Here is a 144,179-nt window from a genome sequence, read left to right as displayed (position 1 = left end):
TCCATGCCTTCCTAATTTCTGCAGCCAACAGTCAAATTCAGGCACTCATTTCCTCTCCTCTGAGTTATTGGTACAGCTTTCTAACTATTCCCTACCACCAGTTTCTTTGTCCCCAGTCCCATCTCCACTACCACCCACCATAGAGCTGGAAGACTAACATCCCTAAAGTCAAGTCATCTTATGACTCTCTTGCTTGAAACCTGTCAATGGCTCCCTATAATGGAAAACAAAAGTCCAAACTCCTTGATCTGGCATTCACGGCCTGCTAGGAATTGGTCCTCACTTATTTATACAGCCTCATCTTCAACTATTCTTGATGTATCATATGCCCCAAACTTGACTTCTAGCATATTTCCAAATGTACCCCATATTCTCACCTTCGCGATTAATCTAATACTCAGCTTAAAGATTCCCCTGCCACATAACATATTAGAAATTCTCTCTCCTTCCTCCTTCTTAGCACTTAATTATAATTTTGGAGAGAAATATTTGATTCTTACATTCTTCCTACTCAGACTGTAAGTTTCTTGCCAGCATGAATAATCTGCTTAATCTCTGATTCAAGCAAAAGTCATGGTGACCATGCTGCGACTGGAGCAGTTGTGCAATGGAAAAATAATGCGAGTCAGATATGTAATTTTAAGTTTTCTAATAGCCTCATTTTAAAAATAAAAGATTCATGGAAAATTAAATGTAGTCCTTATTTTGACTTATATTAAACTATCATCTCGACATGTAATAATATTAAAATATTATTGAGATATTTTATATTCTTTTATATATTCTATTTTTCTTTTTATATAGAATATTTTATATTCTATTTTATATTCTTTGAAACCAGGTGTATTTTTCAAGTGGACAGCACATATTAACTTGGACTAGCCAAATTTCAAGTGCTCGATAACCCCATGTGGCTGGTGGCTACCACATTAGACAGTGAAGATCGGGAGTCTTTCTGCCAGGGCTCAAATCCTAGCTCTGTAACTTACAGCTGTGTGATCTGGACTAATTGCTTAACCCCTCTGTGCCTTATCGTGAATATCTTTAAAATGGCAACAATAATAGTACTTACCTCATAGGGTTACAGTGAAGATTAAATGAGAAAATGTGGCCATGTGCAGTGGCTCACACCTGTAATCTCAACATTTTGGGAGGCCTGGACAAGAAGATCGCTTGAGCCCAGGAGTTTGAGACCAGCCTGGGCAACATAGGGACACTCTGTCTCTACAAAAATTTTAAAAATTAGCTGGGTGTGGTGGCACACGCCTGTAGTCCCAGCTATTCAGGTGGCTGAGGTGGGAGGATCACTTGAGCCTGGAGTTCAAGGCTGCAGTGAGCAGTGATGCACTCCATCACGACAGAGGGATGACACTTGCCAAAAAAAAAAAAAAAAAAAAAAAAAAAAGAAAAGAAAAAGATGGTGGAGAGAGGGAAGAGAGAGAAAATGGGAGCTGAGAGCTTTGCATGTGGTTAGCATACAAGAAATTGTAGCCACTATTTTTAATATCATTATTTTTGAAGGTACCAAAAGGTCTAGAGACATCTATGGTTGGCAACTACTGCATGTTTATTGAATTGAAATGAATTCTGCTGAGTTCCCCAAATCACGGAGGGATTAAAGTGATATTTATGAAAAATTAGGCCAAAAGTGTGAGGCTTATTAAAGTACAAAATCACAATAAAATATATGTGTCTTTTCAATGTACTGAATTTCCTTTGCAGCCTCTCAGGTTCTCTCCATGTCTCTGTGGTCCCAGGGGAAAGGATTTGCTACCACTCAGATCACTGGTTCTCAACCTTGACTGCATATTGGAATCATCTGGGAAGTCTTTAAAGCTACTGCTGCCCAGATCTACTCCCTCACCATTCTGATTTAATTGGTCTTGATGAGACTGGGACATTGTTAGCTTTTTGTTTTGTTTTGTTTTTTGAGACAGAGTCTCACTCACTCTGTCGCCCAGGCTAGGGTGCAGTGGCACAATCTTGGCTCACTGCCTCCACCTCCCGGGTTTAAGCTATTCTCCTGCTTCAGCCTCCTGAGTAGCCGAGACTACAGGCATGCACCACCACACCCAGCTAATTTTTGTATTTTTTGGTAGAGACGGGATTTCATCACGTTGGCCAGGGTAGTCTCGAACTCATGACCTCCAGTGATCCACCCACCTAGGCCTCCCAAAGTGCTGGGATTACAGGTGTGAGCCACCACGCCCAGCCGGACATTGTTAGTTTTAAAAGCTCCCCAGAGGCCGGGCGCGGTGGCTCAAGCCTGTAATCCCAGCACTTTGGGAGGCCGAGACGGGTGGATCACGAGGTCAGGAGATCGAGACCATCCTGGCTAACACAGTGAAACCCCGTCTCTACTAAAAAATACAAAAAAACTAGCCGGGCGAGGTGGCGGGCGCCTGTAGTCCCAGCTACTCGGGAGGCTGAGGCAGGAGAATGGCCTGAACCCGGGAGGCGGAGCTTGCAGTGAGCTGAGATCCGGCCACTGCACTCCAGCAAGGGGGACAGAGTGAGACTCCGTCTCAAAAAAAAAAAAAAAAAAAAAAAAAAAAAAAGCTCCCCAGACAATTTCTCTCTCTCTCTCTCTCTCTCTCTCTCTCTCTGTCTCTCTCTCTCTTTCTCCTCCCCCTACTGGTATTTTTAATTGATGTATAATACTTGTACATGTTTATAGGGTGCAGTATGATATTTTCATACATGTATATAATGTATAATGATCAAGTCAGGCTAATTAGCATATCCATCACCTCAAACATTTATTATTTCTTTGTGTTGGGAGCATTCAAAGTCCACTCTGCAGCTATTTGAAAATATATGAAAATATATAAAATAAAATATAAGTTGTTTTAAATTATAGTTGAACTACAGTGCTATAGGACACTAGAATGTATTCCTCTTATCTAGCTGTAATTCTGTATCTGTTAACCAACCTCTTATCCCCCTTTCCCCGCTACCTTTCCCAGCATTCAGTGACAACTACTCTACTCTCTGCTTCTATGATATCAACTTCTTAAACTTCCACATATGAGTGATGACATGTGGTATTTATTTTTCAGTGCCTAGCTTATTTCACTTAACATAATGGCCTCCAGTTCCATCTATGTTGCTGCAAATGACATGATTTTATTCTATTTTATGAATGAGTAGTATTCTATTGTGTATTTATACCATATTTTCTTCCCTTAGTCAAGATTACATTTCTTGGCTATTGTGAATAATGCTGCAATAAACATGGGGGTGCAGATATCTCTTTGACATACTGATTTCCTCTCCTTTGGACACATACCCAGTAGTGGGATTGCTGGATCATACGATATTTCTATTTTTAGTTTTCTGAGGAATATTCATACTGTTTTCTACAATGGTTGCACTAATTTCCATTCCCACCAACAGTGTATAAGAATTTCCCTTTCTCAGGCTGGGCATGGTGGCTCATGCCTGTAATACTGGTACTTTGGGAGGCCAAGATTGGGGGATCACTTGAGGCCAGGAATTTGAGACCAGCCTGGCCAACATGGCAAAACCTCATTTCTACTGAAAATACAAAAATTTGCCAGGTGTGGTGGTACGCACCTGTAGTCCTAGCTACTCGGGAGGCTGAGGCAGGAGAATCGCTTGAACCAGGAGGTGGAGATTGCAGTGAGCCAATATCTCGCCATTGCACTCCGGCCTGGGCAACACAGTGAGACTCCGTCTCAAAAAAAAAAAAAGAAAGAAAGAAAGGAAAAAAAAGGAATCTCCCTTTCTCTGTGTACATGCCAGCATTTGTTATTTTTGTCTATTTTTGTGTTTTTAAAAATAACTTTATTGTAGATTCGGGGGTACATGTGCAGGTTCGGTACCTGGGTATATTACATGATGCTGAGATTTGGGGTGTGAATAATCCCGAAACCCAGGTAGTGAACATAGTACCCACAGTTAGTTTTTCAACCCTGTATCCCTCTCTCCTCCTTCTACTAGTCCCCAGTGTCTATTGTTGCCATCTTTTTGTCCATGATTACCCAATGTTTAGCTCCCATTTATACGTGAGGACACTTGGTATTTGGTTTTCTCTTCTTGCATTAATTCACTTAGGTCATTCTAACTGGAATGAGGTATCTAATTATGGTTTTGATTTACATTTCCCTGATGAATACGGATGTCGAGCATTTTTTTCATTTATCTATTGGCCATTTGTATGTCTTCAGAGATGTCTGTTCAGCTCACTTGCCCATTTTAATTGAATTATTTTTTTGCTATTGAGTTCATTGTATATTCTGATTATCAATCCCCTGTTGGCTGCATAGTTTGCAAATATTTCCTCCTATTATGCAGGTTGTCACTGTCACTTCACTCTGTTGATTGTTTCCTTTGCTGTGCAGAGCTTTTTAGTTTGGTATAGCTCTATTTGTCTGTCTGCTTTTGTTGCCTGTGCTTTTTTTTTTTTTTTTTTTTTTTTTTTAAATGGAGTTTTGCTCTTGTTGCCCAGGCTGGAGTGCAATGGTGCGATCTCAGCTCACTGCAACCTCCGCCTCCCAGGTTCAAGCGATTCTCCTGCCTCAGCCTCCCGAGTAAAAGAGATTACAGGCACATGCCACCACGCCCAGCTAATTTTTGTATTTTTGGTAGAGACAGGGTTTCACCATGTTGGCCAGCTGGTCTCAAACTCCTGATCTCAAGTGATCTGCCCGCCTCAGCCTCCCAAAATGTTGGGATTACAGGTGTGAGCCACCGCACCCAGCCTAGGACCATCTTGTTTCTGGGAAGTGGGTGCCCCTGTAAAGTGCTCTATGGATATGACTGTGCTTCCATGAATCCAGCTGGACCTTGGCAAGGCCACAAGGTTTACTTAGCCAATCCAATGGAAGTGGCTGGTGGCTGGCCAGATCTATCTGGTGGCCTTAGAGGTTTTCCCTTCTCTCTGTGGATATTAAGCAAACTTAGTGTGATCAATGACAGTGTTTGGATGAGAAATATATATTTTTAAAATCATGAATGGTTTTTCCTACAGGAAGAATAATTACATTGTAACCTGAAAAGCAAGGTAATAGGCAGCCATCCTTATGTGTTCAACAAGAATCTACAAAGTGCCTGTTTTGTATGCAGTGCTGTGTTCTGTGCTGTCTCTTTGCCCTAGCAGGTCCCTTTGCCAGGAATGGATGGCTGCCTCCTAATCTTGTCTTTCAAATCAAAGCTTAAATTTTCCCTCCTCAGTATTCCCGAATCTTAAGTGACCCACTCTCCATCACATTATCTGATTTTATCTTCTGCATAGTGCTTTTGAGTATCTGAAATTATCGTATTTGTTTTCTTTTTGTCTCACTCTTTTCCTCCCTCCCTCGCCCTCTCTTCTGCACTCCCTAGAATGGAAGCTCCAGGAAAGAAAACTGGTCTTATCTGCCTTGCTCATTTCTATATCCCAACGAGTAGCCACTCAATAAATATTCATTGAATAAATGAATGAGACACTTGGAAGACAGGAATCTCCAGTCAGGTCTTAAAACGACATAGCCATGGGTCAGAAGAGAAATCAGCTTTCCAGATAAGGAGAATAGGGTAGAAGACTTAATGACCTCCGTTTTCTGAGGGCCTGAGGGGAGCAGCCAGTGCATAGCCCAGGGGTTAGGTTAGGGAGCAATAAGTGCTGTCATCAGAGGCACAGTTCCTATGGAGGGGACTGTAAAGCATGGAAAACCACAGATGCTAAGATGAGGATGTACATGATCCAAAAAGTAGTTAAAAAAAATCAAGGGGGCCTGGTGTGGTGGCTCATGCCTGTAATCCCAGTACTTTGGGAGGCCAAAGTGGGTGAGTCACTTGAGGTCAGGAGTTCAAGACCAGCCTGGCCAACATGATGAAACCCCATCTCCACTAAAAATAAAATAAAATAAAAAGGTGGGTGTGGTGGCGGGTGCCTGTGGTCCCAGCTACTAGGGAGACTGAGGCAGGAGAATCGCTTGAACCTGGGAGGCGGAGGTTGCAGTGAGCCGAGATTGTGCCACTGCACTCCAGCCTGGGAGACAGAGACAGACTTCGGAAAACAAAACAAAACAAACAAACAAACAAAAAAACAGAGAGAGAAACAATGGTTTATTGAGTAGGAAAATAATGAGAAAAACTGTATTTAGAGTTTATCCTAAAAGAGTAACAAGAGTAAAATCCATTCATGTTCCTGAAGCACACTTGTTCCTCAAGTAAAACCTTGGAGAACACAACATAAAACAGTTAAGTGCCTTACCCCTTTCATTCTTCTCTTTCCCCTTCTGTAAAGCAGGAACAGAAACACCATTAACAATAATTATATGCTAACAGTTCTATTGTGAGGCACTAATTCATACAACATCATTATGAGGTAGGTGGTATTATTAGCTCTATTTTGCAGATCAAGCAACAGAGCCTCAGGGAGGAGGTTACATAAATCAAACCCAAATCTAGTCCAGAGTTTTATTAACCACCATCTATAACATGGAAGTTTCAAAGATAAAATCCCACTTGTAAATTTATTGGGAGAAGATGTCACCTTAAAAGAGACGAAGTACATAATGTTAGAATAGGAGATTTCTGGACACTAAAACCTGAGATGAAAACACTGTAGTTGTGCTCTGCTCTGACAGAAGGCAACCTAAGTGTATATGCAGCCCTGTGATGTGGTGTTAAGAGTGAAGGCTTTGAAAATGAGATCAACCTGAATTTGAGTCATGGCTCAACTAGTTTCTCGGAGTGTGATCTCGAACCTCTCTGAGCCTCAGCTGCCTCATCTATAAAATGAAGATGATACTAATACTGAGGTCATTAAGATATAGTGAAGATTAAATAAGCTAACATATGTAATCTGCCACTGTAGAGAACAGAATCAACAGCTTTACAATCAGACAAATCTAGATAAAATCCTAGCTCAACAGTTCAGTAGCCGTGTGACCTTGGGCAGGATGCTTTACCTTTCTGAGTACTGATTTCCTTATATGTAAAATGATAAAAATAACACAACTCATTCTTCCAACAAACATATATATAAAATATATGTAAAAATACATAATACACATGTAAAATATATATATATATAAAATATATATATATATAATTTAGAGACAGGATCTCTGTCACTCAGGCTGGGATGCAGCCTGATCATAGGTTACTGCAGCCTCGAACTCTTGGACTCAAGTGATCCTGCCACCTCAGTCACCCGAAGTGCTGGGATTATAGGCATAAGCCACTGCACCTGGCCCAACAAATATTTTTTCTGAGATCCTAGGCAAAAATACCTTCTAAATGCCTCTGTTGCTTTTCTAGGTTTTTGTTCACAACATTTGGTTTTCTCTTGTACATGGTTAATTTTGAGTGAGTGATGAACACTATATATGAACAATGCAAAAGATCATTTGAGGCCTAGAATGAAAGTGCCCTGCTCAGAGAGCATTTTTGCAAGTGACTAGAGTCCCTAGCAATCTGAAATTATCTTGATCCATTTCAATGACTGAGATTATCAGAAACTGGTCTTTAAATCCTGCAAGGGTCAATCTATTTCTGGTTTCCCATTATTCCTAGAGTTACAGCGTTTTGAAGTCCCAACCAAGAGTTGACTCGGGGGTGGAGTTGCCAGGCCCTACTGTCCTTGCTGAGCTCTGGACTGCAGATTTTGTACTCCCTTTCCCTTTGAAGCTATCATAGTACTGCTTGAATTCTCAGTCATTTAGATGTTTCTTCTGGAATCAAGAGAGGCCTTAGAGGAAAAGTTGTCCAAATGCCAGACTCACTTCTATGAGTTTCTGCCTTTTCTTAGACTTTTGAATCTCGATCCCCACGATTCTTCATTGCTTTGATACACTTACACACACACACACACACACACACACACACAATTTTCATAATTGTCTTCAATGAGAGGGTTGCCTAAATCCCTAGTCCACCAATACCAGAGTGGAAATGTTGCTAGAAACGTTTTTAAAATATTACCTCCTGTAATACTCACAAATGTGCTCAGCATCACACAGGAGAAAAGTGGAAGAGACAGCTATGGTAGCCCATTCTTTCTGATTCCAAAGTCTAAGTAAAAAAACAAACAAGGGCGATGTAGCAGCCTGCATGGTGTGCGGCTATAACTGGCGAATTAGTTTTTATTAGTTTCATTCCATCTCTAACATTTAATGCTAATTTAAGTATTAGAGGAAAAGGAAAAAAACTCTATAAGTGAGTTACGTGTTTGAGAAAGAAACACCTCAGAGAAGGGTGACTAACATATATAAATCTCAGCAAAAATAAGTTGTGGTAACTGACTTCTATACAGTGAAGAATGCCTCTATTCCCCCCTTGCCATCCTCATTGCCATTGCCTTAGTTGAGACCCTAATCATCTCTCTTCTGGATCTGTCTCTGTAAGTTCTCTTCTGCAAAAGAAAGTAACAATGCTCAATCTTCTTCAAATGATAATGGGGTCACCACTCTACTTAAAAGCCTTCAAAAAGACTCTAGGATTCCCCTTGACTTCACAGCCTCCTCCAGCTACCACCTTATTTCTTTGCTCCTTGTCACAGTAAAGTTTCTCAACAGAGTTGTCTCTGAACTGGCTATCTTCACTTCCTTGCTTCTCATTCTCTCTTAAACCCACCACATTCTGGCCTCTGTCCCTCAGCATTCCACAAAAACTTCTTTTTTTTTTTTTTTTAAAGTTTGAGGTCACCACAATCTTCATATTGTCAAACGCAGTGGACCCTTTTCATTCTCATCTTACTCTCAGTAGCATTCCACACTCCCTCTCTCTAGAAACACTAGCCTGGACTTTTTCTGACTTCTCCTCCTCTCTCCAACATCTGAAATTTGGTGTCTCAAGTCTTGGTTGTGAGAAACACTTCTCCATCTGCGTTCTCTCCTTATATGATCCCATCCTGTCCTACCTTGAAATACTACCTATATGCCGTTTCCCAAATTTACATCTTCAACCAGATCATTTCTCAGCTTCAGTCTCCTATGTCTGATGATCTGTTTGATATTTCCACTGGCATACCTCAAATTCAACATGTCAAAAATGAATCTTTGATTCCCACAATGCCCAATTTCTCTTACAGTTTTCCTCATCTCAGAAGATGTCATCTTTCCATTTCTACCATCATCCTAGTCCAAACTATCATCATTTCTTGCTTAGACTATACCAATGGCTTCCTAACGGTTCTCCCTGCTTTTATCTTTGCCTTCCTATAATACTTTCTCCATAGAGCAGTCATAATAAACCTGAAAGCCTCAATCAGAACATAGAACTACCCTTCTTAAATACTTCCTTCTATACACACAAAGGGCTTACATGTAGTAGAAGGAATAAAAATTATAAGATAGCCCTAGCATTGTTAAGGATTTGTGCATACGTCTTACTCTTCCTAACAAATGTATAGCTTCATAGATTCCACAGTGCCTTACACATTAGGAATCTGCAAACTTTTTCTGTAAAGGGTGGTATTTTAGGCTTTGAAGGCCATATTGTCTCTGTCACAACTACTTAACTTTGTTATTGTAGCACAAAAACAGCCATGGACAATAAATGAAGAGGCATGGATGTGTTCCTACAAAACTTTATTTACAATAACATGCAGCAGGCTGGATTTGGCTCACAGGTCATAATTTGTCAAGCCCTGTTCTAAGTGTCCCGAGTCTTGTGTGATTATATCAAAGAAAAATGGCTACTATGGCAGACATGAAGGTGCACCATTCAGATCTCCCTTCAAGGGAGAAACTAGTCAAGGAGTGCAATTATCTGACAGCCTCCAGTTGCAGGTTGCTTTAGGATCTGTCCAGTTTTTGAGCCAAGGCCATGTGCTTCCCAGGTAGTTCTCAGCCTATGACTGAGCATAGTGGTGGTACAATGGCTCACCATTCATGGCCAGCACAGGACAGTCTTTACACATGGGTGAGATTTGCACCAGAGCTCCCTACTTGGCTGGCTGAGGTTTTTTTCAGAGCTGTGCTGCAATGCGAGGCTATTCCTCCCCAATCCTCCTTTCTTCCCACTTTCCTTTGTCAGGGGTCAAACCTGCATCACAGTCTAAAGGCAAGTAATGTGTTGGTGGGCTGGACTTCAGTGGTAACAACAGTAGTGGTAAGAAATGGTCAGATTCTGGACAAACTCTATAGGTAGAGCCAACAGGATTTGCTGACAGAATGGGTTTTGGGTGTGAGTTAGAGAAAGGAGTTAGGGGCCGGGTGTGGCGGCGTGCACCTGTAGTCCCAGCTGAGGCAGGAGGATGACTTGAGCCTCAGAGGCAGAGGTTGCAGTGAGCTGAGATCGCACCACTGCACCCTAGCCTGGGCAACAGAACAAGACTCTCTCTCTCTCTCTCAAAAAAAAAGGGAGTTGCCGAAGATGATTCTGTTTAGTGTTTTCTGGTCCACTCATTTCTGCTCCTATTTTTCTTATTACCTGTCTTATATTTTCTTTAGTTTTATTCTGTTGTTCTGTCTCTGAATTCTTCATTTATACAGTTAATGAATCAATTTGGAAGCCTTTTCTCGTTTTATAAGCACTTAAGACTACACATTTCCCATGAGATAATTTGGCTGCATACCACTTTGTTGCATAGTACTTTCATTTTTATTCAGCTGTATTTTAAAATGTGTTACTTCTTCATTGACCCATGAGTTATTTAGAAGTACATTTTCAAACTTTCAAAGATGTTTTTCTCTAATTATTATTTTCTATTGGTTCCAGTTTATATGCACTGTGGTCAGAAAATGTGCTCTGATGAGATATATATATATATATTTTTAATGTTCAGACATGTTTTAAGGCCTGGTCTGTAGTCAAATTTTGTAAAAATGCTGTGTGGGCTTGTTGAGACTTCTGTAATGATTGGGATTATGTCCTACATATTCCATTAAATTAGGCTTGGTAATTGTGTTGTTTAAATCTATACCCTTGTCAAACTTTTATCTGTTCAATCTAAAAATAGAGAAAAGTGCTTAAAACTCCCACCATAATGTAGATTTGTCAATTTCTCCTGGTAGTTCTGTAAATTTTGCTCTCTATATTTTTGAAACTACGTTGTTAGGCAAATTCAAGTTTAGAACTGCTATATTCTTCTAGTGACTTGAACCTTTTATCATTACATAGTGACAACCTTCTTTATTTTTAGTAATGTTTTTTGCCTTCAGGTCTATTTTGCTTGTTGTGAATGCAGTTTCACCACCTTTCTTTTGGTTATTATTTGCCTGATATACCTTTCCCTGTTCTTTGACCTTCACCTTTTATGGGTCCTCATGTTTTAGATGTGTCTATTACAAAGAGATTACAAAGAGCATTTGCTTTTCTTCTCCCTTAACTTAATCATATAATATTTTAACATTAGTTGTTTCACATTTATTGTGATTTTAAAAAATGTATTTGATTTCCTTTCAGCCATTTTGTACATTCTATTCATCCCACTTTGTGGGTTTTTTTCTTTTCTTGCCTTTTTTAGATTTTAAAGATTGTTTTTTCTTGCTCCATTTTTTCCCTTTACAGATTTGGAAGTTAATTACTCTTTTATTTTCAGTAAACAATCCTTGGAATTCAAATTTAAAATAAAAATTTTAAATATTCATTGAAATAAAATTAAAATTTAATGTAATTTAGGATCTTGTATAAGCCCTTAGAATATTTTGACTGCAATCATGCCTTCTGGCTTAAATGCTCATTTTGAAGCATTTTATTGAAATATACATACAGAATATTGCACATTAGTGTACAGCTGACTTTCTGTAAGCAGACTACATTATTTAACTAACCAACAGCCATCTCAAGAAGTTGAAAATTACCAGTTCCCCAGAAGGGCCCCTCAAATACCCTTGTAGTCATTACAGGCATCCCAGACCCATAAAGGTAACCACTGTCCTAGTCCTAGCAACATAGTTTTAATTTTCTTTTAATACCATGTACTATGTACTCCTTTGTATTTGGTTTATTTTGCTCAACATCATGTTGGTGAGACAGATTTATATTGTTGGGTATAGTTGTAGATAATTCATGATCAAGATTGTATAGTATTCCATTGTGTGAATATACCCTGATTAGTCTATCCATGCACCTGTTGGTCATTTGATTAGTTTCCAGTTTGGGGATATCACAGTGTTGCTATAAATATTCTAGCATATGTCTTTTGGCAAACATACACCTTTCTGAGGTAGGAGACTGTCAGCCCTTATTTTCTGGTCCTGACAGGATGAAAAGAAAAAAACCATTAGAAACCAGCAGATGGTAACTAAAGTGATCCTGAGCTGCCCTCATTGCTCATTAGCACCATGACAGTTTACAAACACCATGGCAACAACCCAGAAGTTACCGTCTCTTTTTAGAAAGTTCTTTATAAGCCACCCCTCAATTTGCATTAACCCACCCCTTAATTTGCATGTAATTGAAAGTGGGAATAAGTGAGTATAAATACAGTCGCCAAGAGCCCATACATTGCTGACTGTGGGTGCACTGTCTACGATTTAGCCCTGCTCTGTGAGGAGCTGTGCTGTTTAACACAAGACTGTTGTCTAATAAACTGGGTTATCTTAAGGTATTAATTTGCTGAGCTATGGGAAATTTTGCTTTTAATGGTATAACCAGTGTCTTTTGGAGCTTCTTGGATTCATGCCTCAGAGGTTCAACTGTTGTCTCACTATTTTCTGCTCTCTCCTTTTAAAAATGCTGGGGATGATGGCTCTCTTTTTTAGCTTTTTTGTCAACTTCTGTGACTTTTTCTCCTCTTATTCTGACTTTTGTTGTGGCCTGATACTAAAATGTTTTGTCTTAAAGGTCTGTAAGAGCAGTGGTTTCCCTCAGTATTGCTTGATTCTATGCTTTTAATTTTTCCTAATATATAATTTTATTTTTGACTTTTAAGTATTGACTCTCATATTAAAAGACCTTAAAAGGGGTTAAGGTTTAATAAGTGCCTGCCCGCCTTCATTCCCGTTCAGCCCACAACATACATTTATTTATTTATGAGACAGAGTCTCACTCTGTCGCCCAGGCTGGAGTACAGTGGCACCATCTTGGCTCACTGCGACCTCCGCCTCCTGGGTTCAAGCGATTTTCCTGCCTCAGCCTCCCAAGTAGCTGGGATTACAGGTGCACACCACCATGCCTGGCTAATTTTTGTATTTTTAATAGAAGTGGGGTTTTGCCATGTTGGCCAGGCTGGTCTCGAACTCCTGACCTCAGGTGATCTGCCCTCCTCAGCCTCCCAAAGTGCTGGTATTACAGACATGAGCCCGCACACCCAGCCCTTAGGACGTTTTTAAATGGCCATACTCCCAGTGGAAATAAATCTTTATTTATTTTTATTTTTATTTTTTGAGATGGAGTCTCGCTCTGTTGCCCGGGCTGGAGAGCAGTGGTGTGATCTCAGCTCACTGCAACCTCTGCCTCCCAGGTTCAAGCAATTCTCCTGCCTCAGGCTCCCAAGTAGCTGAGACTACAGGCGCCCGCCACCATACCCGGCAAATTTTTTTGTATTTTCAGTAGAGATGGGGTTTTGCCATGTTGGCCAGGCTGTTCTTGAACTCCTGACCTCAAGTGATCCTCCCGCCTCATCCTCCTAAAGTGCTGGGATTACAGGCATGAGCCACCGCGCCCAGCCGGAAATAAATCTTTTAATAACTATCTTATTTAGACATATTCATACTACACTGATGACAAGGCAGTTTTCTAAATGTGCACGAGATAAATGGAATTAACACTGCTAAGCAAATGTGACATTTTTGTTGTACTGTGATCATAGATGAATCAACTAAGTAAAACAATTAATCACAAATCAGTGTTACCAGGCTCACTGAGAGACTATTTCTCCCTTGCAAGGCAGTTAGAAGCTCTAAATTTATAAGCTAATGAGTTTATTCTAGCTATAAGCAGACATAAGTATCTGAGTATGCAGAAAATGTGTGGGCAATTAAGCTCAAATGATGATCCCCTCATATATATTTTGGCACATTTTTATCATATGGGTGTTGTGCGGATATATAAAATGACATACATTAAAGATAAAATTTGGATAATATAATACTAAGATAACTAGTCTAGAATTTCAATACATGTCAATAAGATACTTAAGAATCACAAATTATCTTCATTTCATCAGTCTTTAAATAGCTTTGCTTTGTTTTGCAATGACTAGAACTTGTAACCTTAATAAGTATCATTATCATGACCAAAATCATTTGGAAAGGAAGAGGGATTTACAAAGCTTTCAGCAAGTATTCCCTTAAAAACAGGAGAAAATGAAGAGTGATGGTGTTAGGGTTTTTAAAGTAACCTATTTGAATTGAAATCTCCACCAAGCTCAGATTGACAAAGTTATTAATAATATCAAATTAACAAAGTTCTTTACACAGGCACAAGGAACCACAAGGATGTAAAAATGAAAACGTGGACTAGTGGGAAAGACAGACAACTAAACCTTCTTAACTGTAAGGCAGAATGACATACAAGCTGAATAAAGGTACATAAATATTTGAACAGTGCCTAGAAGCAGCAGCCTACATGTGGCCTGTGCCGGTCTATAATGAAGTTTTCACTGGTCTGTAGCAAAATGATCAATATAACAACGTAGAAAAGTTTCCATACAGCTTCTTTAGATTATGTCCTTCCTACTTTCTTGGCATTAAAATTAGCTTTCTTTTAATGAAATGTATATTGGTTCCCTCTTCTAGGAAACTGAAAACCTATGCAAAATAATGTAAGCTCTGTAGGCCGGGTGCGGTGGCTCACGTCTAATCCCAGCACTTTGGGGCCAAGGTGGGCGGATCACCTGAGGTCAGGAGTTTGAGACCAGCCTGGCCAACATGGCGAAACCCAGTCTCTACTAAAAATACAAAAATTAGCCAGGCTTGGTGGCAGGTGCCTATAATCCCAGCTACTTGGGAGGCTGAGGCAGGAGAATCACTTGAACCTGGGAGGTGGAGGTTGCAGTGAGCCGAGATCACGCCATTGCACTCCAGCCTGGGTGACAAGAGCAAAACTCTGTCTCCAAAAAGAAAAAAAAAAAGAGAAAAGAAAAGAATGTAAGCTGTGTGAAGGCAGAGACTGTATCTGTTTTTTGTTTACCACTTATCTCATGGTGCTTAACATAGTGCCTAGTAGACATTCAACAAATGTTGCTGAATAAATGAACAAGGAAGCAGCATATGAGTTTTCCTTTGCATGATGAAAAGGTTGCAAGAGGAAGTCATTTCATTGTATATTTTTAGTAAATGATGTACTAGTTACCTAGCACTGCATAACACATTACCCCAAAATTTAGCAGTTTAAAACAACACACATTATCTTGCAGTTTCTGTGGGTCAGGAATCACATACTACTTAGATTGGGTGTTTAGCTCAGATCTCACAAGGCTGCAGTCTTCTCAAGAATCCACTGGGAAGGATCCACGTTCTAGCTCACTCACGTGACTGTTGGCAGGATTCAATTCCTCACAAGCTGTTGGCCAGAGGCTTCCTCCATGATTCTTTGCTATGTGGCCCTCTCCACAGAGCATCTCATGGCATTGCAGCTTGCTTTATCACAGCCAGTGACTAAGAGGACAGAAGAGAATGCCAGCAAATGATTGCATAAGCAAGGCAACAGTTTTCTACACTACCTCACTTGTGCTGTATTTTATTGATCAGAAGCAAGTCACACAGCCCACACCCAAGGGAAGGGAATTATAAAGGGCACGAATTGCCACAATCATTAGAAGCCACATGAGAAGCTGCAGACCACAAACACTGAGTAGACTGGTTGGTTTGATTGTAGAGTAAATGAACAAATACACAAAGTAGATTGACGCCAGGCAAACAGTGGAGGCTCTTGAAATGTCCTAAGTTGTCTGAACTTTCTTCTGACCCTTGCTGCCACTCAAAGTGTGGGTCATGGATCACCAGCATTCATATCACCTGGATACTTGCTGGAAACACAGAATCTTGGGGTCCTACCACAGACTTACTGAATCAGAATCTGCATTTTAACAAGTACCTATGTGTATTAAGGTTTAAGGAGTATTGCTGTAGATCCTGAGAAGGAGAAAACAGCTTTGGTGATAAGATTGAACGTGAAGGTAAAGGAGGGGGAGGAATGAATCAAAGATGACTAAATTTTTTGAGGATACAAGATAAGAATTTGGTCTGATCAGGGCATTAGGAGGTCTACTGAAGAATATGACTCACCCTCAATTAGTGGCTTCCACACTTATTCTGCATTAAAATCACCTAAAGGCTTTTTAAAATGGTGCTCAGGGTCAAGCATGGTGGCTCATATCTGGAATCCCAGAATTTTGGGAAGCCGAGGCCAGAGGATCATTTGAGCCCAGGCGTTTGAGGCTAGGCTGGCCAATACAGTGAGGCACTGTCTCTAAAAAAAATAGAAAAATTAGCCAGGTATGGTGGCTTGCGCCTATAGTCCCAGCTACTCAGGGAGGCTGAAGTGGGAGTATTGCTTGGGCCCAGCAGATTGAGGCTGCAGTGAGCCATGATCATAGCACTGCACTCCTGTCTGGGTGACAGACTGTGACCCTATCTCAAAATAGAAGAATCAAATGGTGCTTAGCTCCTTAGAGAAATGGCTAATTCTAGGGCTGGGGCATCATGTAGCGCCAGAAAGTAAAGAACTGCTCAAAATACAAAAGGATGAGGGCAGGTCAAAGGGACACTGGAGCCAAGCTTTAAGAATTTCTAACATCCAAAGCTGGAAAAATTTGAGTAACAAAATGACAGTACTTGGTTACAACCCAAAGTATAAAATAAACATCCATTAACCTGTCCTGACATGAATGATTGAATAAATAAATAAGGGTCGGGCACGGTGGCTCACGCCTGCAATCCCAGCACTTTGGGAGGCTGAAGAGGGTGGATTACCTGAGGTCGGGAGTTAGAGACCAGCCTGGCCAACATGGTGAAACCCTATCTCTACTAAAAATACAAAAATTAGCCTGTTATGGTGGTGCATGCCTGTAATCCCAGCTACCTGGGAGGCTGAGGCAGGAGAATAGCTTGAACCCAGGAGGCAGAGGTTGCAGTGAGGCAAGATCATGCCACTGCACTTTATCTCGGGTAGGCAACAGAGCAAGACTCCGTCTCAAAAATAAAATGAAAATAAAAATAAATAAATAAGTAAGCAGAAGAAACAAATCTTTCATATGGAAGAATTCCAAATAATATATGTAGATATTCCATTCTTCAGGAAGTGGAGCCTCCCCTCCACTTTGAGTGTGGGCTGGACTGAATGACTTCCTTCTGGAGAACAGAATACAGAAAGCGAAAAATAGTAACATTACAATGAAGAAGTCTGGCAAACACTATCTTAGCCAGGTGATCAAAGTTAGCATGACTAGTGTTAAGCCATGTTGATAGTATATATCTTTGAGGTGAAGAGAATGGCACTTCATTTTTATGGTAATCTTCCTTAAGTCCCCAAATCCCAGTCTAACCATGAAAAGAACATCAGACAAACCCAAATTGAGGGGTGATATTCCACAAAATATCTGACCAATTCTCCTATAGGTCAAGATCACGAAAAGCAAGGAAAGGGCTGGGCATGGTGGCTCACACCTGTAATCCTAGCACTTTGGGAGGCTGAGGCGGGCAGATCACTTGAGGTCAGGAGTTTAAAACCAGCTTGGCCAACATGGTGAAACCCTGTCTCTACTGAAAATACAAAAAAGTTAGCTGGGCATGGTCGTGGGCACCTGTAATCCCAGCTACTTGGGAGGCTGAGGCAAGAGAATCACTTGAACCCGGGAGGCGGAGGTTGAAGTGAGCCGAGATCCTGCCATTGCACTCCAGCCTGGGCAACAGAGCAAGACTCCATCATCAGACCAGAGGAGGATAAGGAGACATGACAATTAAATGCAAAGGGGATCCTGAATTGGATTCTGGGATATAAAGAGGAGATTAATGCAAAAACTAGTGAAATCTTAAAAAAGTCTCTAGTTAACAGTAATGTACTAACATTAATTTCAAAGTTTTAGCAAATGTACTATAAGTACATTAATATATTAACATCTGGGTGAGAGGTATGCAGTTCATCTCAGTATTATCTGTAACAACTTTTCTTTAAATCTAAAATTACTCCAAAATAGAATGTTTATTATAAAACAATAAATACCCAGGCCTCACCTTTGAGATTCTAATTGAATTTGTCTGGGTGAGGGACAGGGAACATCAGGCACCAGTATTTCCAGTATTTTCTTTTTTTTCTTTTCCTTTTTTTTTTTTTGAGTCTTGCTCTTGCAGCCCAGGCTGGAGTGCAATGGCATGATCTTGGCCCACTGCAACCTCTGCCCCCCGGGTTCAAGTGATTCTGCTGCCTCAGCCTCACACGTAGCTGGGATTACAGGTGCCCGCCACCACGCCCAGCTAATTTTTTGTATTTTTAGTAGAGACAGGATTTCACCATGTTGGCCAGGCTGGTCTCGAACTCCTGACCTCAGGTGATCTGCCTGCCCCGGCCTCCCAAAGTGCTGGGATTACAGGAATGAGCCACTGTGCCTGGCCTGGCACCAGTATTTTCTAAAAGTTCCCGGATGATTCTGATGTTCATCCAAAGATACACTACTCTATACCAGTGTTTCTCAAACCTGAATATCCATCAGAATACTCTGGCAGGCTTGTTGAAACATGGATTGCTGGCCAGGTGCGGTGGCTCATGCCTGTAGTCCCAGCACTTTGGGAGGATGAGGCAGGCAGATCGCTTGAGCTCAGGAGTTCCAGACAAGCCTGGGCAGCATGGGGAAACCGTCTCTATGAAAACACAAAAATTAGCTGGGCATGGTGGCACACGCCTGTAGTCCTAGTTAGTTGGGAGGCTGAGGGGGGAGGACTGTTTGAGCCCAGGAGGTCGAGGCTGCAGTAAGCGGTGGTCGCCCCACTGCACTCCAGCCTGGGTGACAAAGTGAGACCCTGTCTCAAAAAACAAACAAAAAAACACAGATTGCTGAGCCCCTCCCCAAGAATGTCTTACTCAGTAGGTCTAGGTTGGGGCCTGAGTGTTTGTACCTCCTACAAATTGCCAGGTGATGCTGATTTTGATGGTCCACACACTGGAACCACTGTTCTATACCAAAATCTTAAGGTGGTTTCTCCCAATTTCTTGGTGTGAGTTGTACAAGTGTGCAAACCACTGTGAAAAGTAACAGCATGACATATGCAGTGTGATACACCTCCAGAGACTTGGATTCTAGCCCTTAATCTGTCATCAACCAGCCATGTGACCTGGATGAAGCACTTTACCTCTCTGGGCCTCACGTTTCTCATCTGCAAAATAAAGAGACTGATTTAATGACCATTAAATCAAAAAGCCTATATCTCATTCAAGTTTTCAGATTATCAACTAGCTCTGTTATCTCAGATTTGATAAGTGATTATGTGAAATCTAACCCGATATTTCTAAAACATTAGTGAAAGATTTCTCGAGTACATTTTGATTATAAAGCAATAAAAACTCTTTTAAATCAATAAGCCAGAGCTAATACATCCAAATTAATATCACGCCATTCTGTTACCCTGATACACCTAGTCCAATAATGCTGTCTTGCCCAAGATATTTCTGGATCTCTAGTATGTATCAACACCAGTTTTAAGGCCACACACACATAAAAACCAGTGTAATTACTTTAAAAATTATACCTCATTGACCAAATCCAGAAATTTCCAGCTTTCTCACTCCCATCAACCACCAGACAGCTTTCAAATGACCCTTGGTTATTTTCAAACACCAAAACTGCCCTAAACACACAGTGTTAGTCATTAGGGGGAAGGAAATTCACTTGAGAACTTGATAGAAGATACAAAACCCTCTGTAGAAAAACATATCAGCAAACAAATTGCCAATAATTTTGATCGCTAGACTCCAGGTTAGTAACTTCTGCCCTAGAAAGACAAAAGATTTACTACTACCAAGAAAATCCACACATGCAGAGGAGACTCAAAAGAAAGCTTCTGGAGCCAACTACTCTGAAGGGAAAAAACATATAATAGTAAAAGCACTGGATTGGGGGTAAGTCACATCAAGATTTAGATTTAGATTTGGCTCTGTCACTAACCAGTTTTGGGCAAAGAAGTAACTTTCCTCCTAGTGTAAGTTTTCTCATTTGCAGGGAGGGAGAAAAAGGGACTGAGCTGCATCAATAGTTCCTTGTGTTCACTGGATGAGCAGCATCACATAGGACCTGTTTTAAAAATGCAAATTCCCAAGCCCCACCCCAGACCTATTCAATCAGAATCTCTGGGGGTGGAGCTCGACCATCAGTGTTTTAACAAGCCCTCCTGGGGATTCTAATCCACTGCTCAAGTTCGAAAACCAAGACAGATGATCTCCAAAGTCCTTTCAAGTTCTCAAATTCTATAATTTATTTGAAAAGTATACTCTGGTAAGTCAAAATGCAAAAAAAAAAAAAAAAACCCAATAGTCTCTGTTATATGTTAAAAAATATTTAATTTCTAATAAATAAAAGGTTAGAAATGTCTATTTTTTCTTATATTCCCCATGGGATCCTTACTTTTTTTTTTATAAATAAATACTAAGTATTTGAATCTGTGACATGTGGGCCAATTTCAGCTAAAAAAAGAAAATTCTTAAGCGCAGAGGTGAAGTGGGACAGAAAATACCTGGCTCAGCTTATTTTGAACAGTTACTTTCCTGCCTGCTACTCAAATTATCCTGTGGCTTTAATAACAAAGTAGAGAGGAAAACAACTGGAATTTGTTTTTATCTAAGAATAATAGATACCTCTCTTTCAATTAAAATGTGCTCAAGACACTATCAGGACCTATCAAGTAATAGTAAAAATAACTATTCTACCTTGGTGCTAGCAAAATGCAGAATGATTTTGAAATTAACACAAATGGTTATAATTTTGATGATTCTGAAATGAACACAAATGGTTATGATTTTGATTTCAAATGAGTAGACCAGATATTTGATATTACAGAACTAATTTTATTTATAAATAAACAAGGTATATTAAATAAATAATAAATAAGGAGGTACGATGATGGTATCATAATTATATATAAAATGGGAAGGCCGGGTGTGGTGGCTCATGCTCATAATCCTGGCACTTTGGGAGGCCAAGGTAAGAAGATAACTTGAGCCCAGGAGTGCAAGATCAGCCTGGGCAACACAGGGACTCCATCTCTAAAAAAAATTAAAACAATTAGCCAGGCATGGTTGTGCACACCAGTGGTCCCAGAGGTCCCAGTACCTTGGGTGACTGAGGAAGAAGGATTGCTTGGGCCTGGGTCGAGGCTGCAGTGAACTGTGATTGCACCACTCTACTCTAGCCTGGGTGACAGAGTGAGGCCCTGTCTCCAAAAAAATAAAAGTATCCTTACCTTTTAAAAATCATATACTGACATATTAAAAAATGAAATATGCCACCTGGGGTTTGCTTTAGTATCACTGCGAGTTGAGGTAAGGTGAGTGGGTAGGTGGGAGTAAAAGACACAAGATTGTCTGTGAGAAGAGTTGAAGTAGATACGGGTATGTGTGGATTCATCTTACTGTTCTCTCTACTTGAAATTCTTTGTGCGTTTGTTTTTGGAGACAGAGTCTCGCCCTGTCACCTAGGTTGGAGTGCAGTGGCATGACCTTGGCTCACTGCAACCTCCGCCTCCCAGGTTGAAGCAATTCTCCTGCCTCAGCCTCCCGAGCAGCTGGGATTACAGTGCACGCCACCAGGTCCGGCTTTTTTTTTTTTTTTTTTTTTTTTGTATTTTCAGTAGCAGAGACAGGGTTTCTCTGTGTTGGCAGACTGGTCTCGAACTCCTGACCTTAAGTGATCTGCTCACCTTGGCCTCCCAAATTGCTGGGATTACAGGCGTGAGTCATCGCGCCCAGCCGAAATTCTTTATAACACAAAGTTGAAAATATATAAATCCAATCTAAATACATACTTTTAAGATAAAAAAGCATATAACAGGATCCTGGTAACCAAAGGAATAAACTAGAATGTTAAAATGTTTGCTCATTACAAAGAGAAGCAACATTGTACCTAAATCTAGTATCTTATCAACTTATTACTAAGAAACAAGGATACCATAATACAAACATCCCACTTACCATGAAATCCAAACTGATGGTGAGAGGGCAGAGGATTGTCTAACCCAAGTAACAGTGACTATGAAGTCTCTCACATCACACGAATTTAATAAAAAACACTTTGGGCCGGGCGCGGTGGCTCACTCCTGTAATCCCACCACTTTGGGAGGCCGAGGTGGGTGGATCACCTGAGGTCAGGAGCTCAAGAACAGCCTGGCCAACATGGTGAAACCCTGTCTCTACTAAAAATACAAAAATTAGCCAGGTGTGGTGGTGGATGCTTGTAGTTTCAGCTACTCGGGAGGCTGAGGCAGGAGAATCGCTTGAACCCAGGAGATGGAAGTTGTAGTGAGCGGAGATTGCACCACTGCACCCCAGCCTGGGCAACAGAATGAGACTCCATCACACTCCCCTGCACCCTCCCCTCCCCAACAAAAAAAGAAAAAACACTCTGAGGGGATGATTCCAAAATTCACATTTCTACTTATTTGTAAGCATAGTTTTAAACAACTGGAGTCTTCTAAAATGTATTCAGTTCTGTGTCCCAGCACTGTCATTTACAATTGCTTTTTTGTGCATCAAAGGACTAACTCACAGAGAAAGCTGCATGGCAGTACTCTGCAACAATAAAACCTGTGAAACTGGCCCAAACTTCTCACATTATTCAAACATTAAATCTTACTCATAGTCAAATGAAATGGTCACTGATAAATTTCTCCATTAAACTACCAAGTTCTCAAATTTGGTAGTAGCTTTAATGAAGCAGAAAGTGAAATACAGGCTGGGTACACTGGCTCACACCTATAATCCCAGAACTTTGAGAGGCCAAAGCAGGAGGATTGCTTGAGCCCAGGAGTTCGAGACCAGCCTAGGCAAAAAACACTTTTTGTAGAGACCTCATCTCTACAAAAAATTTAAAAATTAGCTGAGTGGGCCGGGCGCGGTGGCTCAAGCCTGTAATCCCAGCACTTTGGGAGGCCGAGATGGGCGGATCACGAGGTCAGGAGATCGAGACCATCCTGGCTAACACGGTGAAACCCCGTCTCTACTAAGAAATACAAAAAAAAATAGCCGGGCGAGGTGGCAGCGCCTGTAGTCCCAGCTACTCGGGAGGCTGAGGCCGGAGAATGGCGTGAACCCGGGAGGCGGAGCTTGCAGTGAGCTGAGATCCGGCCACTGCACTCCAGCCTGGGCTACAGAGCGAGACTCCGTCTCAAAAAAAAAAAAAAAAAAAAAAAAAAATTAGCTGAGTGTGGTGACATGTACCCATGGTCCTAGCTACTTGGGAGGCTGAGGTGGGAGGATTGCTTGAGCCTGGGAGGTTAAAGCTGTTGTGGGTTATGATCGCACCACCGCACACAAGCCTGAGTGACAGAGCAAGGCCCTGTCTCAAAAAAAAGAAAAACAGTTTAGTCTCCCTCTCACACCAATCACCTGCAACAGTTAACTATAGGCAGCAGTTTTTTTAGCCACTAATTACTGTTCACTGATAAAATGATAATGGTCACTACATAAACCAGCAAATCTCTACAGCAGCACTGTCCAACAGAACTTTCTGTGATGATGGAAATGTTCTACATCTCATGCTTTTCAATAGAGTAAATAGCATGTAGCCACATGGTAGCTACTTGATACTTGAAGTATTGCTAAGGAGACTAAAGAACTACATTTTAAATTTTACTTAACTTTAATTCATTTAAATAGCCATATGTGGCTAGTGACTACCATATGGGCATTACATAATGTACTATCCATTATGGTAGTCACTAGCCACATATGGAGCTCTAGAGTACCTAAGAGAAGAAACACATACACGCACATTTCACTTAATATCTAACTCACATTTATTAAAAATTGAAGATTACAGAAAAGCATAAGATTGGTGTCATTAAACAAGCTTAATTAACTTACCTTTGACTAATAAATGAAAGTATTTAATAACACTAAAGGAATTTTGAGAATAAGTTCTATTCCAACCTTAGAAATTAAAAACAAAAACAAAGCAGCTATTCTCCAAAGGAGAAAGCAACCACAGATCTCCCTCTAGTGGCAAAAGATAAAGTTGCTGCTGAAAAGCTGAACTGCTCCTCCATACATAGAACTGCTCAGACATTTCTTTTATAAAATTTTAACTTAAGATTCTAAATCAACATATAAGGAAAATAGATCTATTTTTTGTCGACAAAAATTAGACCTACTGCCCAGTAATAGCATGGATTAAAAAAATTAGACAATTTTCATTTACTATGAATGCTAATCTCTCTAGAAATCTGATCTCTCCAGAAAAAAAATGTTTTGCCAATGACATTTGGGTATCTGGGACTTTCACCAAATAAAAGTTTATAAAGCCATAACCAAACTATGAGCAACAGAAAAGAGAGCAGTTCTCCTCTGTTGGTAAATATTCTGGGATAGAGCATGAAAGGAGCTGACTCAGAAGTATAAAGTAGTAAGCAGCAGTGAGTGGGGTTTGTAACAACTCAGGGTACATCAAAAGAAACAATACATTATAAGAGTTCTTAACCAAAACAACACTTTTCATTCTGGTATTCAGTTTCAAAAGACAGCTCTGCCACATTGCCAGTTTTAATTACAACCATAAACACTCATTTAGATTTCACTATTGAACTACTTTCAAGTACAAGAAGGAACTCAAAATAGAAACGACTTATGATACAACTATTGTTAGTCCCTCACAGCTTCAGGGAAAACAGGCTTTATATACACTGTAGTAAGTACAGAATGTACAGAAGACAGTTATATATACAAAAGTGCATTAATATAGTAATACATTTAGCAGTAATACAGGAAAAAAAAAATCCTGGTTAACAATCTGATACATTACAGTATTTAAGACTACTTGAAGATTCTCCAAACCAGTCAACTTTCTACTTGCTTTGGTTATGATATTGCTGCTACATAACTAATCTTTGAAACTAAAAAGCAAAAACAAAAACAAAAACCCACAATTTGAAATTTTTATCCATCTGTGAATTGTTTTGCATATACTTGTTTATCATTAATAGACTTTGACAATAGTCCTTAAATTCCCAACACAAAGATTCAGAATAGATAATACTTATTAAGTGAGAGTACTCAAATAGGAAATTAAATGGATCCACTACAGGGACATTATCTGCTCCATTGCTAAAAGACTCAGCTAGATAACCTAACCACAAATCTCAATTTCAGTCTCAGTTTAAATCCAATAGGTCAGCTACTGTTAAAAGAGCCAGCAGCTTCACAAAACAAGTCATGGCTTCAGGCCACTGTTCCTTATTCAGTTGTTCAATTCAGAATAGTAAGAGTTAACTTGTTATTTATACATATAGTCTACAACTACCTTTACCTAGTCAAAATGTATATGCATAATTAGAGCAAGTCTCCCCTTTTTCACCCCCATCCCTCACCACAAAAATGAACAGATTTCCACACAGGTTTTGTTGGACACAAAGACGCAACAAAGAAATCTGACAATTAAAAAAAAGTATTAAATATAGAATTTACTGAAGACCAAACAAGTTTTTCTGAGTTCGGTATGAGGGTCAAATTAAAATTTAATTTGCCATTATATGCTCTAGGTTAAAACACTAATTACCTTAATTTTAAAAATAACTGGAGGGAGAGCCAGAAAGAAAGAATTCTAATGTTAAAAAAAAATAAGAAAATAAAATTTCAGCGAGTCAACTCAGATCTTCAGCAGTACCATGCAACTTCCTCACTCTTCATGGCCAGTTAGAAGAATTTTCAGAGTTCCTTCTAAGCCTTTTGGAATAAGTAAATTATTTTCCAAAGAAATAAGACCTAAGCATTATAAGTAGTTATGTTCCAGATACTATGCTAACAAAGATGCCTAGCTTAAAATATCTCAGATAGTTTTTATTCACTTAGCATAATTTTATTTTTAAGACAAAGTTTATCTTACTTTATCAGACTTAAAACGAATCCAAAGTTACCACAGTACATGTGTATACAAATACTTATTTCCTAACTAATAGTCCTTTCAGAATTAAATTTACTTCTAGTTCAGACATGTTGAATGAGTCAGTGCCCTCAACATCAACACTATTATTTGAATGCAACTGGGGATTTTCCTATTAATTGTCCCAAACTATAAACGGACTGTGAGTACCCTCCACCAATTCCAAACAAATGTTTTTCTTGGAGATAGAAGTGCTAAAAGTTCATTTGTTAAAGGAAAGAAGAGGAGTATGTTCCAGCTATTACACAAATGAATTCAAAGAATTCATAAAGAATCAACTTGCTACATAATCTCTGTCCTTGAAGTGCTTTTGCTTGTACCTTGAAAATTATCTTTCCAGATATTAAAAGTGCTCTGGTTTGAAGAAGTATCCTGGCATATGATCTTTTTCAGAGGAAAAAACATACATTAAGCCATACTTTAGATAACTTTCAAGGCTCTTCAATGATCTAGCTAGGCTGAAAATAAAGTTACGCAAATAAAATTTAAGATTTGAAGGTTTTTGTTTTTATACTCTATTAGCATTGATTGGTTCAATTTAATGACTTTGCTTACTGATACCCAATTCCATGGGCATTATGCAAAACAAATTACAACATTTGGATTGTTTTTGAGTTTTGAAAAGCCTGATATTGACAAAAAGTACAGAGTTCACCACCTTTAAGGCACATGAGGCTATACAGAGTAAGCCACAAACAAAGTCTCTGCTGGAGAACCCAGAAACAAACAAGACTTCTATACTGGTTGTGTACTAACATTTCTAGCTAAAATATGAAGACATTTGCTATATTTTATAATTTTTAAAGCTCATCAGAATCTGGATACCTCTATATAGTAGTTTCCTATAATTCTTCCTTTTTGAGAGGATTTAGCACTTTTAAAAGTTAAATAAAATGAGAAGTTCACCCAATCTATAATGTCATTATTTTATAAGTCAGTTTCTGAGATTAATTCAGCAATATCTAATTCACTCAAGGGACAGAGGAACTGGACAAAACTGCCATAGCCTAACAAAAATGAGGTAAGTCTCATGAAAAAAAAGTGTTATTTTATTCTAAGTTCTTGTTGGGAGAGAATGAACTAGCCCTTTATACCTCACTACACATTATAATGCATCACCTTCCTTTAATTCAGTTGCAAAACTATAGAAAAATATTATATATGTCATTTTGTTAAATGCAAGTCTCATCCTTTAAAAAGCTGTGGTAGGAACTGAGATACTACTATAAGATCTCTAATAAAATGTTTCTGGATAAATCTGTGGGAAATTTATTACGCCCTCAGTTAACAAGGCTTATTTTCAAAGAGGAGACTTAAAATTTGCTCCAGTGTCAGTTCTCTACAGATGAGAACCAATACTACAGCAAGTCAGTCTTGCCTTTTTATTAATTAATTGGTTAGTTTGGATTTGAATTTAAAAATAAATACTACTGAGTTGGATTGTTTTAAATTGAACTCAGAGATATACCATATTGAATAAATTATTACTTATTCCAAGAAAGAAATAGTTCAAACTTTGAATTATCTACACAAGACATTACAATGGAAAAAACACACAGCACATGAACAGAGACCTAAGAACTTTTTATGTCTTTTTCTGCTAGTTTCTTTTTTGGGGGGACAGAGGACTATTAAATCTCCCTCTTCAATCACGAGCAAGCCCAAGTTATTTAATGATTTTCTTTTAATCAAATGAAGTATTTTCAATCTCCTTCAACCCAACTTTATTACTATCTCTAACTTATAGTACTATAATGACAGTTCATCTGGATTTACACAAAATTTCATGATGCACTTCTATAAACATTCAAACCTTTACAAACTTTAAAAATCAATTTTGTGGCACTTTGGTAAACTTATTTAACAGTGACTCAAGTTAAATTGAAAGTAGTAAGACTATGATTATTGGGAAAGTAGGGAAATTGGTCTTAAATTACATCATGACCTTGTTTAGGGTTTTCTTTTACTGATCCCTGTTAAGTAAATAGTTTCCAAGTATTTGACAGATACATGGTGCTCTATGGTCTCCAAAAGTGGCCTGTTTTCCTCGCAGAATAGGTAAAGATGGCAGGCAATCATTCTGTGGCATTTTACTTTTGCTAAGAGCAGGTAGAGAATTTAGATACAGTTACTATGCTCTCCATTTGCTCTTCCTATACTTGGAAGGGAAAACAGTGAGGTTAAGTTGTTCCACCTCCCCAGAATATTCTGGTGTCTATCCCCAAGCTCTCTTTGGGTCCTCTAAGCTGGTTAGGAGAACCAAAGAGGGGGAGGGGGAAAGAAAGAAAGACCACTCCAATTGAAAACCATAGACACTTACGTTTTATTTTAGTAAAAATTTCAAATTACGACTTTAGTAGTCTTTAAAAGGTTACAACCATACCATGGACTTTGGCAAAGCTGCAACGTATTAATTTTTATCCCCAGTTTCCATTCTTTAACCTTCAAGGAATGAAAATGAAATCAAAATTTTAAAACACATGATTATAAGCCTTTGTATCAACTGAGAATTAAGAATTTAAGTCATGAATCTTTTTCTTAATAAGCTACTTGACATAACAAAACGCAAAAAAAAAAAAAAAAAAAAAAAACAGAAATCTTACTAACCTCTGTACTCTAGAGTTTGAAAAATATTGATTACAGCTCTTCCTACAGAATCACGGTCACCTTCAAAATGCTATCCACAATAGAAAGAAAATTATGAAAGTCAGAAAGCAGCTTGATTGTCAGTAGTATCAGTTTCCATCTTCTTTAACCCATGTGAATGTTCAAGACATGTGGTAGAAGAAAAGGAATCACGCTATTTCTAATGTTCATGATAACAAACTCTCTAGGAAAACATTTAAAGAAACTCCATGATTTCACAGTTAAAATTAGAGCTCTATTAATAACCAACAAGCTAAGGTGTTTTCTATATCTCATTGCTCTGTATATTTCTAGCAATTTATAGAGAAGTTTAGCAGATCTATAAGGGTTTTCATCAGTTAATTTTCAACATTAACAAGGTCACATGCCAGAAGCTGTTATACCAAATATTTAAAAATTAGAGCTGTGCTGAAAAAAAAAATGACCTACAATAAGAACTTGAGAGAGATACAGACTGACTTCCTGCCTGAGACAATTTTACAGCCTAAAATTTCTGAAAGCAACAGAAAAGCAGAATTGCTTATTTTGCCTAATTACTTTCACCATTTAAATATTAATCAACATAGCATCAAGTCTAAAATTCAGCTACTAGTAACATTATTTCATCAGTAGTCATCACTTAACAAAAAAGGATTCTAAACTTATATAAAGTTAAAAACAAAAATAAATCTAACAGGAAAAAGATGAGGGCCTATTCTTATACCTTTGAGTCAACAATGAATGAAAACAGAACTAAAACTAATGAAGGCACTATCGTAAACAGCAATCCACACCTTGCCCACCCCCACACCTCAGAAAAAATTTATACCAGGAATCAAGAATTATGCTATGGCCCTTTAGGAAAAGTAAACTAAGAAATTGTAACATTAAGAAGGGAACGAAATTATGATCTCTACACATGTATGTATACTGACATAATAAACTACTGTCAGCAGTACCTTGAAATCTTCTAAACGTATAAGTGCTAGTCTTTGAAGAAGCCCACTTCGCCACCATAAACTTCAAACAGTCAAAACGTTTACCCAAAGTAGTGGTTCTTAAACTAGACTGTACATCAGAATAACCCCGCACTTGTTAAGAAACAATGCTAGGCGCCTCCCTGTTGGTTTCTGATTCACTACGTCTGGGGGTGGGGCCCACAAGTATGCATTCCTAACAACTTCTCAGGTGATGCTGAAGCTGCAGGTCTTAGCACCACCTGTCAAGAACCACTGGCTTAAATTATTAATGGTACATCAGCACAGCCCTAACCAAAATTTTGGTCAAAATGCATGTAAACCAATAAGGATGGAGTATTTTAATGCTCACAAAGAATGCTAATAAATTCACCCTTATTACATCAAAACATCAACATCTGCTTCATGGTCTTCCTCAGTCACTTTCAAGGACAGCACCTCTTCGTTAAGGAAGAGCCCACTGAGCCTCTCCTTCCGGGCCTGCCTCTGCTCCTTCAGCTGCCTCTTGCGGAAGGCCTTCTGCTGTAACTTCCGCTGCTTGGATCGCTTCTGTCAAAATAAAAATTTCTAAATCAGTTTGGTTTAGTTTTTGGCATATCCACCCCAAAATGTTTTGTGGATCAAATTCTCTATGTTCTAACTTTAAGAGATGTTCAAATCCTTCTGTAGTATGATCCTCATTCCAGTAAGTGAGCCACTGGCTTAGGCATAAAAATGATTAAGATTCCAATTTTGTGGTATTTGACCAGTGACTCTTCTGATTAGGAAGGGTTGAGACAATCATTTTGGCTAGTGATGCATAATGAGTCACTTCAAAGACTTCTTTTTAAAATTCCATTAAGGTACATTGGTATAAATGCATACTGAACACACAATTAATACTAGGGGACAATACTGAATACAAATGTAGAGAACATTGCCCAGGTCTCTAATACTTATGATTCTCAGGTGCCTTTCATCCAAAAACACTAGCAATCTTATAATGGCAGGTAAAAAAAATCATGCCTTTTTCGTAGTAGGCGAATACCATCTTAAAAACCCATCAGAAACTCAGTGGGTACTCCCATCCTTGTCACTGGTGAACTGATACTAAAAAGGAATGACCACATATCTAGGGAAATTCCTTAGCAACTAACAAAGCGGGCTATGTTTCTGCTACTTCCCTAAGAACCAGGGAAAGAATCACTGTGTATCTTCAAGTCCCCACTTGGTCACCAAAGAGAGAGATTCTCTTATCATCTTTAAACTGGCTCCAGATTCTTGTCACTGCAAGGAATCAAACTCCCCTGCTAAGCCACAGGACCATTCTAAATATACTTATACCTTCTTTTTTTTTTTTAAGTGCCCAACAATATTATACAGAACTTTCTCAACTGTGAAAAGAGTAGACAGAAATTAGAGAAAGTATTAGATTTTTAAATTAGCTAAGAAGAAACATTTAAGATTAAAACATTAAGAAAACATTTAACACACACAAAAGACATACACAACATTCTTAGGAGCTAATAGACAGCAACATCAGCAACATAGTGAGATTCGCTCAGTAGTGAGTTGCAGTCAATATTGCAATCTTGAGAATAACTCATTATTTCCACCAATTTATCTTACTTAAAACATACACAAAAATCAGGTAAGATTGAATGCAATATGGTTGTGGGTCAAAACAGCATTTCAAAGCACTCAGCCAAGAGTGCTTTGTTCAACAGCAGAGCATCCTGCTTGTTCAATTAAGACCAAAACCCACAGGCATCTAGACAGCAGGATCATTTTAACTCTTCAAGAAATTTATATGAAGGAGTACTAATGTTAATATTGAAAGGTAAAGTTTTGTATTGATTAGACGTTTTACTTTTGAATCCCGAATCCGCTCTGCTGCACTTGCAGACAGGTTGCTGTCACTGTGTGCTCGACTCATGTTGGCACTGGAGTTTGAAGCAGAGTTTCCAACACTGGACCCACTGCTGCTTGCAGAACTGACCATGCTGGCACTGCTGCTGCTGGCGCTGGCACTGGCACCGCTCACTCCACTGGTGCTTGCACAACTAAAGTTGCTTCTCTTCCAGGCCTCTCTTGCAGGCCGTTGGCGAGGGCTATGCTCCTTGATATAGTTCCTGACCTTGGGAAGCACAACCACAAACTGGTTAGTGTTGCACCTTGATGTTCTACCTTCAAAATGCTGGGGGGAAAATAATATTGTACTTAATCTGAAAGACTGTCAAAAGTGCTGCAGATGCATATATAAGGTAGAATAGAAAGGCTAAATTTAGAAATAAGTACTAGAAAAATGAACAATGTTCAAAATTCTGGAAAACATGTTATAGATCTGGATTTTAAAAGCACATAAAATATAATCAGTAAATGGAAGGCTACTCGCCTTCAGAAATTTAGGACTGTAAAAAAATAGCACTCAAAATACAAACTAACAATAAAATAAAATAGATGAGATTAGGCAGTTGTTAAAGGTCTCCATTTATGATAATTTAAGTAAGCTGCTGATTTTATATAAGATTAGGGTGTTTCCTAAATCTTAGCTAGGGGCCAACGATACCTGTCTTCATATGCAAGACATCAATTTATCATACTAATGAAAAATTTGCTGGAATGTAGAAAATTATAGTATGTCTGCTGGGAGAAATACTGAAATGAGAGAAATTTTTCATAAATAATGATAAATGCAAAACAAAGAAACAAATCCAAAGTAGAACGTAAGAACATTAAGTATTCATTCAACTACATACCAGAGAAAAAGAACAGCAAAAATTGTATTTAGAAGATACCAGAGGCCAGGCGCAGTGGCTCACGCCTGTAATCCCAGCACTTTGGGAGGCTGAGGCAGGTGGATCACGAGGTCAGGAGTTCAAGATCAGCCTGGTCAAGATGGTGAAACCCCATCTCTACTAAAAATACAAAAATTAGCCGGGTGCGGTGGCAGGTGCCTGTAATCCCAGCTACTCGGGAGGCTGAGGCAGGAGAATCGCTTGAACCTGGGCAGTGGAGGTTGCAGTGAGCCGAGATATCGCCACTGCACTCCAGAGTGAGACTCCGTCTCAAAAAAATAAATAAATAAATAAATAATGGGGGGAAGAAGAAGAAGATACCAGAGATGCAGATTTCAGAACAGCAGAGGGAAAATTCACTAGGTTTCACCCTAGCCTGGCTCAATTATTACAGCATAAAACTACTCAAATCCCTCAGCTCAGATATTTACCAAAGAATAGCTCTCATTAATTAGTATTTTGTCGATTAGTCTCCTGTAAACTGAGTTAGAATAAATCTATACCTTAACCTAACCACCTCATAAGTGGTAACATTACATTTCAAATCCTATACAACTGAAAAGCAGGTTCTAGATTCACACTGATCCCAGAAAGGTACTGGCAGGTGAGATGTACATAAAACCTCTTAAATCAATGTGCCATCATTTTTTCTAATATTACCTTTCACAGCAGTGATTTTGGCCTTAATTATCTATGTATTTACATATGATTATTTTAGTCTACATTTTATAAGATGGTGGTATTTTTAATAGGTAAATAATCTGTATTTTCTTTACATACCTGCTTCAGTTTTTCATCTGTGAGACAGTTAAGTTCAATAATAAACTCACTGTCTGTAGGGGAGATTTGAGCAGAAGGATCAATGATCTTAATAATATCAAGTTGCTCCCGAAGACCCATCTCAGTACTCACTTTCCGACTCAGATACTCAATATATTCCACCTATGTGATGAAAAAATTACAAATAAGATCATTGCTAAAACTTCTGATCCTTCATTATGTCAATTATAATGTGTTTACATATCAGAAGCAATTAAGGTTTTATTTGTTCCCTGAAAAACAGTTAAAGCTCAAATTCAGATTTACTAAGCAATCCACATTTCCCCAGTAGCTTTAAACAGGCAATAAACTGAGCTTTACCTAGTCTCCACATAAAAGCTTTCAATTAAGAATGTTAAGATCTTTACCTGCTCATCATTTGTCATTGCACTCCAAGGAAGTTCATCTAAATTCCGGTGCTTGTTTTTCTTTTTAGGAAGCAGGCAAGGTGAACTTGGAATACTGGGTATGACATCAGAAAGTACATCACTCCCACTGGCAATGTCACTGCCTGGTAACTTTATAAAAATAAGGAGGGTGTGGGGAGGGAAAGCAAAATTGTTTCAGACTACATTTTAAATACTACAGTATATTTTCCACATCGATTAAAAGTTACTTTATGAGATTGACATGCTGCGGGCTATGCTAAGAGGGCTTCCTTAAAAGTTCATTTAATGTAAGACTAATGGCAGCCGGGCGTGGTGGCTCATGCCTGTAATCCCAGCACTTTGGGAGGCCGAGGCAGGGGGATCACCTGAGGTCAGGAGTTCGACACCAGCCTGTCCAACATGGTGAAACCCGGTCTCTACTAAAAATACAAAGATTAGTCGGGTATGGTGGCATGTGCCTGTAGTCCCAGCTACTCGGGACACTGAGGCAGGAGAATCCCTTGAACCCGGGAGGTGGAAGTTGCAGTGAGCCAAGATCGTGCCACTGCACTACTCCAGCCTGGGAGACAGTCAGATCCGTCTCAAAAAAAAAAAAAAAAAGACTAATGGCAAATACAGAATCACAGGACATTAATTCTGATCCATGCCTATTTTATACAAAGCAGCAACATAAATATATAAATATATATTCTTTGCATATAGTTATTCAATGAAAGATGTTTTTGAAAAGCTTAGACTTGTAATCAAGACTTATTAAAATGGTAACCAAAGAGTCAATCATCATTAAAGTTTTTAATGTATAAAGAGAATATGACTAGGGCCTCCACACTGTAATGAATAAGAAGCACTGGTATCCATCTGGGGAGACCTGAATGATGTGCCACTAACTGGCTTTTTGCCAGAGACTGTGCTAAACATACTGTCAATATAAAGACAAATACATCTTGGTCCTTGTCCTCAAGTCTGTATCAGTGACCTCAAGACAATTAAAATAAATTAAGGCTGGGCAAAGTAGCTCATGCCTGTAACCTCAGCACTTTGTGAGGCAGAGGCAGGAGGCCTGCTAGAGCCCAGGAGGACTGCTTGAGCCCAGGAGTTCAAGACCAGCCTAGGCAATGTGGCGAGACCCCATCTCTCTAAAAAATAATAATAATAATAATAATCATGCCTGTAATTCCAGCACTTTGCAAGGCTGAGGCGGGAGGACTGCTTGGGCCCAGGAGTTCAAGAGCAGCCTGTCCAACATAGCGAGGCCTCATCTCTATTTAAAAAAAAAAAAAAAAAAAAAGGAAAGGAAAAAAAATTAGCTGGGTGTGGTGGCACATGCCTGTAGTCTGAGGTGGAAGGATCGCTTGAACCTGGAAGGTTGAGGCTGCAATGAGACATGTTTGTGCCACTGCATACCAGCCTGGACGACAGAGTGAGACTCGGTCTCAAAAAATAAATAATAAAATAATTTTAAATATGCTGTTAATATAAAGCAAAACACTTTTAAGAACCAGAAGTATTATAAGAGAAAAATTAGAAAACATCATAGAAGACAAAGTGTAGACAAAGGAGAAATAAAAGCAAGCCTAACATACAGAAAATAAAATCAATTTAAGACAAACAGCAAAAATATGTGCTATAATTATATATTTATGTATATTTTTGCACATGTGCATATACTCATGTAACCACCACCATGACCAAGGTAATAAATATATCCATTACCTCCAAAAGTTAGAATGGATTTAATTTTAAATAAATGTATTTAAGTCATTCATCAAAAAAGTAAAGTCTTTTCTTCTACAAGGAGCACATGACAATTTTCAAACATACTGGCTTCATTTTTACAAGGTATAAAACAGCACCTTTTTGCTGTGTTTTGGTTCTATAGAGCTTACAACTGTATCTGAACTCTGGATGATGTCTAGGCTTATGCGGTTACCAAAAAAGTGAAGAGCTACTTTAGTCATGAAGACTATTGCGATCACACGTATTTGAACTCCTACTTTGTACACAGCAGTATAATAGGTACAGGGGATTCAAAGGAGTGTTAAGTCCCTACACAAAAATTTTACTTGGGAAAGTAATACAATAACACAGACATACAATTATACAACACAGCACATGATGAATGCTAGGTTTCAGACCACACGTCATCAATGGAAATATCTAGCAGTGGGTTGAAGCTGCAGGATTAAAGTTTGGGAGAGTTGCAATGGACTGCAGGCAGGCACTGGGGAATCAATCGCAAAGAAATAAATGAAACCACAAAGATAGGAGTCAATCACTATGCAAAAGATGACTATGATGTTTAAAATGAAATTGTCTAAGAGAGAGGCCATTCTTTCTACATCCCCATAAGTAGCTACTACTCTTAAAAACTACATTTTCACTAAGACAGTTATTGACAAGTCCAAGTACATAAGTGACTACCAACAATCTGTATAACTTATTTTAAAATCTCATTAACGGCTGGGCGCAGTGGCTTACGCCTGTAATCCCAGCACTTTGAGAGGCGGAGGTGGGTGGAACACCTGAGGTCAGGAGTTCGAGACCAGCCTGGTCAACATGGCAAAACTCCATCTCTATTAAAAATACAAAAATTAGCTGGGTGTGGTGGTGCGCACCTGTTATCCCAGCTACTCAGAAGGCTGAAGTAGGAGTATCATTTGAATCTGGGAGGCAGAGGTTGCAGTGAGCCAAGATCGTGCCACTGCACTCCAGTGTGGGAGACAGAGCGATCATCTCAAAACAACAACAACAAAAAAAACCATAAAATCTCATTAACTAACACTGCTTGAACTGTTCACCCTTCACCCTAATTGTTATCTAGGTGGTGTTATGAAAGGATGATTGCTGAATGCACATATGAATGCCATCTCTTTTTCAGCCTGTAATTGCAAAAAAGAAAATGCTTTGCTATTTTCCCTTTGACTTCAAATCTCCCTGTGGCCCCTAAAAAAAAAAAAAAAAAAATTAGACACTTCTTATCAGACAAAAGGCCTCCCCTCCCCTACATCAAGCTCCTTTGATAAATGAGGTAAATGAAAGAACTCTTGAAATACCTGTATTTTCAAAATATAAGAAAAAAATTCACCTAAATCTTGGAGAATATCTGCTAGGCACTTAAATTTGTACCTTTACTTCTGTCTATGCATTTGTTGGGGAGGGAGGGGTGTAAAAAAGCTAAGTAGTGGTACCTTGTCCATTTTTTCAGGGATAAGTAAAAAGATCCCAGAGTTCAAATCCCAGCTCCACTGCTCACTAGCAGTGTGACCTTGTATAGGTTAGTTTATTTCTTTGAGCCTCAGAGTTAGCAGTAAAATGTGGTCAATATCATCAATCTCAAAGGATTGTTGAGTGGTTTAAATGTGGTAACATGCCTGGCACACAGGCAACACTCAATAAAGAGATGTACTTTTCTTTTTCCATCCCTTGCCATGGTTTTGGACCCTTAAAAAAGTAGCACAATCTCTCAGAGAATGTCACATGTTGCTAAAGTGCTTGGGTTAATCTCACATGGTAGTGTTTCAGAATGATAGGGGAAAAAGGAAAAGACATTCAGGTAAAGAGAATAATTTAGTAAAGTCATAGATGGAAAAAAACATAGTATGAGGTGACATATATCCTAGATATCATGTAATCATATGTCAGTATGATTAACACAGAAAATCAGTGCTAGGGATTTAAAAGTTCAACAGAAGAACCAGAAACTGTCATATGATATGTAGAAGTAGGCCGATAACATTTTCTAAAAAGTAACTTGATGAAACTGGTCTTTAGGGAAGATCAGCTAGAAAGCACTATGGGGACAAAATAGAGTGAGGAAAGACTAGAATTAGATAGGAAGCTCTTGTAATCTAGGCGTGGATGAAAATAAGCAAAAATGGAAAGAAAAATGGGAATAGATAGGACAAATGTAACATGAAAATTTACAAAGCTGGGCGCAGTGGCTCACACCTGTAATCCCAGCACTCTGGGAGGCCAAGGTGGACAGATCACGAGGTCAGGAGTTCGAGACCAGTCTGGCCAATATGGTGAAACTCCGTCTCAATCAAAAATACAAAAATTAGCCAGGTGTGGTGGCATGCGCCTATAGTCCAAGCTACTCAGGAGGCTGAGGCAGGAGCTTCGCTTGAACCCAGGAGGCAGAGGTTGCAGTGAGCCAAGATCGCACCACTGCACTCCAGTGAGGGCAACAGAGTAAGATTACATCTCAAAAAAAAAAAAAAAAAAAAAAAAAAAAGAAAAAAAACAATTTACAAAGCTGTTTGATAACTGAATGGATAAGGTAATAAAGTGTCTCATGTGGAGACCAGAAAAAAATTGGTGACATTTCAGGTCACACAACCCACCCAGAGTGATACACTTAAAGACCGCAATTTTCATAGCAAGGTAACTGAAAGGATGTTACAGATCTTCTAGTCCAACATCCTCATTTTACATAAAAGAAAAAAATGATGTCTGGGGAGGGTCATACAACTAGTGGCAGAATCCAAAGTAGGACACCAATCTAATGCTTTCAACTATGCTAAACAGTTTTGCCTGTCTGGCAAGTTTGTAATAAGAGACGAATACAATTTGGGATATAAAGGGTTTGTAGTGATAATGGGAGAAGCAAGCACAAGTGTCCTTTGGACAGACAATAATAATTTTTTACTAAGTTGTAAGACATGTCACTAAGCAGAGTCTATTTTTTTCCATGGAAACATTGTAATTGGAAGTTGCAACACTGCATCAAGGACTCAGCATCAAATAATGGGTTAGTATTAAATATTAAGGTCATCTAAGTGGAAATGTCAAGTAGACAATTGGAGATACGAGATTAGACTAGCGGTTGTATCGGAGAATTGTATGGGCTCCTGTATATTTATTAGACCAGCAATTTTCCATTTTATAACTGATACTGTATTTCAGAATAAATGCTTACTAGCTCCCAGCCCATATTTTTCATGGGCAATATTTGGCATATTTATATTATGATCAGTAATTGTGAAACACAGGGAGACTTAAATCTCTGCCATATTTTCTGCAGAATGCAGCAGAATTTTATGAGTAAGCTCATTTCTGTAACAGCTGATGTGTAATTTCAGAGTGCACCTCTAAGTTTCAAGTGTGACAGCTGATTACTCACTGTTTAAATTTTCTAAGCTTTCCTGCTCAATAATAGAAATAATTTCTCAGACTCTAAGACTAGTCAAATATATCCTTAATAACAAAAGGACTGAAAGCAAAGAAAATTATCAGCAAAGCAAAATGCAAAGATGCTAATTCATTCTAAGGTTAAAATCTCATCTTACTAAGTAGTGAGCATTTTTCTTCCCAGAGAATCCGTAAATCATTTATATTTACTTTAGTAGTAACCGAAACATCTGTTAAAAAGAAAGATTTAAACAGATGTAGTTTTTAATCATAACAGAAGTAATACAAATTTTTTAACTATAGTAAATGAATTTAATCCATATTAATCCTAACATGTAATTTGTAATTATCTTCTTGGATAATTTACTGCTCATCATTATGAAATCCCACAAATACAAGACAGCACTTTAAATCTTTCAGCATATTTAAATAGCAGATATCCATGGTAACAGAGTATCCATACTCCAATTTCACAAGTGGGAAAACACATTACTAAGGCAGGTATGATTTTTGTTCTGACATCATAGTCACTCATGTACATTAACGGTGAATGGCTGGGGATGGTTTTCCACTCTAACTACTCGCAACATAAGTGAAGGAGCCAGCAATTAAAATTTAAAAATGTCTGCCACCTTGTAACATTATGGATGATAACTCTAAATAAATCACATAAAATAAGCAGAAAAAATATTTCTTAGAATTATCAGGACTCTAACTGACTTATGCTTTACTAAGAATTGTTGCAGTCTGATTTTAAATACAAAGTCTGCACTAAAAAAAAAAAAAAAGGGGGGGAGAGAGAGAGAGAGAGAGAGAGAGAGAGAGAGACACTGGCTGAGCACGGTGGCTCGCCATTTTGGGAGGCCAAAGTGGAAGGATCGCTTGAGCCCAGGAATTCAAGACCAGCCTAGGCACCAAAGTGAGACCCTGTCTCTACAAAAAAACAAAAAAAAATTTAGCTGGTTGTTGTGGTGCCCACCTGTGGTCCCAGCTACTGAGGAGGCTGAGGCAGGAGGACTGCTTGAGCCCAGGAGGTCAATTCTGCAGTGACCCATTTTTGCATCACTGCACTCCAGCCTGGGTGACAGAGCGAGGCCTTGTCTCCAAAAAAAAAAAAAAAAAAACACTGAAAAATTCATTATGAATATCATGAAAAAGTTTATGTCTTAAATGAGAAAATCTTATTAAAAAATTTTAACCAGAAGAGGAAAAACTTCCTATCTCCTTATGAGGACAGTATTACCTGGACACCAAAGCTAGACAAAGACACAACTGAGAAAGAAAACTGCAGACCAATATCCCTTATGAATATAGATGCAAAATTCCTTAACAAAATACTAAAAAACCACATTGAGAAGCAGACTGAACTTCTCCCCTAAGATTAGGAAAAAGACAAGGATGCTCACTTTCACCATTTCTATTAAACACTGTACAGGAGATCTAGTTAGGGCAACTAAGCAAGAATTAAAAGGCATCCAGATGAGGAAAAAAGAAGGAAAACTATCTCTATTCATAGATGACATGATCTTAAATATAGAAAATGATAAATAATCCACACAGGGGAAAAAATTATTAAAGCTAACAGATGACTTCAGCAAAGTTGGCACGATACAAAATCAATATACAAACACCAACTGTATTTCTATATATACACTAGCAATGAACAATCTGAAAATAAAATTAAGAAAACAATGCCATTTATAACAGCATCAAAAAGAATATAATATTTAGGAATTAATTCAACCAAGAGAGTGTAAGACTTGGACATTGAAAACTACAAAACATCATTGAAATAAAGAAGCCCTAAATAAATAAGATATTCCATCCCATATTAATTGGAATATTTAATATTGTTAAGATGGCAATACTCCCCAAAGCAATCTACAGATTCAATGTGATCTCTATCAAAATTCCAACTACACTTTTTTGAAAAATGGGCAACCTGATCCTAAAACTCATACGGAATTGCAAGGACCCCAAATAGCTCTGTTGCCCAGGCTAGAGTGCAATGGCACAATCTCAGCTCACTGCAACCTCCACCTTCAGGGCTCAAGCGATCCTCCAACCTCAGCCTCCTGAGTAGCTGAGACCACATGTGCACACCACCATGCCTGGTAAATTTTTGCATTTTTTTTTTAAAGACACGGGGTTTTGCCATGTTGCCCAGGCTCGTTTTGAACTCCTGGGCTCAAGCTATCTACCTACCTCAGTTTATCAAAGTGCTAGGATTACAGATGTGAGCCTAAACAATCTTTATAATGAACAACAAAGTGGGAGAACACATCTCAATTTCAAAACTTACTGAAAAGCTATAATAACTAAAACAGTGTGGTACTAGCTTAAGGATAGACACATACATCAATGGAATAGAATTCAGAGTCCAAAAATAAAACCCACACATCTATGATTAATTCATTTTCAAAAGGGTGCCAAGATGATTCAATGAGGAAAGAATAATTTTTGCAACAAATGGTGCTGGGACAACTGGATACCCCCATACAAAATAAAAAATTTGGGAGCCAGGTGCAATGGTGCATGCCTATAGTCCCAGATACTCAGGAGGATGAGGTGAGAGGATTGCTTGAGCCCAAAAATTCGAGACCAGCATGGACAACATAGTGAGACTCCGTTCTTAAAAAAAGAAAGAATGAGCCTGTAATCCCAGCACTTTGGGAGGCCAAGGCAGCGGATTGCCTGAGGTTAGGAGTTCAAGACGAGCCCGGCCAACATGGTGAAACCCTGTCTCTACTAACAATACAAAAATTAGCCGGGCTTGGTGGTGGGCGCCTGTAATCACAGCTACTCGGGAGGCTGAGGCAGGAGAATGGCTTGAGCCCAGGAGGCAGAGGGTGCAGTGAGCTGAGATTGCGTCACTGCACTCCAGCCTGGGCAACTGAGCTGAGCAGGACTCTATCTCAAAAAACAAGACACACACACACACACACACACAAAAGAAAGAATGAATCTGGACTCCTATCTTACACATCATATACAAAAAATAACTCAAAATGGATCAAGACCTACATGTAAGAACTAAAACTCTAAAAGTCTGGGAAGGAAACAGGTGAAAATCTTCCTCATCTTGGATTACACAACGGTTTTTAAAATATGATATTATAAGTACAGCAAAAAAAAGATAAATTAGACTTCATTAAAATTAAAAACTTTGGTGTCAAAGGACACTATCAAGTGAATAAATACTAACAAGCAAAAAGACAACCCGCAGAATAAAAACATCTTCGCAAATCATATATCTGATAAGGGTCTAATAGCCAGCATATAGAAAGAACTCTTACAATGCAAACATAAAAAGTAAAATAACATAATTTTAAAAGGGGCAAGGTATCTGAATAGATATTTCTCCAAAGAGGACACACAAATGGTCAAAAAGCACATGAAAAGATGCTCAAAACCACAATGAAACACCAATTTATACCCAGTAGGATGGCTATAAACAAAAAGACAAGGCCAAGTGTGGACAAGGACGTGGTGAAATGGGAACTTTCATACGTTGCTGGTGGAAAAGTAAAATGGTGTAGTCACTCTGGAAAACATGTTAGCAGTTCCTCAAAAAGTTAAATATCAAGTGATCATATGATCCAGCAATTCCACTCCTAGGGGTATATCCAAGAGAATTAAAAATATAAATCCACATAGAAACTTGTACCTGAATGTCCACAGCAGTATTATTTATAACAGCCAAAAAGTAGAAACAACCCAAAGTTCATCAGCTAATGAATGGATGAACAAAATGTGGTAGTGTACATCTACAAAATGGAATATTAGTCATAGAAAGGAATGAAGTGCTGTTATATGGTACAACATGGATGAACCTTGAAAACATTATGCCAAATGAAAGATTAGCCAGACACAAAAGGCCACATATTCATCCATTTATATGAAATATCTACAAAAGCAAATCTATAGAGAAATTAGATTAGTAGTCGCCAGGTGATAAGGGGGAGGGGAGAACTGGGACTATGTGCTAATGGGTATAAGATTTCTTTTGGGGGTGACAGAAATGCCCTGGAATTACATAGTGGTGATGGCTGCACAACACTGTGAGTATATTAATAACTACTGAACTATACATTTCAAAATGATGAAAATGGTGAATTTAACCTCAAATTTTTAAAAAGTTAAAAAAATTTTTAACCAAAATAATATGAAAAACAAAAACGGAAGGGTTGTGAATTACTTTTTTTCTTAAAAAAAAATCTCATCTTTTCAGTGTAGCATCATTTATAACAACAAAAAACTGAAACAAACTGAAATAGCCATAATTAGGAAATGGATTAAGTAAATTATGATCCAGTTATGGAAAAGAATGAGATGTGTTAGCTGAAAAAAAAGCACAGGGCCGAACAGTGGATGAAGTATAATCCCATGTGTTTTTAACAGTATGCAAACATACTTGAATCTGCATAAGCTCCTAACAGTGGTAACCATAGTAGAGTGGGACTTGGAGACTTTTTAAATTTGGTGCCATTCTGTATTATTTGAAAGCTGTTTGAAATTATAATATTCAATTCCTCTTTTGGAATAAAACTTCAAGTATTCAGATAGCTTTCAAACGTAGCAGGCATTCGAGTTTATCTAGCAAATAAAATCTTTGCTGTAGGCAGGGAAAACATCTTTAAATGTATCGTTTTTACAATCAGAATATGGATGTTGTAATAACACAATCTAAATTTTCTGACAAACTGCACTCATTATAAGGCAGCATTTTCAAACAATTTACCACAAAGCCGTTTTACATGGTATATACGCCACAAGAAAAAAGTGTCAGGCGAAAAACATGTCTACATACAAACAGAATACAAAATGAGAAATTATATATTTCTGATGACAGAACCAAAAATCATGTATTTATGGTAATAACAGTTTATGATATTAGATACATAATGTGACTGATATGTGTCCTATAAGGACACAAAACCTATTTATTATAGGGTAGGAAGCATAAATTTGCTTGGATTCATGCATAGAAAGGTACTGATGATATATAATAATGGTAATATTACACAAGTATTAAATAACATAAAAATCTACAAAAGGAGATCTATAGCATCTAAAAGGTACATTAGCAAAAATAAAGATATCCCATCAAATTCTTAACTTTAAAACACGTTGTAAGAGAATCTCCAGGACTGGATAAACAGTAGAGAAATTTACTTTGAAGTAGAGATGAAAATATCAAAAGAGAAGTTTATAGTTCTACTTCTATAGTAATGAGGACAAGAAAAGGACAAAAAAACTTACCTGCCATTCAAACTCGCTATCTGACCAATCCCAGTAAGTGCTAATAGAAGAAGAGACATCGCTGCAGACACTCCCCTCAGGAAATAAATCAAAAGAAGTGAAGTCCTGATCATCTAACAGGGAATAGCAATCATCTTGATCTCCAACAGACACAGATGAAAACAGCTCCTCACTGCCTTCTGAGCTGGCAACACTTGTTCCACAAGAAGTTAGGTTCCACCTTCAAAAACACAACATAAAAGAAATCACAAGAACTACAGAATCCACACAATGTTAAGATATAATTAACAGGACATATTTATAACATGTATAAGGAATGTGAGGGTTTTTTTTTTTTTTGTATTTTTAAAAGAACCCTTACCTTTTAAGGAAATATACTAAAATATTTATGAATGATATATGTCTAGGAATTGCCTCAAAATAAGGCAGGGGTTGGGGAGTGGATAGAGGTACAGATGAAGCATGATGCCATATATGAATAAATGTTGAAGCTGGGTGACAGGAACATGGGGTACATTACACTTTTCTCTCTACTTTTGTAGCTGCCTGAAAATTTTTGTAGTACACTATTTTAAAAGAAAGTAGTATTTAAATTAGGACTAAAGAAAAATCTTCATCCACAAACAAAACATACAGCATAGTGGTTATGAGTAAGCTCTAGAATCAGACAGTTCAAATTCTTGCTCTGTCACTTCCTAGCTAATTGATTTTAAGCAAATAACACTCTCTCCAAGTCTGTGTCCCAATGGAGGTACTGTGATGATCACATGAGAATGAATACAGAGCACTTGCAGCACACATAAAAAGTGCCCAATATATGACAGCTTTTATTATTGTTAAAGGAAGAGTGGGGCCATTGCAGGGCAGAGAAAAGCACCAACAAGCATCTACACAGGTAGATGTTCAAGAAGTGTTTGTTATATTTAAGTAACTTTTCCATATTAATGCTGTACAGGCTCATTGCAAAGATGTTGGAAAGAAAGGAATGAATAATAAAATGATCAATAATTCCATTATCCAGCAGTAACTAATCTATAATATTTTGGTAGTTTATTTTTATGTGCATACATATTTTTTACAGAATCAGCAACCATTCTGTGTATATATATTTTAGTATATTGCTTTTTTCATTTAACATTAATATGCTAAACATTTTCCTAAGTATATTACTTAAAAACATTTTAATGCCTATATAATATTCCATTGTATTAAATGTATCATAATTTATTTAACTTTATTCCCCCAATAATAGATACATAAGTTGTTTCTAATTTTTTAATATTAGAAATAATACTGAGATGAGCCTTGTTTATAATTATTTATCAAAATATATTATCTCAGGACACAGCTGCTTGAAAGCTAAGTACGGAGTCAAAGAATATGAACACTTCTAAGGGTCAATTTAGTCAACACCTTTCTGAAAGGCTGCATCAATTTATACTCCCCAAGGCAGTATATAAAAGTGCTCATTTCACCACAATCTTAACAGCACTAAAATTGCTAAAATTTTTTTTTACCTATCTTATAGGACAGAAACTTTTTGTTTTTATGAGACAGGGACTCACTTTTGTCATTGAGGCTGGAGTGCAGTGACACAAACACAGCTCACTGCAGCCTCAAACTCCCAGGCTCAAGTGATTCTCCCATCTCAGCCTCCAGCGATTCTCCCATCTCAGCCTCCCAAGTAGCTGGGACCACAGGTGCAACACGCCTGTGTAATTTTTGTATTTTTTGTAGAGATGGGGTTTTGCCATGTTGCCCAGGCTTGTCTCAAACTCCTGAGCTCAAGCCATCCATCCACCCCAGCCTCCCAAAGTGCTGGAATTACAGGCATGAGCCACTGCACTGGCACAGAAACATTTTTATATCAAGTTTTATTTATTTAATTACTAGCAAGATCAAATTTTTAAATATTTATTAGCTATTCTGCTATGGTGTTTTCCTATGTGTTAATATTTTCATTACTAATTTTGTAAGAGTTATTTATGCATTAAGGATATTAACATTTTGTCTACAGTATTTATTGTAGGGTTTTTGGTTGGATTTTTTTTTTTGGTCTTGAAATCTATCAATCTGTTTTCTTTTGCAAATTTCCACTAGTTTTATACTATTAATAAGACAATTTTCATTGCTTTGCCAGTAGCATAGGGAATTAATCCTTAAGATAATGATTTAGTATTTCCAGTACTAACAAGCTCCTGAAGTAACGACTGCCTTATGAAAAGTCTGTTATTTACCTATTATTAGGTCGTGTCTCATCCTTCATTAAATCTACTGTTTCTCAAATTACGCACTTCATTTTTTTAACTTCCTCCATTTTGTATGGCTAATCTTTTAGAAGTTCTTGATTTACATAAAAAATTTGGACAATCTGAAAAACTTTATGGTACCTTTTCTTTTGAATTGAAGGTAGAGCATTTTAAAACACTGAAACACACATACACACAAACTATTATAATTCAGTAAATAGAAAATAGATGTCAATAAATTTTTATAGATAGTAAAAAAAATAAAATTCATCTAAGAATCCTAGAATATCTTGTAATATTACTTTCATCACATGCTTGCTAGGTGAACAGTATCCTCATTTTAGAAAAATTTTTAATTAACCAAATTATCCCAGGTCTTGCAATAAAAGTTATGAAGAGGAATCACACCCTGCTTTGAGACCAGTCTGGGTAACAAAGCGAGACACTGTCTCTACAAAAAATTTAAAAATGAGCTGAGCAAGGTGGCACATGTCTGTATTCCCAGCTACTCTCAGGAGGCTGAAGCAGGAGGTTCACCGGAGCCCAGGAGTCTGTGGTTACAGCAAGCTGATCCTGCCACTGTACTCCAATCTGAGCGACAGAGCAAGGCCTTGTCTCAAAACAAAACAAAAATACATTCTGGACACAGTAAGCCCTATCTACATTATGTCCTGAGCAAACTATTTTTCTCTTGCGTCTTCGAATTACATGTGATTTTTTTCCCTTTATTCATTCACTCATTCAACAAACATTTAGTCAGTATCTTCTATGTACCAAATAATATGTTCAGTGCTAGGAAAAACTGTTAGATAATTGTTTTTAATTAGAATTTCTTTTTAGCTTCTAAAAATTCTGTAGAAATGTGTTTCTCTCCATGAGTAATAATGACATTCCTTAAAAAAAAAAAAAAAAGATGCCTATTTAGTAATCTAACCATTAGATCACTGCCAAAGGAGTCAGGAATTTGCTTCATTTTGTGCTCTTACCTTTGGGCAAAGTCAGTGTGTTTCTCAGTTTTTCAGATTTGTAACCATCACAAGGTTCTGAATGTTCTCAGAAGTCTTTGTCTTTTGTTTTTAATTATCAGTGGCAAGTAAACTGAACTCATAATTGAACAAACCATTCATAAAGTAGAATAATAATATTTTTTACTAGTAAAGATTGTAACATTTTTTATATCCTCTTCTTTTTTTTTTTGAGTCAGGGTCTTGCTCTGTCAACCAGGCTGGAGTGCAGTGGTGCAATCATGGCTCACTGCTGGCTTGACCTCCTGGGCTTGATTCATCCTCTCACCTCGGCCTTCCCAGCAGCTGGGACTATAGGCACATACCACCACGCCTGGCTAATTTTTGCTTTTTTTTTTTTTTTTTTTTTTTGTAGAAAAAGGGTTTCATCATGTTGTCCGAGCTGGTTTCAAATGCCTGGGCTCAAGCAATCCTCCCACCTTGGCCTCCCAAAGCACTGGGATTATAGGTGTGAACCAATGCACCTGGCAAAATTTTTGTATCTTCTAATCTGCAAATTTTTAAGATCATAATTTTAAGGCAATATAGATAAAAACAAAGTAGGAAGTACTTTCATCCATTGCTAGTGACAGTGTAAGTTGACATAATCTTTCTTAAAAGCAATTTGGCAGTACTATGTACATCTAGAGGTTTAAAAAGGTTCATTCATTTGGAATTAGTAATTCCCCTTCTAGGAATTGTGTTCCCTTCCCCAAATAGAAATTTGGAAAAAAGATGTGTATACAAATATGTTCAAACAATACTATTTGTAATAGTCCAAAAGGGAAAACAAATGCCCCTAAAATATAGGGATTAAATGATATATCTGAATGGTATTTTTATAATCACTAAAAATCATATTTTCAGACTATTCAAAAGGAAAACACCCAACAATGTAAGTGCAAATATGCAGGTCACAAACTGTATATACAGCCTGATCCTGATTTTTAAAAATTACATATGTACATAGAAACATTAAAAGAAACATCATTAAAATGTTGATAGTTGTTACCTTTGGGGAAAAGGATCATGAGTGGTCTACAGTTTTTTATATGCCCTCAGTTTTCTATAATAAGTTTTTAAATAAAAATTTAAGTATGATTCTTTTAGACTGTTCTGTCAGTTTCAAACTTGTAATGAATGTCCATTGTGTGCTCAGCACTAAACTATTCAAATTTACAAGCCCTTACATTTTATTCCACTAAGAGAAAGCTACCTAACACTTCGATTCTAGCTATAACCATAATATTACTCTCAAAGGAGACTTTCTTCAAAATCGTGAAAGATGTTGAAAAGAATTCCAGTGAAACACAGTGTTTAACTCAATAACTAGGCTTGCTGCCCAAATTTTAATTTACAAAAAAATAAAGCCAAGAATATTTCTCTGCAAGGTGTTTCAGCAAGAATATACAGACTAAGGACTTTCAATAGTATTTTGGTAAATAGCCATTTAAATGTTAAAATTAAGAATTAAAATTAAGAAAAGCATGTGCACCATGTATACATTCCTCTGCAGTCCCCTTTTCTCTCAGGTGGACCTGATTGCCACTTCTGAAGATAAGAATCCAGCCAATGAGCACATAAAGTCCTGTCAAGCTGATGAAGGTCATTTGAAGTCTATGCCATACATTCATTCTTAGGGGACAGTGCCCTATCAGTACTTGTATTCACCACTGACTCTCTGTCAGAATCCCCATATAGCCAACCTGACCTTTGCTGCTATTCTGGAGTCCAACAGACCACCAAGGTTCCAAGTTAGAGAATATACAACCCCTTCTTCTACCCACTTAAGTTCCCTACTTTCCTCCTCGCTATCTCAATCATGTTGGGTTCATTACCCATCTTTCCCACCCTCTTTATTGCCTTGGAAGTAAAAAACACTCTGTGTCATTTCTAAGGCTAATGATCCCATTTGCACTTCTGAGTTCATCATCTCTATCTCTCATCCCATCTTCTTTTATATTTTCAATTTCTCCCTTTCCTGTGGCCTGCTTCTAAGGAGGTAACATCTCTATTCTTGGAAAAGAAAAACTAAATGAGGTTAAAAAAAAAAAGAAAGAAAGAAACCTTTACTTCCCTTTCAAATTCTCACAACATCTCCCCTTCTCCTTTCCTTCCCTGCTAAATTTATTGAAAAGCTTCCACTTTCTCAACCTTTGTAACCTGTAGTTCCACTTCTATCACGTCACGGATTTCTACTGATTACTCCCAAATCTGTATTTCTAGCCTGGATATTTCTCCAAATCCTAACCCCCATTTTCGACTTGTCTCAGCAAGTCCCCAAACCAAATTTCTCCAACATGGTTCTCCCACCTGCAACCCACAGCTCTTCTGCACCTCTAATTCTGTATCTAGATAGGAAAACTATGGGTGTTACCAAAGGCACACAATAGTCTTTAGGTTTTTCTGGTTAATGGTGATTGAAAATGGAGCTCTAAAATCACATAACTGAGTAACTGATTTATGCGACAGTTTGGAAGTGCTAAGAGAAAGCCCCCATTTACATCAGAAAATCACTGCCCCCCAAACGAAAGAAAATGTCTTAAACACTACATATGTTCCACACTGACATTTCACATTTTTAAAAAATTCATTCACTTTTTTGGCTTACTGAAATTTATTCTATTTTCCTAAAATTCTAGACCAATCCATGTAAGTCTTAAGGTATGAATGATTAGGAAACTGGCTGTGTCCACGTAATGTATTTTCTACTGAACCTAGACCAGTGACATACCAACCTACACCACAAATGACTTTAATCTGAATATTTGGCCAGGCGCGGTGGCTCACACCTGTAATCCCAGCACTTTGGGAGGCTGACGTGGGTGGACCACCTGAGGTCTGGAGTTCAAGATCAGCCTGGCCAACATGGTGAAACCCTGTCCCTACTGAAAATATAAAAATTAGCCAGGCATAGTGGTATGGGCCTACAGTCCCAGCTACTCGGGAGGCTGAGGCAGGAGAATCGCTTGAACCCAAGAGGCAGAGGTTGCCCTAAGCCAAGATTGTGCAACTGCACTCCAGCCTGGGTGACAGAGTGAGACTCTGTCTTAAAAAAAAAATTCTGAATATTGCATCCATTCAACCTCAGTGCTGTGACTGTCTTTGTTAATGAAAATTGCAAATATAGCCCAGAATCCAGTAAATGAGTAGGCACAAACTGTCATAATCATAAAGTCCTTATCAAGGGCATTATTTTTTAAATCTCCACATTTTTCTTATCAGGTACCAAGAAGGAAGCAAAATAAAGGTTAAGTCAAATATCTACCAATTAACAAGCTTCCTACTTCCAATGAAATTTGTTTTACAATGACTAAACCCAAGGCAGAATTTCAGCCTACAACTATTTGAAATCTGATTTTTGGGTTGTTGCCTGAATTGGCAAATGACGTGATGTGAAGGGAAAAAGTGACACATACCACTCCAAAATAAAAGAACTCCCTAAACTTTGCCCAATATATGATTTAGCTGTGTGCTTCTTCCTGAAAAGAAATGGCTGGAAGCCTATGGTCCTCTCAAGCACCATCTTGAGGAGGGGTAAGAAGGCAGAACATTCCAGAAGGATAATAGATTTAAAAGGCAAGGTAGCCTAGGGCAGAAACATCATGTGCTGTGAATATTGCTAATTTTGCTTCCCCTACTCTCTGCTGAAAAGGATACAGAGCATTAGAACCCCTGCCACCATGCCAAGCCTTGTGAAAAGTAGGGTAGGAGAGGGACGTTGAAAAAAAAAAAAAAAAAAAAAGCAGGCAGTAACTAGGAAAAATGTTTGACTTGGAAAAACTGGGGCTTCCAAAGAACCTCCTTCTCCCCTCCTCACTGCCCCATTGAAAAAAAGTCCTGACCTCACCAAAGTCTTTTAGGGGAAGAAAACACAGGGAAAAAATGGGGAGGAGGAGGAGGAACAGAACAAGTTGTAAGAAACATATTATTCTCATAGCTTCACTCCCCATCACCTCCACCCAGTTTTGGCAGTACTTACCCACAGCCTCTGCCCTCACTCCCTTGCCCTCATCATCCAGCAGGATCATTCTGAAATCATTTAACTTTCCTGGGTATGTGACTTGCTCCAAGGCTGCAAAACTTAAATGCCAAATATGTACAAAGGTATTCTTTTATATTATTTTCCAACATAAATAACCCTAAGCACACTTGATTTCATGAATACGTTACATTCACATTACAGTGACATCAGGGGTTAAATAGGGTTCTGTGAGTTGGTCTAGGAAACCGTAAGTTCTATTTGTAACACGGGATCGATTAGTTCTGTTCCAGGTTTAATCATTGGCTTCAAAGGAATAGTCTTGGATTTGCTTGACTAGGTTTTACGACCTTGAACTCAATCTTTTCTTTCTGGGACTGTTTCTTCAGTTTTTGCAATGATGATTTAGAGTACTCATAATAAATGTACTGCCACTTCCTTTTGAGATGTGTTATACTGATATTCTGATTATTTAACTGTAACACCTTGTTCCCATAGACTATAACTTTCATTTACGTAAGAAACATCTTTTACACATTCCTTGTACCTGGTAGAAGCTCATTCAATCTGCATACTGATTTAAGGGAAGGGAGGGGAGAAATATGCTAAAGACATTAAAATATGAAAGAATTTGATCAAACTCACATCATAAATTTGAATCAGAAGTCAGAACTAAATTTCTTAATTTATCTCCAGTATTTTCCATAGCTGAACCCCTCTCCTGGAGCCTTATCCACACACACCCCCAGCCCTTTGTATACATATCTCAAATATCCACCTATATTAAAAGTTGAGGCTATATCTAGGACGTCTTCAAATCCCCCCACCCCCAAGATTTGATCTAACACGTAAATGCTTGCATGACAGAAGTCTCCAGAACACTATCTTCTACCGAAATCAGTTAGGAGGAGATACACCCTCTGAATAAATTTGTGTAAGTCAGTCCATCCTAAGCCTTACTCTGTCCCTTCAAAGGGGAAGCAAACCAATGGATATGTCATATGAAGGAATCTTCCAGATTTAAGCTTACCCAGTTTGGCTGAGCCCAAAGCGCTAAGGCAAACAGTTAATAAAGGAGGGGGGAAAAAAAGAAATAATCGACTAGTTTCCTAGCGCTCAACTAAAAAAAAAAAAAAAAAAATGGGGTGGGGTGGTGGCGGTGGGGGGGAACAGGACTGTGAGATAGGTTAAAAATAGGGAAAATTAAGCTTCTAGCTTTAAACGTGCCATCTTTCAACGCCACTTTTCAAAAGATCTATGGATTGATCTTGAGTCATCCAAATTCCTCTACAGCGTACCGGAAATGGAAGGGGTTAAACTTTTGCAGATGGATGGAAACAGGGGCGTATCTAAAAATCAAGGGTGGGGGTTTGGGATTCGTAGGGTACAGATGGGGGGAGGGAAGGGAAGCGAGGGAGGAAGAAGGTAGGGAAGGGAGGAGTCGCTATAGCCAGAATATGAATGAGGAAAAGAGAGTAAAACGCCGGTCGAAAGGAAAATCGCAGGGCAGGGGTGAAAATAGGGAGGGGGGGCAGGGAAGGAGCCCGGGAATGAGTGCTGGTCAAAGGCAGGTGGGGGAGGGTGCGACTGGAAGCGCAGCCCGGGACGAAGGACCAGGAGCAAGGGGGCGACCAGAGGTGGAAAATCCACCCCTGCCCTCAGGTGCAGTTCGTACCTGTTGGTGTGGAAGCGGTGGAGCGGGTCGGTGCGATGGCAGGAGGACAGCTGGCAGCCGAAGTCGCTGATGTCCAGGCAGCCCGGCTCCTCGCTGGGGCAGGTGCCCACCCCGCGAGGAGGTCCCAGGAGTGGGAAGGGTTCCTCGGGGGTTAGAAACTTCTCGTAGGAAGTGATGGCCGAGGCCTCGTCGGACATGGTTGGATATTGCCTGGCTCGGGCTCCCTCTCTGGCCCTGGGCTGCTCCCGCGCCCGCCCCTGCCCCCACTCTAACCTGTCCGCAGTCGCCGCCGCTCCGGGGTGTGCCCGCCGCAGCTCACTGGCAGGCTGGGCGTCGCGGCCCGCTGCTGCTTGCGGGGTGCGGGGCCGCGCGAAGAGGCTGCTCGAGGCCACAGCAGCCCACCGGCCACCCAGTTAGCGCCTAGGTAGCCTCTGCAGCTGCCGCCGCCGCCGCCCGACTCAGCCCGTCAGCGCAGCGCCGCCGCCCGGCCCGGCCAGGCCCGCCCCGCCCACTGCGCTCAATGCTAGTGACTGCAGCAGTCTGCCCGGCGCCCGCCAGGAGGGGAAGGGCGGCGGGAAGCCACTCCCCGTGCCCCCTGCTGGACCGGAGGAGGAACTGAACCTCCGCCTGCCGCGGCCCCGAGCGGCCCGCCCCGCCCTCTACTCATCAAATCAGGGATTCAGGCCGCTAGAAGGGCTCGGCGCCTCTGGCCAACCTCCTCCTCCGCTTTCTTACTCGCACTTGATTACTAAGCAGGAACCGCAGTCTCAGAAAAGGGACTTGGCCAAGGTCACACTGCGGGTGCGTGAGAAAGCATCCAGATGCCCTGATTCCCAGCGCACTCGATCACCCTGTCCCAATTCAACAAGTATTTATTGAGCTCCTGCAATGTGTGCCCAGCACCGTGCAATGAGCTGTAGGAGAAATCTTCCAAGCAGGAAAAAATAGTCCCTTCGTCCGTCACCCTTGATCACCTAACTCCAAGAACACTACGCTGCAGCCACTCGCCTACTCAGAGTTGCTGGACACGTTGTACTCTTTTGTGCTTTGCGCCTTTTGCTCGTAGGCACTCTGCTTGGAATGCCCTGCCATTTCTCCCCTGCTAATCCTTCAAACTCCAACTCAAACGTTATCTCCTCTGTGAAGCCTTCCCTGACTCCCAAAGGAGACCTAGGCACTCCTGCTAATTTGCCCCCTCTCTCCCGTAGAAAATATATTATGGAGCTTAACTTGTTCAACTTGAATCAACTTGTTAGGTGTCATATACTGTGCTTTGCTCTTTATCTCATCTCTCTTCTCTGTATTCTGGACAAGTGGTTCCTGTTCTTGGATGCGTAAAATTTAAAAAATATATATTCAGAGGAAACTCCAAGATTGCTAATTTACTTTGCCCAAAGAAGACAATCTTTAAAACTACCTAATACTATTTTATAAAAGGAAGTACATTTTCATATAAGCATAATTTTTCAATAAAAGCAATTATTTGCATTAACTGTATTTATGAAAAAACTACACTGATCCTTCAGGAAAGCATAGAACTAAAATAGGTGGAAAGGAGGGGAAAGATGAAAGAAGGCAGGAGGAAGAAGAGAAAGAGGGCAAGAGAAGTGGGGGTTGTCACTAAAACAAGCCCCATTCAGTATTAAACTCTGTGCCTTGCCCTACCAATGCAACTTATAGTGAAAACAGCTCCGCTTTTCCAATGTGCCTTTAAAATGTATACATTATCTTGCTTCAGTTACTTGTTTGACTGTTGAGCATGCCTGCTTTCTTTCATTGAGATTGCAAGAAGGTATGTTGCATTGTGTATGTGGCTTTCAAAATGAATCATTCATTAATATCTAATGAGGCTGACCAATTTAAACTTCTGGAAGTGAGGCTGATGATGGTTTGTTCTATGGTCCCTAATGCACCAATCCCCAGGGGTCTGAGGCCAATGAGGCTGATTGGGCCATGGCTTGGTCCCCACAAACAAGAGACTTGATTAGCCAAATGAAACAAGAGTCAAGTGCTGCATGACAATGTAGGTACTCAGGTTAATAAGTACTGTTAATAAGAGCTGTTAATAAGAAGCTAACGAAATCATGTAATTTATTTTATTTTATTTTATATATTTTTTGAGACGGAGTCTTGCTCTGTCACTCAGACTGGAGTGCATTGGTGTGATCTTGGCTAACTGCAACCTCCACCTCCCAGGTTCAAGCCATTCTCCTGCCTCAGCCTCCCGAGTAGCTGGGATTATAGGCATGTGCCATGACACCTGGCTAATTTTTGTATTTTTAGTAAAGATGGGGTTTTGCCATGTTTGCCAGCCTGGTCTCAAACTCCTGACCTCAAGTGATCCACCCGCCTCAGCCTCCTAAAGTGCTGGGATTACAAGTGGAGCCACTGCGCCTGGCGGTCTAATTTAAATATATATACCTTTTACACATACTATAAGAGGTGGGTGTTTTTTAAACTGGAGTCTAATGATAGAGTATGTGAGGTTTCTACAAGTATGTGTTTTACTTTTGTGTTTGATTTTAAGCATATTCTGAAATATCTGTATGACCACATAACTAACTGCTGTCACATGATTAGGACATGCATTTGAGTTTATTTTCACAATGAATTAGCATAAGGTAATACTACTTTAATTGTCATGATCTAGTGAGAAGACAAATGAGGTGAACCTCATACTTGGCATCTTCCTATACAAATGAAGGGTTGCAGTAGTCTGAAAAGAAGAAAGTGATGGGAAAGTGGAGTCAAACCCAAGACATACTTACAAGCATTCTGAAGGCCAAGAGCATATGCTTGCCAGTCAGTAGTATGTTCACGTTTCTAGGGCAGTTTTGTTTCATCATATATACCACATTACACTGACTTTGTAAAAAAGTTTGTGCACAATTTGTAAATTTCCTTTGGTGTTACATTTGTACAAGAGCTTTATGAACATGCAGTTTATACTTAGTGTTTGCTTACATTTAAGAAATATTATAAAAAGAATTTACAGAAATGTTTGGGTGTGAGATAATTAAAAAAAAAACAAAACAAAACAGAGGTCCTAGGCCGGGTATGGTGGCTCATGCCTGTAATCCCAGCACTTTGGGAGGTCAAGGCAGGCAGATTACCTGAGGTCAGGAGTTCGAGACCAGCCTGGCCAACATGGTGTAACCCCATAGCCTGAGAGCAAACCCTGGGGTAATCTGCCTTGAAGTCTTCAGATGCATGATTTACCTACCAGAGAGCTGATGGCTGCAGGAGAGACTGAGTGGTATCGAGAATTGTCAACTAACTTTTATCATTTTGTTTACCATTGGATAGAAATACACTGGACTTGACCCTTATCTAACTTTTATAATTAGATAAGGTAATCTAACCCCTATAATTTTTTCATGTGATTGATGAGCTCAAAGTGTGTGTGTGTGTGTGTGTGTTTGTGTATTTAGCTGAGTCAAATATCACCAACAAAACCTGCTGATAAAACAAAGCTTGAATTTCTTATGTATTTTGGCAAGGAAAACCTCAGCTTCCACAAACTTTGGCAATGTTTCAGAGGGGAATGTCTGGGCAGAATTTATTAAGAATTGGAAGTTTGATTTAAGGTGGGTATTTCAATGTGGGGTCTTGATTAAGATTGGGTAAGAATCATTTTACAATAATCCAGGATTGGTGGAAGAAGCAAGATGAGGATTTTGAGGTGAGAAATTCAGAGAATTGTAGGGGGCAAACTGTTAATGCTTTCCATTGAAGAGGTGGTAGGTCTTTCAGGAAGTTCTGTAAAGGATGTTAAGAATTAGATCAATTCTTTTTGCACGTGGATGTCCAGAAGCTCCTACATTATTTATTGAAAAGACTATCTTTCCTCCATTGTATTGCCCTTGCTCCTTTGTCAAAGATCAGTGGACATTTAAGGAAAGGATGAGTTTGGCTTGGGAGAAAGAAGATTAGTGAGGGCTTTACAGTGAGTGACATTTGGCCTGGGCTTTTAGAAGAGTAGGCCAGCAAAAGATGGGCAATTTAGACGAAACGTTGTAACACTGAAATTGTGGATCGTTTCTGTGGTGAAACTGGTGAATTCTGAAAGATACATGATGGACTTAGAAAACGTTTTTGATAATAAATGGTGTGATATCAATCATATACAATCATAGAAACCCTTGTGAACAAATGTGAACCTGAAAGAACCAATCCTTCAAGATGAATCCCGAAATGCTAATGGCCTAAATTTAAAATAGAGAGCCAAACAGCCATTTGCTGACTAGAGGTCATACACCCACTCTGAGTTCCCAAAAAACCTCCACCTTTTTAACTTTGGGACTTTTAGAACTCAGCTGTATCAACCAATCAGAGTTCAGCCATATCAACCAACTGGGGCTCAGCTGCTTCCACCAATCAGAACTAAGCAAGTTTTATCCTTCATTTGCATAAATGGATGTGATTGGGAACTTGGGTGTGAACTTTTGCAATTAAACCTAAACACTCTTTTTGTTGTCTGGAACACACCTTCATCTTAAACCTGTTTGCAAACTGTTCAGTGAAATAAAGTGTCTTTCCTCCAAATTCTTTTTCAGAGAACTTTTGTTCACACCCTTAAGGGTTGATGGCAAAAAAAATTTTGAGAAATAACAGCCAGGGGGACGATTATAACATTTTTACATTTGTCCTCGTATAATTTTCTTCTTCTTTTCTTTTCTCTTTTTTTTTTTTTTGTTTGTTTTTTGAGACAGAGTCATGCTCTGTCTGCTCTGTTGCCCAGGCTGGAGTGCAGTGCCACGATCTTGGCTCACTGCAACCTGCAACCTCCACCTCCTGGGTTCAAGCGACTCTCCTGCCTCAGCCTCCTGAGTAGCTGGGATTACAGGTGTGCACCACCACGCCTGGCTAATTTTTGTATTCTTAGTAGAGATGGGGTTTCACCATGTTGATCAGACTTGTCTCAAACTCCTAACCTCGTGATCTGCCCGCCTCAGCCTCCCAAATTGTATAGGGGTGAGCCACTGCGCCCAGCCTCTTTCTTCTTCTTTTTTTTAAAAAATATGATATATTGCTCCCCTGTAAAATTCTATCCAGTCTAATTTTAAGTACTTTAAAAATTTTAATGAATGGGGTAATTCACCATTCTTTAATTGCTCTTACCAAACCTTTGTTTAACCATTGTTACAGATAAGTTAGGAAAGTCATATCTCCTCTTTGATGTATATGTGTGTTAAGCAAGTAGCTATGATATTCTTTCCTATGCTTTAATGAAAATCTTGTACACAACTAAAACATTCCATGAGACTTATAAATATTATAATTTATTTGACTAACGTAGAAAGGGCTTTTCAGAAACAACCAACATTTCTCAGATCAGTATGAATTTTTAGTTTAATGATATTTTCTTAAGAAAATGTTTGTTTTAGCTGCCAAAAGTAACCACTTAAAAGACCCTCCATAATCTGATTTTTTGGAGAGGAAGATGATCATATATTTGCTTCCATACAGCAAAAAAGGAATTAAAATAAATTATGATATATAATATATGTAAATAAAAATAATAAAAGGAACCAATTACAAGAGGTCATAGCAAAAGGAATGTATTAAAATATATTTAGAACTAGGTAATCCCAAAGAAAATTATTATCTTGGTTCTTTTATTGTAGCTAGAGGAATGGACTTAGTCAAGTGAGATTAGAATCAGTGACTATACATTATGTACTATGTAAATAATAGGATATATATTTTGGAGGAGATGCTAGATGTTTTGAAATTTTCCTCCTTGCAAATATATATTTTAACAATCTGGTCATTTTCAACCTGAACTTTTTTTTCAATCTGAACATTACTCTTAACTAGTACTTGTACACTTTTACAATATTATGATTGAGGTTTGTAAAGATGATTCAGTATGTCTTCTGAATCATAGAAGAATTATTAAATTAGGATATGTTTTATTATTTGCAAGCTGGTAATCTGGTCTATTTTTGTTTCTTTTTTTTTTTTTTTAACACTTCTAGACTAATCGGAGCATCCTTATCAGGTATCTAACCTTGGGCTCATTCTTTGATCATCTCTGATAACACAGAGTTTACACTCAACAGACATATAGCAACCAACAGCTGATAAATTTAAGATTCATGCTATTATAGCAGTACCTATCACAAAATAATTGTGACCTAACTAAAATTTTAACAAATGCCACATAACTATTTTTAATAAAAACATTTTTCCACAATGAAGCACAAACAATCTTCATTTCTAATTTGATAGAATGTAGTCTGCTGGTGTCACCAAGACAGTAGATTTCAGGAATAGGGCAGATCTCATTTTAATCTGAGTTAGGACAGATGTTCAAGTTTGACTTGAGGGGTCTTATCCAGTTACATCTTAACTCACTCCTGACTTCCCCAGAGATGGGTATGATGGCTCTGCCTACAACAGAGGGTCTACAGAGGGACTTCTTTACATAATCCTCTGACAAACATGAGCTGAGCATGAGTATTAGGGTTCCCTAGAAGCAGAGCCAGAGGTGGGGCATGATTCTTGTGCAAGTGATTTAGAGCGAGTGCTCTCAGCAGCAAGGGAGTGAGAGAAGCAGGATATGGCTGAGGGAAAAAACCTAAACTCACTGGAAACGAGCTCTAGCCTAATCCCAGGAGGAGCTCTGGAGTAGGATTTGCACCATAGAATTGGTCAACCTTGAGGCAAGGTACCTTGTACCCTCATCATCAGTCAGTCATTGCTTTTGGCTGCAGGGTTGTGTGTGTAGGGGTTGGGGGTATTAAACAGCAATCTCCCAGGCAATGAACCTCTTCTGCAGAGTGCAATTCTGCAGAGAAGGAAGCAGCTGTATTTATCAGCTAATACCCACAGCAGCTGGGGGATGGATCTATCTGCCTTGTAAAGGGGGCCTGAACTGGTCACCAGCTGTGTAAAACACTATGGCATAGAAACACTGTCATATATATGTTAGGATCCCAGAACAGTTCTTAAGAAACAAATAACTGAAACATACTGAAGGAAGCACTGCAGAACCTGAACACTTAAATTATGTACGTAGAACACTGCTTCTAAAAATATGCTACGAGTACAACTAGGGATGCTAGGAACACATCTCCCTTTCTAACATTGGGTTTACGAACATCCTCTCCCCTCAACTACCCAGTTTGCTTAGCAGTAGCAGCTGGTGGTGAATTCTGCCATTAGGGCAAGATGCCCAGCAAGGAAAGAACTGGGTTGGTTAGGAGAATTTAAGGCAGTGGAAGTCTCTGGAATGGGGATATGGTGTGTAGGGTGAAAGGAGCTGAAAGGGAAAGGTTTCTTTGTGTATGAGACCCACTCACCAATTTCCACCATTTGTTTATTTCTACCGACCCTAGAGACACTCTTGTCAGTTTGTCTTTCCTCTGCCAACACTTTTGCTTTGCATCAGGATTTTTCTCTTTCCTGGCCTCTGGAACTCGACTTCTCACAGCTCTACCCCTTACACTGACATTTTCTAATAGTTTGACAGCTAGAAATAATGGAGAAAATTAAGTAAAAAGTTTTTCAATCCTACCTCTGTTATTTTTGTTTTTAAATTTGGCCAAGTCCAGACATGTATGCTACTGTTGGGTGTCGGGGGAGAAAATAAAAGACAAGATGATTTGCCTGCAATTCAAACCCAAGAGGGTTTCCTAGGTGTGGAGTGATGGGTTCTGAAATGCCAAATGAGAAATAAGGTCAGGGAGCTACAAAAGAGGTACAGAGGTAGGGACAAAGCAGTGCTTCATTTACCTTCAGCAAACCTGGCGATTTACCTTCTCCTTCAGTCCCTTCACCATCACCAATCCTTCCCCTGAAAAAACCACTGTGGACCACCTGATGATAAGTTGGGAAGTGAGAGTGGGTGGGTGTGGAGCAAGAATAACAACATCCTGAGTACCATACACTCTGAAGGAACAGAGGGAATTCCTATTCTGTTTTAACCTGGGACAGAGGGGATGGCCCTGTTCTCTCCAGGCTGAGGCAGTAATTCCTGACTCTAGGGACTGCTGATATGGAAATTACTACTACCACTCTAGGTGGAGTCAGATGAGTATGTTAAAGAGTCTCATTGTACTGTCCTAAAATAAGCAAGATCTTCGTTAATATCCAAGCTTTACAGAATGGTGGGATGAAGTGAAGGCCCTATACCTTTATCCCCAGTAGTCTTCAGTACTATAGGCAGTAACAGGGCCTGTGTGGCACAGTGGAGGGCAATGAGTGAGCTGTTTATGCCAATTCCTAGTATAGTCACCTCTTTGGCTGCCAGCCTTCAAGGGAGAGATCTTTGCCTTACTGGGGTCTGCCCTGCTGCTTCTGAAGTGAACCTAGTCTTCCTGTATGGGCATTGAGCAACTCTTGGGGTGGGGAATCGGGGGAGAGAGAGCACTTGAAAAGAATTTATGGTGGCTTTTTTTCTCGGTGATATTTGAGAGATACTAGGACACATCTGAATGTATCTGGGTTTAAGTCTTGGCTCTATTTGTTATTAGCTCTGTGACCGTGGGCAAGTTATTGATTTATATGCAATGTGACTAATCTGAGTTTTCTTAGCTGCTTTAAGCAGACAAAGAGGACAGGAAAGGGTAATACACTTAACAACCAGCAAAGGGTTATTGTGAGGATGAAGCAATAACAACAAAATGGGTTTAAAGCACTTATCATAGTGCATGGTCCATGGAACTGCAAATGTTGGGTTTTGCTTATTTTAGGACAGTACAAAGAGACTCTTTAATATACTCTTCTGACTCCAACCAGAGTGGTAGTAATTTCCATATCAGCAGTCCCTAGAATCAGGTATTACTGCCTTAGCCTGGAGAGAACAGGGCAATCCCCTCTATCCCAGGTGAAATGATTATTATCATTTATTATTTATTAGCCAGAGGTCTTAGGTGAGAACAAATTCAATCATAATTTATATTTCAATATACTGCTTAACTCCATGACAGGCAATGTTCTAGGTGTTCCTCACATGTGAAATTTTAATATTTTAACTGCAACTCTGGAGGTAAGTACTATTATTATACCCATTCTACAGATGAGAAAGCCAAGGAATAGCATGCTTGAATCACTTGCCCAAGATGCCATGGTTAGATAGTGGTACAGTGGGAATTCGAACGCGGGAACTCAGGTTTCAAAGTCTGTGCTCTTTACATACTCAGTTAAAGAGTCAGACAAGAACCAAAAGGAGATGGAGAATGGAGGGTAGAAAGGGCACAGGTTCAAGGTGAAAGGTCAGAAACTGCAAATTGGGAGTTTGGGTTGGTCTAGCAGCTTGAAGGCGTCATCGTGAACTGTTCACCTAAGTAAGTTAAGCTCCTGTTTAATAATGATTGATAAGCTTGCAAGCCAACTTAAAAACAAACTGGGGAAATGTTCCAACAGATGACTAAGTCTTTTAGGTCTTTTTACCTGTGTCTTTTTGGTCTCTTTACGAGATTAGTCGCCTGGCTCTCCCAAACAGACCAGCCAACGGACGTGGCCGCAAAGGGGTTAATGTCGAGGCGGGGCGGGGCGGGGAGGGGGCGAAGAGGGGGGCGGCTGAGCGCAGGGCGGATGGCGAGAGCGGAAGCAAAGAGGATTGTGGGAGCTCCGTTGTGCGTCGCTTCAGGGAGGGCGGTGGATGGGCGAGGGTCCGGTCACTGCGACTGCCGCTGCTCTCCGAGGCCACAGGACAGGGGCCGTGGGTCGCCGTCATGAAAGCGAGCGAGGCGGAGGTTTGTAGCACTTCTTATGGGCTGAAGGCGTAGACACATCCTGCTTCCAGCCGAGTAGGCAAACGGGAATGGGGGGATCGGAAGTTGCGAGGGGATGAGGAGTCGGAGGAACTGACAAGAGGACGGACCCGGCGGCGAGAATTGATTGCGTAGCTGTAGGATTAAGGGGCGTGTCAACTGTGTTGTGTGTGTTGACACTGAGATGTGTGAATCTTACTATTTTTGGCTGGGGACAGGCGGGGTCTCTGGGGGGGGGGGGGCGGACAGATGAATGGAGGATAAAATCAGGGCGAAAACGTGTTGTCTACAGGGCACCAATACATCTGAATCTCATCTCGGCAGGATGATTTTATGGAAAGATCTGGGTCGCTGGTTTCAGATTCCGCTATTGATGCGTTGATTGATTCCCTTACCAAAATACCAAGTACCTGCTCTGTGCTGGGTACTGCACTAGAGGCTCCGGATAAGGAAAGGAATTCGGCTTTTCCCTCGACATTTACAGCCTGCCGGTTGCTATCTGCATTTGGAGACAGGCTATTACAATACAAGGAGGCAGAGATCCTGTGTTGTGAAAACCTACTGGGTGCCACCGAACTCACCTGGGAGTTTAGATCTGGGACGGCTCTTTGATGTGGTGATTTATCATATATTTTGAAGACAAAATAAGCAGGGCAAAAACGAAGTGCGATTTTCCTCCAGGCACCTTCCCTCCCTGTTGAGGTGAACTGGAGAACTGAGTAGCATTTAAGGCCCAAAACTAGTTTCTTTTTCTTTTTTTTCCTTTTTCTTTCTTTCTTTTTCTTTTCTTTTCTTTTTTTTCTTTTTTTCTTTTTTTTTTTGATAAGGAGTCTCTCTACTTCTGTCGCCCAGACTGGAATGCAGTGGCGTGATCTCGGCTCACTGCAACCTCCGCCTACCGGGTTCAAGCGATTCTTCTGCCTCAGCCTCCCGGGTTGCTGGGGTTAGAGGCGCCCGCCACCACTCCTGGCTAATTTTTATATTTATAGTAGAGCCGAGGTTTCACCATGTTGGCCACGTTGGCCTTGAACTTCTGACCTCAAGTGATCCTCCTGCCTCGGCCTCCCAAAGTACTGGGATTACAGGCATGAGCCACCGCACCCGGCTCCCACAGCTAGTTTATTTCTGGTAAGAGCATTTGCCCATCACATTGGCACTTCCAGGCCCCTCTGGAAGAATCAGTCTTACGTGAGTGCAAAGCCTGCAAGCTCTGGGTAGGACTACAGTGGAGGTGCCAGTTACTTGGTTTTCTAGCAAACTCGGTTCACAGCAGGGAATTGTGCACCCAGCAGAAATCCTAAGCAATATTTTAAAGCTTCTGAACAAGAAAAGCAGCCTCTTTGTTTACCAGATAAACAACAGTATAGCAGTCTAAGTCAGTGGCTCCCAAACTTTCCTGTGAATCAGAATCAGATGGAGGGTTTCTTAAAATAAAGATTGCTAGGTCCCATCCATAGAGTTGCCCCTACAGTTGGTCAGGAGTGGACCCCTGAATTTACATTTCTAACTAGTTCCCAGGAGATGCTGATACTCCTGGACATGGGGCCATACTTGGAGAACTATAGGTCCAAACGGAACTGACAATAAATCTGAAAGAATATCTCCTGGAATCCCTTAGAACTCGGGAGGCATAGGTTGCAGTGAGCCAAGATTGCGCCACTGCTTGCCAGCTTGGGCAACAGAGCGAGACTCTGTCTCAAAAAAAGAAAAAAAGAAAAATCTCCCATAGGGAAAGCTAGGCACACTCCTAAAGGTCAGGCATGTCTGAATTCAGACACAGTAGATATGAAATAAAATTGACTTACTTGACACTGCTTAGAAAATCTTTTTATTTTTATATTTGTATAATTTTATTGTATATTAACAAATTGTATACATTTATGGAGTTCAAAGTGGTATTATATGTGTACAGTGTAGAATGATTAAATCAAGCTAAATAACATATTCATCACCTAAAATATTTATCTTTTTTTACACAAAAATGACTCAACATGGAACTTAATAGTTTTTTTGTGGTGTTAACATTTGAAATGTACTCTTAGCTATTTTGCAATATGAAATTTTGAATTATCACCACTATTCTATTACCTGCTTCTGTGGGTTCCATTGTTTTAGATTCCACATACAAGTGAGAACATGAAGTATTTGTCTTTCTGTGCCTGGCTTATTTCACTTAGCATAATATCCTCCAGGCTCATCAATGGACAGATTTTCCTGATTTTTGAAGATTGAATAGTATTCCATTGTGTATGTATAGCACATTTGCTTTATCTGTTCATCCACTGATGGATACTTAGGATGATCCCATAACTTGGCTATTGTGATAAATCCTGCAATGAACATGAGAGTGCAGATATCTCTTCGACATACTGATTTCAAATTCTTTGTATATATACTCAGAAGTGGGATTGCTGGATCATATGGTAATTCTATTTTTAATTTTTTGAGGAACCTCCATGCAGTTTTCCATAATGGCTGTACTAATTTATATTCCCACCAATAATGTATAGGGTTGCCTTTTCTCCATATCCTGGCCTGTTATCTTTCATCTTGTTGATAATAGCCATTCCGAAAGGTGTGAGGTAATATATCACTGTGATTTTAATTTGCATGTCACTAGCAATTAGTGATGTTGAGCATTTTTTCTTATGCCTGTTGGCCATTTGTGTGTCTTCATTTGAGAAACGTCTATTCAGGTCCTTTGTCCATTTGTTAATCAGGTTATTTGTCTTTTTGCTATTGAGTTGTTTGAGTTCCTTATATATTTTGGACATTAACCTCTTATTAGAAGTAGGGCTTGCAAATATTTTCTCCCAATCTGTAGGCTGTCTCTCCACTCTGTTAATTGTTTTCTTTGCTGTGCAGAAGCATTTTAGTTTGATATAATCTCATTTGTGTAGTTTTGCTTTTGTTATTTGAGCTTTTGGGGTCAAACCCCCAAATTCATCGCCCACCAGTGTCCTGTAGTTTCTTCCCTAGGTTTCCTTCTTGTAGTGTTATGGTCTCAGGTCATATATTTAAGTCTTTAATAAAATGGATGTGTTTTTGTTGCTTGTGTGTTTTGAATGGTCGAGCAAAGATCATCTTCCTGAACTAAACAAAGCGAATTGTTTTTCTCCATTGTAGTTGTCACAGTGACTTATACCATAAATTGGTTAAAAACACAAAGTAGCTGTTTTCTATTCAAATCCCTTGCTGGTTTTTATATATTCAAGTAGTTGTTTACAGTGGAATTCACACCTCCACTATGTCAACAACAAAAAATGAAGTGTTCCTAATTTCTGGTAATAAATTATATTTGAGGTTAAAAATTAAAAAGACAATGTGACAAGCTAATTGACAGAGAAAGATTAGTGTAAGAAGTCAGAATTGGTAGGTAGTTCCCCCCCACCAATAAAACCCTCCCTTTAGAAGAAATACAGTCATTCATTGCATAGTGGCATTTTGGTCAACGATGGACCACCATCGTTGTCCCATGAGATTATAATGGTAGTCCCATGAGATTATAATGGAGCATATATAGAAACCTGATATACAGCACTTGATACTGGCCTTGCAGATCAGTTGGGGTAATGATTGATGTTCATTATTGGTACTGGGACATTTTGTTTTTCATATGAGAAAAAAATATGTATATATACACACACACACTCTAGGTTTGTGTAAGTACTGTCTATGATGTTCTCACAATGAAATTGCCTAACGATGCATTTCTCAGAATATATTCCTGTTGCTTTGCAAGGTGTGACTGTAATCATTTTATTTACTCTAGAACACAGAATCGGAAATCTCATTGTGTTACAGATTAATTTGAAGCCTTCCTTTAGGGGTTGGCCCTAAACAGACTCCTGTAGGGTGGCAGTCCACAGTTATACCTCCTGTTCAAACCCCCTTCCATGACCCTGAAAAAGGCTAGGACACATTTTCAGAAATTTCACTGATCATTCTAGACTCTAGTCAATGCTTCATCCCAAATCTTGCTAGGCCAGTTACAAAACAAAATAAGTGAAACCCCAAACCAAACACTCAGACACACATAAAAAGACAACCAAAAAGTCCATACAAACTGGCCTGAGTCTATTGTGAGTGTTTGTAGGGGCCAGCAAGGTGCTAGGATGGCCAGTGCCTTGGATGTTTCAGAAATCTGTTCCTAGGCTGGGGGTGGTGGCTCACGCCTGTAATCCCAGCACTTTGAGAGGCCAAGGCAGGCAGATCACAAGGTCAGGAGATCGAGACCATCCTGGCCAATATGGCAAAACCCCGTCTCTACTGAAAATGCAAAAATTAGCTGGGTGTGGTGGTGCGCGCCTGTAGTCCCAGCTACTTGGGAGGCTGAGGCAGGAGAATCACTTGAACCTGGGAGGCGGAGGTGGTTGCAGTGAGCCGAGATCGTGCCATTGCACTCCAGCCTGGGCGACAAGAATGGATCGCCATCTCAAAAAAAAAAAAAAAAAAAAAAAAAGAAAAATCTGTTCTCTATCATATCCATATTCCAAAGGAGTCAGCAAGACAACCACATATGACTCCTGAAAATTAATCAGATTTTCCACGTGATTGGTGAGCCTCTCACTTCATGCTTGTGCACTTACCCTGCCCGTCCACACTAGTCCTCATCTCTGTCTAAATCCACACCTAGTCTTACAGGCAGTGTTATTTTTCGTGAAATGTGAGGAGATAAAACAAACCTATGTAAGTTTGAACTCTGCAGCTCCATTTCCTAAATGATGCCTGAGTAGTAATGATTTAATTTTGTTGCATGAACATGCAGTATCTCAGGGACCCTGAGAGTTTACAGATGGTTGTGAAGGAGAATTTTGGGTCAAGAGTGTCAAAGCAGCAAACACGATTACTCCAGAATTCAAGTTCAGATGGGATTGTTTCCAGTCCATATTTTCTGTGTGCTACAGCTGATTCCTTAAACTAAACTTTAAATCAGTATGTGTCTCTGACCTGAAGTTGGGTGGGGATTCTGGTCTGGCACTGAACTACTAGGTTATGGAGGTCAGTGTTTTCTTTGGAACGGTTTTTCTGAGGGTAAGAGTCCTTGCATCAAGCAAATGAGAACTATAAAGGAAAGGAGGAAAAGGGTAATGATATTGTCACGTTTTTTCTTTGCAAAATAAGATTAGGATAAAAATGAAGAATACACTAGGAGGAGGAGGAGGAGGAGGAGGAGGAGGTGGCAGAAATAGGATTGTGAATCTGGGATCTGCAACTGAGATGTCCTGTGCCTACCTATTGCTTTTCCCAAAGCAGAGGCTTAAGCACTCTGTGTGTGTGAAGCCATATTTCCTTTAGGTCCTGTGACCATGCTGGGGACAGGGCAGCTGTTGCCACTGTTATTGGAATAACCTTTCTGTACTTGATAAGGTGATAAGGAGGAAACCTGGGGGACCAGATCTCATATACACATATATTTAAGACGTGTGTGTGTGTGTGTGTGTGTATACACACATATATAAAACTTTAGGGGCAATTTAATAGCTTCTGGCAGTCTAAGGAGTTTATATAATTGTCTGCCAAAACTGCAGTGTAAAAGAGCCAAATCGAAAGTCTGACTGAAAGCTAGAATTCAGGGGATGGGAAGTGACCTCTGCTAGAAATGAGTTTTATTATGCAAGGTCCTTAGAGGAGTTGTCAGTGCCCTCTAGCCCAAGACCACCAGGAACACACCTGTGGTTGAACAGGTTGGGTTGATTGCTCAGTGCATTACATGGAGGGAGAGCACACACCATGGGTGCTGTGGTGCTTCTCTGTTGGAGGGTGTCAGCAAGGACTTATTATGGGATTTGAATCTGTGTTAGGTGAATTTGGGCAAGATTTAAATAAGTGAGGCTTTGCCCTGGATTGGACTCTGTTAGGAAATGGGAATAATTCTATGATTTGGTATCTTAATGAATCTTATCCAGAAGGAGGCTAATTGGTAAAGTAGCAACAGTCACTGTTACCCAGGATAGCAGAGTGTTTGGTCATTTTTATGGCCTGGTCAAAGTTCATGTTTTGTTTCTTCAGATACAATTACGAGGTGGTCTTGCTTTTTTCTTGGTCACTGTGGTCACATAGTGGCCTTGTCTGATAGTGGCAGCTTAGAAATTGTTATGTGCATCGGGAGAACACCAAGGCCCAGCTTCGAGTGCCAGGCCAGTTGCCACATGTCAGTGGCTGCTTTTTTTCCTCCAGAGTGATCAGTGCTGAGTCCAACAGCTTATTGGAGGCCAGATTTCCTGGCCATTTATAGTAGATAAATAGTCAGCTATGCTGAACAGGAAAGCTTGGGGCTGGATGTGGGTGAAAGCATTTGGTTATCTTTTTCTTTTTCTTTTTGAGATGGAGTCTTGCTCTGTCACCCAGACTAGAGTGCAGTGGTGCGATCTTGGCTTACTGCAGCCTCCGCCTCCTGGGTTCAGGTGATCCTCCTTCCTCAGCCTCCCAAGTAGCTGGGACTACAGATGTGCGCCACTACGCCCAGCTAATTTTTGTATTTTTAGTGAAGATGGGGTTTTGCCATCTTGGCCAGACTGGTCTCGAACTCCTGACCTCAAGTGATCCTTCCACCTTGGCCTCCCAAAGTGCTGGGATTACAGGCATGAGCCACTGTGCCGAGCCCTCTGGTTACCATGAGCCTCAGTTAAAGTATTAGTCTCCGAGGTGGTTTTTCCCTAAAAAATCAGATCAAAGTATACTTAAGCATGAGAAGTACATGGGAGAAAGTGGCAGATTATATTTTTCAGAGATGGCCACCATAGTACCTCTCATCCCATACTCTCTTCTGTAATGTGACCTTGCCAACCTTCCATTGAGAAGTAGGGTCAAATATCTCCTCTCCTTTCAATCTGGGCAGACTTTGATTATATTAACCAATAGAATAGGGGGCAGTGAGACTGTGACTTCTGAGGCTAGGTTATAAGAGGCAGTGTAGCTTCTGGCTCACGTGCAGTGACATTCACCTTTACAGCCCTGAGCTGCCGTGTACAAAGTCTGATCACCCTGAGGCTGCCGTACTGTTAGAAGGCCCAGGCCTATGGTAAGGCCACCTATAGGTCCTCTGATCAACAGCCCTAGCTGAGGTTCCAGCTAATAGCCAACATTTACCAGTAGCCTATAAATGAAAACTCCTAAATGATTATGGCCCCCAGCCTTCTGGTTTTCCCAGCTGAGGCCCCAGACATCATGAAGTAGAAACAAGCTGTCTCTGTTCCATGATGTCTCAATTCTTAAACCACAGAATCCTAGAACAAAGTAAAATGATTGTTTAATGCCACTAAATTTGGATTGGTTTATTATGAAGCAATAGTAATTCAAACAGAGGTGGAGAGCTTGGTTAACATAAAAGGATTGAAGTAAAAGGAGCAAGGAAGGCAAATAGTAGAGAAGAAACAGGCTGGTACACAAAGCATTTTGCTTTGCTGCTGATGAGGGGTGCTTTGATCCCAGAGACTTCAGAGTAGACAGTAGAGGAGAAAATGGAAAGAGAATTTATCCATTATGCTAAATGAAATTGCTGTGGATAAATGAAAAATCCATAGATAATTGTGCCTCCTTTTAAAGTAAGATCTTGAACTATTTATTTTTTAACTGAACATCTTGATTAAAACTAACAGAAGTGTGTGGAGTTTTTTGTAAGTAAAAAGTAGTAATAATATTAACATTGGCCAACTATTCAGTGAGTAACAAGATTTTTTTTTCTTTTTTTGTTATTATACTTTAAGTTCTGGGGTACATGTACACAACGTGCAGGTTTGTTACATAGGTATACATGTGACATGTTGGTTTGCTGCACCCATCAACTCATCATTTGCATTAGGTATTTCTCCTAATGCTGTCCCTCCCCCAGCCCCCAACCCCCTGACAGGCCCCAGCGTGTGATGTTCCCCTCCCTGTGTCCATGTGTTGTCATTGTTCAACTCCTATTTATGAGTGAGAACATGTGGTGTTTGGTTTTTTTCTTCTTGTATTACTTTGCTGAGAATGATGGTTTCCAGTTTCATCCATGTCCCTGCAAAGGGCATGAACTCATCCTTTTTATGGCTACATAGTATTCCATGATGTATATATGCCACATTTTCTTTATCCAGTCTGTCATTGATGGGCATTTGTGTTGGTTCCAAGACTTTGCTATTGTGGATAGTGCTGCAGTAAACATACATGTGCATGTGTCTTTATAGTAGAATGATTTATTATCCTTTGGGTATATACCCAGTAATGGGATTGCTGGGTCAAATGTTATTCCTGCTTCTAGATCCTTGAGGAATCACCACACTGTCTTCCACAGTGGTTGCACTAATTTACACTCCCACCAACAGTGTAAAAGCATTCCTATTCCTCCACATCCTCTCCAGCATCTGTTGTTTCCTGACTTTTTAATGATCGCCATTCTAACTGGCATGAGATGGTATCTCATTGTAGTTTTGATTTGCATTGCTCTAATGACCAGTGATGATGAGCATTTCTTCATAAGTTTGTTGGCTACATAAATGTCTTCTTTTGAGAAATGTCTGTTCGTATCCTTTGCCCATTTTTTGGCGGAGTTGTTCGATTTTTTCTTGTAAATTTAAGTTCTTTGTAGATTCTCGATATTAACCCTTTGTCAGATGGATAGATTGCAAAAATTTTCTCCCATTCTGTAGGTTGCCTGTTCACTGCTGATAGTTTCTTTTGCTGTGTGGTAGCTCTTTAGTTTAATTAGATCCTATTTGTCTATTTTGGCCTTTGTTGCCACTACTTTTGGTGTTTTAGTCATGAAGTCTTTGCCCATCCCTATGCCCTGAATGGTATTGCCTAGGTTTTCTTCTAGGGTTTTCATGGTTTTAGGTCTCACGTTTAAGTCTTTAATCCACCTTGAGTTAATTTTTATATAAGGCGTAAGGAAAGATTCCAGCTTCCGCTTTCTGCATGTGGCTAGCCAGTTTTCCTAACACCATTTATTAAATAGGGAATCCTTTCCCCATTTCTTGTTTTTGTCAGGTTTGTCAAAGATCAGATGGTTGTAGATGTGTGGTGTTATTTCTGAGGCCTCCGTTCTGTTCCATTGGTCTATCTTTCTGTTTTGGTACAGAACCATGCTGTTTTGGTTACTGTAGCCTTGTAGTATAGTTTGAAGTCAGGTAGCGTGATGCCTCCAGCTTTGTTCTTTTTGCTTAGGTTTGTCTTGGCTATGTGGACTCTTTTTTGGTTCCATATGAACTTTAAAGTAGTTTTTTTCCATTTCTGTGAAGAAAGTCAGTGGTAGTTTGATGGGGATAGCATTGAATCTATGAATTACTCTGGTCAGTATGGTCATTTTCACGATATTGATTCTTCCTACCCATGAGCATGGAATCTTCTTCCATTTGTTTGTGTCTTCTTTTATTTTGTTGAGCAGTGGTTTGTAGTTCTCCTTGAAGAGGTCCTTCACATTCCTTGAAATTTGGATTCCTAGGTATTTTATTTTCTTTGTAGCATCTGTGAATTGAATGGGAGTTCACTTATGATTTGGCTCTCTGTCTGTTATTGGTGTATAGGAATGCTTGTGATTTTTGCACATTGATTTTGTATCCTGAGACTTCGCAGGTTTCTTATCAGCTTAAGGAGATTTTGGGCTGAGAGATGGAGCTTTCTAAATATACAATCATGTCATTTGCAAACAGAGACAATTTAACTTCTTCTTTTCCTAATTGAATACCCTTTATTTCTTTCTCTTGCCTGATTGCCCTAGCCAGAACTTCCAATACTAAGTTGAATAGGAGTGGTTAAAGAGGTCATCCTTGTCTTGTGCTGGTTTTCAAAGGGAATGCTTCCAGTTTTTGCCCAGTCAGTGTGATATTGGCTGTGGGTTTGTCGTAAATAGCTCTTATTATTTTGAGATACGTTCCATCAATACCTAGTTTATTGAGAGTTTTTAGCATGAAGGGCTGTTGAATTTTGTCGAAGGCCTTTTCTGCATCTGTTGAGATAATCGTGGTTTTTGTCATTTGTTCTGTTTATGTGATTGATTATGTTTATTGATTTGCATATGTTGAACCAGCCTTGCATTTCAGGGATGAAGCTGAGTTGCTCGTGGTGGATAAGCTTTTTGATGTGCTGCTGGTTTCGGTATGCCAGTATTTTATTGAGGATTTTCACATTGATGTTCATCAGGGATATTGGTCTGAAATTCTCTTTTTGTTGTGTCTCTGCCAGGTTTTGGTATCAGGATGATGCTGGCCTCATAAAATGAGTTAGGCAGGATTCCCTCTTTTTCTATTGTTTAGAATAGTTTCAGAAGGAATGGTACCAGCTCCTCTTTGTACTTCAGGTAGAATTCGGCTGTGAATCCGTCTGGTCCTGGACTTTTTTTGGGTGGTAGGCTATTAATTACTGCCTCAATTTCAGAACCTGTTATTGGTCTACTCAGAGATTCTACTTCTTCCTGGTTTGGTCTTGGGAGGGTGTATATGTGCAGGAATTCATCCATTTCTTCTAGATTTTCTAGTTTATTTGCATCGAGGTGTTTATAGTATTCTCTGATGGTAGTTTGTAGTTCTGTGGGATTGGTGGTGATATCCCGTTTATCATTTTTTATTGTGTCTATTTGATTCTTCTCTCTTTTCTTCTTTATTAGTCTGGCTAGTGGTCTATCTATTCTGTTTAATCTTTTCAAAAAACCAGCTCCTGGGTTCATTGATTGTTTTTGAAGGGTTTTTCGTGTCTCTCTCTCCTTCAGTTCTGCTCTGATCTTAGTTATTTCTTGTCTTCTGCTAGCTTTTGAATTTGTTTGTTCTTGCTTCTCTAGTTCTTTTAATTGTGATATTAGGGTGTTGATTTTAATCTTCCTGCTTTCTCTTGTAGGCATTTAGTGCTATAAATTTCCCTCTACACACTGCTTTAAAGTGCCCCAGAGATTCTGATACGTTATGTCTTTGTTCTCATTGGTATCAAAGAACATCTTTATTTCTGCCTTCATTTTGTTATTTGCCTGGTAGTCATTCAGGAGCAGATTGTTCAGTTGCCATGTATTTGTGCAGTTTTGAGTGAGTTTCTTAATCCTGACTTATAATTTGATTGCACTGTGGTCTGAGAGACAGTTTGTTGTGATTTCTGCTGTTTTACATTTGCTGAGGAGTGTTTTACTTCCAATTATGTGGTCAATCTTAGAATACATGCAATGCGGTGCTGAGAAGAATGTATATTCTGTTGATTTGGGGTGAAGTGTTCTGTAGATGTCTGTTAGGTCTGCTTGGTCCAGAGCTGAGTTCAAGTCCTGGATATCCTTGTTAATTTTCTGTCTCGTTGATCTGTCTAATATTGACAATGGGGTGTTAAAGTCTCCCACTATTATTGTGTCAGACTCTAAATCTCTTTGTAGGTCTCTAAGAATTTGCTTTATGAATCTAGGTGCTCCTGTATTGGGTGCATGTATATTTAGGATATATTTGTTGCATTGATCCCTTTACCATTATGTAATGGCCTTGTTTGTCTCTTTTGATCGTTTTGTAAACAACTCAAGATAATTGGCTCAAAATGGTTAGTGAGACTTCCTCAAAGGCTTGTCATCATAGGCAACTACAATATTAAATCTTGTTACTCTGATTTCCAGCAAGATGGCTGAATAGGAACAGCTCTGGTCTGCAACTCCCAGCGAGATTGACACAGAAGGCCAGTGATGTCTGCATTTCCAACTGAGGCAAACAGGGTCTGGAGTGGACCTCCACTGTTTAAGGTCTGTTTTATCAGAGACTAGGATTGCAACCCCTGCTTTTTTTGCTTTCCATTTGCTTGGTAGATCTTCCTCCATCCCTTTATTTTGAGCCTATGTGTGTCGTTGCACATTAGATGGGTCTCCAGAATACAGCACACTGATGGGTCTTGACTCTTTATCCAATTTGCCAGTCTGTGTCTTTTAATTTGGGCATGTAGCCCATTTACATTCAAGGTTAATATTGTCATATGTGAATTTTATCCTGTCATTATGATGCTAGCTGGTTATTTTGCCCGTTAGTTGATGCAGTTTCTTCATAGCGTCATGGTCTTTACAATTTGGCATGTTTTTTGCAGTGGCTGCTATTGGTTTTTCCTTTCCATGTTTAGTGCTTTCTTCAGGAGCTCTTGTAAGGCAGGCCTGATGATGACAAAATCTCTCAGCATTTGCTTGTCTGTAAAGGCTTTTATTTCTCCTTCACATACGAAGCTTAGTTTGGCTGGATGTGAAATTCTGGGTTGAAGTCTTTTCTTTTATATTTATTTATTTATTTATTTATTTATTTTTTTGAGACGGAGTCTCGCTCTGTCGCCCGGGCTGGAGTGCAGTGGCCGGATCTCAGCTCACTGCAAGCTCCGCCTCCCGAGTTTACGCCATTCTCCTGCCTCAGCCTCCCGAGTAGCTGGGACTACAGGCGCCCGCCACCTCACCCGGCTAGTTTTTTTTATTTTTTAGTAGAGACGGGGTTTCACCGTGTTAGCCAGGATGGTCTCGATCTCCTGACCTCGTGATCCGCCCATCTCGGCCACCCAAAGTGCTGGGATTACAGGCTTGAGCCACCGCGCCCGGCCTGAAAAGTCTTTTTTTTAAGAATGTTGAATATTGGCCCCCACTCTCTTCTGGCTGTTCTGCTGTTAATCTAATGGGCTTCCCTTTGTGGGTAATTCGACCTTTCTCTCTGACTGCCCTTAATATTTTTTCTTTCATTTCAACCTTGGTGAATCTGATGATATGTGTCTTGGGTTTGCTCTTCTTGAGGAATATCTCTGTGGTGTTCTCTGTATTTCCTGAATTTGAATGTTGGCCTGCCTTGCTACGTTGGGGAAGTTCTCCTGGATAATATCCTGAAGAGTGTTTTCCAACTTGGTTCCATTCTCCCTGTCACTTTCAGGTACACCAGTCAAACGTAGATTTGGTCTTTTCACATAGTCCCATATTTCTTGGAGGGTTTGTTCTTTTCTTTTCACTCTTTTTTCTCTAATCTTGTCTTCTTGCTTTATTTCATTAAGTTGATCTTCAATCACTGATATCCTTTCTTCCTCTTGATTTGGCTATTGAAACTTGTGTATGCTTCACGAAGTTCCTGTGCTGTGTTTTTCAGCTCCATCAGGTCATTTATGTTCTTCTCTACACTGGTTATTCTATTTAGCCATTCGTCTAACCTTTTCTCAAGGTTCTTAGCTTCCTTGCATTGGGTTAGAACATGCTCCTTTAGCTTGGAGGAGTTTGTTTTTACCCACCTTCTGAAGCCTACTTCTGTCAGTTCGTCAAACTCATTCTCTGTCCACTTTTGTTCCCTGCTGATGAGGAGTTGTGATCCTTTGAAGGAAAAGAGGCATTCTGGTTTTTGGAATTTTCAGCCTTTCTGCACTGGTTTCTCCCCATCTTTGTGGTTTTGTCTACCTTTGGTCTTTGATGTTCGTGACCTATGGATGGGGTTTTGGTGTCAACGTCCTTTTTGTTGATGTTGATGGAATTCCTTTCTTTGTTAGTTTTCCTTGTAATAAGTCAGTTGGAGTTTGCTGGAGGTCTGCTCCAGACCCTGTTTGCCTCAGTTGGAAATGCAGAAATCACCCACTTTCTGTTTTGTTTGTTTGTTTGTTTTTGAGATGGAGTCTCGCTCTGTCACCCAGGCTGGAGTGCAGTGGCCTATCTCGGCTCACTGCAAGTTCCGCCTCCCAGGTTGATGCCATTCTGCTGCCTCAGCCTCCCGAGTAGCTGGGACTGCAGGCGCTCGCCACCATGCCTGGCTAATTGTTTTTTGTATTTTTAGTAGAGACAGAGTTTCACCATGTTAGCCAGAATGGTCTCCATCTCCTGACCTCCAGAAATCACCCGCCTTCTGCCTCGGTCTCGCTGGGAGCTGCAGACCAGAGCTTTTCCTATTTGGCCATCTAGCCGGAAATCAGAGTAACAAGATTTAATATTGTAGTTGCCTATGCTGACGAGCCTTTGAGGAAGTCTCACTAATCATTTTCAGCCAATTATCTTGAGTTGTTTATAAAAAACAATTTCTACTTTGCTGTGGTTATGTGAATGTTTGCCTCAGTATATCTTATTTGAGGTGTTTAACATATGACACATGGCTACCATTAGTGTTGAAACTGTGAAGACATTTAGCTGTTCAGTCTTCCCTGATAATAGTACTTAGTTATCAGAGATTGAAAGGACATTTGCTCACCTCTGTCTCATTGTGTGAGATGAAAACACAATGTTATTTCCAATGACATGTATGGAAGTTTCATTCTTTTAATCTGGCAGAATCTGGTTCACTTTTTTTGAAACAGGGTCCCACTGTGTTGACAGTTGGAGTGCAACGGTGAGATCATGGCTCACTGCAGCCTCGACTCCCAGGCTCAAACAATCCTCCCACCTCAGCCTCCCAAATAGCTGGGACTACGGGAGACTGCCACCATGCCCAGCTAATTTTTGTGTTTTTTGTATAGACAGGGTTTGACCATGTTGCCCAGGCCGATCCTGAACACTTTTTCTTTTAAAAGACTAGTCAGGCATAGTGGTGAGAATGCTGGTTCACTTTTAAAGTCTCCATATGTGGCCACATTTTAGATTTTATATGCATCAGTAATTTTTGCTGGGTAACCTATTCTATCTGTAGGTAAGAATGGAAGTTCTAGGGCTGGGTGTGGTGGCTCACGCTTGTAATCCCAGCAATTTGGGAGGCCAAAGCAGGTGGGTCGCTTGAGCCCAGTATGAGACCAGCCTGGCAACAATGGTGAAACCCCATCTCTACAGAAAATTCAAAAATTAGCCAGGCGTGGTGGTGCATGCCTGTGGTCCCAGCTACTCAGGAGGCTGAGGTGGGAGGATCGCTTGAGCCAAGGAGGTGGAGACTGCAGTGAGCTGTGATCACTCCAGCCTGGGTGACAGAGTGAGACCCTGTCTGGAAAAAAAGAGAAGTAGAAGTCCTTGTACTGTTGGAATTGTTTAATCAGTGAGCATTCAGAGATATTGGTTATAAATGTTGAATATGGCTACCAAATGACCACATGGTTATGGGCCAAGGTACAACATGTCTCAGTCACTTCTTTTATTGTAAAAATTCATGTGAATGTCTAAGGTTTTGAAGATTTACACCTGTGTTTTCTAGGAGTTTTATATTTTTCTTTCCTATGCCTTTGTTTTGTTTTCAGGTAAGTTTGGCATGTGGTATAAAGTAGGAGCCCAGCTTTGTTTTCCAGACGCATATCCAGTTGTCCCAGCAGCTGGAATTCACAGCTTACTGCAATTGCAAGGCTTCTGGTTTTCAAGGCCATCACTGAGCAATAGAGCAGGGGATGTGAATAGAGCAAGTTAAAAGGCCACAAAGATCAGTGTTTTTGCCAAGATTCAGTTGTTTTCTTGAATAAATGCTCCTTAGATTGCTGCAAGCTTTTGGATAATTTCCAGCATATTGAAAAACTTGATTTTAACAATTTTGCCAATATTCTCATCACTAATTTGAGGAGCAGATTTTTTGGAAGGTCTTACTCGGCTATTCTGAAAGTCCCTACTCATAGGTTTCTGTTTTGCCTGGGCCATAATCAGATCTCCATATGAAATAATAATCTTGATATATGTATATATTTGGGTCAGAACTTCTTAGCGGTGGGCAGGATTTGGACTGACCAACAAAATGCTTAAGGTGGCCTTCTCCTGTCTCTTCAGGACTCTAAAAGACTGTCCTGGGTGGAGGCCGGGCTGTATTCACAAGCAGGCCAGTGGGTAAGAACTATAGGCAGCCAGTGAGACCATGTTGTTTTTGTCCCTGTCAGACTGTTTCTGTGCTCATAGACATATGAAAACATCTGGAGATACGTTTGAGCTCATTTTTACCCCCCAGAGATGGACTGCCAATTTCCTCTGCTGTTTATGGTATTCCCCAGAAAATTTATTAGACTTGTACCTCTCCTTTAGAATGAATTTGGGAGAGACCAATGTTAAAGGGGGTAATTGGAGAGACCAGGGAAGGCTTCCTGCAGGAGCTATGAGTTTTGACCTAGTCCTACAGAGTGAGCAAGAGCTGATTAGTTGAAGAAAATAGGTGGTGAGTAAGAAGTAGTTAAATTTAACACAAGCCATGAAGATTATACGTAATTATTTCCCCTCACTGGGCATTAATAATGCAAGAATAAAACCCAGGCTTATCCCTGGAGGAAAGCCAGAAACTATTCTGTGATCCCTACCCACAAAAACAAACAAACAAACAAAACACCGGAATCCTGTCTCTACAAAAAAGACAGAAATTATCAGGGTGTGGTGGCACATGCCTGTAGTCCTAGCTGCTTGGGAGGCTGAGGTGGGAAGATTGCTTCTTGAGATCGGGAGGTCCAGGCTGCGCTGAGCCTTGATCCCACTACTGCACTCCAGCCTGGGTAACAGAGTGAGACTCTGTCTCAAAATAAATAAATAAATAAGGAGAGGAGGCTGTATATCGTAGTCATAAAAAATTCAAGACCTGATGTCAGACAACTTAAGTTCAAATGCCAGATCTTCTGCTTATTGGCTGTGTGACCCTGGGAAACTTACTTTATCTCTTTGGTCCTGTTATCTTTGTAGAATGGGAATATCTACCTGCTTCACAGGTTTGGTGAGAAGTTTAAATGAGAGAATGCATCAGTAGTTCAATGCACAATGTCTTGCACAGAGTATTTACTAAAAGCCATTTTATTTTATTTTTATTTTATTTATTTGTGTGTTTGTTTATTTATTGAGATGGAGTCTTGCTCTGTCACCAGGCTGGAGTGCAGTGATACAATCTTGGCTCACTGCAACCTCCGCCTCCTGGGTTCAAGTGATTCTCCTGCTTCAGTCTCCCAAGTAGCTGGGACTACAGGCGCACACCACCACACCCAGCTAATTTTTGTATTTTTAGTAGAGATGGGGTTTTGCCATGTTGGCCAGGATGGTCTCGATCTCTTGACCTTGTGATCTGCCTGCCTTGGCCTCTCAAAGTGCTGGGATTACAGGCATGAGCCACCGTGCCCGGCCTATATTTATTTTTTTGAGATGGAGTTTCTCGCTCTGTTGCTTAGGCTGGAGTGCAGTGGTGCAATCTTGGCTTACTGCAACCTCCGCCTCCCAGGTTCTAGCGATTCCCCTGCCTCAGCCTCACAAATAGCTGGGATTACAGGCATGCGCCACCACGCCCAGCTAATTTTGTATTTTTAGTAGAGATGGGGTTTTACCATGTTGGCCAAGCTGGTGTTGAACTCCTGGCCTCAAGTGATTCACTGGGCTCGGTCTCCCAGAGTGCTGGGATTACAGGAGTGAGCCACTGCGCCCAGCCAATTTTTATTTTTGAGACAGGGTCTTACTCTCTCACCCAGGCTGGAGTGCAGTGGTACCATTTCAGCTCACTGCAACTGATATGGAAGGGGAAAGGGAAGTACTGGGAAGGGAAGAGCATGATCCCTTTCAATGATATGGAAGGAGGCAAGAGTGTGGTCCCTGGCTAGGGCTCCATCCCCGGGCCTATGCCCATGGACCTAGATGAGGACAGGCATTTTTGTTTTCCTGCCCAAATGTTGCATTTCCCAAGACCACCCTGGCCTGCCATACCACCATCCTGTGCCTATGAAAACCCCAAGACACCAGCAGGCAGACACACATGTGGCTGAGCTTTGAGAGGAGCACATCAGTGGAGGAACACACGGGTGGCTGGATGTGGAGAGGAATGCACTGATAGGTACCAGCACACTGGGAGGCCATCGACCGGCAGAACGACATGGAGTTTGGCTAGGGCAGTCAGAAAAAAGCCTGGGTCGTGAGCAGCCTGACTCCAGAGGAAAGCCATCTCCCTTCTGGTTCCCCCATCTACTGAGAGCTACTTCCACTTAATAAAATCTTGAACTCATTCTCCAAGCCCACGTGTGATCTGATTCCTCCAGTACACCAAGGCAAGAACTCCAGGATACAGAAAGCTCTCTGTCCTTGCGATAAGGTAGGGGTCTAATTGAGCTAATGCAAGCTGCCTACGGGCAGCTAAACTAAAAGAACACCCTGTAACACACGCCCATTGGGGCTTCAGCTGTAAACATTCACCCCTAGACACTGCTATGGGGCTCCCTGCCCATCCGTATGCTCCCATAGAGGTTTGAGCAGCGGGGCACTGAATAAGTGAGCTATACCCCACATTGCACACCCTGCAAGGGGGACAAGAGAACTTTTCCTTTTTCACAACCTCTGCCTCATGGGCTTAAGTGATCCTCACACTTCAGCCTCCCCAGTAACTGAAAGTACGGGCACGCCACCATGCCCGGCTAAATTTTGTATTTTTTTCTAGAGATGCTGTCTCCCTATGTTACTCAGGCTGGTCTCAAACTCCTGGCCTCAAGCGATCTTCCTGCCTCAGCCTCCCAAAGTGCTGGGATTACAGGCGTGAGCCACTATGCTGGCTGGTGGGCAGCCACATTTTAAATCTCTGAGTCTAGCCATAAATCCAAATATCAAATGCACAAAGCCTAAAAACCGTGTGAGTGTGGTCAAAATAGAAACTGTTTTTGAATGCTTTCTGAAATTTATTTCTGTTCTGTTCACTTTTAGAATTTGGTAGCATCTTGAAAATGCCAACAGTCTCTATCATGTTAGGAAGGATCATATGGAGTGGTTTTTTTTTTGTTTTGTTTTTTTTTTGGGGGGCTATATTTGAGACAGAACATCTGTGAACAAAAGGTCTGAAAAGGAGACTGGAGGAAAGAGACTCTGTTCCAGTGAACTGTTTGCAAACTCAGGAGTCTTAGCCTCCAGTGTAAAACAATAGTACATTTATAACGAAGGATTGAAGCATGGTTAGTTCTGATTGGTCAATGCAGCTGAGTTCTGGTTGGTCCATATAGCTGAGCCCTGATTGGTCAACACAGCTGAGCTCTGATTGGCTGAGTCAGATGAGCCAATGATTGGTTGGTTCAGGGAAGCGCTGAAAGTCTGAAATACAAGAGTGCTGGTTTTCAGGGACCTCAGAGTATGTGTGTGACCCCTAGTCAGTAAAACGGCTTGTTGGCTTTATTTTACATTTAGGCCCAGTGAGCTGCTCAAGATCCAGCTTGAAGGACTGGCTTTTTCAGGTTTATGTTTGTTCACACATGAAAGGAGTAGCACTCACTTTGGGGCTTGGCGGGTGCAGGGCTTCAGTAGAGGCAGGGATCAAGCAGAGCATATTTCCAGGGGCTAGGTGAGATTCAGAGGGATGGAGTCAAGTTCCTGATCAGCTTAACCTCCTACTACGAGATTCTACTACCTGAACTTTTATCTCCTTGAGTTTTGGAGGTACAAGGTTTTTATTTATTGAATCATCAAACATGCATTGAGGCGGGGTTATGGGGACAGTAGTTGGTTTTTTTTTTAAAGCTATTGCATGGGTTCTGGACCCAGGGCAGGCTTGAATCCAAGCTCTAGCATTTCCTGGCTGTGTGACTATGGACAATTTACCCAACCTTTCTGTCGCTCTTTTGCTTCATCTGTAACATGAGGATAATCATATTATTTACCTCACTGAGTTGTGAGCATTAAATGGGATAATACAGATACAGTATTCAGTGCTCAACAAATGTTAGATATTATAATAATTATTCTATAGTGGTTGGAAATATGGCTATTTTAATTCTCTGTGTACATGTTTAATTCTTTGTTTATGCGGTCAACTGGTTTTGTTTATCATTGTGTCTCTGCCTGTCCTAGGCACGACACTTACAAATTTGTTGGGTGCATGAATGAATGTGTGCAGGTAAACAATTGTAATACAATGAGAGGTGCTATAACAGAGCTTGAGTACAAGATATTTTGCAGGACATGGAGAAGAATATGATTAACTCTGAGCATTTCCGAGAACAGTTCACTGAGCTAGGCTGTTCCCTTCCAGAACTTTCACAGTGCAGTGGGCTTTCAGAGCAAACTGCACTGGGGAATTAAGTAAAGGGATGCTAGATAGCCACCAGGTGGCGATATTGCAGAAGGATTCAAGTAGCGGAGGAAAAGAGCAGCCCTTATCCATCTAGAAGTCCACGTTTATGTCCACGTCAGATTTTTTCTCCTGTCCACGAAAGTTCAAGTCGTGATTTCTTTCCCTTTGTTCTGATGGTATTGGAGCACTGCTGTTCCTGCCCAAGGCTGTTTTGGAGCTGCCTGGTGCTGCAGCCACTCTGTCATTACCAGAGGACAGAAATGATGCTGTTCCAGTTGTTGGGCTTCTAATTCTTACATCACTGACCTGCTGTTTCCTCTGCTATGCCTCCCATGGATGGAGTTAAAGGGGTGAGGGGAGAAGCAAAACTGACATATTTTGAGACTTCTGGCACTATATCAGACATATATACATATATAATATGCATGCATATTATGCATATTATATACGTATGTATGCATATTATATACGTATATAGTATGTATGTTATATGCAACATACATAATTATAGACTTTGATATGTGAGTTGTGAGCCATTTTATATAGTGGGAAGCTGAGGCTCAGAGATGGACATCCTTTCAGTATTCAGATAAAATTCTCTAGTTAATCAAACTTGGTATCAGATATTGGAGATACAAAGATTAGGAAGATGTGGTTCCTACCCCTAAGTCTTGTGCTCCTGTAGTACTCTGTTGGTGTGTCTATCACAGGACTTATTACATCATGTTATTAGTGGTTATTTATATGTCTGTCTTCTCAGATAGATGATAAATTCCTTAAAAGGCAGCAGCCATTTCAAGCATTCCTCATACTTAGCATAGGCTCCAGTAAATAGTAGATATTTAACTAGTATGAGGCACAGAATAATTGTGTTTGACGGAGCAGTGGGAACTAGTGAAGAGTTTCAAGCAGAGCAGTGACATGATGAGATTTTCGCTGGAGGTGGGTAACAGGTTGCCCATTGGATTGGAGGAGTGAGTGGAGGCAGGCAGGGAGGTGACTATGGCAGAGTCTGTGCTAGAGGGGATTTGGGCCAGAACAAGAGCAGTGGCAGTGAGTATAGCGAGAAGGCAGGTTGGAGAGTTATTGAGGACATGAATTAGGATTTGGTCATTTCTTAGATGTGCAGATCGAAGAATTCCAGGCTTGGGTGATGGTGGTGCCAGCAGCAGGTTCAGAATAAAGAGGGGAAGTGGGTTTGGGGTGGGGAACGTGAGTTTGGTTTTGGACATGCTGAAGTTGAGGTGTCTATTCAGGGGGTGTGATATATCAGGATATTTGAAACAAAAACTCAGGAAAGGTTAGGAGTGAAAATCCGGGGATCATGAGGCTGTCGGTGGACCTTAGAAACTTGCCAGGGGATGCCATCACTCCGGGGCAGGACATGCAGTGAAACAGGAAGTGGGCTAAGGATGGAACCTGGGAACCTTGACACAGATGGGCTGAAGAATGAGAAACCTGTGAGAAAGATGGAAAAAGAATAGCCAGGGCAATTGGAAGAAAACCAGGAGGGTGTGGTGCCACAGCAGCCAACAGAGGAAAGAGTTAAGGAGGGAGGGAACACGGGAGTTGTTAGTACTTTAGAGGCAGGTAGGAAGTTGATGGTAGAGAATAGTTCAGTGTGACTGGGCTTTGGGGCATCGTGGAGGAGTGGCAGGAGATGAGCCCAGAAAGGCCATTCGGGCCCTTATGCAAGGAACCTTGGTCACCAGGCTAAGAAGTTAAGGCTTTATTTTGTAGGATAGGAAGAATCATTGAGGGGTTTCCAATAGGAGTAACATGGTCAGATCAAGGTGTTTCAGAAAGTTCAGGCTGAGGCAATGTGGAGGACGCTGTGGAGGAGGCAATGGCTCATTGAAGTGATGTAAAGTGACTTTTGGGCTGTGAAAGAAGACACTGTCTTCCAAGATCTTTAGTAGGTAAAATTGAGACGCCTTGAAAATGGTAGTTAATACTCATTGAGCACTGTTCCAAGTGCTTACGTGAATGATCTTAATTCTCACAACCAACCTATGAGGTACATTAACATCATTTTATACCTAAGGAAACAGGAACAGAGAGATAAAGTAATGTGCTGAACAGAACTAGTAAGTGGCAGAGCCTAGATTCAAACTCAGGTGGTTTGGCTGTAACCCACACTCTTAACTTCAGTGTTATTTTGCCTTGATTAGATGTGGGGAGTGAGGGGGTTGTCAGTTAGCATCAGGTTCAGCTGTGAGTTATTAGCCATCCAAAATAACGTATGGACTTTCTGTCCCATCGTCTCCACCATGTGACACTTGTCCTCTGGTCATTGCATTTATGTTTCACGCAGTAAAATACTGGGTAGGGGGAAGGGGAGAACAGATATTGGGGAACAACAGAAGTCTCTGCTGTAAGAGAAATCCCAGGACACTGACATTTGCATGGAGGACGATATTGCCACAAATTGAAGTGGTGACCACAGGAAACCTGTTAGACCTTTATCATTTGACAGTTTCTTTTCCCAGAGTCCTTCCTTTGCCCTGGAAATGAACCCCTCTGTGACTCTGGTGCGCTGCTCCTCTCCTGTCCAGCCATTCAGTGCTCGTGAGAGCTTCCAATCACAGTACCTGTCTCCATGGCCACAGTTGATTCGATTGGTTGAGGTGTGGCATGTGGTCTAGGTCAGGACAATCAGAATATTTTTCTTCGAATTTTAAAAATTTAATTGAGGGAAAATATTGCCTCTTGGTTTTGTGGCACAGCTAGGAGATTATGTGGCCAGAAACTGCTGGTGGCCCATTTTACAGCCACGGGGAGGAAACTTGTTTCAGAGAATGAAGTGAACTTACAGGATGAGCAATTGAAAGATTCCTGTTCATGTTTGAGTCTCTGATTGTACTTGTCCTTGACGCTCATCTACTTATGATTATGTGAAACTTCCAGTAAATTAACTCTTTGGCCCAAATGGTGTTTCTGTTACTTGGAATCAGTAAAGTCCTAATTAAACCTGTGTTCAAATAGGTAATTCTGGAATCACTGTAGATGTGTTTAGGGTCTCTGTGTGTGTTGGGGGGGGTCATAGTAAATAGTAACCAGAAGCAGGGAGGCAATTTTTGAGACTGTTTTAATGGTCTACGTGAAAAACAGTAAGAATCTGAACTAAGATAGTGTTGGTGGGTACTGTAGGTCCTGGCCAGGCTTGCCACTCCCAGTCTCTTCTATCTTCTAGAATGTGAACCAGCCACCCACCTCTATAGGCTGCTCATCTTTACATGGTTGCAGTACAGCTGGTCACTATTCATTACGAGCATATTTTCCTCTGTGTCCTTGGGAATCATTATAATAGCTGGTTAAAAATTCCTGTCTGCTAATTCTAACATGTCAGTCATCTCAGGGTCAGTCTTCATTGATTGCCTTTTTTCTTTGGTATAGGTTACATTTTCCTGTTTCCCATAGGAAACATGTTCAATCATTTTGACTTTCCTCAAACAATGTTCAGTCATTTTGACTTGTCTCCTGGATATTGCAGAGGACATGTTCTAGAGAAACTGGATTCCATTATATCCCTCTGAAAAATATTGACATTTTTGTTTTAGCAGCATTTAACGTGACTAAACTCGAATTCCATGCTCTGTCTCCCTTGTGGCAGGCAGCAACTGAAGTCTCTAGTCAGTTCTTTTAGTCTTATACAGACTGTTTGGAGACTGTCCCATGAGTGCATAATTCAGAGGTCGGCCAGAGATTTGGGTAGAGTTTATACACAGAATTCAGGACTCTGCCTATCTGGCTGTCTCCATTCCAAGATTTTATCCCCACAATTTTCAGCTGCTGTGGAAACTCTGAACTCTGTCCTCTTGTCTTCAAGTCAGTAAGGTTCACCCATCAGGGAACTGATTGGGGCCCACCCTGTGGTTCAAAGTCTTAAAAATGGGAATCTCATCTAGTTTTGATCTCTTCTTTTAAATGTAGATTGTCCTCCAGTTTCTGCCTGCCTTGGGTTGCTTGTCAATACTTGCAGGTAATTAAAAAACAAATTGTCCAGAGTGTATAGTTGTTACATCTGAAGGAGGATGGGTTTGATAGGAGCTATTTGGTCATTTACTAGAAGCCAGAATCTGTCTGGTCACTGTGATATAACCTGTGGTGTGTGTAGCCACGATGTGCTGGCAATGTATTAAGAAATTGTACACACAATCTGGATGTGAGATCCAGATGATGAGGCTTAATTAAGGCAGTTTTTATAATCACACTAAATGCGATGATGTTTCAGGATGGCATGCTCAGGGGTATAAGGAGCTTGATTAGCCAATAAGCCCCTACTTGGGGCTTCCCAGGAACTGAAGTAACCTCACCCTAGAGGTTACCAAAAGGCAACATCCCATTGCTACCAACTTGAGTGCTTCTCCCCATGTGGAGTTTAACTCATTAAATATCTCTAGTCCTGATATCTCTAGATCACCTCTGCTTTATAAAAAAAGGTGTTTGAGTTTATTATAGTAAATGTTAATTTCTATATGGTTTACAGATCAGAATGATGAACTGAGACCCTATCTAGTCCTCTGCCAGAGACCTAGTATTTAGGATGGAGAGGAATAGATAAATTGACAAGCTTTTTAGCAAGCTGAATGGTTGGGGATCAGTGACAAACTGTATTCAGTATAATAGGAGAGATGGTAGAGTTAAGGATGACTTCCAAGTTTCAGCCTTGGGCATCTAGGCGGGTGGTAAATACAGGAGAGAAAAGACAAGGAAGAGAGCATGTGTAAGGAAGATGAATTAAGCTTTGGCTGTTTGAAGTACCCGCTGGACATCTAGGTGAGTACATGAGATTCTGGATCACTGGAGAGAAGTCTGGGATGGAGCTATATATTGAGGAACCACCAGTAGTTAAGTGATAGATGAGGCTATAGGTGTAGTTGATATAACTAGGTAGCATATGCAGAGTGAGAAGAGAACTGATAGCAAAGCCCAGTAGATAAGGGGAGAGCCTAAGAAATAAGTCACTTTAGGAGACTGAGGAAAAGACAAGGAAAGGTGATATACAGAAGCTAGGGGAGGAGAATTTCAAGAAGGAATTTAGTGGTCAATAGGGTCCAATTCCAAAAACAAAAAACAAAAAACTAAAAAAAAAACCAAATAAACAAACAAAAAAACAAGCAAAACAAGTACTGACAGGCATCTATTGGATTTAACAACTAAGACATCTGTCTTTACCTCAAAGATTACAATTTCAGTGGAGTGATGGGGAATGCAGCGGTTTGAGGAGTACATGGGGGCGGTAGTCTGTAACATGTGACTCCTATCAACCAAGCCTCCAAGTAACTGTACCTCTGTGTAGTCCCTCTACTGTTGAATCTGGTGGGCCCTGTACAAAAGTTTAACTGAAAGAATGCAGGGAATTAATGCTGCTTGACTGCCAAGGATAGGTTTTAAGAATCCTGTAACTTTTGCCTTGGTCTTTTGGATCCCTCAGGAACCATGTAAGAAGTCTGACTGCCCTGCTGGAGAAACCAAATGGAGAGGTCCAGAGACAACATGGAGAGAGAGTGCACAGCCCAGCTGAGCCCAGCTTTCCAGTTATCCCCACCAATGCGCCACACATATGAAGGAAGTCATCTTGGTCCCTCCAAAACAACCTAGCCAGCCAGCTGGATACCACTGAGTGACCTCAGTAGATGGCACATGGGACAGCAGAATTATCTAGTGAGCTTTGCCCACATTCCTCACCCACACAGTCGTGAGTATAATTAAATGATTATTGTTTTAAGCCCCAAGTTTTGGGGTGGTTTATTATACAGCAGAATATAACTGGAACATTGGGCATTGAAGTAGTGGAAACCATACATGCACGTTATATTTCCGTTAAACTTGGAAAGATCTGATGTAGTGGGAGGGTCACATAAGATCGAGGGAGAATTTTTATGAAGATGACAGAGACTTGGGAGTGTGCATATGCTGATGGGGAAGAGTTAGGAGAAAGAGAATGTTGAAGATGGGGAAGAGAGAGGAGATGGCTGATGCATGAGGTTTATGAGAAGGTAAGGGAAAGGATGAGATGCAAAACTCTGCTGGAGGGACTGATCTTGCATACAAGGATAGTGGGATGCTTCACCTTGTAAAATAGGAAGTGTCTGCCTGCTTCCTGTTCTTTAAAAATGTCAAGCATATCCATGTACTAGAGTGGAGAGAATATATGAAGGTTAGTTGGACAGTACTGGATCTCCTAAGGATTGTTTGACTGAGGCCCTTTCTCTAGACTGCTGACTCAACCCAGGCTGGAGTTAAGTGATTGGAATCCACACCCTTGGACCAGAATCCAAGTTACCTTCTGCTAAAGCCATACATGCACGTTAAAACCACACTTCCACAGAGTCAACTGGTCTGGGCTCAGTGGGCTCTCAAAATAATACAGGGTTCCATTGCCTCTGACCCAGAGGTTCTCTCCAAGAGAAAGAGCTATTGATGTTACAATTCTGCCTGTCACTGTCCCTGTTATAGCAGGGAGTGCGTACTGGATTAGTACCCCCCAGGAGGATGTGTGGTAGGTTGGGTTGGTGGTGGATGGCAGTTTGTCCCAAAATGTCACTTGAACTTCACCTTTGACAGCTGCAGACTTCTGCATGCTGGTAAGGAATTAAAGAAAGTGGAAATGCAATGCAGTCCAAAATAAACCACTTTACAAAACTTTATCTTATGGAAAATTGCAAACATACACAAAATTAGACTAGTGAAATGAATCCCCATATACCTATCATCCAGCTTCAACAATTACAATTTCTGCTCATCATTTGAATGGCACACACACACATATTTGTGTGGATATATACATGTGTCTGTAGTTTTATATATATAAATAAAACTACATATATATAGTTATATATATAGTTGATTCTTATATATATAAATGTAGTTATATATATATACATATATAAAAAGTTGATTCTTATTATTCACAGATTGCATATTTGCAAGTTCACTTACTTCAAACTTATCTGTAACCCCAAATTGATACTTGCAGTGCTTTCAATAGTCATTCATAGACCTGCACAGAGTGGCAAAACAATTTAGTTGTCAGGCACTCAGTATTCCCAGCTGAGGTTAGAAAAGGTGATGTTCTTGTTTCTGCTCTCATACTGTAAGTAAGTGTTCTTTTCATAGTTGATTTAGTGATATTTTAATGGCTTTTGTTGGTGATTTCACTGTTTAAAATGGCCCCCAATCATAGTGCTGAAGTACCGTCTAGTGTTTCTAAGAGCCAGAAGGCAGTGATGTTCCCTATAGGGGAAAATACATGTGTTAGATAGGCTTCCATTAGGCATGATTTATAACGCTGTCTGCTGTGAGTTCAATGTTAATAAATCAGCAACACAGTACATCCAGAAAAAGGAATAGGAAATTTGCCAATCTATGTGTGAAGACACTCTGTATGGTGCTAAAGTAACATCTTTAGTGTGTGATGAAGCTATGGAATAAATGGAAAAGCAGCAAAGTTTGTAGATTCATGAGATAACTGCTGATTAGAAAAAGCATAGTGGACAGCATGGTTGTGAGGCTTTTGAAAACCAAAGAAATTTATGGTTATGTTAACCCAGGATCAGGAAAATGTTAAACCCTTCTTGGCTAGTGGTTTACTATAAAATACTGCATATAATGTATTATTTTAAGAAATATATATTAAAGAGGGTGTCTTTAGACAGAAGCATACATAAAACAAGGTTGTGTGTATTGATCATTTTAAGGAATGCAATGAGAGGCTCCCAGGAACCTAAACCTGTATTTCTAGTAGGAGCAGTGGCTTGGTATTTGGTAATTCATTGGTTAAGGTGACTTTATAGAATATAACTGCCACAAATAATGAATCAACTATATGTACATGGGGGTGTGTGTGTGTGTGTCTGTGTATGTGTGTGTGTGTTTTGGAGTACTTTAATGCAAATTGCTGACTTTTTTTATCTGAAAATGTTTCAATATGTCTCTCTAACATATTGGTTCTTAAAGTGTGGTGTGAGGAGTCCTGGAGACACCTGAGACTGAGACCCTTTCAAGTGACTGGGAAATCCTTTTTCCAACTACATATCTCCATGAGGTTGGATTTGTCTTCATATGATTTATCCAAAACAGCATGTTACAACATTAAATGCAGAAGCAAATACGAGAATCTAGCTGTCTTGTACTGAGGCAGACATTTAAGAGATTTTCAGAAATGTAAAACATTCCTAAAATCTTTGTTTATGAAAATGCAATTATTTTAATAACATTTTATGTACAATAATCAGTGGATTTATTATTTTAAATGCATTAATACATATTTTAAAAATTTGCACTTTTGATTTCTAATATAATAAATATTGATAGCTCTGTAACCTACATTAGCAAAAGCTCTTTAGGGTCTAAAAGTACTAATATTTTCACCATGTGTATATAATTTTTATTTGTAAATATTAAAATAACTCACTTAAGAAAACATAATAATGCTTTTTACAAAGAAGCACTGATACACTTCTTTTTAGCACTGTTTGTAAAACTTGTCGAAAGGAGGAGGAATTTTTAAACTACCCCAGCTGTGCATAGAAGACAGCTAACACAGGAAAAACAAGTCTAGCAAAGAAATTCGCTAAGGCTACTTTCTGCCACCCTGGAATCCCACACTAGTTTTTTTGTTTTTTGTTTTTTTTTGAGACAGAGTCTAGCTCTATCACCAAGCCTGGAGTGCAGTGGCATGATCTCGGCTCACTGCAACCTCCACCTCACCAGTTCAAGCCATTCTTGTGCTTCAGCCTCCCGAGTAGCTGCAATTACAGGCATGTGCCACCATGCCCAACTAATTTTTGTATTTTTATTACACACTCAGTTTCATCATATTGGCCAGGCTGGTCTCAAACTCCTGACCTGAAATGATCTGCCCACTTTGGCCTCCTAAAGTGCTGGGATTATAGGCATGAGCCACCGCACCTGGCCCCACACTAGTTATTTTAAAAAATTATTTTAAAATAATTATAGAGTCACAAGGAAGTTGCAAAAGTACATAGAGTCCCATGTACCTGAAACCATGCTTCCTCTAATGGTGGCACCTTATGTTATTATAGTACAATATCAAATTCAGGAAATTATTACAAGATTGTTAACTAGAATATAGACCTAATTTTCACCATTTTACATGCATTTGTATGTGCGTGTGTTTTTCTATGTGGTCTTATCCCATGTATAGGTTTAACAACCACCACAGTCATGATATAAAACTGTTCAATGACCTCCCTTGTGCTTCCCCTTCATAATCATACCCATTCTGCCCCATCCTTGCTCCCTGGCAATGATTAATCTGTTCTGTATCTCTAAAATTTTCTAATTTCAAGAATGTTACATAAATAGAGTCCTATACTATGCAGTCTTTTGGGATTGACGTTCTTCACCAAATGTAATCCTTTTAAGTTGCATCTGGGTTGTTGTGTGTATCAGTAGTTTGTTCCAGCTCAATAGTATTCCCTTGGGTGGACAGACCAGAATTTCTTTATCCAATTACTACTTGATGGACATTTGGGTTGTTTCCTGGTTTTGCAATTACAGATAAAGCTGCTGTGAACATCAGCATGCAGGTTTTGTGTGACTATAAGTTTTCATTTCTCTGGGATAAATGCCCAAGAGTGCACTTGCAGGGTCATATGATAAGTACACGTTTAGTCTCATAGGAAATTGCCAGAATGATTTCCAGAGCCTTACCATTTTATATTCCTAACATCATTGTATAAGAGATTCATTTTTTCCGCATCCTTGTGAACATTTGGTATTACTGTTTTTTATTTTAGCCATTCGTATAGGTGTACAATGATACCTTAGCTTATTGTGGTTTTAATTTGCATTTCTTAGTGACTAATGATGTTGAACATGTTTTTTGCCATCTGCGTATTCTTTTTGGTGAAATTCTGTTCATATATTGCTCATTGTCTAATGGAATCTATTTTTTACTTTTTTTTTGGAGACAGGGTCTCACTCTGTCACCCGGATTGAGTACAGTGGCGCAATCATGTCTCACTGAAACTTTGACATGGACTCAAGTGATCCTCCTGCCTCAGCCTCCTGAGTACCCAGGACCACAGATGTGCACCATCATACCTGACTAATGTTTTAATTTTTTTTAGAGATAGGGTGTCACTATGTTGCCCAGGCTTGTCTCAAACCCCTGGCCTCAAGTGATCCTCTCAACTCAGCATCCCAAAGTGCTGGGAATACAGGTGTGAGCCACTGTGCCAAGCCTTTTAATGGAATCTTTATGTCTTTTTTTTTTTTTTTTTAAATTTATTTATTATTATTATACTTTAAGTTGTAGGGTACATGTGCATAACGTGCAGGTTTGTTACATATGTATACTTGTGCCATGTTGGTGTGCTGCACCCATCAACTCATCATTTACATCAGGTATAACTCCCAATGCAATCCCTCCCCCCCCCTCCCCCCTCCCCATGATAGGCCCCTGTGTGTGATGTTCCCCTTCCATGCACACGTATGTTTATTGCAGCACTATTCACAATAGCAAAGACTTGGAATCAACCCAAATGTCCATCAGTGACAGATTGGATTAAGAAAATGTGGCACATATACATCTTTATGTCTTTTTTACTGTTGAGTTTTGAGAGTTTCTTTTCCTCTTCTATCTCCCCCTAACAAGTGCTTTTGCCCAGACTGGAGTGCAGTGACGTGATTGTAGCTCACTGCAGCCTCAAACTCTTGGGCTAAAATGATCCTCCCACCTCAGCCTCCCAAGTAGCTAAGACTACAGGCATGTGCCACCACACCTGGCTAATTTTTAATTTTTTTTTTTTTTTGTAGAGGCTGGGTCTCGTAATGTTGCCTAGGTTGGTCTCAAACTCCTGGCCCCAAGTGATCCTCTCGCCTCAACCTCCCAAAGTGCTGGGATTACAGGCATGAGCCACCATGCTGGGCCAACTTGTGTATATCTGTGAAAAATCCCTTTGGGATTTTGATAGTAATCAGGTTAAATCTATAGATAACTTTGGGGAAGATTGACATCTTTATTATATTGAGTTTTGCAATCACTGAGCACTGTGTGTACCTCCATGTTTTCAGATCTTTGCTAGCTTTCTTTCATCAAGTTTTACGGAAAGGGATGGATGTACTTATGAACTCTCAGTGGCTTCATCCTGGCAGAGAACAGGAATGCTGCTTGCTCTGTGAACTCTGCAGCCTCAGTGTCCTCATTTGGGGTGAAAGCTCCCTCATAAGGTCATTATAAAGATTTAAGGAGATGCTGAATGCCCAAGTCCTGCCTCCAGCATATGTGCTTTTCTCCTTAATTTCCCACTCATTACCTTTTGAGTCTTGAGTTTTCATCTGTGAACCCACATAGGATAATAGTGGGACCGACTTCGAAGGGGTTGTTGTGAGGAATGGGTATGAGAATTCAAGTAAAGCACCAAAGAGACTGCCAGACACACTAGGGGTACCATAAGCAGTAGCTGTTATTACCATATGATTGTAGTGAGGTGAAACTATAATTTCTTCCTTTCACTGAGAGAAAACTCTCAAGCAGCTGGTCCAAAGAGCATAAACAGCACAAAGCAAGTAGCAGGATGTTGCTGAAGGTTTGGGACGGTGGAGAGGGTTTATTTTAGCACAGCAGGCAATACGAAATAGAGTCTCAGAACCATGTACCTGCTATGACCCAACTTTTATAGAAAAAGAACAAGAATAGATATGTTTGTGTTTGTGTAAAAGCATCATCTGGAAGAACACACCCCAGACCAGACTGTGGGGAGCTGGGGAACTTTCACTTCTACTTTTTCCCCTTTCTGTGAAAGGTGTTTTTTGGGCTGGGTGTGGTGACTCACACCTGTAATTCCAGCACTTTGGGAGGCCGAGGTGGGCAGATCACTTGAGGTCAGGAGTTTTGAGACCAGCCTGGCCAACATGGCGAAACCCCTTCTCTACTAAAAATATAAACATTAGCTGGGCATGGTGGTGTGTGCCTGTAATCTCAGCTACTAGGGAGACTGAGGCAATAAATCTCTTGAAACCAGGAGGTGGAGGTTGCAGTGAGCCAAGATCATGCCACTGCACTCCAGCCTGGGTGACAATGAGACTTTGTCTCAAAAAAAGAAAAAAAAGAAAAGAAAGAAAAAAAAGTTATTTCTTTTTAGTTGAGCATGTACTACACTAAACAATGTTACAATAAATTTTTTAATTGAATTTATTTTTATTTTGAGACAGGGTCTTGCTTTGTCACCCAGGCTGGAGTGTAGTGGCATGATCATAGCTCACTGCAGCCTCAACTTCCTGGGCTCAAATGATCCTCCTGCCTCAGTTCCCCAAGCAGCTAGGACTACAGGCATGTGCCACTATGCCTGGCTAATTTTTTCATTTTTATTTTTTGTAGAGATGGGGTCTTGCTGGGTTGCCCAGGTTGGTCTCGAACTCTTGGCTTCAGCAATCCTCCGGAGCCTCCCAAAGTGTTGGGATTATAGGCATGAGCCACTGTGCCTGGCCAGAAATTGTTTTGAAAGGCTAACCAGTAAAACATTAACCAATTTACAAGAGAAAAACAACCCCATCAAAAAGTAGGCAAAGGATATGAACAGACACTTCTCAAAAAGAAGACATTTATGCGGCCAACAAACATGAAAAAACGCTCATCATCACTGGTCATTAGAGAAATACAAATCAAAACTACAATGAAATACCATCTCATGCCAGGTAGAATGGCGATCATTAAAAAGTCAGGAAACAACATATGCTGGCGAGGCTGTGGAGAAATAGGAACACTTTTACACTGTTGGTGGGAGTGTAAATTAGTGCAACCATTGTGGAAGACAGTGTGGCGATTCCTCAAGGATCTAGAACCAGAAATACCATTTGCCTAGCAATCCTATTACTGTGTATGTACCCAAAGGATTATAAATCATTCTACTGTAAAGACACATGCACATATATGTTTATTGCAGCACTATTCATAATAGCAAAGTCTTGGAACCAACCCAAATGCCCATCAATGATAGACTGGATAAGGAAAATGTGGCACATATACACCATGGAATACTATACAGATATAAAAAAAGATGAGTTCATGTCCTTTGCAGGGACATGGATGAAGCTGGAAACCATTGTTATCAGCAAACTAACACAGGAACAGAATAACCAAACACTGCACATTCTCACCTATAAGTGGGAGTTGAACAATGAGAACACATGGACACAGGGAGGGGAACATCACACAGTGGGGCGTGTTGTGGGGTGGGGGGCTAGGGGAGGGATAGCATTAGCAGAAATACCTAATGCAGATGACAGGTTGATGGATGCAGCAAACCACCATGGCATGTGTATACCTATGTAACCTGCACGTTCTGCACATGTATCCCAGAACTTAAAGTATAATTTTAAAAAAGGAAAAAAAAGTAAAAAAAAATCAACAAATCAGCAAACTACACAGAAGAATATTAGAACAATTTATCTCAAATTTCTCTTCCATTGAGCTTCCTGCCTGACCCTAGAGCTCCCTCACCTCTTTGGCTTACCAGCTCCCATCCTTCAAAGTTTCTAAGTTATTCTGTGGAGAATTTGAGCTGCTCTCTTCCTTTAGATCCGGGCCATCTCAGCTAGGTCCAGAGAGCCTCACTCACCTCCCCAACTAAGCAAGCATCCCCGGAGGTATGTTCTTCGTGCAAGGGCAGTTCGTGCTCTGAGAGAATTTATTTGGTTAGCTTATAAAGGGATTATATTCTTTTCCCCTGCACACGAGAGAGAGTAGCTTTACTGCCTTTAATGACATCCTATGTGAAGGGTCTGGGAGGGATGGTTTAGGTAATCCATCTACAAGGGTGCTCAGAGAGTTTGGAGAGAGGCGATTGGTGTCATTATGATGGCATTCTGTGGCACAGTACTTACAGTGCACCAGGCGCTCTTTTAAAGACTTCTCAAGTGTTCCTTCATTTAATTCTCACCACAACCCTGTCAGGGACTTCCTGTTATTGTCTCCGTTTTACTGATCAGGAAGCTGAAGTGGAGAAGTTAACTACTTTGCCCAAGTTCCTTTCCTCCTGTGAGGATAAGGAGCCAAAGGTTCAGGAATGCCCAAATCACATCCCTCTTCTTGTCCAACCACCCAACCCCTCCACAAGCAACCTGACCAGCCACCTTTATACAAAGTACAGTTTTCAGATTGGAATACAAATATATCTCCTTGACTCCCTGCTCTGAGAGGTATTTCCTCTCAGACTCCCAAAAGCTGGATTGAGGAACATGGCTTAGTTGGTACAGTATAGCAAAATGTCCTGCTTGTTGAAACTGAATTTGTGATTATCTTCTTTTTCCTCAAGAAGTCATTGAGGGCTGTTGTATTCCTTTAAAAGGAGAATTTAGAGTAGCCAAATAAAAAGGGGGGTGAAGTAGTCTCATTACAGAAAAAAGGGAGTTTGAGCAGCCTTTTAGTAGTTGATTGCTTCAAGATGTGGTATTCAGCCAGGGTGAAGGGAAAGTGGTTGGGGCTGTGGATCTGGATGTTTACAGAAGCTTTTACCTATCCTGAGACTTCAATTCTGCTGTTGGTCTTCAGAGAAGTGTCTGCATCTGCTGAGAAGAAATCCCACCACTGCATTCCAGCGTGGGTGACAGAGCGAGACTCCATCTCAAAAAAAAAAAAAAAAAAAAAAAAAAGAAATCAGGAGACATCTAAATTTGTACAAAAAGCTAATAAAATTCTGGAAAAATGGACTCAGAATATAAGAAATGTACAAATAAAAAATATTTGGAATGTGTACTAAATGCCACTGAATTGTACACTTTAAAATGGTCAAAATGGTGAATTTTTTGTAACTTTTACCCCAATAAAAATTCTGGAACAAAAAGGGGAGGTAGAACCATGGGTAGAATACAGAAGAATCAGGCCAGGGATGGTGGTTCACACCTGTAATCCCAACACTTTGGGAGACCAAGGCGGGAGGATCACTTGAGGCCAGGAATTTGAGACCAGCCTGGGAAACAGAGTACGATTGCCATCTCTCTCTCTCTCTCTGTCTATATATATATATATATATATATATACACATACACACACACACACATACACACACATACATATACACACACACACACACACATATATGAATCATACCATTTGATGTGATATCTAGTAATTGCTTTAAAATACTTCATCAAAATGTGGGGGACTATAGATGAGACAAGTTATGCAACATATTGATAATTCTTGAAGCTGAATGATGGGTACATGGGGATTCATCATTCATTTTCTATAATTTCATGTGGGTTTGGAAAGTTCCATTGAAAATGTTTAAAACAACCCCCTCCTCCTGCCAAATCATTTGAAAACTTAATTTGGAGAGTTTCTTAGAGCTGAATTGACCTTTAAATATTTTTAAGTATTGAAGTCTCTAGTAGCTCAGAGTTAAAGGGTATTCCCAGCAAGTTAAGAGATGAGGAAGGGCCCTGAATGTGAGCCAGAGCTACTAAAGTAGGATGTGCCACAGGCCACCTCTCTTTCTGCTCTGGTTCCTGTGAAACATAGTGCTTGTTCCAGCAACATCACCTCTAGGAATGTATCCTCAGGAAATAATTGTTCACATGTACAAACCTGTATTTGAGTAAGGATGCTGTTCTCAGTGGGTTTATAACGGTGAAACAATGGAAACAAGGTAATGACTAGCTCTAAAGAGGCTGGCTTAATAAATCATGGATACAAGTAAATAATTGGATTTAATGCAGTTATGAAAAATAATCTAAACACCTTGGACCTCAGTTGCCTGGTTTTTAAATGAAGAAAGCCAAAGGAGAATTGTATTCCTCAACTAGTTTTAGGAGACCAGCAAAACTTTGATACCAGAATCTCACAAAGACATTATACAGAGAGGAAAATTATAGGTGACTCTCTCTTACAGACATAGATCTAAAAATCCTAAACAAAATATTAGCAAATTGAATCCAGTAATATATAACAATTGTAATAAATCAGGACAAAATCTTGTTTATTCCAGGAATGCCTGGTTGGTTTACTATTAGAAACACAAATAATGTAATTTAGCATTTTACCTAATAAATGAGAAAGAAGCATATGATAATCTTAATAGATACAGAAAAAGCATTTCATGAAATTCAGCATCCATTGATTATTTTAAAAACATATGGTAAATTAGGAATGGAAAGAAACATTTTTAAACTGATAAGTGGTATTTACTAAAAACCTGCAGCAAGCATCCACTTAACGTTGAATTGTTCAAAGTGGTCCCCTTGAGTTCAGGAATAAGACAAGAATGTCTCTTCTCACTACTTCTTGTACTCTAGGTCCCAGTCAATGCAGTAAGGTAAGAAAAAGAAATGTATATGGATTGGTAAAGAAGAAGTAAAACTGCCATCATTCACAGATGATGTGCTTGTGTATGCAGAAAAATTCTAAGGAAGCTACAGATTAAAATTATTAAGAGAGACTAGCAAAGTCAGTATACAATATCAACATCAAAATACCAGTTATATTTCTATACACCATCAATAAGCACTTAGAAAATGAAATTTAAACCAATATTTCATTTATAGTAGCATACACAATTACCTTGAACGAAATGTAATAATAGACATACAAAACCTGAAGCAAAAGTTATGAAGCTTTGTTGACAGTGTCAAGTGTTTGTGAGAATGTGGAGCAACAGGAACTCTCAAACACTGATGGTGGAAGTGGGAATTGGTACAACTTTGGTATACAGTTTGGTGGTGTCTAGTGAAGTTGAAAATATACATAATCTATGAGCCAGCAATTCCTCTCCTACATATATACGTTGTGTGTGCACATATGTACCAGGAAACATTAAAAACATGTTCTTAGCAACAGTTTTCATAATTGTCCCAAACTGGAAACAGCCCAAATGTCCATCGACAGTAAAAGGATAAATTCTTGTAAAGTCATAGAAAACACAATACTGAGAATGATGAACCAATGCCACATGCAACCAGGTTGAATCTCAGAAGCATAATTGTAAGGGCAATGAGCTGGATACAGAAGGGTATATGCATTATGGTTCTATTTACATAAAGCTCAAGAAACAATAGTGTTTGGGCATCTATATTTGAGTGGTAAAGCTATAAAGAAAAGTAAGAAAGCAATAGCCAAAACTGTCATGAGAGTGTTTGGTTTGGTTTGGTTTGGGAGAGAGGAAAGAGGTTGTGATTGGGCAAGGACTTACAGGAATTTCTGGAGTTCTGGTGTGTTCTGTTTCTTGATCTTTATGGTAATTTGCTCTATAATAATTTGTTAAGTTGTAAATTTATATTTTATGCACTTCCCTCCGCCCCAACCGCCCCCCCCGTTAGAGTGTTTTAGAATGTGGAAATTTTAAAACAAGATTTATCTCAGGGCTTGTTGTAAGAATGGGATGAAGGATAAAGCCATGTAGAGCTTGTAGAATATGCCTGGCACTTTGTAAGACCTTAATAAATGTTAACTGTCTAAACACAATACAGATTTGTTGTTATTATTGCTTCTCTTATTTGTTGCCAACCCTGCCCCCTGTCCATCATATTTGTTGCCAGTGTTTCTCAGCTTACTGTTGGTATTTTTGTTAATGCTGTCTTCTGAATTATCGATCTTTTCCTTTATACTTTCTTTCATTAGTCTTAACTATAGAAAGTTCTCTCCAACCCAGAGATTTAACATGTATTGTGTTGCAGCTTTCAAAGGGGTTGCTTTTGAACATTTGATTCTTTTTATTCATTTTATAACAACAAAATATATGATTAAAAATATATGAAAAAATATATGATTAGTACATAATTGCATAAAATCTACATTTACTTCTCAAATGTGTCTGGGATTCATATTTAGTGTCATGGGAGAAAGGAAACTGGCCTTTTTTCCAATCAGGTAATGAAGTTCTCCCCAGCACCACAAGTTGAACAATTTATCTCTCCTCCACTCACTGTTGCAGCTGTCTCCTCTTGCATACTTCAAATTCAAAACCATTTGCACCAAAAGCATAGACTGGAAACTTGATACCTGAACTGAATGTGATAATGCAACTCTGAAGGGAGAAGGGATGGTTGCCAGGCAGCAGGAGGGATAGCTGCAGCAAGGAGAGAATGTGAAAGAAAGGTGGAAAAAGCCTGTGTCAAACAAGTATTCTTTAAAGGCTGCATCCTTGTGTATGGCGCACAAGCCACTTGCTGCTGTGACGTTTGGCTAATTATGTCTGTTGACCTTGTTTTCCTCACGTATCATCTCTATATAATAATAACACCAACCTCATAGGGTCCTGTGCACATGAGGGCTAACTCAAGTAAGGAACACAGACTTTGGGGTCAGTCAGTCCAGTGTCTTATCCTTGACTGTACCACTAAATAACTACATGATCCTAAGTACGTTTTCTAACTTCCCGGCCTGTTTCATCATCTGAAATATGTGTCAATTAATAGTAATTAAATTAGTAGCAAATTAGAAATAGAAAGTAATACTTATCTTGAGGGAGTTGCTATGAAAAGCTAATAATGCGTTTTAAAGGTTTGGCACTGGGTGCCTGGCATGTAATAAGCTTGGAATAAATCGCACTTGCAGTGATTTAAATTTTTATTGCTATTGCGGAAGGATCAGGAAGGGAAAGAATATTCAGCAAAAGAGACTGAGAAGTAGGCGCCAAAAAGATCTGGGAGAGGGAAACCGTGAGATGATGTCATGGAAACAAGGGAAAATAGTATCAAGAAGGAGGGAGATAATGCAAAAGGAGGTCATTCAAAGGCTGGTGTCTCCTGACAAGACAAAAGAGCAATTTTCATCTCTTAGCGACTAATGAGAATGAAGGGAGAAAGGAAAGGAAAAAACAATAATTATAAATGAAGGGTATTGAACACAAAATTTTCTGAAAGCCTTCTTTCACTTAACCCTGTGATCACTCCAAGTCTTCTATGTCTTCCAATTGGGCAAAATACATACTTCTTGAATAAAGGAAAGCCAGTGTGACACAAAATGAAATAAAAAGTATCACTTTTGCATCATTTTGGTGAAGTAAAAATTTAGACAGTTTCAGGTTTACACAACAGAGGACAGGATGAGGGGGGAAGGAAAGGGGATGAATTACAGAGCAGGGTTTCAAAGTAATGATCTTGAACCTCCAAGCTAATTCCAGTGAAAAGGAGGGTGGGGGTAGGTGTAGCATTTACTCCTCTTTTCATTCTACCTGATTTCAGAAAGAAATCATGACAGCATATCTAGGTAAATCATTCAATAGCATTTATAGATTGAATTTGAGAAAAGGTGAGCAGGAAGTGGAACTATATTCTAATCTTGGAGAGATGAGTGGGCAAATCCCCTCCAAGGATAGATTGCAGGAGAGGTAGGAAGGAATAAGGGGTAGTGTTGGTAGTGTTGGGGGACCCTGTGGCTTTGGGGGCTTGATGAAGCTGCCTCCTGCCTGGGTGGTGGGTTCCTCTTCGCCTGTGGTGAGATGGAGGTGGCTGCCAGGGGCCAGAGATGCCCCAGATGGATGCAAAAAGTGGGTCTCTTGAACCTTTACTCCTGCTCAGTTCTCAGCTAAAAGGTCAGAGGCAGAGGGGCCCTCCCAGTCTACTGGACATGAGCATTAAGGAGGCTGAGGCTTAAGGCCATCATGGAATGCTGAGGAGGGGGAGGTGATGATGGGCAGAGCACATGAGGCTGAGCCTCCATCTCCCCCCACCAAGAGGTGAGTGTGGCTCCAGGGAAGGGGAGTGGTGGTAAAGTGCAATTGTGAGAAAATGGATGGAGCAAGGGGGATAGGAATGAGATTGCGGGGATATGGATGAAGCAGGGGGATCTGAATGAGACTGTGGGGATATGGATGGAGCAGGGGGGATATGAATGAGATTGTGGGGATATGGATGGGGCAGGGGGGATCTGAATGAGATTGCGGGGATATGGATGAAGGAGGGGGGATCTGAATGAGACTGTGGGGATATGGATGGAGCGGGGGGATAGGAATGAGACTGAGGATACAGGTGGAGCAAGAAGGATCTGAATGAGACAGTGGGGATATGCATGGAGTAGGGGGGATCTGAATGAGATTGTGGGGATATGGGTGGAACAGGGGGATAGGAATGAGACTGAGGATACAGATGGAGCAGGAAGGATCTGAATGAGATTGTGAGGATATGCATGGAGCAGGAGGGAACTGAATGGGATTGTAGGGATATGAATGGAGCAGGGCGGGTATGAATGAGACTGTGAGGACATGGATTGAGCAGAGGGGATAGGAATGTGATTGTGGGGATATGGATGGAGCAGGGTGATAGGAATGAGATTGTGGGGACATGGATGGAACAGTGAGGATAGGAATGAGATTGTGGGGATATGGATGGAGCAGTGGGGATAGGAATGGGATTATGGGGATGTGGATGAAGCAAGAGAAAGGGACCAGGGAAGAGCAGAGTTGGGGGTGATTCTGGAAGGAGAGCACTCCAAGGCAGATTCTGGGCCTGGCAGCCCTGGGAAGGCTGCATTGGGCTCCTTGCAGTGTGTGGCTTCTACTCCTCCCTGGGGGACTCAGCCTAGACCCTTTTGTCCCCCATCGGTCTGCTAGCCTAATTAGAGTCCCAACCTCCACTCCTCCCACCACATAGCCCAGGGTTCTGTGTGAAACCTGTGGGTCTGCAGTTTCTGCCAGGCCTCCTGTCCCTGTCACTGTAGATGGGAGCCCACCAGCCTGGCCATCATACCCCTTCCCCTCTCCCCCTGTCCTTCTGTCCTCCACCTACATAGCTCTGTGCTCCTTTCCCTGAGGTGCCAGCTCTGGCTGCTGCACACCCTGTCTCGTCAGCCCAGGGGCCCCCTCTTTCCTCCCAGGCAAACTCCCTCAGGTCCTCAGGTCTGCATTCATTTCACTCCACTCCCTGCCTTAAATGAAATCATTCCTCCCTGCACCTTGCCAGTCTTGACCTCTTTGTGAGGATAGGGACTACTGTACCTACAAGAAAGTTGGGACCCTCGGGGATAGAGGTCACATGTCATCTTTTATCACCCTCTAATCTGAGGTCAAGAGATGGGGCAGGAGTAGTTGTCCCTTCCCAATACAAACAGGAATGGAGCCTCTGGAATACCCATTTTCAATTTTTGTCCCTGCTGTCCCCCATCTGATATCTCATGATATGTTCAAGAAGAAAACATTGGAACATTATTAACTCATGGGTGCAGGAGTTGGCTCTATGACCTAGGAGACAGGTCAGTTGTGTTAAGGGGTTGTATGGGAGATATTCAGTCCATTTCAGTTTCCTTTCTCCTTTCCTATAAATGAGGTTGATAAAAACCCATCCTCCTAGTATGACCCCCACTTATAGCTTCTATATTTAGTTTCATTTTTCTTTATCTTTCTAAAAGTAACATCACACAGAGATATGAAATAAGATGTTTATATATATTCATTGACATAGAAGTCCACAAGATATATTATTTGGTGAAAAATACACAGTATAGAACAGCATTTATATTTGATCACTCTTATCTATACATGTATCTATCTGGGTACACAGGTACAGGGAGATATCTGGAAGGACATTCACCAAAGAGCTGACAATGGTTACAAAAGGGTGCTGAGTTTCAGGTAATTTGTACTTTAGTTTTTGTATCTTCCTTTATTTTTGAAGGTTTATTGAAAAGATGCTCCTTTCATAAAAAGTAGAAAGTCATCAAAGAAATAGACACATGGAGAACAGACTCTTAAGCCAGCAGAGAAGGGAGCATGGACAGAGGTCACACCATTCCCCTCCACTGTGCTGGTATGAAAGATCTCTTCTCTTTCCCAAAGGAAAACTGCTTTGTGGATTCATGCAGTTAGAAACCCACCCTCCTCCCCTGTTATTCCCATTACTCTGAATACAGTTAAGAACTCATTTAGGTCTGGGTCTAGATCCTTACTGTGGCTCAAAAGCATCACTGTGTTCTCCAGGGACGTCTTTTGACCTGTCCTCTGTATGTGTCAGCTCCTGCAGGGTGATGATCAGATTCTCAAAAACCTGGGCCTTGTTGCTCTCATTGTCACAGGTTTCTTCTGAGTGGCCCTCCTTACCACAATATGAACAGCAGATTGTGTATTTTCACTTCCTGGCTCTACAAATATTCCCAGGACCATCATTCTTATACCCAGAACCACCACTGGTAGAAAGAGACTGAGCCCCAGAATTGTTGGGGGAATCAATAACCAGCACTTGATCCAGAGGTCTGGCTCTTCCTCTGAAGGGAGGGACACCTGTGGGTGTCAGTGGAGGGTCCAGAGACACCACCAGGATCACATCCTCATCGGAGTCATCAAGGGTATCATCTATTTCTATCACGTTGCAGTTACAGTTAGCACTGCCGATTGTTATTGGCTGGGCACCCTGAAATGCCACAGGGCTGGCTGCCTTCTCCATTATTGGCCCAGACCTTTTCGGCCGCTTCCGTTTAATAAAAGCATCATCCCAATCCTCTTCCTCCCTTATCATCTTGATTAACTCCAGGAAATTGGGAAGCCGCTCCTGCGCATTTGCATACATCCTGAGAAGATGGTTAAATTTAAGCCTGAAGCACAGGTCCCTATTCAGCTCGGTGCCTAAAAGAAGCTGTTGCAAGCCAGTCTGGTTTGCATCTTTCTCAGCTAGGATGCCAGCCTGAATAGCATTCTGGAGCTGCAACTCTAAACGGATCACATAAAGGGAGGCTTTCTCCCCTAGTGCCTGCAGGGTGTTAACAAATTTACCATGGGCAGTCACACTGCTTTCAAACTCCCCAAACACCAATTTCATGGCCCGCAAGAAATCTGCTACACTTAGGTTGGGGTTGGCCGCCTGAAGCAAACGCATGACCTCCCGGGCAGGGCCCCTAAGTGTTTTCATCAAGCGCTTGAGTTTTTCCTCCTCAGACATACTCCAATCTGGCAGGACCCCATTGACTTGGATCAGCCAGTTTTCAAAGGTTTCTTTCCCCTGGGCTGGCACCACTCTCCCCGAGAACAACTTCATGTTTCTCTCTGCCATGTTGACCACGAAAGGACCGAGACTCCTCCCGAGAGACCTCAACATGGAATGGGCCCAGGCGGCAAAGGTGCATTCTGCTGCCTGCTGTTACCCACACGCGCAATGATGCTAGCCATGACTGACGACGATAGGGTATCTGAATACAACAAGATACTCGCGCTTTTTGGAAAAGCCTTATCTGCAGGATTCTCCAAAGCAACGTTCATGGGCTGTGCCTGCCTTGTATTTCAGTAGGGATTCTAAGGAAAATAAAAACGGTTAATAAGATAGTGGGCTGTGGGGAAGCAGTCTGTAGTAGCATTCTCGATCTTCCTGAATAACGTTGTAGTGCATTTTATATCTGCCCAGTGCCTTAACAATACCCTGCAGGAGACTGGCAATTACAACATTCCAGAGCTAGCAGGTTTCCTTGGACTAGTAGGTAGTTTTTCAGAGCCACATCCATCCACTCCTGCCTGTACTCCAGGAGGGGCGACAACTGTTGCTTCTAATTCTAGATGACATAGTGTTTGGAGCTTATACTGGGCCCTCAAAACGGAACTCAATGGTTGTGGGTCACAGATTTATGGTAATAAGAAACCATTAACCTCATGGCCTCAGGTCTCAATCACATCCCCTTGTCAACGTTTCCCCCGTTATTTCTCAGATTCTTACATGAACTCGGAAACTAGCGTTCGCCTTTATTTTACGTGCAGCCTCTGCAACAGGTGCCTGCCGTGAGAAAATTAACCTCTGGGGTAGAGCCGACTTTTGTCCACTGGGGGTCGCAGGTCCCAGTCCTCAGGGCCTCAAGACTGTGACGCGAAGGAGGGAAAGGAAGGATTGGAAGCAGCTTCATCTGAAAACCTGATACCTCCTCTCCACCAGCTTCACTGTCACCAGGCGGAAAATTCCCTCTCCCATCTTCTGAACGCAAGCCAAAGTGCCTCCTGCCCCCATCCCCACCCCGCCTTACATTTCCTCCGGGAGACCCTCGCCCTACCAGCTCTGCAATCCGCCGCACAGAATCCAAGTTCGGATTTGGCTTTGATGACCTGCCAGGGAGAAAGAGACTGGAAGTTGGATAACCTCCCACCCCCATATTCCTTCCCAGGAAGAGAGGAGGAGATGCAAAAGGGGTTCAAGACAGCTTGCGATCGTTTCCTCCCGCCCCTTGCCACCTCCCCGAACACACCCCCACCCCCGATGCCCGACAACACCCCCGATCTCCGACAACACCACGACCCACCTTAATCCAGGCAAATCCTAAATCCTACCCAGTTGGCAGCATCCAGATGAACCACAACTCCTTCCTCAGCGCAACCAGGCCAAGGGAATGCTCCATCCCCTGCCTCGCAGTTACTGATTCTCCAAGCCAGGCGCCGCCCAGTCCTGGCGGGGCTTCCCCCACCCCTCTCCGCGCCGGGCAATCGCGCGCTCTTTCTTTACCTGCGCTCCACTGGTAGGCAGCATGTGCTCCCGCGTCGACAGCTCTGTTTTGCCTTCCGGTCCCCGTAGCTCTGCAGGGGAACGGTATCTCTGGCGCCTCCTCGGCCGCTAAGCGACCCGGGGCTGCCAGATCTAGCGAGTGCTTCGCATGACCGCCCAGCAAGGGGTAGCCGAGTTGAGGCAGCGCGGTTCCCAAGGCAGCCAAGGCTGCTCCCACCCTCCAGTTCGGCCCTCCGGGCAGCAGCGGTTGCTTTCAGTCTCTGCCCATTGAGACAAAAGAGCGTGACGAGCCGGGCGACGCGGCCAATCAGCGGGGCGAGGGGGCGGCCTCCCCGCGCAGCCTCCGGCCCCGAAGCTACTGCTAGCAAGAAGGGGGTGCGGGAGGGCGGGGGCTGCGGCAGACAGGCGCGGGAGCCGGCACGGCGTCAAGTGCAGCTCGGAAGCACGGACTGGGCCCATTTCCCTTTCATCCGTGAGTTTGCTGCTACCCCATCGCTTCCCTTCTCCCTATCCCCTTCCACCTCGGCTCTCCTCCCGGCTTTGAGACCGGATGCCTTAAACACGAGGTGGGACAGAAACCAAGTGAACAATGAGAGTTCCTCACCTTTGTATAGGCGGAAGGGGGGAAACAGCGTTTACTGAGTGCTTTTTGTGTGCAGAGGCGCCTGCATGGACATCTCCTTTCCTCTTCTCAGCAGCCCTGTGAAGGAGGTAGCAGCGTACCCATTTAACAGGAAAGGACTGAAGCACCCAGGCAGTACAGTTAGGAAGTGCAGAGCTAAGAGCTGACACCCAAGTCAACATGTCTGACTTCAAAGGCTGCCCCTTGCCAACACTCCTCTGTTCTGTCAGATTAAGGGATAGTGGAGAAAAACCAAGGCCAGGATGGGAGGACCAATTTGGGATTGCATAGAATTGGTGAGCAAGAACCGTTATCTCCATTTCACAGATGAAGAAACTGAGCCAGAGAGAGAGAGGTTACTCGTTTTGGCCTGTATCCTGCAGCAAATAAGTTACAGCATCCAACCTAGCACCTGTATGTTGCTCTCTAGATGCTAATTCTTTGCCCTGCAGCGCTGCCTGGAGAGTATTTTTGCACAGGTAGTCTCAAACCATCTCAACAGCAGTCTCAAGGTGATGATAGTGCTGAGGGAGGGGGTGAGGAGGTAGTGGGGACAGGGCTGAGGGAAGATGAAGGCAACCTTTATGGTGCCCATTGTACAGAAGAGGAAACTCTTTTTGACACTTTTCTTTCTTGTTTCTTTTTTTATTATTATTAATCTTTTTTTCTTTTTTTCTTTTGCTTTTTTGTTTTTTTAACACAAGCTGCCTGTTTTTTTTAAAAGCAACATTATTTCTACAGCCCTTTGTGACCCCAAAGAGGCCAGGCTCAGAGAGGTAAAATGATTTATCTGAAAATACAAGGTGAAGCCAAAATTTGAACCAAGTCTCTGAATCCAGAACTCATGCTATTAACCAAAGTGTGAGTACAAGGTGGGCTGCCTCCGAACCATTTTGGAGAGCTTGTTATAAATGCAGCTTATTGGGCCTTACCCCTGGGGGATTTTGATGTACTAGGACTAGGCATGAAGAGTGTGATTTGTAGTTTTAACCAGCCCTATAGTTGATTCTGAGGTGTAGAGAGATTCGTGAACCACTGTTCTAAACACCACCACGTGATGCTGAAGGTTATGAGTAAATGGGCCTGTTATCAGTGTATCTGTCCATGGCATATCTGTCATGAAATGTAACTCCAGAGCACAGATTCCTACCCGCGGTCCTTCCTGGAATTGTTAGCAAAGAATCTGGACTCCGTACATTCTTCTGAGTCCACAGCTTTGCAGATTTTCAAATGGGTCTGTCATAACATCTTCCTTCTTCAAGCCATGCTTGACAAAGAAGTGTGAGAAATAAAACCCCATTTAACCTAACCCCCAAACCACAGCTCTCTGTTGCTGATATAGCTCTTTCATTTCCTGGCTCAAGGACAGGTTGCTAGGTTGCCCTTCTGTGAGCTCTTCAGGGGACTTCTCCTTTGCTGGATTTGGCATCACTGGCCCCAGAGAAGGAGCAACTCCATGGAAACGGCATGCAGGGTTGTCCAAAGTGAATGGCCGTGAAGGCAGTGGCTGGAAAACCTGCTCCATTTTTCCCTGACTTAGAGAGCAGGTATTACTTCCTTTTTGTATAGTGTGGCTAGGAGGCTCCTGTGGGGCCTGTTCTTGACTCCTGATGTTTAGAAGCAAGTAAACAGTCTGATGCCCTTCAGCTGCTGTTGGCTTCATCTTCAGTCTGCCAAGGTACTTCACTTGCTCCTTTCCACCCTCTTATTTACAACCCCAAGATCTAGAGTTCCTTGGAGTAAACAATATAAATTTGGAGATAAAGCACCTTCCATCTCAGGATCATGGCCTGTGGATGGAACAGTGGGGTAGTGGTGGTGGAGGGTGGAAAGTGTGGATGTATGGATAAGGCAGGTTGCTCACCTTGCACACTCAGGGGTGATGCTGGCAGTAGCTCTTAGGTTTCCTTCAGACTTTTGCTTCTGCTCCCCTGTCCCATGACATCTGACTCTTGCCTCCCAGAAGACTCTTGTTCAGTGTTTAAATTGGCTTCATCACCAAATTAGGTATTTGCAGCTGGACTTGGTAGGGATGGAATCACATAAAACCAAGAATAGGTCTCAGAGCTCTGACAAAAATAATGATGGGAAATGGATTGTGTAAAGTGGCCAGGGTTGGGCTACTAGAACAAAGCAAGGGACTCTTCATGCAGGGATGGGGGGAATATTAGCAACCTGGCTCAAGTTGGATACAGGATATCCTATCTCTGGCCTCATGTGTATGAGTGTGTTCCAACTGATGGCTCTAATGAGACCACATTTTCTAATTTCAAAAAATAAACCTTAAAGGCTTGAAGGTTTGGAGATAAAGCTTTCAGCTGAAACAATAATAGCTGCCTTTGGCTGCCTGCCTCCTTTGTGCCAGGAACTTTCTATCTGTTATCTCTTTTAAGCTTCTCAGTAACCCTGTTGAGACAGCCATTGTATCCCATTTTGCAGACAGGGAAACTGAATTTCAGGGATGTTACGTAACTTGTGTTAGGCTTCACAACTTGTAAGTGGAGGCACTGAGACTGCAGGCCAGGGATGTCAAACACCAAAGCCCATGAAAACTCTTCTTTGCTGCCTTCCAAACAAGCAGTCCAAAATGCATTCTGCAGATGACCCAGTTCATTAGACCAATTGCAGCCTTTAGAACAATTTAATTGTAATCGTGCCTTTATTCCTATTATCTAATTTTTTTGACTTTTAAAATTGTATATATATATATATATATATATATTTTATTATACTTTAAGTTCTAGGGTACATGTGCACAACGTGCAGGTTTGTTACATATGTATACATGTGCCATGCTGGTGTGCTGCACCCATTAACTCGTCCTTTATATTAGGTATATCTCCTAATGCTATCCCTTCCCCCTACCCCCTCCCCACAATAGGACCCGGTATGTGATGCTCCCCTTCCTGTGTCCAAGTGATCTCATTGTTCAATTCCCACCTATGAGTGAGAACATGTGGTATTTGGTTTTCTGTTCTTGCGAAACTTTGCTGAGAATGATGGTTTCCAGCTGCATCCATGTCCCAACAAAGGACACAAACTCATCCTTTTTTATGGCTGCATCGTATTCCATGGTGTATATGTGCCACATTTTCTTAATCCAGTCTGTCACTGATGGACATTTCGGTTGATTCCAAGTCTTTGCTATTGTGAATAGTGCTGCAATAAACATACGTGTACATGTGTCTTTATAGTAGCATGACTTATAATCCTTTGCGTATATCCCCAGTAATGGGATGGCTGGGTCAAATGGTATTTCTAGTTCTTGATCCTTGAGGAATCGCCACACTGTTTTCCACAATGGTTGAACTAGTTTACCATCCCACCAACAGTGTAAAAGTGTTCCTATTTCTCCACATCCTCTCCAGCACCTGTTGTTTCCTGACTTTTTAATGATTGCCATTCTAACTGGTGTGAGATGGTATCTCATTGTGGTTTTGATTTGCATTTCTCTGATGGCGAGTGATGATGAGCATTTTTTCATGTGTCTGTTGGCTGTATGAATGTCTTCTTTTGAGAATTGTCTGTTCATACCCTTTGCCCACTTTTTGATGGGGTTGTTTTTTTCTTGTCAATTTGTTTGAGTTCTCTGTATGTTCTTGAGCTCTTTGTCAGATGGGTAGATTGCAAAAACTTTCTCCCATTCTGTAGGTTGCCCGTTCACTCTGATGGTAGTTTCTTTTGCTGTGCAGAAGCTCTTTAGTTTAATTAGATCCCATTTGTCAATTTTGGCTTTTATTGCCATTGCTTCTGGTGTTTTAGAAATGAAGTCCTTGCCCATGCCTATGTCCTGAATGGTATTACCTAGGTTTTCTTCTAGGGTTTTTATGGTTTTAGGTCTAACATTTAAGTCTCTAATCTATCTTGAATTAATTTTCGTATAAGGAGTAAGGAAAAGATACAGATTCAGCTTTCTACTTATGGCTAGCCAATTTTCCCAGCACCATTTATTAAATAGGGAATCCTTTCCCCATTTCTTGTTTCTCTCAGGTTTGTCAAAGATCAGATGGCTGTAGATGTGTGGTATTATTTCTGAGGGCTCTGTTCTGTTCCATTGGTCTATATCTCTGTTTTGGTACCAGTACCATGCTGTTTTGGTTACTGTAGCCTTGTAGTATAGTTTGAAGTCAGGTAGTGTGATGCCTCCAGCTTTGTTCTTTTGGCTTAGGATGGACTTGGCAATGCGGGGTCTTTTTTGTCTCCATATGAACTTTAAAGCAGTTTTTTCCAATTCTGTGAAGAAAGTCATTGGTAGCTTAATGGTGATGGCATTGAATCTATAAATTACCTGATCTCATTTTTTAAAAATGAAACTACTAATATAACTTATGGAGCAACTTATATACCAGGTGCTATGCTAAGCACTTTCTGTACTTTGTCTCATGCATCCTTCATGACAATCATTTTACATATAAGGATACTGAGGATCAGCAAGATGATGAAACTTGGCCAAGGTTATAAAGCTAGGAAGTGACAGAGTGAAATTCAAACCCAGGGCTGGCTGAATCCAGAGCCCATGTCTGTGCCCTACAGCACAATGCAGTGGGGAAGACAAATGTGGCCCTCATCTTAAATGGGCTCCTCTCTGTCAACCACAGCTCTATTTCCTTCTCACACATGGGGTAGGCCAGCCCCATGCACAACTCACACTTCTAAGCCTATGTACCTTAGGCCACTTCCTCAGCCTAGAATGCTTGCCCTTACTCCCCTACCTAACAACAGCATATTCTATTCTACTCAGTTAAGGATTGAGTCATATGCCCCTTCTCAGGTAGAATAAATTGCTCTTGTCTTTTTGCTTCCACCTTCATTAGTGTACCCTTTATTTTGTTTTTCTGTAGAGTTTAGCTCATTGTTGACCTGTCTCCCCTGCTAGATTCCCAGGCACTTGAGGGCAGGCACCAAATTCTATTCACTCTAGCTCCATGGTGGTTTACCCGGAATGATTTAGTGGATGATCAATACATGTTTGTGAGCTGACCAAAGGACTGGCTGAGAGATACCCTGAGTGAACAGACAAATACGTTCATTTGTGGCTGGATCCTGGGGCAGTCACACAGGCTACCCATGTGGACTACACTGGCTGGGAGAGTCTGGAATCCTCTGGGCTCATTTTACTAGTCTGTAAACATAGGAGGCAGGTCATAGGGTACAGATGATATCTGCTTAAGGCCAACTCTAGGTCCATTCTGTGGTCTGTACTTTGAATTCATGTGAAGGGGCCAGGCTCTCCTAGATTGCTTATGCTGCGCCTTCCCATTCGTGGAAGTAAGGGCTTCCCTGCCTCCCTTGGGAACAGAAGATTTGTTCCCAAATGCCCCTGTGTCTGGTTATGGTTGTCCTGAGAGCGTCCAGAAGGAGCATGTGTTCTGTGGACACAGATACTGAAGTCCAGAAGCATTTTTGTTTTGATACTTCTTATCAAGGCCACCATGTTATGGCTTCTCAACCACTTTCTCTCATTTCATGTTATTAATCTCTGCCACAACGTTTTGAGGTGGATCCTAATATCCCTGTTTTGTAGCTGAAGAACCTGAGACTGAATGAAATGTCTTGTTCATGGTCACACAACTAAGTAAGTGGCAGAGGCAGAATTCAGTCTCGGGTCTGTCTGCCCTTTCAAAAGCCTGGCATCTTAACAGAAAATACATGGGAGAAACACGAACTCCCCTCCCATAAAATGGAAAGGATTGGATTTATAAAATGGATTACATATTAAGGTTAGATGTTTCTCAATTATTGTTCACCTTTAATCCCTCAAAATGATTTACAAAAATGGCAGGAGTTGGGGATTGAAAAGTACAATCCCTCTATCAACTATTGACCTGAATGCCCCCATATCAACACCCTCTGACAGATACAATATGGAGATGACTAAAAATTATTTTGCCCTTTCTTCTCCATTTACAGCTCAGGTGGGTAAGGCTCCAAGATGTCATTGAACTTCTAAAGGTCACACATCAAGTTAATAACAAAACTCACTTAGAATCCTAGTTATCTCATACTACCCCACCTGCTTCCTGGCCTTTCTGGGGTAGGTGCAATAGTTGGGAATCCTTGTACTGCCAAATCCTAGCCCAGTTTTCTTTCTGCTAAATCATCCTGCCTCATGGTGTCAGTGAACACGTTTATAAATGGTAGGGAGGAAATGGAACATTACTGCACTCTGAGGTAGAAGAAAGGACAAATATTTACCTCACCACCTGCCCTTATTTAGGTGAAGGTAAGACTTTGGAAAGAAGATCTTTAGTAGGAGAGCTGAGGACTGTTGGGGGCTTCTGTGGATTTAGCAGCCTGGGTATCTGGGAGGAGTCCCCTTTGGCTCTGGAGAAATGGAAGTGGGGCTGCCAGGGGCCAGAGGTGGCCTAAAGGGATGCAAATAGTGGGCCTCTTGAGCTTTTACTCCTGCTCTGTTCTCAGCTAAAGGGTCAGAGGCAGAGGGGCCCTCCCAGTGTACTGGCTATGAGGGTAAAGGAGGCTGAGGCTTAAGGCCATCATGGAATGTGGGGGTAGGGGGACATGGTGATGGGCAGAGTACAGGAGGCTGAGCCTCCATCTCCCTCCACCAAGAGGTGAGTGTGGCTCCATGGGAGGGGAGTGGTGGTAAAGTAAGATTGTGACAAAATGGATGGAGCAAAGGGGATAGGAATGAGAATGTGGGGATATGGATGGAACAGGGTGGGGTTATGAATGAGATTGTGGGGATGTGGATGGAGCAGGGGGATAGGAATGAGATTGTAGGGATATGGATGGAGCAGGGGGTATAGAATGAGATTATGGGGATATGGATGGAGCAGTGGGGATAGGAATGGGATTGTGGGGAGATGGATGGAGCAGGGAGAAGGGGCTAGGGAAGAGCAGAGCTGATGGGAGTGATTTTGGAAGGAGTAGTACGCCAAGGCGGATTCTTGACCTGGCAGCCTCGGGAAGGCTGCATTGGGCTTCTTGCAGTGTGTGACTTCCACTCCTCCCTGCGGACCTCAGCCTGGACTCTCTGGTCCCCCATCAGCCTGCTAGCTTAATTAGAGTCCCAACCTTCATGCCCCCCACCACATAGCCCAGGGTTCTGTATGAAACTTGTGGGTCTGCAGATCCTGCCAGACTTCTTGTCCCTGTCACCGTAGATGGAAGCCCTCCATCCTGGCCATCGTGCCCCTCCCCCTCTCCCCTGTCCTCCTGCCCCACACTCACACATCTCTGTGCTCCTTTCCCTGAGGTGCCAGCTCTGGCTACTGTACACCCTGTCTCGTCAGCCCAGGGAACCCCTCTTTCCTCCCCGGCAAACTCCCTCAGATCTGCACTGAGCATTCATTTTTTCTTTAGATCCCAAAGTTCCTTCATATGTCCTGGCTTCCAAATTGCTTCTCATACTAGCCATCTGCTTCCTGGCCTTTCTGGGGTAAGGAGCAATAGTTTGGGGTCCTTGCACTGCCTATTCTATCTAGTACAGTGGTTCTAAGCCAGGTTTTGCCTCCCAGGGGACATTTGGCAAGGTCTAAAGATATTTTTGGTCATCACACTGTGTAAGTCACCACTGGTGCTACTGGCACGCACTGAGCCAAAGCCAGGGAGCCTCTGAACATCCTCCAATGCACAGGACAGGCGCCAAGAATAAAAAATTATCCTGCCCAAAATGTCAATAGCACCGAGGTTAAGAAACCTTGCTCTATTATATAGCTACAGGTCTTCAAGGTTAGGCTTAGAAGTTGCCAGGTGCTGAGTCTTTAGGCACTGAACTTCCAGAAGCAGCTGCTCTTTCCTTTCCTCACTTGCTAGAGGGGGGCTGGGCGTTGCCATGAAACAGCTACAACTTGGGCAGGAATCTATGGAGAGAAAGGCGAGGGGAGATTCCCCCTCCCCAAATTTAATACCAACTTTTAGAGAAAGCATTGCACTTCAACTGTTAAATGCCTTTCTGCCTCTACAAGATAGTGCCAGATTTTTTAAAAAAGAGAATAGTAATGTATTATTCAAGTAGTTTATAAAATGCAGTTTCATGTCATGAAAGTTGATGCATTAAGTTTTGGAGTCTTCCCCTCCTCTATTTCATGTTTTTCTGTTGTAATCCTTTGAATATTGGAATATTTGCTGTGTCAGCAAAATACTGTAGTGGTGGCTCTGTTCAGAAAAACTGATTGCCTTTCTTTTAATTTAAAGTTAATGAATTCTTAATTTCTTAAGGGTGTGCTTATATATCAGAAACTGGCTCAAAGAGTTGCTTGTTTCCGTCGACCTGAGTTTCTTAGGGTTCATTTCTAATTAAGCAATGAAAATGCTTGCCAACAGAATTAATTGGTCAGTCTAATCTCTTTTTTTCCACCCTTGCCAGTTTCTTCCATCTGCACACAGTTGTCTTCAGCATGGGGGAGCAGAACCACTCTCCCGGGAAGGAGCTTCAGCCCAGGACACGTGCAGAGGCTCCAGGAAAGAAAAGCTGGCATTCCCAGGCCTACGCCCTTGGGGCCGTTTCCAACTTTATGTCTACTTTTCTGACGTTTCCTATCTATAAGGTTGTGTTCCGGCAACAGATCCATGCCATGGCAGTGTCAGAGGCTGTGAGACAGCTTTGGCACGAAGGTCCTCAATACTTCTACCGGGGAATCTACCCTCCTCTTCTCTCCAAGACGTTGCAAGGGACTCTTCTGTTTGGGACTTATGATAGCCTGCTGTGCTTTCTCTCTCCTGTTGGGCCACACACCCTGGGACACCGCTGGGCTGCAGGGCTCATGTCTGGCGTGGTGGAGGCTGTGGCACTCAGTCCCTTTGAAAGGGTGCAAAATGTGCTCCAGGATGGTCGCAAGCAAGCTCGCTTCCCCAGCACCTTCAGCATTCTCAAGGAATTCAACTCTTATGGGCTTTGGGGGCGGCTGTCACTGGGTTACTATCGTGGTTTCTGGCCTGTCCTGGCCAGGAACAGCCTGGGGAGTGCTCTATATTTTTCTTTCAAGGACCCCATCCAGGATGGCCTGGCAGAGCAAGGCCTGCCCCATTGGGTTCCTGCCTTGGTGTCTGGTAGTGTCAATGGAACAATCACCTGCCTAGTTCTGTATCCTCTGATTGTGCTGGTTGCTAATATGCAGTCCCATATTGGATGGCAGAACATGCCAAGCCTGTGGGCCTCTGCCCAGGATGTGTGGAACACTCGGGGTCGAAAGCTGCTCCTGATCTACCGTGGAGGCTCCCTGGTCATCCTAAGGTCCAGTGTGACATGGGGCCTCACTACGGCAATCCATGACTTCCTGCAGAGGAAGTCTCACTCCAGGAAAGAGCTGAAGACTGACTAGCTGCAGAACGTGTGGCCATGGCAGCTTTGTTATTCTCAATCTTCCCTGGTTGGTTCTATATAGCTTACTTCTTTGGCTCAGTTGCCTAATACAGCCATCCTTTAGCATCTGTAAACTCATTGCATGGGAGAAGTTCCCAACTACCAACCTGTTGAGCAAGGACAAAGCCCAACAGGATTCCTTAGTCAAAAAGAAATGTTCGCCCCAGTCTCTCCACAGCTTCAGTAGCCTCAGAGCCAGGAGGCCTTTAAATAACATGTAACCCAGATTAAGTGTCATTCCTTTAAGGAATTCCTTGGCAATAAGTGGAAACTTAAAAAGATGACCTTACTTAGGCACTTTGAGCTTTGGGGCCCCTCTAGGTGTCCTCCAGACCAAACTGAGTGGAACTCCAATTTCAAAGAACTATGCTTGACTCTTAGGATGGGAATTCCATAAAACTCAGATGGCTACATTTTCATGACATTGTTCACTGCCTCTACCACCACCTCTCACTTCTCAAGGCTGTGGGTCCTACTTTCAGGGTAGCAGCTGTGACTGGAAATCCCAAATTAGGCTTGTGTGAACTCATCAGGTGCCACAAGAACTAGTGGGGCTGGAGATGGGAGTGCGAAGAAGTGTGGCCCATGGATGGAAAGGATAAAACTTTGAAAGAAGAGATTTAATTACATGCAAAATAGAAACATTTGCTATAGTCTGCTTGGTGTTATCTGCTAGGACATTTCTGAGAGCAAGGTGATAACATTGCCTAGAAACCATTTGAGTTTCCCTAAAAAACCTGGAAGTGAAGTGACCATATCTTTTCACAGATAATTGCATATTTTGTTGATGTGGTTAATGTAGTTACTATGACATAAAGATCACTAATCTTAGCCTTAGAAATCAGAGCCATTCAAAATATGGTCCTTATATAACTTTCAACATATTGTCACTCCACTTACATAAACCCCAAACACTAGCCATAATGAACTCTTGTTCTCTCCCCAGACATTCCATGAACTTTCCCATGGCCATACTTTGGCCCACACTATTCTTTCCACCTGCAGTGCTCCTTCTTCACATGCCAGTCTACCAAAATCCTTCCAGCTCCTCAAAGCCCAGCTCAGAGGTCACCTTCTCTATGGAGCCTCTTGATTTCCCCCAACTGAATGTGACATTAATCTCTGTGACATTAGTCTCTTTAACATTAGTCTCTGTGATGCCCTTTTCTTTTTCTTTTATTTCTTTTTTTTTTTTTTTTTTTTTTTTGAGACCGAGTTTCGCTCTTGTTGCCCAGACTGGAGTGCCAATGGCATGATCTCGGCTCATGCAACCTCCGCCTCCCGGATTCAAGTGATTCTTCTCCTGCCTCAGCCTCCCGAGTAGCTGGAATTACAGGCGCCCACCACCCATGCCTGACAAATTTTGTATTTTTAGTAGAGATCGGGTCTCTCCATGTTGGTCAGGCTGGTCTTGAACTCCCAACCTCATCAGGTGATCCACCCACGTCAGCCTCCCAAAGTGCTGGGATTACAGGCCTGAGCCACTGCGCCTGGCCTCTGTGATGCCCGCTTCTAACAGCATTTCATACATGGTACTGATTCCATTATGTCACTAATCTCATGTGACCCTGTGTTCTTGTATTCTTCAATACCTCCTACTAGACTGTAAAACTCATTGAAAGCAGGGATTCTTGTATGCATTTTTAAATCTTCCATTGTGCCTAGGTGCTCAATAACGTTGGTCGAATTATTGAATTGATTATCAAGCTGTGATGTGGTATATCCTCAGGGTGCTGTCCCTTGTACACGAAGATAAAGTTATTGACTCACTGTCAGCAGGACACATGCCTTTGGGCTGTGTTTTTGTTTTCTTTTAATAATGGATTTAGTTTTGTGCTAATGATAATGATGCTGCTGCTGATAATAATAACAATAATAAAAATTACTTTCAACTGGAACATTTGATGAGTTTGTGTTACTGATGGCATGTTTGCTCTTAGCACCAGTTCAGGAACTGAAATTTCACAAACAGAATCACACTGTATAACTGTCCCATTTATTTCAACTCTAGGATTTTGAGGATTTCCAAGATGACATGTGTTATAGTTTCCCCCTACAGATATCTTAGTAATGCCCTCCTCTTGCATGTCCTTACTGAACCAAATTTGTCCTGTATTTGTCTTACTTGGTTGTAGATTTAGCAGTGAGAACTTCTCACTGAATGCCACAGAAATTAAAGATACAATTGTTGGAGGTATGATGTCAGAGAGCATTTGCCACCAAGGTTGGCAGAAAATGGCTGCTCCAGGAGAGCTGAAGATGAGTTTCCACATCTGCAGATCGGGATGTGTTGGGACAGTACTCAACTTGTGGATTCAAGAAAGTATGAACACAGAGTCTGCATAAGGAAAGGAAAAAGATGCATTTATCTCCCAAGTACACTGGTGATTTCCACTTATGTCATTCTGTCCATCCATGTCCCTTTCTTCATTTTAACTTCTTTTTTAAAAATAATTTCAAACATTTAAAAATGTTGCAAGCATAAATAAAGCTGAAAGAACACCCATGTCCCTTTTACCCTAATTCCCCTATTATTAATATTTCTCCCCATTTGCTTTATTATTTAAGTGTGCACTCTGTCTATACACACACAGGATATTTTTTCCCTGAACTATCTGAGAATTGCATACATCAATTTTCAATATTCCTAGATTCAATGTTTGTAGATCCAAATTATTTTTTAAAAGACTGTGTTTTATCTCTGACAATGCCACAGTTATTACAGAATATAATGAAATGAAAACTCACACGGTATATGTGATATTGTGAAATATATACTTGGTCTTTGATCCTGTTTCCTGGCATACAACTCCTAAAATCCTTAGAATTTCCAAAGTGATATCTTTTTGTATGCTAATGATTGGCTTATGGCTGGCAGCCCCTGGTTGCTTCAGGATGGGAACTAGTCACCAGAAAGACCAAGGCACCATTAGAGGGTTGGGACTTAACAACCTCATTCCGACCTCCAGGGAGGGAAGAGGGGTGGAAGGTTAAGTTGATCACCAGTGGCCAATGATTTAATCAATCATGCCTATGCAATGAAGCTTCCATAAAAACCCCAAAGCACTGGGGTTTGAGAGCTTCCAGATAGCTGCACATGTGGAGGTTCCTGGAGGGTGGTGCCCCAGGGAGGGCACAGAAGCTCTGAGCCCCTTCTGCAGTACCTCACCCTATGCATCTCTTCATGTGTCCTTTGATATATCCTTTATAATAAAGTGGTAAACGTTAAGTATTTCCCTAAGTTCTGTGGCCCTTTCTGGCAAATTAAACCCAAAGAAGGGGTCATGTGAACTAAAAATTGAAGCCCATCTGTCAGAAGTTCTGGAGGCTTGCATTTGCAACTGGTGTCTGAAGGGTCTGGGAACAGTCCTGTGAGACCTAGTCCTCAGCTTGTGGGATATGACGCTATCTACAGGTAGATTGTGTCAGAATGGAATTGGAGTACACCCATCTGGTGTTCGCTGCAGAACTGATTGCTCACTTAGTGTGTGGGAAAACCCCACACATTTGGACATGGAAATATTCTGTGTTGATTGCCATGGTGTGAGAGCAGAGGAAAAAGTTAGGGTACTTTCCCCTCAGAGTATATTTTAAAGCTAAATTGCTAATAATTGCTTAAATTTACTATATTTGCCCTTATAAAAACTTTACATTGTGTATGTTGAAGCCTGAAGCTATGCAATTATAATATAAACGTGGATTTACAACTAAAGTAAGTTGTAATTTAAATAATTGAGTTTTTCAAATCGGTTCATATGAAACCCTAGGCAATACTGTAAAATTATACAGACCTGTCAACTTTTTCCACTTAAATGTTCTCAGCAAAATTTAAGGGCATAGTCGTTTTCAAGTAATTTTAAATGTCAATGTTAATATTTAGTTTAGTGATGTTAATGTGGCTATGTTTTCTGATATTAAAAATGACTTTTAGGAGTTGAGATCAATAAAATAAGGAGGTAATAAATATCTATATCTATTTAAATACATAAAATATACAATTTAACACTAAAATTTCTTGGTATAAAAAGTCAAAAGTAAAAGAATAAAAAGCCATCATACAACACAATATATGCATGATACACATTTTTTTCTAAATATAAACGACATGAGCTTTTCTAAAGCTCAAGTTGAAATAATAAATGACTAATGTTTTGTGACAAATCATTATATGGTATATTTTGACTTAATTTTGCATTTACAATTTATTTTTAAACATTAAATAGCATTATAATTTTACTGGGATAACTATATATAGTGTAGTATGTTAAAGTTAATAAAATATCGTTGCATGTGAGAGAAAAAGCATAATAAATCAGAAACAATATAAAAAGCTTTCAGAAAAGATAAAAATACTGTATTTCTCTAGTCTGTTCACTCTCCAATGTCTCTGGTTCTTTCATATCATCTTCCTTTCCTCAAATCTTTTAATACTCCCTCCCTCATCATTTCCAACTAGTGACCCTACTTTCTATTTCATTAGGAAAACATACATTCAGAAGAGAACTACCAGTTTAAAGAACATTTATAAAGCCATCACCCATGTAATAACCAGCCAGGGCAAGAAATAGAGCCCTTTAATAACCTACTCCTCTCCCCCCACCACTGATGACATCCCTCCCTCCATGTCAGGTGTAGCCCCTATGCTGACATTTGTAATAATCATTTCTTTGCGTATGTTTATACATTTTCTTCCTTATAAGCATCCCTAAACAACAGTTTTGTTTTACAGATGTTCAAACATTAAATGCTTTTTAAACTTGGAATTGTGACTATCTTGTTTCATTCCACATTGCTTGTGAGACTCATCGATATTGCAGATAGCTGTAGTTGATCCATTTTTATTGCTGTACAGTTTACCATTGTATAAATATACCATGATTTATTCATGATAACTTTGAGGAACATTCTGGTTGTTTGCAGGTTTTATTTTTACAGTTTATTAGTTTTATTGATGTATAATAATTGTATATGTTTATGGGGTACACGTGATATTTTGATACATGTGTACAATGTGTAATGATCAAATCAAGGTAATTGGGATATCCATCAGCTCAAACATTTATCATTTCTTTGCATTAGGAACATTACAAATCTTCTCTTCTAGCTATTTTGAAATACACGGCTGGGAGCAGTGGCTCATGCCTGTAATCCCAGCACTTTGGGAGGCCGAGGCGGGTGGATCACAAGGTCAGGAGATCGAGACCATCCTGGCTGACATGGTGAAACCCCCGTCTCTACTAAAAAATACAAAAAATAGCTGGGCGTGGTGGGGTGTGCCTGTAGTCCCAGCTACTCGGGAGGCTGAGGCAAGAGAATGGCGTGAACCTGGGAGGCGGAGCTTGCAGTGAGCCGAGATCGTGCCACTGCACTCCAGCCTGGGTAACAGAGCGAGACTCCGTCTAAAACAACAACAACAACAACAACAACAACAAAACACTGTGGTCATTCTGTTGTGCTATTGAACGCTAGAACTTATTCCTTCTCTCTAACTGTATTTTTGCACCCATTAACCAATCTCTCTTCATTCGCCCCTCTGCAGCACCCTTCCCAGCCTCTGGCAACCACAGTTCTACTCTCCACCTCCTTGAAACTTTTTAGCTCCCACATGAGTGAGGACATGTGATATTTGTCTTTCTGTGCCTGGCTTATTTCACTTCACATAAAATCCTTCAAGCTCATCTGTGTTGCCACAAATGACAGGATTGCATTCTTTTTTAAATACCTGAATACTATTAAATCGTGTACATATTATCACATTTTCTTTATCCATTTATTTACTGATGGACACTTAGGTTGATTCCATAACTTGGATCTTGTAAATAGTGATGCAATAAACATAGGAGTGCAGATATCTCTTCAATATATTGTTAAAATTTTTTTTGGATATATATCCAGCAGCAAGATTGTTGAATCATAATGGTAGTGCTATTTTTAGTTTTTTGAGGGACACCCATACCGTTTTCCATAATGGCTGTACCATCTTACATTCCCAATAACAGTGTATGAGAGTTCCCCTTCCTCCACATCCTTGCCAGATTCTGTTTTTTTTTTTTTTTTTTTTTTTTTTTGTCTTTTTGATAATGGCCATTTTAACTGGGGTGAGATGAAATCTTATTTTTGACTGTTACAAAACGGTGCTACCATCAATGTTCTTGGTAGTGTATATAAACACAGGTATTTCTAGGGCACTTATGTAAGAATGGAATTACTGGTTTATGGAATATGAGCACCTTCAATTTAATTGGATGATACCTAACTTCCTCAAGGCATGTACCAATTCACACCCTTACTAGCCAGGTTTAACAGTTCTCATTGCTCCACCTGCTGGCCAACACTTGGTATTATCAGACTTCTTAATTTTTGCCAATCTAGTTGGTGTAAATGGCATCTCATAATTTGATTTTCCTGATGACTAATAATGTTGAGCATCTTTTCACATGCCTACTGAACATTAGGATTTCCTCTTTTGTGTAGCATTTATTCTAGACATTTGTCATTTTCTCCTGTTGAGTTGTATGACTTTTTCAAGTTAATTTGTAGAAGTTGTTTTAATTTTAGTTCTTTCTCCTTTATATGTGTTCCATACATCTCTCCCCACCTTGTCACTTACTTTTCCATTTTAATGATTTCTTTTGATAAACATAAGTTCTAATTATAAGATAGATATCGAAGTTATCAATCCTTTCTTACGGTAAGTGCTTTTTGTGTCTTTTCAAAGGAATCTTCCTATACTAAAATATCATGAAATATTCCTTTATACTATGATAACATTTACAATTTTTATGGTTTTGACTTTCACATTTAGGTTTTTAATATACTTGGAATTAATTTTCATGTAGAGTATGAGAATAGAGGTCTAATTTTTTTCCTTATGAATATCCAATGCCCTAATATCATTTGTTAAAAAGTCTTTCCTTCTCCCATTCAGTTACAATGCCAACTCTGTCAAATACCAAGTGTTCATATATTATTGGGACTATTTCTGACCTGTCTGTTCTATTCCACCAGTTTATTTATCTAATCTTATGCCAGTACAGCATTGCCTTATTACCTGTAGCAGTAATAATAATAAATGTCTTGATATCTGATAGGGAAAGTCTTCCCGCTTCATTCTTATTCCTCAAGAGTTTCTTAACTATTCTTATCAATAAGTACAGAAATAGGTGCTGAGATTTTCTTTTCACAAAATTACTGTTGAGATTTTAATTTCAGTAAAACGTAACTGTTGAGCCTTTTTTTTTTTGTTTCTTTGTTTGTTTTTGAGACAAAATCTCACTCTGTTGCCCAAGCTGGAGTGTGGTGGCACAATCTCGGCTCACTGCAACCTCCACCTCCTGGGTTCAAGTGATTTTCCTGCATCAGCCTCCTGAATAGCTGGGACTACAGGCAGACACCACCATACCCAGCTAATTTTTGTATTTTTAGTAGAGACGGGGTTTCACTATGATGGCCGGGCTGGTCTTGAACTCCTGACCTCGTGATCTGCCAGCCTCAGCCTCCCTAAGTCCTGAGATTGCAGGTGTGGGCCACCACGCCCGGCCAACTGTTGAGTTTTAATGTAAACAAAAATAATGGTTGAAATAATGGTTGAAATTCTAATTTTAATGTTTCTCCAAGTTTCATAATATCCTTCATAGTGTTCAATATATCTTTTTTTGGGATTTTTATTTATTCCTTACTGTTTTTAAACAATTACTAGCAGTAAAGCAGATTATCATAAATGGGATTATAATGAGTTTCTTACATACAATGTCCTTCTATTTTAAGAGAAAAAATATATATCTGTTAAGAAATCAATTTATATGTGTTGAAGCCTCATGTTGACATATTCAGTATAACATATATTAACATAATGAACTATGTTATTATCTATAAAGATGCCACTAATTCCTTAGGTTTTCAAAAAGTAAACAGCAAACCTTAAAAAAATGTATTATGACAATGGAGATGGAGTTGACAAAAAAGGTCAACTCTGAGATAGAGTACATAAAAGCTCAAGATATCTGTATCTAACTGCCTACTTGATATTTTCACTGATATATAGGCATTCCAAATATGTCAAGACTAAACTCTTTATTCTCCCTACCAATGTGTCCCTAGCCTTCCCATTTCCAATGGTATCATCATTTTCTGGTACTTTCAGCACAAAGGGTACTAACATATAGGGAACTTGACTCTCTCACTCATCACTCTATTTCCAGTGCCCAGACTGTCATGCACATACTAAGTGCTCAATGGATATTTGTAGAATGAATGAATGAATGGGTCCTGCTCTCCAAACCTGTTTGATTAAAAATCATTCAACAATATACACAGAGTAGTATATGAAAAACCGTCAAAAGACTTCTCTCCTTAATTTTCAATTATTAGACCCACAGCCTTAGTTTAGTCTCTTCTTATTTTATACCTGAACAACTACCACAACTCTTTTCAATGGATTTTCTTGTCACTGTCCAATGTGAATAGCTTACAAGATAAAATCCAAACCACTTGGCATGACATTCAAGGTCCTCCATAATCTGACACCAGCTTATTTTTTTCACCTGATTTTCCTCTACTTAAATATTATGAATCTCGATGTCCCAACCACATAAGACTACTGGATGTTTCCCAAGTGTGCCCTACATTTCTCTTTGTTCTTTTCCCCTCTTCCTGTAATTCCATTGCACCAATTTCTTCCTTCAACAAATGCTATCCATTTTTAAAGGCCCAATTCAAATGTCATTTCCTCTATGCAGGCTTCTTGGACTCCCTTAGGTAGAATCAGATTTCCCTCTTTTTCACTTTCCCCTGGTACTTATTAACCTTGATGTAACATTTAAAATCATAGATGTCATAGAATTATTAGACTTAGAAGTGGTCTTGATGATCATGTGGTCTGACTTTTTCATGCTATCAAGGGGCAGAGCTAGAAGAATCCAGTTCTTTTGATTTGCTTTGCCTCATGATTATTTGTGTGTATATACATATATATATACACACACATTTTTTTTTAGACAGAGTCTCACTCTGTTGCCCAGGCTGGAGCGCAGTGGCACTATCTCAGCTCACTGCAACCTCCACCTCCTGGGTTAAAGCAATTCTCCTGCCTCAGCCTCCTGAGTAGCTGGGAATACAGGCGCAGGCCACCACGCCTAGCAAATTTTGTATTCTTAATAGAGACGTGGTTTTGCCCTGTTGGCCAGGCTTGTCTCCAACTCCTGACCTCAAGTGATCCTCCTGCCTCATCCTCCCAAAGTGCTGGGATTGCAGGCGTGAGCCACTGCACCTGGCCTATTTGTGTGCATACTTTTTATTCTCCACCTGACATGTCGCTGGGCAGAAATAGGGTCTTATTCATCTTTGTTCTTCATGATACTTAATACAATCTATTGCACATAGTGGATATACAGTAAGTATGTTTTAATTGACTTGAGATCAGAGGGATGGATACAGTAGAGGTAGCCTTCATAATATTGTACTCTGCACCAGGTACCATGCCAGTTTTACAAGAATTACCTGATTGATCACACAGTACTATAAGATAAGCACCATTTCTAGCTTTACTTGCCCAACACTTCATAGCCAGTAAGTTGTAGAATCTGGGCCAGAATCCAAATTCCTCTGGCTCTAGATACTTTGCTCTTAGTCATTGTGCTATAGTGCAAAACAGTAAGGTGGGAACTCAAAGATTTTGAGTTTAGAATATGATTGATGGATTAATTTGGCATGAAAGACTAACTTTTATTTCCTGGAGGACATAGCAGCTAGGTTTGGGAAGATAGTTTGGGACTATATTGTGGAAGACTCTGAATGCCAGGTATGGTATCAGAAGTTACCTCCCTTCCCTAGCTCTCCATCTGCACCAGTCTAGATCACTGTCTGAGGCCCAACTGAAACACTACTTACTGTCTGAAGACTTCCAGAATCTTCCAAGTCATGATGAACTGCCCCTATTCCCACAGTACTTTGTTCATACCTTTGTTATGATACATAATGTTACTTTTTTTTTCTTTTTTTCTTCTTTTGACGGAGCCCCACTGTGTTACCCATGCTGGAGTGCAGTGGTGTGATCTTGCCTCCCCTGGGTTCACGCGATTCTCCCACCTCAGCCTCCGAGTAGCTGGGACTACAGGTGTGCACCACCATGCCCGGCTAGTTTTTGTATTTTTAGTAAAGTCGAGGTTTTCCTATGTTGGCCAGGCTGTTCTTGAACTCCTGACCTCAGGTGATCCATCAGCCTCGGCCTCACAAAGTGTTGGGATTATAGGCGTGAGCCACCACACCTGGCCAATCTGACTTTCTTAACAGAAATATTTTGCAGCTCTGTCTTCTTCACATTTTATAAATTTCTTGAGAGCAGCCACTTTATTTATGATTGTATACTTCTTTTTATTTAGCATCTGATACATAGTAGATGCTTGTCTTAGTCCATTTTGTGTTGCTATAAGTGAATACCTGAAACTGGGCCATTTACAATCAAAAGAGGTTTATTTAGCTCATGGTTCTGCAGGCTGGGAAATTTAAGATTGGGCAGCTGCATCTGGTAGCTTCTGATGAAGGCCTTGTACTGTGGCAAAACATGGCAGAGAAATGGAAGGGAAACCAGGTCCCGGCAAAGAGAGTAAAACACAAAACACAAGAGGCAACCTCACTTTGCAACAACTTGCACTTGCATAACCAATCCAGTCCCACAAAGAGTAAGAACTGACTCACTCCCACCAGACTGCTTTAATCCCTTCATGAGAGTGAATCTCTAATGACCCAGAAGCCTATTAAAGGTTCCACCCCCTCTCAACACTGTTACATTGGGGACTAAGTCTCAATATGAGTTTTGGTGGGCACAAACCATATTTAAATCATAACAATGCTCAATAAATATTAGTTGAATTAAATGTTTCATTAGGAGAATATAGACATGAATAAAGCATGGTTTCTGCTCTCAAGAGAAGCCAACATTCTATTAAGGGAAACAGTGCATTATTCCATGTGAGAAGCTATACTAATGACATGTATAAGCCTGTGGAATTCAGTAATCAATTAGAAAATGCAATAGGAAAAATAACCTATTCATGATATTCCCAAAATCTATCAGGCAACTAGGAAGATAGCTAACAAAGATGTATAAACCATTATGCAGAAAAGTATGAGATTGTACTAAAGGAAATCCAATAAAAATCAGAAAGTGGAGGAATATACTTGTCAGGAACTACCAAAGGTCTAGAATTTGACCCTATTTACAAACTTAAAATTAGCCTGACACGACACACACAGTTTCATATATTCTGTCAGAAGACATGAGAATCTTGGGTGAGAGGCAAAGGACTTTATTACTCAGAAAAAGCAGTAGCTAGAACTTCTTGTTGGCTTGTGTTTGTACCCAATGCCCCCCAGATCCCACAAGGGCAATGCAAAGGACCAATGATGGATGGCTGCACAGTGGGTTGCATTACAGGAAAGAAACAACACATTTGGAGGATCCACTGCTTTTATAGAAAATGGAAATAAGCTGGCTCTTTGTGATGTTTCCTTATCCTTCAGGGTTTCTCACTGCAAACATGGCCCTGAGAATGGCCAAGGTGAAGAGTCATCAGTGCCTTACATTTTTGGCCTACTCAGAAAAAACATGCATGAATGCTTAGGACCATGATGGGTTGTCTTTCCCAACAATACTCCATTTGTATGTGGGGAGACTTTAAGTCAGCAAATTGGTAATTCTTCTCAAATTAATCCATAAATCCAATATTATTCCAATCAAAATATTAATGGGCCAATTTTTTTGTGGAATTTGGAACATTGATTACAAAATTGGAAAAGGCACATACAATAAATTGCTATATGAAAGAAGTGACATTGCAAAGGAGTGAAAAAAGGATGAATAATTTAATAAATGTGATTGGGACAGTTGTTTCCCTTCTCGAAGAAAAATCTAGATCCATGCCTTATACAAAATAAAGTCTAGATGTATAAAAGACCAAAATACACAACCAAAATCTTAAAACAACAAAAAAAAAATGTCCCCAGAGTACAGAATTTCCTAAACAAAATCCCAAAACAAGTTTTAAAGGAAAATATCGATATATTTGATTTCACAAACATTGTATAATAAAAGACATGAGAAATAACATCAGTGTTAAAAGATGAGCAACCATTGGCACAAGCTTTTTGGAAAACTAGTTTGCTGTATCTACTGAAGCTGAACCTATGCATTCCTTATGACCAGAAACTCCATTTCTTGGTATATACCCAAGAAAAATGCATATGTATATTCACTAAAGATATTATGAATATGCTCATAACCGCATTATTTGTTATAGTCCCAAACTGAAAAAAACAAGTATCCACCAACAGTAGAATGAATAAATGAATTGTGGTATACATTAAAATGTAGCACATAATGGAGAATTAACTACAAATTCACGACAACATGGATGAATCTCACAAACCTAATGTTGAGCAAAAGAAGCCAGACACAGAGGAGTATATACTGAAAGATCCCATTTATTTAAAGCGGAAAAGAGGCAAAACTCATTGTCAGGAGAGTGGTTATCATCCTTGGGCATAGTGACTGGAAACGGGCACAAAAGAAGCTTGTGGTGGGGTGGGGGGAGGTTGGTAATGTACTGTGTCTTGATCTGAGAGCTGGTTACATGGGTGTCTTTACTTTGTAAACATTTATCAAGATATACACCTAAGATATGTATGTATGTATACTGTACTTAAATAAAACATTTTGAAAATCTGCCTAACAGGATACTTTCTTATATATGGCTCTCACCAGCAGAGTTGCATGCATACCAAAAGTCATGTGTTTCCTCAAACAGGTTTATTCCAGTTACATTTGTTGTAAATGAACATAACATGGATTCGAAAAAGAAGATCAGCAACAGACTTAGAGAAACTTATTGCAAAATATATTGCTGACCAACAATTAGATACAGAATATGTGAAGAACCCCTAAGAAGCAATACTTAAAAAACAAACAACTTATAGGAAAAACAGGCAAATGACGTGAAAACATACTTCACAGAAGAGGAAATGTATATAACCAGGAAACCTATAAAAAGATGCTCATACTCGTTCATGTCCTTTTCAGGGACATGGATGAAGCTGGAAACCATCATTCTCAGCAAACTAACACAGGAACAGAAACCAAACACTGCATGTTCTCACTCATAAGTGGGAGTTAAACAATGAGAACACATTGACACAGGGAGGGGAACATCACACACCGGGGCCTGTCGGTGGGTGGGGGACTAGGGGAGGGATAGCATTAGGAGAAATAGCTAATGTAGATGACGGGTTGATGGATGCAGCAAACCACCATGGAAAATGTATACCTGTGTAACAAATCTGCACATTCTGCACATGTATCCCAGAACTTAAAGTATAATTTTAAAAAGATGCTCATCTTTATGAAATAATCTGGGACATACAGGTTCAAACACTAGGGAGATACTCACTTTCACCCACTTAATTGGCTAAAGAAGTCTGAAAATACTAAATATTGGCAAGAATATGGGGAAAATGGGACACATACACTGCTGGTATGAATGTAAATTGATGCAATTACTGTGGAAACTTATTTGGCAGTGTGTAGTCGGTTGAAGATGCATGTACTATGTCATCTAGCAATTTCAATTCTAGGTGACATTTATAGACCAAGAGGAGGCTATTGCAAGAACATTAACTGCTGCATTGCTTGTAACAGAAAAAATTGGAAACAACTTAAATGTCTAGGAGGATGGAAATGCATTAGTTAGCTATGGAATATTCATATAATGGAATGTTATATATCATTTAAATGCACCTCTATTGGTTACAGTATAAACACAGGTAAAATGTTTAGAGATGCATAATATTAGGTGAAAATTCATAATGTTGGGTGAAAAAAACAACTGTAGAAGATTACACACAGATATGATCTAACTTGTCATAATGCAAAAATCACCAGAAAATGATTCATTTAACAAATATTTATTGTAGGCACAATTCTAGGTACCTGGGATCATTGAAGAAAGCAGAGATATCTTCCCTTGTAGACCTTACATTTCAATGGGGGAAGACTGAAATAAGATAATTAGCATAATAAGTAAATAAATTATATAGTGTGTTAGATGGTGATGAAGCAAAAACAGAGGATGGTAAGGGGGATAGAGAAAACAGGGTGGGCAGTTTGCAGCATTAAGTAGGATGGTTCAGGTAGGTCTCATTGATATAGTGAGATTTGAGCCTTGAAAAATGTGAGAGAATTTAAATGAGTGGCTCTACTGGAAAACAGCACTCCTTCCTGGCAGAATAGACATTGCCATGGTCTTATGGCAAGAGTGAGCCCAGGCTGTTTCAAGGATAGCAAGAAGGCCACAGCTGTGGCAGAATGAGGAGAGCAGATGAGAGGTCAGAGATATAATGGAGAACCAGAAAATGTCAGGCTTCTGCAGGGACTTTGACTCTGATTCCAAGTGGAATACAGTGTCTTTGCAGGATTTTGAGCAGAGAAATGCCATGATTTGATTTATATTTTAAAATTATCACTTTAATTTTTGCATTGAGAATGTACCACCATAGGGGAACGAGAGTGGAGGCAGAGAGGCATGTTAGAAAGCTGTTGCAGTTATCCAGAAGAGATATGATGGTGGATTTGACCTTACATGTACCAATGGAGATGGTGAGAAGTGGTTGGATTTTGGATGCATTTTGAAGTGGAGCAAAAATGATTTCCTGATGGATTGGATGTGTAGTGGGAGAGAAAGAAAGAAATTGAAGGTGATGTCAAGGTTTTTGGCTCAAGCAGATGAATAGATGGAGTTGCCATCAATTGAAGTGAGGAAGGCAATAGGAACAATAGGTTTTATAGAGCAGATTAGTTCTGCCTATGACATTTTGAGTTTGAAATGTCCATTAGACATTGAGTGGGGGTGCTGAGTAGGCAGTTGTATGTATCAGACAGGAGTTTAAGATGAAGATCTGGCCTGCAAACATGAATTTGGAAGTTAACCTAGAAATATTTTATATTGGCTATTGGACTGGAAGAGATCACCAAGGGAGTGCACACAAAAATGCAAAGAACAGGGATGGAGCCCTGCGGCATTCTCATTTTAAGAGGTTTGGAAGAAGAGGAGAAGCCAGTAAAGGAAACTGAGAAGGAGCACCCAGTGAGATCAGAGAGTGTGTTGAACTGGGAGCCACAGGAAGAAAGTGAACCAAAGAGGAGTGACTCGTTAGCAGTGCCCAATGCTGCTGATATGTAAGGTGAGGACTAAGAATTGATCATTGGCTTGAACAACAAGAAGTCATTCATGGCCATGATCATGACCATGACAGGAGCAATTTCAACAGATTTGTGGAGGTGGACCCCTGATTAGAATGTGCCCAAGAGAGAATGAGAGGGGAAAAATTGGGAACACTGAATAGAGACCACTATTACAAGGGGATGAGAGAGTAGTCAAACTCGTTACCTGGGGGAAGAACTTTCCTGATAGATGAAACAGACATTGCAAAGGCTCTAAGACAATAATGAGTATGGCTTGTTTGAGGAACGGCAGGGAGGCTACAGCTGGGGCAGAGTGAGTAAGGAAGAGAACAGGCAGAGCTAGTGGGAGATAGAAAAGTATGGTCATCTGGGGCTCCCTCTTGGCCCCAAACTGATATAGGTAGAAGGCCTAGGGGAGTATAGTCTTAGACAGGAACACTGGTTCAAGTGATGTCTTATATTATGTATAGAAACATATTTCATATGTGTCTGTAAAAGAGATTTGCATCAAAGGGGAGCAAGGGAATTGCGTGATGGCAGGTGGGGAAGTGGAGCCAAGATTATATATATATTTGTGTGGGTTATATAATAAAGATGAGAAATAACAGTATAATTTAATCCTGATTGACTGAAATGACCCAATAGACAACACAACATTGATAATGCTGGAGATAAGGGAGAGAAAAAAGGTAGTGATATCATTCAGTTGATAGGAGAAGATATCTAGTGGGAAAGGAGAGGGGCTGGCTTTAGAGGGCAGTCTGGAAATATCATTATATTAACTTGCTAAGATTGCTATAACAAAATACTACACATTGGGTGGCTTAAACAACACACATTTATTGTCTCACAGGGTTGGTCTTCTGAGGCTTCTCTCCTTTGCTTGCAGATGGCCATCATCTCCCTGTATCTTCACATGGTCAGCCCTCAGTCTGTGTTATCTGTGTCCTTATCTCTTCTTACAAAGGCACCAGTAGTATTGGGTTAGGACCCATCTTAATGACCTCGCTTTGACTTAAGAGGTAATTATGTTACATTATGAGATACTGGGGGTTAGGACTACAACATATGAATTTTGGAAGGGTACAATTCAGCCCATAATAATCATGTATGATATCAACAGGAAGACCATGTATACGGATGTGGGTGCAGGTAGGTGAAGTGATGTGGTGGTAGGAGTCTGTAGAAGTTCTCTTCTGATGGCTTCAATTTTCTATTGAAATAGGAAGCAGTGGAAGAGTTAGTCAGGATATGGAGATAGTGTTGGGAGTTTGAGGAGAAAGAAGTTACAAAATAATAACTTGGAAAAGTCAGAAAATTAAGGGACAGGAGACCTGTAGCATGATTGCCTAGCAGCATTAAAGTCTGGTTGAAGTTCATGGTCATGAAGTTAAACTGAGAGTTGTCATGTGGTTGTGAATTTTCCCCTAGCCAGCTTTAGTTGTGTGGGTGCAGGCTCATGGGGACATAGCTGGATTTAGCCAGGGGTTGTGATTTTGCCAAGCAACACAAAGTGAGAGAGGGGCAGGATACTGGAGGGTATTATGTAGAGGAGTGGTTGTAAATTGAGCATGACATCTGAGCTAGGAAAGGAGAAGAGAGAAGACAATAAAGGGAAGAAGAGACAGTAAAAATCTGATAAGGTCAATGGATTGGAGATTCTGGTGAGGATGAAAGAAAATAGGGTCCAAAGTGAGTGGGCTAAAAAGAGAGGGGTGTATGGTCAGAAAGAGGGATGTCTGAAATTGAGATTACAGAGGGGTTCCCAAAATTATAGTGACAAGGGCTAGGGTATGGCTACATGAGTGAGTACATGAGTGAGTAACTGAGGTGGAGTTGAGGACAATGTCATGCAGGAGAAATGCTCAAGGAACAGAAGGGGCTAGTTTGTCAGATTATCAGAATGATTTTTTTTTTGAGATGGGGGTTTTGCTAGGTTGCCCAGGCGGGCTCAAACTCCTGGGCAAACTTCCCAACTTAGTCTTCTGGGTAGGTAGGACTATGGTGAGCACCACCATGTCTAGCTTTAGAATGATCGACATTGAACTCACTAAGAATTAAGATAGGACAACTACCACTGAGAGTGACCATGTTCTCAGAGACAAAATGTCTGAGAAATGAGGGGAGAATATTTCTGACAACAGCAATAAGAGCTGGTTGGTAACACTAGCTGTCAAAAGCTGGAAGTTTTTAGGGAGGTAGGAGAGGGATTGCTATCTAAAGGCAGCAATGAGAAGCAGTAAAGTCACTTACACAACTTTTAGGATCTGTGGTACAGTGGTGGTAGGAGAGAAAAATCATCTGCTCCTTGTGAGTGGGCTTCAGGGGATCCAGAGTCCTCAGGAGAGGGGGCATTCAGAGAAGAGGCTTCGACTATGGAGGAATTATCGTGGGTGCATTGTGTTTTATTAGTAGGGGAGGGGTGAGAGAGTGACCTAAAGAGGGGATGTGGACACAACCTTATGGAGGTTAGAATGTAGCAGTTGAGAGGTGTCTTGGGATACTCGTGGTGACTGGCACAAATGGAGATAAATGTTATCATTAGTTGAGTTATAATAGATTCAAGGGACATCAGGGTGGGAGGATTTTGAGGTTTGGGCTATGGAGAGGTGGGTATCTGGAGCTTCCTGTCAACCCCAAGGGATGTGGGGGGTGTGGTCTTAGACTTGGATCACTGGTTCAGATAAGGCTTCATTTTGCTCCTTCATTGTGCTCAGAAATCACATTAATCTGTAATGACAGAAAAATAGGCCAGAGGGCCAAGATGGCTGACTAGAAGCAGCTAGTGTGTGCAGCTCTCACGGAGTGGAATGGAAGGTGAGAGTAGACATAGTACCTTCAACGGAAACATCCAGGTTCTCGCATTGGGATTAATCAAGGAAATAACTTGTCCCGTGGAGAACAGAGAAAAGCAAGGCAGGACGACAGCACACCCAGGAGCAACACAAAGCCAAGGGAAGCTCCCCCGCAAGAGAAGTGGTGAGTGAATGTGTGGTCCTGGGAACCCATGCTTCTCCCATGGATTTTTGCAACCCACAGGTCAGGAGATCCACTCATGAGCCCACTCCATCAGGGCCTTCAGTCTCACACACAGAGCTATATGGAGTCCCGGCAGGACAGCAGGTGTATGTGGAGAACCAGGAACTTCATATACTCTGGCTATCTGGGCATTCCAGCAAAAGTAACTGCAACTCCAGCAAAGCAAGAGGTTAGACCCCTGTACATACCCCTAGGAAAGAGGCTGAATCCAGGGGGCCAAGCAGCCATAGTCTGCGGACCCCACTTCCACAACACTGCACAGGATAAGACCTACTGGTCTGGAATTCCAGCTAGCCACCAGTAGCAGTGCTGCACCTACCTGGGACAGAGCTCCAAGGGGGAGGGGCAGGCCGCCATGTTTGCTGTTTGGGTGACTTAGCCCTTCCAGCCTTCAGGCTTTGGAAAGTCCAAACCAACTGGGGCAGAAGGGATCTCTTAGCACAGCACAGATGCTCTACCAAAACGTGGCCAGACTGCTTCTCTAAGTGGGTCCTGATCCTGTTCCTCCTCACTGGGAGGGACCTCCCAACTGGGGCCTCCAGCCACCCCTGCTGGTGTTCTGTGGGTGACAGAGATTTGAAAACTCCCTGCGACAGATCTCCCAGAGAAAGGGCAGGCCACCATCTTTGTTGTTCGGATGACTTAGCCATTGCAGCCTTCAGGCTTTAGAGAGCCCAAATTGATCAGGGCCAGAAGCGGTACCCCAGCACAGTACAGCTGCCTTATGAAAACATGGCCACACTGCTTTTTTAAGTGGGCGCCCAATCCCCTTTCTCATCACTGGGTGGGGCCTCCCAACCAGGGTCTCTAGCTATACCCATTGGTGTCTCTGAAGTTTCAGGCCTCCATGGGATGGAGCTCCCAGGGAGAGGGGTGGGCCACCATCTTTGCTGTTTGGGTAACTTAGTAGTTCCAGCCTTAAGGCTTTGGAGTGTCCAAGGTGACCAGGGGCTGAAGCAGATCCCCAGCACAGCACAGCTGCTCTATGAGAACGTGGCCAGACTACTTTTTAAAGCAGGTCCCCAATCACATTCCCCCTGACTGGGTGAGACCTCCCTACGGAGGTCTTTAGCCACCTCCAACAGTTGTATTCGGGCTGGCAACAGGCCCATACCTCCTTGGGATGGAGCTCCCAGAGGGAGGAGCAGTCTGCCATCTTTGCTGTTTCATAGCCTTCACTGGTGATACCTCCAGGTACTAGAACATCTGAGGTGACTAGGGACTGGAGTGGACCCCCAGCATACCACAGCATCCCTGTAGAAAAGTGGCTAGACTGTTACATGGGTGCTCATTCCCATACCTTCCTCACCAGACAGGTCTTCCAGGCCTGGGACTCCAACTACCCTCCTGCCAGAGCCACTAGCAACTCAGTAACTTCCTGGACAGAGTCTCCAGGGGCAAGTGAAAGCCTCTCTGCCTCTGCTTTGGCAGTGAAACCGTCCTTGCTAACTTCGGACTAACAAAGAAGCAGAGACTCTAAGTGTCTTATCCACACCTCCAACAAGCTACACTTAACCCAAGGAGAGGAGGCCAGTTTGTCTCTCACGGGTCCCACATACCATCCACTGCTTGTCATCAGACAGGGAACCCCTGGCTTGAGCTTACAGCACAGAAACTCTATCCTAGGCTAACTGCACTGAGCTACTGCTGACTCACATTTCTCTGGAGTGGAACCCCCAGGAGACAAGTAAAGTGGTGAAGCAGCAAGCAAGCTGATGTGGAGCCCAGAGGTTCTGGCACAGGACCATCTGTAGCAGAGAATGGCCAAGCATGGCCACCCCTTCAAGCTCAACATGCTCCCATAAGAGACTTTAGCACTATGGGAACTGTCTGACCTGATGTGTGCAGGGCAGTCTTGTACATCAGACAGGGTTGGTCAGACCTGAGCACTCCTTGGTCTGCTGTCTTCTCCCAGGGCCGCAGCCTGGCCACACCTGCTTACAGGGCAGTCTTGCGTGCCCTAGGGGCCCACACCATAGCTTCTGTGCTGGTGGATCATGCTTGACTGGTGGAGAGCTCCAGTATGGCAGCTCCTATGGCCATGCACCAGCCTGCATGTTAACTCTCAAGCCCACAGCAGCTACTCCCAAGCCCACAGCAACTCCCTACATCACTCTGCAGGCACCTGTCTGCATGGGTGGGTTTTGCTTTACTTGCCCTGCCAGCATGTGAGAGTGCAGTAGGCCCCCAAACCCTGCCGACTACCATTGGAGATGAAGCCTTGGTGGGAAGAGAGCCAGCAAGCCTCACCTCACCAACAAATAGCGATCAGGGGATCTGCCCATACCCTAAGCAATCACTCCTGCTTGTGGGGCACAGGAAAGGCACCCAGACCTGAGCTAGCCAGCACTCTGCCCCAAACCAACATTACCTCCATTGTAACAGCCCACACAGTCTCCAGCAGCGGCCCCCTGCTCCCTGCTCCCTGCTCCCCACAGCTGCTTTGCCTCTGCTGCTGTGATGAATGCCCACAGGGAGGCAGGCACCTCTGCATCCACTAGCACTTGGCTGCAGCTACTGCACCTTGATTCCCCCAGTACAGTAGATTCCAAATGTCAAGGAGCCAGAGAACAAAGCTGGGGCCCAACACAAGTGCCTAGAGGTAGAGCATGCAGTCCAGGGGTTGGGAGCTGTACGTTGGCCCCCTAAAATCTTCCAGAAACAAAGCCAGATGGCTGAATCCACCTTATACCACAATCAAATCCTCAAGGTCATCAAATAGGATAAAAGAAAAAAAAAACCCATCCAAAGGTCAGCAACCTCAAAGGTTGAAGGTAGATAAGCCCACAAAGATGAGAAAGAATCAGTACAAGAATGCTGAAAACTCAAAAAGCCAGAGTACCTTCTTTCCTCCAAATGATTGCATCACCTCTCGTGCAAAGGTTTGGAACCAGGCTGAGGCTAAGATGGCTAAAATGATAGAAGTATAGGAAAGAAGTTCACTGAGCTACACAAATACATTGTAACCAAATGCAAGGAAGTTAGAAATCACAATAAAATATCTTAGGAGATGACAAACAAAATAGCCAGTATAGAGAATGTAACTGACCTGATAGAGCTGCAAAACACACTACAAGAATTTCAAAATGCAATCACAAGTATTAACTGCAGAATAGACCAACAGAGGAAAGAATCCCAGAACCTGAGCGCTGTTTCTGAAGTAAAACAAGCAGATAACAGTATATAAAAAAGAATGAAAAAACCACCAAGAAATATGTGATTATGTAATGAGACTGAATCTATGACTGCTTGGTGTACCTGAAAGAGATGGGAAGAATGGAATCAACTTGGAAAGCATATTTCAGGATGTCCTCCATGAGGACTTCCCCAACCTAACTAAAGAGGCCAACATTCAAATTCAGGAAATGCAGACAACCCCAGTAAGATGCTCCATGAGAAGATCATCCCTAACACACATAATCATCAGCTTCTCCAAGGTTGAAATGGAATAAAAAATGTTAAAGGCAGCTGGAAAGAAAGGCTAGGTCACCTATAAAGGGACGCACATCAGACCAATAGCAGACCTCTCCGTGGAAACCCTACAAGCCAGAAGAGATTAGGGGCTAATATTCAACTTTCTTAAAGAAAAGAAATTCTAACACAGAATTTCACATCCAGCCAAACTAAGCTTCATGAGCAAAGGAGAAATAAGATCCCTTTCAGACAAGCAAATGCTGAGGGAATTTGTTATCACCAGACCTGCCTTACAAGAGTTCCTGAAGGAAGCCTTAAATATGGAAAGGAAAGACTGTTACTGGCCACTACAACATCACACTGAAGTACACAGCCCAGTGATACTATAAAGCAATCACATAACCAAGTCTGCAGCTAACATCATGATGAAAGGATCAAATCCACATAGATAAATACTAACCTTAAATGTAAATGGGCCAAATGGCCCAATTAAAAGACACAGAGTGGTAAGCTGGATAAAGAACCAAAACCCATTGGTATGCTATCTTCAAGACACCCATCTCATATGCAATGACAGAAATAGACTCAACATAAAGGGATGGAGACAAATCTACCAAGCAAATGGAAAGCAGAAAAAGCAGGTGTTGCAATCCTAGTTTCTGACAAAACAGACTTCAAACCAACAGAGATCATAAAAGACAAAGAAGGGCATTACATAATGGTAAAGGGTTCAATTCAACAAGAAGATCTAGCTCTCCTAAATATATATGCACCCAACACAGGAGCACCCAAAGCAAGCTCTTAGAGACCTTCAAAGATACTTAGACTCCCATGCAATAATAATGGGAGACTCACTGACAATATTAGACAGATCATTGAAGTAGAAAATTAACAAAGACATTCGGGACCTGAATTCTGCACTGGATCAAATGGGCCTGATACACATCTATGGAACTCTCCACTCCAAAACAACAGAATGTACATTCTTCTCATTGCCACATGGCACATACTCTAAAATTGATCACACAATTGGAAGTAAAACACTGCTCAGCAAATGGAAAACAACTGAAATTATAACAAATAATCTCCTGGACCACAGCTCAATCAACTTAGAAATCAAGACTAAGAAATTCACTCAAAATCATACAATTCCATGGACATGGTAATTGTATTACAATTCCATGGACATGGTAATTGTATTACAATTCCATGGACATGGTAATTGTATTACAATTCCATGGACATGGTAATTGTATTACAATTCCATGGACATGGTAATTGTATTACAATTCCATGGACATGGTAATTGTATTACAATTCCATGGACATGGTAATTGTATTACAATTCCATGGACATGGTAATTGTATTACAATTCCATGAAAGACTTCTCCTGGAAGATTTTAGGGTAAATAATGAAACTAAGGCAGAAATCAAGAAGTTCTTTGAAAGTAATCAAAACAAAGATATACCAGAATCTCTCAGACACAGCTAAGGTGTGTTAAGAGGGAAATTTATAGCACCAAATGCCCACATCAAAAAGACAGATTGATCTTGAGTTAACAATCTAACACCACAACCAAAAGAACTAGAGAATCAAGAGTAAACAAATCCCAAAGCTAGAAGAAGACAAGAAATAACCAAAATCAGAGCTGAACTGAAGGAGACAGAGACATGGAAAGCCATTCAAAAGATCAATGAATCCACGAGCCGGTTTTTTGAAAAAAATTAATAAAATCAGTAGGCCACCAGCTAGAGTAATGAGGAAGAAAAGAGAGATGATTCAAATAAACACAATCAGAAACGGCAAGGGAGATATTACCACTGAGCCCCAAAGAAATACAAACAACTATCAGAGAATATTATGAACAGCTGTACGCACATACACTAGAAACTCTAGAAGAAATTGATAAATTCCTGACACATACACACTCCCAAGACTGAACCAGGAAGAAATTGAATTCCTGAACAGACCAATAGTGAACTCTGAAATGCAGGCAGTAATAAATTAGCCTAGCAACCGAAAAAAAGCCCAGGACCAGGGGATTCACAGCTGAATTCTACCAGATGTACAAAGAAGAGCTGGTACCATTCTTACTGAAACTATTCCAAAAAATTGAGAGGGAGGGACTCTGCCCTAACTCATTCTATGAGGCCAGCATCATCCTGATATCAAAACCTTGGAGAGATACAACAACAACAACAAAAACTTCAGGCCAATATCCTTGATAAACATCAATGCAAAAATCTTCAACAAACTACCAGCAAACTGAATCTAACAGTACATCAAAAGGCTTACCCACCACAATAAAGTAGGCTTTATCCCTGGGAGGCAAGGTTGGTTCAACATATGCAGATCAATAAGTACGATTAATAACAGAAATAGAACTAAAGACAAAAACCACGTGATTATCTCAATAGATGCAGAAAAGGCTTTCAATAAAATTCAACATCCATTCATGTTAAAAACTCTCAATAAACTAGGCATTGAAGGAACATACCTCAAAATAATAAGACCCATATATGACAAACCCACAGCCAGCATCATACTGAAAGGGTAAAAGCTGGAAGCATCCCCCTTGAAAACCGGCAACAAGACAAGGATGCCCTCTCTCATTACCATTACTCCTATCCAACATAATATTGGAAGTTCTGGCCAGGGTAATCGGGCAAGAGAAAGAAATAAAGGGCATCTGAATAGGAAGAGAGGAAGTAAAGCTATCCCTGTTGCGGGAAGTCAGGGACCCCGAACGGAGGGACTGGCTGAAGCCATGACAGAAGAACATAAATTGTGAAGATTTCATGGACATTTATTAGTTTCCCAAATTAATACTTTTATAATTTCTTACACCTGTCTTTACTGCAATCTCTGAACACAAATTGTGAAGATTTCATGGACACTTATCACTTCCCCAATCAATAACCTTATGATTTCCTATGCCTTTCTTTACTTTAATATCTTAATCCTGTCATCTTTGCAAGCTGAGGAGGATGTATGCCACCTCAGAACCCTGTGATGATTGCATTGGCTGCACAAATGGTTTGTAGAGCATGTGTGTTTGAACAATATGAAATCTGGGCACCTTGAAAAAAGAACAGGATAACAGCAATGTTCAGGGAACAAGGGAGATAACCTTAAACTCTGACTGTCGGTGAGCTGGGCAGAACAGAGCCATATTTCTCTTCTTTCAAAAGCAAATAGGAGAAATATCGCTCAATTCTTTTTCTCAGCAAGGAACATCCCTGAGAAAGAGAATGTGCCCCTGAGGGTAGGCCTCTGAAATGGCTGCTTTGGGGGTGGCTGTCTTTTATGGTTGAAGACGAAGGAATGAAATAAGCCCCGGTCTCCTGTAGCACTCCCAGGCTTATTAGGACGAGGAAATTCCCGCCTAATAAATTTTGGTCAGACTGGTTGTCTGTTCTCAAACCCTGTCTCCTGATAAGATGTTATCAATGACAATGCGTACACAAAACTTCATTAGCAATTTTAATTTCTCCCTGTCATGTGGTCCTGTGATCTCGCCCTGCCTCCATTTACTTTGTGATATTTTATTACCTTGTGAAGCATGTGATCTCTTGACCCACACCCTATGCGTACACTCCCTCCCCTTTTGAAAATCGCTAATAAAATCTTGCTGGTTTTACGGCTCAGGGAGCATCACGGAACTTGCCAACATGTGATGTCTCACCCGGACACCCAGCTTTAAAATCTCTCTCTTTTGTACTCTTTCCCTTTATTTCTCAGAGCAGCTGATGGTTAGGCAAATAGAAAATAACCCACATTGAATATTGGGGGTGGGTTTTCCCCCGATAATCCCTGTTTGCAGATGACATGCTCCTATAACTAGAAAACGCCATTGTCTCAGCCCAAAAGCTTCTTAAGCTGATAGGCAACTTTTGTGAAGTCTCAGGATACAAAATCAATGTGCAAAAATCACTAGCATTCCTATACACCAACAACAGTCAAGCCAAGAGCCAAATCAGAAATGGACTCCCATTCACAATTGCCACACAAAGAATAAAACACCTAGGAATACAGCTAACTAGGGAAACGAAAATTTTCTTAAAAAATACAATAGAACTACAAATAAAAAAGGAGAACTGCTCAAATAAATCAGACAACACAAACAAATGGAAAGACATTCCATGTTCATGGATAGGAAACATCAATATCATTAAAATGGTCATACTGCCCAAAGCAATTTATATTAATAGATTCAATGCTATGCCTATTAAACTATTATTGACATTTTTCACAGAACTAGAAAAAAATATTTTAGAATTCACAGGGAACCAAAAAATAGCCAAGGCTATCCTAAGCAAAATGAACAAAGTTGGAGGCAAACCATACTACAGGGCTACAGTAGCCAAAACCGCATGGTACTGGCACAAAACAGGCACACAGACCAATGGAACAGACTAGAGAAGCCAGAAATAAGACCACATATCTACAATTATATGATCTTTGACAAACCTGACAAAAACAAGCAATGGGGAAAGGTTCCCTATTCAACAAATTGTGTTCCCATAAGTGGCTGCCATGTGCAGAAGATTAAAACTGGACTCTTTCCTTACCTCATATAGAAAAATTAACTCAAGATGGATTAAAGACTTAAATGTAAAACTGAAAACTATAAAAACCCTGGAAGACAACCTATGCAATATCATTTATGATGTAGGCACATGCAAATATTTCATGACAAAGATGCCAAAAGCAATTGCAACAAAAGCTTCTGCACAACAAAAGAAACTATCAATAGACAGACAACCTACAAAATGGGAAATAAATTTTTGCAAGCCATGCATCTGATAAAAGTCTAATATCCAGCACCTATAAGGAACTTAAATAAACATACAAGAGAAAAACAAACCCCATTAAAAAGTGGGCAAAGGATGTTAACAGACACTTTTCAATAGAAGACATACATGTGGCCAACAATCATATATTAAAAAAATGCTCAACATCACTGATCATTAGAGAACTGTAAATCAAAACTACAAGGAGATACCATCTCATGCCAGTCAGAATGGCTATAATTAAAAAGTGAAAAAATAACAGATGATGTCAAGGTTGTGGAGAAAAATGTATACTTGTACACTGTTGCTGGGAGTATAAATTAGTTCAGCCATTGTGGAAGACAGTGTGGCAATTCCTCAAAGACTTAAAGACAGAAATACCATTTGACCTGCCAATCCCATTACTGTGTATATACCTGATGGAATAGAAATTGTTCAATTATAAAGACACATGCACAGGTATGTTCATTGCAATACTATTCACAGTAGTAAAGACATGGAACCAACCTAAATGCCCATCAATCATAGACTGGATAAATAAAATGTGGTATATATACAGCATGGAATACTATGCAGCCATAGAAAAGAAAGAGATAATGTCCTTTGCAGGGACATGGATGGAGCTGGAGGCCATTATCCTTAGCAAACTAATGCAGGAACAGAAAACCAAATATCGCATGTTCTCACTTGCAAGTGGGAGTTAAATGATGAGAACACATGGATACAGAGGGGAACAACACACACTGGGACCTGCCAGAGGGTGTAGGGTGGGAGGATGGAGAGGACCAGGAAAAAACACCTAATGGGTACTACACTCAATATCTGGGTGATGAAATAATCTGTAGAACAAACACCCATGACATAGTTTAGCTACGTAACAAACCTGCACATGTACTCCTGAACTTAAAAGTTAAAAAAATACGCTGGAAGTTACACATCACATTCAGGAT

General features: G+C 40.8%; 3 protein-coding genes across 6 annotated transcripts; 1 reads left to right on the top strand and 2 right to left on the bottom strand.

Annotated features, from left to right (window-relative positions):
• Window positions 1-23,819: 23,819 nt before the first annotated feature.
• On the bottom strand, window positions 23,820-53,402 carry FAM199X (family with sequence similarity 199, X-linked). Of its 2 annotated transcripts, none has more exons than XM_050775978.1 (6): window positions 52,871-53,402; window positions 43,961-44,180; window positions 33,548-33,697; window positions 33,141-33,302; window positions 31,433-31,699; window positions 23,820-30,132 (listed from the first exon to the last, which is right to left on the bottom strand). In XM_050775978.1, the coding sequence occupies exons 1-6, from the start codon at window positions 53,065-53,067 to the stop codon at window positions 29,962-29,964; spliced, it is 1,167 nt and encodes a 388-aa protein (XP_050631935.1). In that variant the 5' UTR covers window positions 53,068-53,402; the 3' UTR covers window positions 23,820-29,961. The 2 variants fall into 2 exon arrangements, with proteins under 2 accessions (XP_050631935.1, XP_050631936.1); XM_050775979.1 differs by having other exon boundaries at window positions 31,562-31,699; window positions 52,871-53,213.
• A 9,020-nt stretch (window positions 53,403-62,422) lies between these two features.
• On the top strand, window positions 62,423-120,783 carry SLC25A53 (solute carrier family 25 member 53). 3 transcript variants are annotated; one of them, XR_007722570.1, is made up of 3 exons: window positions 62,423-62,574; window positions 87,865-88,128; window positions 115,754-115,769. XR_007722570.1 is itself a non-coding variant. In XM_050775995.1 (2 exons), exon 2 carries the CDS (start codon window positions 115,785-115,787, stop codon window positions 116,706-116,708), a length of 924 nt encoding a protein of 307 aa, XP_050631952.1. In that variant the 5' UTR covers window positions 107,206-107,274; window positions 115,754-115,784; the 3' UTR covers window positions 116,709-120,783. The 3 variants fall into 3 exon arrangements, 1 of the variants encoding a protein (XP_050631952.1); XR_007722569.1 differs by lacking the exon at window positions 115,754-115,769 and adding an exon at window positions 90,390-99,858; XM_050775995.1 differs by lacking the exons at window positions 62,423-62,574; window positions 87,865-88,128 and adding an exon at window positions 107,206-107,274 and having other exon boundaries at window positions 115,754-120,783.
• On the bottom strand, window positions 103,766-107,057 carry ZCCHC18 (zinc finger CCHC-type containing 18). Its single transcript, XM_050775971.1, is given in 3 exon segments — window positions 103,766-105,433; window positions 105,436-106,408; window positions 106,803-107,057. Coding segments are annotated over 2 exon segments (1,305 nt in total). The 5' UTR covers window positions 105,581-106,408; window positions 106,803-107,057; the 3' UTR covers window positions 103,766-104,273.
• Window positions 120,784-144,179: the final 23,396 nt, after the last annotated feature.

This window comes from Macaca thibetana, chromosome X, assembly GCF_024542745.1.
Source record: "Macaca thibetana thibetana isolate TM-01 chromosome X, ASM2454274v1, whole genome shotgun sequence".
In the NCBI taxonomy this organism is placed as follows: domain Eukaryota; kingdom Metazoa; phylum Chordata; class Mammalia; order Primates; family Cercopithecidae; genus Macaca; species Macaca thibetana.
The sequence above is the reverse complement of the archived record's forward strand: the minus strand, read 5'-3'. Positions and strand labels throughout refer to the sequence as shown.

What these genes read in the sequence shown, in the direction of transcription:
- FAM199X (XM_050775978.1), bottom strand. Translation starts at nt 53,067, where the DNA reads ATGTCCGACGAGGCCTCGGCCATCACTTCCTACGAGAAGTTTCTAACC. An exon ending in CACCGCTTCCACACCAACAG is followed by an intron (nt 44,181 to 52,870) that starts GTACGAACTGCA and finishes GTGTTTTTGAAG; the next exon opens with GTGGAACCTAACTTCTTGTG. An exon ending in CAGATGAAAAACTGAAGCAG is followed by an intron (nt 31,700 to 33,140) that starts GTATGTAAAGAA and finishes GTGCTTCCCAAG; the next exon opens with GTCAGGAACTATATCAAGGA.
- SLC25A53 (XM_050775995.1), top strand. Translation starts at nt 115,785, where the DNA reads ATGGGGGAGCAGAACCACTCTCCCGGGAAGGAGCTTCAGCCCAGGACA.